Genomic DNA, 144,179 nt, shown 5'->3' on the forward strand with positions numbered 1-144,179 from the left:
CACAAGAAGAAAACTGCCAACCCTGTCAAAAAATGGGGTGATGAAATGAACAGAAATTTTCCCAAAGAATAAATCTGAATGGCTCAGAGGCACATGAGAAAATGTTCCACATCACTAATCATCAAGGAGATGCAGGTCAAAACAACTATGAGATATCATCTCACACCACAGAGACTGGCCCACATCCCAAAAAGCAAAAACAACTGGTGTTTGTGTGGATGTAGGGAGAAAGGGACTCTTCTTCACTGCTGGTGGGAATGTGGACTGGTTCAGCCCTTCTGGAAAACAATATGGACGAAAATTCTCAAAAAATTAGAAATTGAGCTTCCATTTGACCCAGCAATACCACTCCTGGCAATATATCCCGGAGAGGCAAAACGGTATAGTAGAGATGGCATATGTATTTCTATGTTCATTGCAGCACTGTTTACAATAGCCAGTATCTGGAAAAATCCAGAGTGCTCCAAAACAGATGACTGGTTAAAGAATCTCTGGTACATATACACAGTGGAATACTATGTAGCTGTCAGGAAACATGAAGTCATGAAATTTGCATACAATTGGATCAACATGGAAAGTATCATGTTGAGTGAAATGAGTCAGAAAGAAAGAGACAGACATAGAAAGATTGCACTCATATGTGGAATATAATGTAACTGAGAAGTACAAGTTGGCAACGATGCAACTTCTGGCAGATATCTCTCTGGACTTAGTTACTAAAATACTAAAATACAGAAACCAAAAACTGTGAGGCCACTAGGTGTGGTCACTCGACCTCATACCTCTTTATTCTCAGCAATGGAAAACAAATTGTCAAATGCTTCCTTTTCAGCAGGTCTGACTTTAGGGGGGGAGACTCTCCAAACAATAATAGTGAATTTTGTTGAAATATTGAATGCAATCAAAGTGAAAGTAAAGTTAAATTTATCAGTTACACAGGCAAGGGGGGGGCTAGCAGTGGTGGGGACGGCTAGGGGTGTGGGGGTCCTAGGGGTGTGGGGGACGTGGTGGATCTATACTTAGATTCTTGGTGGTGGAATATGTGCACTGGTGAAGGGATGGGTGTTTGAGCATTGTATAACTGAGACTTAAACCTGAAAACTTTGTAACTTTCCACATGGTGACTCAATAAAAAAATAAAAAAAAAACCGTTATGGTGGGGCTGGAGTAATAGCACAGCTGGGAAGGGTATTTGCCTTGCACGCTCCCGATCTGGTTTGATTCCCAGCATCCCATATGGTCCCCTGAGCATCACAAGAACTAATTCATGAGTGCATGAGCCTGAAGTAACCCTTGTGCATCGCGGGTGTGAACCAAAAGGCAAATTTAAAAAAAAGCAACATTGTGGTGAGGGTCATGGGAAATGCATTTTTTGAGGAGCATATGTTATTTGCAGACAGCTGTTATTGCACTGTCCCTGTGGCTTAAAAGCTTTATTCAGAAAAGAATCACATATTTCTTTTTCAATGAAATTAAACAATTTTTCTTACCTCAAAAAGCCAACTGAAGACAAAAAGAGATTTGTAATTTTTAAAAAATATTTTGAGGTTTAATTTTTATTTAAATTGAAATATTTAAACAATTAAAATTTTGAATTTAACCTTAAAATTAAAAATAACATCTTAATTTTTCAATTTAAATAATTTAAATAAACTAAACTATGAGCACGTGCACACTTTTCAAAGTAAGTAAAGTTCGAGCCTGATGTTTTATTTTTATTATAATATTAAGAGAAACACTGCTGTCATCAAATCAAATAGTATAGTACTATAGTTGTTCACACAAAATATAATATTTATATGTATAATATATATAAATATATTTTATACTATGCATTGTATGTATACTATATACTATATACTATATGTTTATATGCAATATCTATATTTTAAAATATGACTATATATTAATTATGTGTATAAGTTATGTGTGTCTGGAGTACCGGAGAGACAGTAAAGTATTTAGGTCACTTTTCTTGCTCACAGCTGAGCCTGGTTCATAACCAGCACCCAATATGGTGCTCTAAACATGGTCAGGTGTGATGCTGGAAAGCAAAGCCAGGAGGAAGCTCTGAGCCAGGTTTTTCCTGGAAACAAAAAACAAACAAACAAACAAAAAAATCTTAAGTAGTACAGAAAAGAGAGTGCTACACTTAGCTTGTGGGATTTCCTTCATAAATGCATCATCTATCCATCAAAGAAAGTATAAAACTTAATATTTTATTAATATTATTTTAGTTTATTCAAACATACACAATAACTGATACATATAAAACAATTCAAAACAATTTAAAAAATTGTAAAAATATTTCAGTCTATGATTTTAGGTACTAAGAACTTCTGCTAACTTTCAACATAATGGTGATGGAACATACGACCATCATCGGCTGGCACTTGGATGTCATATAAACATGTGAACCACTTAAGTTGCCCATATTTTAACATCACATTAAACAGGGTATAACACAAAATATATAAATTGTTCATTATCTTCTTTTGATAAATAGGGAAAGCTACCATAGAGTTACAAATTAATGCATTATTAATTTCAAATTTAATGTATATTTATTGAAAGAAGGATTCAATAATTTGAAATATCAAATATGTTGTTTCTTTTCCTAGTTTTAAGATTGGAATTGGGAAAAAATAGAGATCCATTCCCTTCAATCATGTGGAACATTTTATTTCTTCTCAGGGGTTTGAAAATCATAACTTATGTCAAAAATAGATTGGTGCACACTTTATTAATTTTTTAAGTAAAACCTTTCTTTTTCAGCTAAGTTGAAATGGCACTAATTCCTCCCTTTGTCCAATTTATCTGTACTTAACACTTAAGTCTAGGGTCCTAGTAAGATGCTTTCCTTGCACAGGGCAGATCCAATTCTCATTCTTGATACCCCATATGGCATCCTGGAGACCTGCCTAAGCTCTGAGCACAGTCAGAAGAGTCCTGCACCCCTCAAAAAGTTTAGTCTTTTATAAATATCATAATATATGTATAATAATAGAATATGGAGAAAATAAAGAAAAAATTACATTATAGGCCATTTATCAGAATACAACCCTTTTTGGTATTTTGGTTTATAATTTTAAAAGTGCTTTATATGCCATATTTTTCTTTGTAACTAGGATAGTATCACATATGGTAAGTAATGTATTCATTTATAAAAGATTATTTCTGATCTTAAGATTACCTATATAAAATACATTAAGAAGAAATATGAAAATTAATTTTGAGAATAAACTATAGTATTTGGAGGTGGCAAATTATTGTTCAGTAAACCTAAATGTAGAATTAGATAGAAGTAGAGGAAATTTTACAAAATTATTTTCTAGAACTCAAATACTATCCCCAAGTTTCAGTAAACATCAGACTGATCCAGACTACTACTTATCTTTACAAATTAAATTGTTTTAAACCAGTCATATATAATTTTTTGTTTGTTATTATTGATTGCTATTTAATATAAAAATTATGGATTAGGCAATTTTGGTGACAGAGACTATGATCCCCAAAACTAAAAGCATTCACAATGATCCGTTTTGGGGGAAATGGATTTTCTACAGTCTACTTCAAAAGGTTACAAGATAAAGTTCAATGAATAAATAAGAATAAGTAAATTTGTTGAACACTTATTCTTGAGTATTAGATGAGTAAAGTGAAGCTTTCCATGACTAATTAAGTAGATTTAGGATGTAAGCCCAGACAATTGACTTTAAAGCCTGCATGATTAAACACATCCTATTCAGCGATGTTTGATTCCAAAATGCTCTTATTTTCTTGGCTTCCTTTAAGTATTTGTTTATTTTAATAATTAAAGTTTCCATTCCTTTACATTTAGTCTCCTGCTAATTCATTGATTTTTCAATACAATAAATTTATTTTGATTATCTTATCTATTATTCAGAATGTTTATTTAAGAGTTTAACAAACAATGACTCATCACAAATCTAAAGAATGTTTTCGTATCATTTTATAATGCTTCTAAAGTTAACGAGCTATTGCACTACTTATTTTTCTTTAGTGCATAAATCTCAACTGATCCAATTTATTGTTTATAAAATATTTATATATACCCCATTGATGAGTAACCTATAACATTTGGTAAATTTACCTCTGACAAAATTCCATGTGATTTATTCATAGGGCATAATAGTTTCAGTCAAATTAGTTTGTTTTAACTAGTTTTCTGCTGTGTTTTTAAATATCAATATTATCAATAAAATTCAGGTTCATAGACTTTTGTATTTGACTTGTAGCATTGATTTCCTAAATAATTAAATTTACTTTTAATTACTGGAATCTCATCTATCAGATGTGAGTCAAATTCAAAATGCTGAATAAAGTCCATGTCATTTTATGCATTCGGACTATTAGGATGTGAGTTCTAGAAAAAAACTAAGGTGACAGAAGGAAAATATGCCTGGTGAATCTCAGCATTAAAAATTCTTTATTCGATTCCCACACAAAATATTTGTGCTGGAAACTTAGAGTTCTGGACATCGTTTTTTGCCCCTTCCTCATAGTTAGAATTCACATGTAGTAGATTGGATTACTGCACCTAACACTCCATTATTAATTTTAGTGCAATTATATATCCACACACTATACTTTGTGAATCTGCAGTGCTTCCAGCTGAAACACCCAAAGCAAACTTCCCTCCCCCATTAAATAAGAAGCCTGTGATTTCTTTTCTCCAATAGACTTTAAGCAGAAATAATTCACTCAGAGACTTTCAATGAATATACTGATTTATTCTGGCTTTTCAGAGCTTCTTGTCACAGCTTTGAAGAAAGCCACAGGTAACTAGTAATACTGGATCTTGAAATAAAATTACACTAAATATAAATTAATATGTTTTCACCTTTCCTATATTGTTGATCTTTGCATAGGAAACGTTTGGATTTTTTTTTTAATCTAACTTCCTACTTGTAGCACTGTAGCACTGTTGTCCCATTGTTCATTGATTTGCTTGAGTGGGCAGCAGTATCGTCTCCATTGTGAGACTTGTTACTGTTTTTTTCATATCCAATACGCCACAGGTAGCTTGCCATGCTCTGCCATATGGTTGAGATACTCTCTGTAGCTAGCCAGGCTCTCTGAGAGTGGCCGAGTAATGAACCCCCGTCGGCACGTGGAAGACAAACGCCCTATCCACTGTGCTATCGCTGCAACCCAACTTCCTAATTTTACCCATGAATTATATTTTGGTCCATTGAAAGTGAACCAGTCATTTCAATAATCAATATCAAATATGAAAATAATCCCCTTTGAGGTCAATATAATTTTCTTTGACAAGCCGTAATTTAAACCCAGTCTTTTTCATTAATGTATATATGTATATGTGTGTGTGTGTGTGTGTGTATCGAGAGAGAGAGAGAAAGAGAGAGAGCACTTCTAAAATCAATCAATCAGACTGCACTTGGATATATATAAAAGCCCCAGGTATTCCAAGGGTGCCTCAAATGAATAATATGTAAATGCAAATGACATAGCATAAATTCAGTAGGAGGGGACTGGGGGGTGGCAAATGAAGATTTGAAAGGGCTCAATGTTGGACAAAGGTTTAAAACAGAGGCTTAGAGAACAATATATAAATTCATTCAATGAGTGCTGATACGTTGTTCAGGAAGGAAAATTATAGCAGAACAAAACAATCTAGGCAGAATTTTTAAACATTGGCTTAGTAATGTTCATTAATATTGTGATTTTGAAATAAGAATTAAATTTGTGTTTGGAAAATATTTCTGTAAAGTTTCCAAAGTTCACAAATTTTGTCAAAATGAAAAAAATAAGATATTTCTTAGGTTAAACTTTATGCAATCTAAGGAGCTCTGATATTATCAGGCAAAACATTGAAGAAAGAGCTTTTTGATAGAAGTTGTTATAAAATAATTTATGAGCCTTGGTTTTATGAATTTTCTGAAATTTTCTATTAAAATAGCTAGTATACTCTCATTTGCTGAGAAAGTTTATAGTTTTTATAATGTTCTCTAAGATAAAATTCTGAGATTAAAAGAGAAACAAGGCTTGCTTAGCTAAAGTTACAGCAGTTAATAAATCATTTGTAGGACAAAATCGCATTTAACTTTGTGTCTTAGAAATATTTACAATGGCCCTGTAAAGTGCACAATAACCTAAAAGGGTTGAGATTTAAGACATAGAAATAAGTTGTCAGGAAGTGATTGTTAAAGAGGCAGATACCATTAAGGCATTCTTAAATGGAGTTAAACATATATTTAGGAGAAAGGTTTGATAGTATTTGCTACATTATATTTAGGGACATTGGTGGTTGTTTTGGAATGGATGGATAGAAAATAATTCCTGTTTTGCTTTTGAAAAAGGCAAGCATGACTGTAGTATTGGTGTGTAAATGATATGATTGGAGTAAAATCAAATATCACATTTAGGTAAACTCAGGTGGACACTCTCTATTCCCATTTCTCTCTATATGGGCTACATAAAGCCACTAATTTAAGTATAATAAATATATTGAGGGATTTATGTTTTACCACTACATTGATTAATTGCTTGAACAAGTTAAATTGCATTCTACTTAAGTGAGAGCTCTTATTCTGTGAATGTAAATTCAGCTGATACAGAAAGGATAAAGATGAACTTTATTTTTTTATTTTTTAAAGTTTTTCAAAAGTTTTTTAACTAAATCACCATGAGACACAATTACAATGCTTTCATGGTTGACTTTCAGTTATAGGACAGTCAAAAAACCTATCCCTCCACCGGTCAGCATTTTCAACACCAATATTCCCAGTTTCTCTCCCACCGCCGCCACCTCATCCCATCCCCTGCCACTGTTGCAGGCACCTCCCTTCTTACTCTCTCTATTTGGTACGGTTTGCAATACAATTAATGAGAGGCAATAAAGATGAACTTTAAAGGAATACACTTTACCAGGTCTTCAACTAGTTTCTTTCTCATCACCTCAATATATGCAATCTCTGTTGAATTAATATTTGATTTTTTTATATTGCTTGCTTTATGTCACACTATATGTCTGAGCTATATCATTACCTTCAGATCAATTTGCCTAGTCACTGAAATTATTTAAGTTTTAAAAATCTTACAAAACCCTAAAGATCTAATTTGACAGTTTTAAGCATGATTATGAGCATTGCCCCAATCATTAATGATAAGTTGCCAGTATATTCATGAAGTGATAGAAAATTTACATTTCTTAATTTTTATATGTCTGTTTTTTTTGTTCTAAGATGTGATATCCTTTAGTATAGGTGCTTTGTCTAGTTTATTTGCTTTTGCATTTCTAATGCACACTGTATTGCTTAGGAAATAGGTATGTTTTACTTGTCTTGATAAATGAATAGAAGGGTTTTGTTAACCAAATGGCCTAATATATCTTTCTTGATTCATTTCAATCACATATTTACTCAGATTTGTCTTCTTAATGTCTTTTCATTTCCACCTAGTCTTGATGCATTCAGATTGTTGTAATAAAATAGCACATCTAGGTATATTTTTTTAAATGTGAATTTATATTTTTAAGTACAAAGACTAGAAATTAGAAACCAGTTGAGTCAAAGGCCAGGAATGACATTTTACCAGTCAGAGACTCCTATATACTTGGGAGAAGGGCTCACCAAATTATCTAAGGACTCCAGAAAAATACTAAATTCATTTATGAAGTTTATTAAACATAATATAATCACCCACTTATTATCATGTCTACTGATCCTATGACTTTTGCATGTCAGAATATATAAATATGAATTTGAGGAGCATACATTCAAACCATATTTTCTTATGTTAGAATAAATTTCTCCTTGATTACAATCAGATACAGATTATAATCTATACAATGAATTATTGAAATCTAAGTTCTAAGCCATTTATCTTGAATTTATATACATATAATTTATATACATATAAATTCAAGAAAAAATATATCACTCAGAATGTAAATTAAGAGCATTTTCATCTCCACATGCTTGGCACAGAATTTTGTATACAAATATAATAATCAAAGTTTAGTATATTATTTATAATATGGTAGGAACCGGGATATATATATGTATATATGTACATATATATATTTATATACAAAATTGTTTAAATATTGTTGGACTGCACTATAGCACTGTTGTCCTATTGTTCATCGATTTGCTTGAGCGGGCACCAGTAACATCTCCATTGTGAGACACGTTGTTACTTTTTTTGGCATATTCAATAAGCCATGGTAGCTTGCCAGGCTCTGCCTTGCAGGTGGGATACACTTAGTAGCTTGCTCTCTGAGAGGGATGAAGGAATCAAACACGGGTCCACCGCATGTGAGGCAAATGCCCTACCTGCTGTACTATCTTTCCAGCCCAGATAATACTTGTATTTATGTTTTGAGCTATTCATAATTTGAGGCTGACTCTTACAATTTGATTGACTTTATTATAATTCCCCTATGAATAATTATTGAGAATTAATATTTGGGTTCCTACCATATTATAAATAATATAGCATCCAAATTTATATAAAATTGGATGTATGTCTTATGTAGTAACTAGAGACCAAGCTAATTCTTTTGTTATTTCAGTTGTGCTGATTTTGATTACTGCCACCAGTAAATTAATAACAATTCTTTTTTCACACTTTTCTCTCAATATCTACAATAAGAAAGTGTTAATTTAAGGTGAGGTGCAAACTTACTTTTACAAATGAATTAGAATACTGGAATGATCCTTAACCTTGCTAAGATTATTTTATTTTAAGTGATTGGTATATTTATATAAAAACAACATAATTTTATTATCCTGGTAGATTTTCTCTATCTTACATATTTTACATATCTTACATTTTCTCTATCTTACATACCAAATTTATGTATGTCCACATTCTTATGCATTTATTACGTTTGGTACTTTAGACACAAGTGCATTTCTCACAGTGGGAAGCTGAATTTTCCTAGAGTAAAGAATATCTTCTATAACAATCATTGTGGAAGCACATAACTTCTGCGACAAGCACAAACCATTTAATGAATAAAACATAAAGCTCATAAAGAATGTGCATTGCCCTTTAGCTAGAGACTTCAAAACCTTTGTTTAGACTATACTGCCATTTTTCCTAACCTTTTTGAAAGACTTCGTTCTGTAAATTTATGTCCTCTTTATCCCCTTCCACATCATTTCAACTATGGGTATATTTAATTGAATATACTTCTAATTTCATAAATCAAAAATATAATTAATGCTATAATTTTAAGCTATAGAATCAGTGCCTTGCTTTTATAGATTAAAGGTCCATTTATCCTAGTAGCCTTAGAAATTTTTTCCTTATGAATTTTGTGAGCATGGCTTTTTTTTCCCTATGCTATATAATCAGAAACAAATTTGTTCCTTTTTGTTACTGTTCACATTTATATTTCAAGAAAATTAGAAACAAAAACCATATTTTTTGTCATAACATTACTGGATCCTGTCATTCCAGGAACTGATTAAACTCTAAAAGGAGATAAGGACCCTGGCTTTAATAGGTACTCCTTCACAAATTCTCCCCGGGCTCATCAACTCTGACAGTTTTACTAGGCTCCATTAACCATTAGTTAAATTAGCCATAACTTTTAAACATTATTGGCTAATTGCTTTGTGATTCTGAGGTAACTCCAGAGTATGCTAAAACTTGACTCCAACACACTCAGCTTTTATTCCTAGTGTGGCACAATATTTCTAATTCCTGATCAGTGATGGGACTTTGGGCGGCTACCTAATTTCTTTTCAAAATCATAAAAAAAAAAAACCTAAAGTTCTTAGTGGAAAAAAAAAGTATTCATTTCAATCACATATTTAAATATTTTTCTAAAGTATTAAAAAATACTTTTCTAAAGTATTTTTCTAAAGTATTACAAATACTATTTTGAACATTTTTATTTATTGGAAGACTGTTTTGATTACTTAAAGTAAAATAGCTATTGCTAGGGGAATCATTGGTTATATTTCTATAGAATTTAGATATTACCTTTAAAGTGTTCCTATTGCCTGCAATGCTATGTAACTTTATGTGAGATAAATAAAACTTCATTTTTATTGACTTGAAATAAAACTTTCAATGCACAGTAAAATAACAAATATACAGAGCGATGTTTATTACACACTTGTATTATTGTAAATTTGTTCTAGAGTAATTTTTAAAGAAATTCAGTCTTAACTTTGAATCCAATCATATTCATTGTTTTTTCCTTTAGCAACATTATATAAATATAACTACATTCTTTAGCTATTTGGCAAAATGTTTAATGATATTTTTATAAATTTGAATGAATATTAAATATAAAGTCTTCAATTTATTTATAATTAGACCTAATTATTTATAAATTCAATGTCTTCAATTATTTTCTAACCAAATCAATTCCTTAATTCTTTCAAGTATACATTCACAAAATATGTGTTTCTTTTTTCCAGGTTTATAGAGAAGTAATTGACATAATATTGTCCTAGGTTTAAGTTGCAGAATGGGATTATTATATATATTTATGCATGCATATAGTCCAGTCACTGTTGTCTGTATTTGTTTTAATCAATTTTAAGATCTATTACCTTATCAATTTATAAATGTACGACACAGCATTACTAACTATAGTCTTTATACTATTTATCAATGTACACCATACTTACTACTTACTACAAACTTACTATTCATTTTATAGCTGAAGGTATATACCCTTTACCCATCAGCTTCTTATTTACATAAGCATTCCAGCCTCTAGTAAGCACCAATTTGCCATCTGTTACTGTGATGTTGGGTTTTTGATTTCCTGTATAAAATTTATGTAAAGCTAGAACAAATATATAATGATCATTTAATTTTCTAAGAACCAAAAACATGTGGTAGTAATTAAAACAAATTATTTGATAGAATTGTAGAGATGATAAATGTAAATGAATAAGGTACTTAGTCACTGCTATGAAGACGAAATATGGAAAGTACATAGAATGGTGAGTGTAAACAGGGTTTGGGGGAAAAGGACTACTTTGAGAGATGATCAAGAAAAGTCTTGCTCTTCAGTTTATACTTGATCATAGAAATTTTGAAAAATGTGATGGAAAGAATCATGAAAACATTTAAGGAAAATGTACAAATTGTTATAAGAACTGAAACATGAGCTTTTTAGTGGTATATGGCTGAATAAAGTGATCAAATGAGATACAACAATTGAATAAAATTGTGGTAAGAAGGGCTGACAAAGACAAGGGGGTGAAGGCAGAGTATAGGAACACTAAAAATGTTCCTTTACTCCAAAGGGATATATTGAACTTCTAAACATTTTGCAACTTTTAATTTAATTTTGGGGAAGAAGGTGGTTGGTCCACACTTGGCTTGCTCAGGACTAGTCCTGGCTCTGTTGTCAGGGATCACTCTGGCAGGGCTATGGAAACCATATGTACTGCCAGGGATTAATCCAGGTTAACCCTCTCCGTGGTACAGTCTCTCCATTCTCTACATAATCATTTTAAAGATAACTGCATATTTCTATATGCCCTTGCCTCGTACTTTCTAATGCTAAATTAAATGCCATGTTACCAAACTTAAGTAATTTTCATTGGTATATTATTTTCTATTAATTCTAGACTTAATTCAAACTTCTCCATTTACCACTAATATACCTTATCTAATTCATGATACAATCTAATATATTATGTTGCATTTGTTATATCCTCTCAAATATAGGATGATTTGTCAGTCTTATTTTGATTAATGACTTTGGCATGTTTAAAAATGGCTAAGTCATTTATAAAATGTTGCTAAATTTGGGTTTGCTGGACGTCCTCTTTATGATTAGATGACTTTATGGATTTTTTGAGAAAATATCAAATTATATCCAAATCTCATAATATTTTAACCAGGGAAATATAAATCAGCATGAATTTTACTTGCTTAAAAAATTTACTTTAAGATTAATACTGACTTATAATAGACAAGATCTACTTACACTAATTGCTGACTGATATTTTGAAAACAGATAGTATGAAATAAGAGGCATTCGATAATACAGTTTATCAGACTTATTTTTGTTTGCTTCTTGGGTCACACCTGTGATGCATAGGGTTACTACTGACTTTGCACTCAGGAATTACTCCTGGAGGTGCTTGAGGGACTGTATGGGATGCCATTTATCGAACCGGGGTCAGATGCATGCAAGGCAACCACCCTACACGCTGTATTATCTCTCCAGCCCCTATAAGACTTTTATAAACGTTCATATCAAGGATACTTGTGGTTTGTACATGAATGCTAATAACAGAAACTTCAGTTGCAAGAAGTGGCTGCATGTATTCTGGAATGAATATCCATGTATCCTTAAAGTATCATCTGATTGATTTGCTGACGGTTTCTGTGTTTATGAAGAGATGAAATATAAAGAATTCTGTTCTGAGTAATAGAAAGAATAGATGATCATTTGTTGACATAGAAAATTGAATCCAGTAATCTGCAAATTTAAGAATGTATATAAAATGTATCACCTACTAGAGCTAATATAAATCATATTCTCTTATGATGCTATAATTATAATGAACTACTGTCATCCCGTTGTTCATCGATATGTTCAAGCAGTCACCAGTAATGTCTCCATTGCAAGACTCGTTACTGTTTTTAGCATATAGAATACTTCATGGGTAGCTTGCCAGGCTCTGCCCAGCAATATACAAAACTTTTCTTACTTTTTTAATAAAGAATAAAAAATTAAATAGTTTAACCTCTTAATTTCTTATTATGTGCTCTCTGTAGTTTGATTGGATGGAGATATTCTCGCAACCACTTGATTTTTATTTTCTTCAGTAATATTTGATATTATTTTATAACAGCATAATCCCATCTCACAATATGGTTTTGTGTTTTTATATGACTAATTAAAAAAAACAAAGTAGGTAATTGCTATATTTGTGATCACTGTATCACTGTATCACTGTCATCCCATTGTTCATTGATTTACTCAAGCAGGCTCCAGTAACATCTCCATTTGTTCCAGGCCTGAGATTTTTTAAAAAATTTTATTAGTGAATCACCATGAGGTACAGAAACAAACTTATGAACTTTCATGTTTGCATTTGGTTTACATCCCTTCACCAGTGCCCATTGGTGAACATCCACCAATTGGGAACATCCACCAATGTTCCCAGTATCCCTCCCACCACCCCCACTCTAACTCCCACTGCCCTACCCTGCCTCTGTGGCAGGGCATTCCCTTTTGTTCTATCTCCTGTTGGATATTGTAGCTTGCAATAGAGGTATTGAGTGGCCATCATGTTCTGTCTATAGTCCACATTCAGCATGCAGCTTTCAACCTGAGTGGGTCCTCCCAGCATTCTCTACTAGGTGTTCCCTTCTCTATCTCTACTGCCTTTTCCCCCAGCATGTGAGGCCAGTTTCCAAACTGTGTCAACCCTGAGATTTTAGCAGCTTCTCCTTACTCATCTTTCCCAACAAATGGAGGCTCTCAGGGTCAGGGAAATGAAACCTGATATTGGTGCTGTTTTTGGCATATCGAATATGAACTACACCATGGGGAGCTTGCCAGGCTATTTGTGATACTTAGAAAATTTTGAGATAGTTGGAGATTTGGCATCTAATATAGCCACTGACATTAACATTTTATTTTAATACTATTAGTAATATTTAGCAATGTTGAGACATTATAATTATTAATATTAACAATGGAGTACTGTGTTTTATTTAAATTCTACTTACTCATTAAAGATTATTTCATGCCTTACGTGGATTCATTGTTTCTTCTCATTCATTCATTTAAAAGTGAACATTCTTGAGCAATTTATAAATGTATATATATATATATATGTTAAAACTTATAATTTATTCTAAGGGGCCAGACTGATTCTTGCTTACTGGGCCATGAATAATCCCTGTGTAATTTGGGTGTGACCCAGAACCAAAAAAAACAGCAACAACAGCAACAAAACTTGTTATAATAGCTTGGATGAGAAAGTGAGGCAAAGGAATCAAGCTTTTCATTTCATAAAAGTCATAATCTAAGAGAAATGTTTGAATCAATAAATATATATAAATATAGTTCCATGTATGATCATGGTTGTATGAGATGAGACTTTGCTAATATTTGAGGAACGGAAGGTCTTGTTTATAAGAACAGCAATTCCAAAGGCCTATGGTATTATTGATTTAATGGGTGTGATGAAACAAACAGCAGGTTAACTATGTCTTTATGGGAGAATCCTTTCAGAAAAAAGAATACCTTGTCAAAAGGATATTTTAGTCTCCTAAAAAAAGGTAACTGTCAATCAGTTAATATAAAGTTTATTGTTTAGTTTCAGTAAGACAATGCATTTGATTAGACATCCCACTCCCATTGCCTTTCCTTGACTAATAGCCTTGTTCTATATTCTTTCTAACTACAAAAACCTTCTATTATAGTCATTGTGGAGCCATTCTTCAGAAAAGATAGCATATAACCTTATGCACAAATCTTATAATAAAACTAATTTGACTTCTAAATTGGTTATGATAATTTTGGTTTTTTTAAAAAACATTGCTAAAAACTAAAGAAAAAGAAAAACCAATGCATCTAAGAGACAAAGGAGATTATCAGAGATTAGATGAGGAAAGAGACTTAAGTAGAAAGTAGAAAGGAAAAAGAAAAAAAAAAAAACACTAGGCACCTAAAGAACAAATGAGATTATTGGAGATTATGTAAGGAAAGAGACAAATAAGATCATGAGACTGTTAGTAAATTTAAAAATATATACAATATTGGAAAAAAACATGTGAATATCTATGTTGTTTTAGTGGTATTTATAATAGACAACATATGTTTAAAAAAAATCAAATGCCCAACTAAGATGACCAAATAAAGCTGTGTGTTTTTGTGTAGTTAGGAGCTTAAGTTAGGATGTCATGCATGTGTAGGATGAAGCACAGAGTGGTGAAGAAATATATGGCCACAGAGTGAAGTAGCTTCAGGTTAGGGAGATACCTTATAGAGGCAAAGAGTGCCCCCAGGTTCTGGGTGCCTGCCCTCACATCCTTGCACTATAAGATGAATTGATACAGTTTTTAAAAAGTTATTTATATCTATGTACAGTGGAATAGTGAGTAATTGTAGAAAAGATAGAATTTACTCTTTGGAATAAATGGATGGAATTAGAGAATTATGCATGTTGAAATAAGTCAAAAGGACAAAAGCAACATGTTTTTCTTACCTTTGTGAGGAATACAGAGGATAAAAGGAGAATAAGCAAACCCAAATGAAAATAAACTTTTGAATCTGACCACAAAACTGGTATTATAAGGCAGGAGTAAAGGAGAGAGGAGGAAGATTGAGGAGGTTGGGAGCCCAAAGCACTGTGTTAGTGGTTATGGTTTGGCAAAACATATTTAGAATAGATGTGAAATTGATGTCGGTGTGCCCTGGTGACTCATGTGAAGTGGAGAGGAGAAAGACAGCCACTTTCTCCTGATCCACCTCTGCCACCAAAGGATAAGCTGCAAGGCAAGAACTGATAAAGTCTGCTATGAGTCCCTGCATGGCATGAAACTGAATCCCTCCATTTTCACTAGGTAGCTGTCCAATCACACCCTGTATCCACTTGTTCTTCCAGCAAGGGAGTTAATCCCTGTCATCTGATTTCTTAGGGAGTTGTCTACTCAGGCTGGAGCAAGGAGTTTGCTCTTTGCAGGAAAGGTAAACCAATCCTTGGCCTTACCCACGTCTTCTGAGTCCTTATCTTTCTCCAGAAAAGAATTTCAGAGGAAGAGGAGCTGTGAAGTAAAAACAGATTTTATTTGGAGACTTTTGAAGAAAGTGAAAGAAGGAGAGAAAGGGAGAGTGTAACATGCTCAAGAGAGAATGCTGTCTTCTCTACAGGGGGAGCGCTCCCAGTACATATCTCAAGAAGGGAGATGTGGATGACACATGTCCTCGAGCATCACATGCACTTGGCCATGTGGATGCAAGCAGCACATATGCTCAGGCAGTACATGCATGCACTTTCTTTGTTCAAGTTGGATTTCAGTTTGTTTGTTTTTTTTTCCCTCCAATCCCCCTACATGGGGGATTCTACCTAGGTAATAGTCTCTTGCTAGGGCAGTTGCCAAGGGGGTAGATTTGGGATTGTAGATGGTCTTCTCTGAAATTAATTTCTTGCCCTTTGTTCCTACTGGAGCTTCTCTCAGAGAGGGGTATTCAGCCTTCACTGTGTCTGTTGGTACTTGGTAAGGGTCTGATCAGGCCTTAGTTCCTGTGTCCTCAAGGTAGTTTCTGACAGTCTTGGGGCTAAGTTGGTTATTACTTCCTAGAAATTTCATTGCCATGGGGGCCCTTTCTTGTCTAGTTGTCTGCCTCAAAATTACACCACTTAATTATATCACTGTATCACTGTCATCCCATTGTTCATCAATTTACACCAGTAACATCTCCATTCGTCCTAGCACTGAGATTTTAGCAGCCTCTCTTTACTCATCCTTCTCATTGGTGCTGCATTGGAGGCTCTTTCAGGGTCAGGGGAATGAGACCCATCATTGTTACAGTTTTTGGCATATCGGATACACCATGGGGAGTTTGCCAGCTCTGCCGTGCGGGCAGGATACTCTCAGTAAGTAGCTTGCCGGGTTCTTTCAGAGGGAGACCTAGAAAATAATTATATGGTTTTGCAAATGAATATTATACCCATTTAAAAAGAAAAGAAATCAAAATCCAGAATTAATTCTAACTTGCATGAAAATTCCTTAGATACTTATCATTGCCAGATATAAAACATTATTCTAAAAAAATGGATCCGGCCACACAAAAATGGAAAAAAAAGTAGAGAGAAACAAAGAATAACTTGGTTTTTCCTTTTCAGCTACCTATAGTCCTTTGATATAATTTGATATTGTTGTTGCTTTGGGGACATACCTGGCAGTATTCAGGACTCACTTCTGTCTCTCAACTCAGGGATCACTCGATCACTGGTGGCTATGCTCAGGCAAATAAGTGGGGTGCTGAGGATCAAAACATGGTTTTCAGATGTAAGATGAGTGCCGTGTCCATTGTACTATCTCTCTAGCCTCTCTTGATTCTAATTTTCATTGTTCTATATTTTTAGAATGAGTTTATATCAAAAGATCAAGTTTAAGGATGTATAAAACATGAGAGTGTTAATGTCAAGTCCAATTGCTGTTTTATTTTTAAAGGTAGATTACTCAGTATATAAAATTTCAATTTTTAGAGATTTATGTTAACAAACTCTATGTTATCATTCCATGTTCTATTAATCTAATTTGAGTCACAATTTTTTTTGAGGTAAGTTAGAAGAGAATCTTATTTCTTAAACATTTTCTCCTTGGTTTCATTTCTAAAAACTGATAAATTGCCATATATTTTTGTAAGATATTTGTAGTTAATTTATTACACTATTTATAACATATACATCTCAGAAATAAATATTCAGTAAGTATATTAGACAGGGCATAAAAATAATTGCATGGCACTTTATATTCACACTCTACATTTACGTTTTAGAATCTCAATTGTATTCTTTCCTTTCATAATAGTTGAACATTGTTGATGTTAAATTAAGATATTAATAATTTATTACCTTGAATTAAGACATTTATTTGTATTCATATTCATATCAACTTATGCTTAAGTTGTTGGAGTTCTGCCCTCCATCAAATATCTCGAATTAGGGATGCTGTCTCCTTTGCTAAGGTGCTGAAAATTAGATGGGCTGGACATGTAATGCGATTTGGAGATGACACTGGACTAGAGATGTTACCGACTGGATTCCACAGGATGTCAAAAGAAAGCCTGGCCACCCACCTACGAGATGGTCAGACTTCTTCATCAAGACCCTGAATGAAAAGTTTGAGGCTCTTCTTGTTCCTGGAGCAAGCGGACGCCACTGGGCTACACTAGCATGTGACAGGGACAAATTCAGATGTTACTGGGGCCCACTCCAGAAAATTCATGAGCAACCCGATAACAAGTGATACAAGTGATGTTTAATTCATGCATATAATATCTAAAAAGTGGATATTATAAACTGATTTATTTTAAGTGAAAACTAGTAAATGATATCTATTTAATTGTGCAACATGGAAAAATAATTATTTCTGTAATTTCTGTATAAAGTTTGTTTGCTTGTAGACATGCGAATATATGGGCAAGGAGATAGCCACACCTTAGTCCCTTTACAGAAATTATTTTCCAAAAAAGATCATGCTAGGTTACTTCCTAAAATATCACTTTGGATATGACTATCTATTTTAATGTTAAAAGTGTACATAAAGTGTTTAAATTATAATTAAGTGATATTTGTTCATCGCCGTCAAATGAGGATTACGTCAATACAGAACAAAGTAGTGGAGGCTTTGAATGTTATCTCAATATTCTATCTAGCAGTATTTTCCATAGTGAGAAAGTTGACCTGGGCAAGGAGCATTGGACTGAGGGGGGCATTAGTAACCTCAGGTACAACTGGGGAGAAGCTCTCTTCCTTTATTTTTTTTTTAACAAGGTAAATTTAAGAGGGTTTAGAGTTCTGTTTGTTTGTTTTTCTGGAAAGGGAGTGGTAGACCAAGATAAGTTTGGAAAAATTTACTGTATCTGAACATTCTTTTCTCAAATCACCAAATTTATAGTGAGAATATTCTTCTTAAAAACTTTGTATCTTCAGTAGAAAATAAGAAGTTTTATTCAGTTATTTTATGGTTACAGATAAAAAACATTAGTACTATTTTATGCGTTATTATTAGTGAAGCCACTTCCACGCTCAAGGCCACTCTCCACACATTAGGACGAGCCTCACACATGAAGGAACTGACAGAGGAACACAGGTATGCGGGACCTGTGGCTGAGAAATCCAAGCCTGCTTGTATCAAGACTGGGCCTCCTCCACCCAGATCCCCAGTTTTTCAGAAGCTTTGCCGTCACACCTACAATCTGCCCCTGGCACCATGTAGTCTCATTCCCCTGACCTTGAACACAACAGGGACGAATGGAGACAATTACTGGGGCCCAGTCGAGCAAATTGATGAGCAATAGGGGACAACAGTGATACAGTGATTAGTGAAGTCAATTTTTATTTAAAAATATACACTTAGAGTAATGTGAGGAGAGAGAGATTACATATTAACATGAGAGCACAGGCTTTTCCAGAGTGAGTAAATCAGAGGACTTATGAGAGAGTTCATGTACAATTACTTCAGATTTTCTTGATTTTGAAATTTTCTGCATACATTAATGATAATAAAGGAAAGGCTTGGGCCAATAAATAACTTTTTATAATATCAATATGACCTTTACAATGTCTTATAGTTTTTCCTTTTCTGAGGGGATATACCTTTCTCTCCAGATAATGCATAAGTTGAGGCATCTGGGTGGTGCCTCAGTTTCTACTTCTCCTATGAGCTCAGTGTTTGCATACCCATGGAATATTTTCCCCTTGCCTTTGGTTACTGCAGTACATTAAATAAGTCCTGAAGAAAACGTTGTTCCTTATAACAATATTATTTTGATTTTGATTTTTTGTAGATTCGCAATTGTTTTCTATCTAATTTTTATTATATTTTACATTTAAACATATCATCATCTAAGGTTGTCACTCACTGGATGCCATCTATAGATTATATACAATAACTTAAATCACTAAATAGAATTATTTGCCATATTTTTCCATGGATTGTATGTCAAATATATATACATATGTGTATATATGTGTATATATTTCTTCATATATATATATATTTGTTGTTGTTAATGTTGCTGCTGTTGTTGAGTGGCTGATTTTTGTTTTGTTTTGATTTAGGCCTGTTATTTTCAGGCCTTAATCCTGGCTTTTCACTCATGAATCACTCCTGGCAGTGCAAAGGGAACCATAAGGTGCTGGTAACTGAACTAAGGTTCATCAAGTGCAAAACAAACACCCTACCCACTGTGTATCTCCTCCACCGGTGAATGGTTCTTCATATTTGATTAAGTTGAAAGTGGAGTTGATGGGCCCCCTGTAGGTGCCTTATCTGAGGTAGAGAGGAGAGAGACCATTACTATCTCCTGGTCAACCTCTGTCACCAGTCTATCTGTGATGAGTCCTTGCACAGCACAGACCAGGAGTCCTGCCAGCACTACCAGGTGTCCTTCAAGCCATACCTACTGTCTGCTTGGTCTTCTTGGCATGGGAGTTGATTTCCACCACCAGATTTCTCCTGGAGCTGCACACTCAGGCTGGAGTGAGGAATGACTCTTTGCAGGAAAGGAAAGTCAGTCCTAGCCTTACCCAGGGTTTCCAGGTACTTTATCCTAGCTCACAGAAAAGAAATTCTTGAGGAAACAAGCAGTGAAGCAGTACAAATATCATCTGGAAGGTTTTAGAAAAGGCAAGATGGGAAAGAAAGCGAGAGAAAGTAACATGCTCAATAGAGCTCATGGGCTTGGAGAGAGACTTAACTAGTCTCAAAGACAAGCTTTTGTATGGATATTTTCCTAGGTTGCCTTTGCCTGGAGAGTTCTGGTTTCTTCTGTGGGCTGAGCCAAGTTAGTTAATAATTACTAGAGGAAGGAATTGAATGTTCCTGAGGAATTTTCTTCAGGACATTTCTGTAGGGAAGGTCACTCTTCTCAGGATCTGCAGCTGGAGGTCTTTTCAGGTCTTGCTTTCTGTACCCGCAATGTAGACAGCCATAGGACTAGTAGCTTTATAACTTCCCAGGAATTTCATTGCCATGGGAAACTTTCCTGTCTATCTGCCTGTCTACATAATATCCCCCACTGCCCCTACAGATATCACCACCTTAAATCTTTAAGGGGAAAAGGGTCTTTTGCCTGAAGGGGAAAAGGACCAAGAGACCTTGCCTGCATACCAACATATAATTTGCTGTGTCTCATGGTCACTGTCACTGTCACTGTCATCCTGTTGTTCATCAATTTGCTCGAACAGGCACCAGTAACGTCTCTCACTGTGAGACTTATTGTTACTGTTTTTGGCATATCCAATATGCCAAGGGTAGCTTGCCAGGCTCTGCTGTGCGGGCGCAATATTCTCCTTAGCTTGCCAGGCTCTCTGAGAGGGGCGGAGGAATCGAACACAGGTCGGCCGTGAAAGGTAAACACCCTACAGCTGTGCTATCACCTCAGCCAATCTTAATCTATATATTGAATATGCATTTATCCAGAAAAAAGCAACCAGGGGACAGCCATATTAAAATAATTTTAAACTTTATCTAACTGAAGAATGCAACAAGGGCAATATCTAACATAGTAAATAATGGGAAATGTTTAAGTGATAACAAAAACAACTCATACGCACATAACAGTATAATGTCAGTATTTTTTGTTGGAAAACTACCTTTACTTACACAGTGCTTCAGGGACTATAGAACTTTTCATCTAACATTCCATCTTCCTCTAGGGCCAAGTTTTTATTTTAATACATGTTTGAAGATTTACTAGCTTCTTAAAATCTTTCTTCTAAATAGGAGTCCATGCAAGAATTTTACTTTATTCAAAAAAAAAAAAACACACACCTCCAGTATGAAGTTGGACATTATAAGACTGGAGAATGAGTACTGAACACTTACCATTGCTTCCCAGAAATTTGGTGCTACATTCAATCATTGGGATTATATAAAAACTATCATTATTTCCACAGAACCATTAAAGTTCTCTTTTTATGGTGTTCACATAAGCACACTATTATTTGAACAAATAGATAATGTATGTTAATACTTTTATTCTAGATAATCCTTCCCTTGAAGTATATATATTAATTGAAAGTGTATGTACACTATCTAGGTTCAAATATTCAGTTTATTGTAGCATACATATGAATACATGCACATACACACAAAAGATGCAAATAATTTAACTTTTTAAAATCACATATTTGCAAAAACTCCATAATTAGAACACATTTTTGTCTTATTTTATCAGGAACTGAGCGATTCTGACAATTTCAGAAAAGGTTAAATGTGTTATATGGGTTTTGAATACTTAGCAGATACATCACTGGTATCACTTGTCAACATGTTCTTCATTGATTTGCCTGAGCGGGTGTCAGTAATGTCTCCATTTTGTTCAGATATATAATGTACCCAAAATAAAAATGATAATAATGATAACATAGCAAATTGGTTCATTAGGTAAGTTGCATTTATTATTTTCTCAGAAGAAATTTGGTTGTTAATTTTATTACTCTGGAGCAAATAATTGAAATAGTAGGGTGCTAGAGAGTTTTGAATATAAAATACTAGCTTAATAAAAAGACATGTTCTTAAATTATACATCATGTGATGGAATGTATACATAAATATGCTCTACTGGTTGAGTTTCTAGAATATAAAATGTGTTATATGCATAATATTTATGATTATATTTTAAAATAAGTAAGGTTAAAGTTGGGGAACACGGGACTGCTAAATGGGTCTCTACTGATCGTTCTTAGAATCCAGATGCTATAATGATCTGTCAAGGTTGCCCAAGCTGGAAAGTCACATTATTTTTTGCAATACAACAAACAAATACAACAAACAATCATCAATAACCAACAGTATCCACTCACAATATATCATTTGAGATTTTTTCACCTGGGATGAGATAATGTCCTTCCTCTATGTTTGAAGAATCTTAAAAACTGATTGTTGGTCTTGTTGATTGTGATTGGGTTGATATATCACATGATCCATTATCAAAGTTCATGTTGCATAACTTCCAAGGGATAGGGAATAAGAGAGAGAAATCGTGAATTTTCCCCATAATATTACAATAATTGACTCATTTTTTCCATAAAAGAAGTAATATCCTTATAGAATAACATTTCTTATTTATAAAATTACCATTGATGAGTGTTTATTTATTTGCAGCTGCATTATATAAAGAATATTATGAGGAGTTTATTTTAATCTAATACTTACATAATTAACTTTTTTGCCCTCCTAATTGATCCAGATTAAGAACTACAGTAATATGTTTAACCTTATCATAAAGACTTTATGGAATAATTCATTTTTCATTCATAAAGCTTAGACACGAGCAACTAAAGTAAAACAAGGAAAATTTGTGTGCATTGTATCACTTATCATTTGGTCAAGATTTTTAGAAATTATCAAATATTATTTTAGCATAATAAATTCAATTTCTATAAAAATCTATCAAAGCTTAGAAGTGAAAAAATAATTTGCATAAACATATAATAATATATGCCATAAAATAATTTATTTCTATTTTGTATTTTGTATTCAACACTGGAGAAGAACTGTTCCTCGGAACATGCGACAATACAGGCATCGGTGACGTTGGTGTCCTTGTCAACACGAACTTGGCCATGAATATTGATTCATTCAAATGCCTAACAACCTGAATTGGAAGATTACACTTGAATAGAGGTGCTCACTGCCGGCACTTTCTATCTTTATTGTCTATGCACCAACATCCAACTAAGATGAAGAAGAAATCGAGTTGTACTTGGAGCTGGAGAAGTTCTATAAAGAAGACCACACCTTCTACAAGATCATTGTTGGTGATATTAATGTCAAAATAGGATCGAGAAGGTCGCCCAAAAAACTCCAAATCGGGACCCATGGCCTAGAATGGAACGAACAGTATGAGAGACTGTCTGAGTTCATCATGTCGACCAAGACCATACACAGTAACTCACAGTTCCAGAAGGCCGAATCTAAACATTGGACATGGGAGTCTCCCAGTGGACAGTTCCACAACAAAATTGACCACATCATATTCAATTAAAGGATTTTCCTGACCAATTTCACTGTTGTCCCAAAATTCCAAATGGGATCAGACCATCATCTCCTTCATGCAAGAATCTACTTCGCAGAGAGGGGAGAAAGGACTGAAAAGTTTAACTTTAAGAATAGATCATTTGTTTTCCATTGCTGAGAACTAAGAGATATGAGGTCGTGTGGTCACAATAGCGGCCACGAGGTTTTGGATTTCTATATTTTAGTATTTCAATAACTAAGTTCAGAGGAATTTCTGCCAGAAGTGGCATCATTGCTAGCTCATACCTCTCTGCTAATTTATATCCCATATATGAGTGCAATCTTTCTATGTCTGTCTCTTTCTTTCTGACTCATTTCACTGAACATGATACTTTTCATGTTGATCCACTTATACGCAAATTTCATGACTTCATCTTTTCTAACAGCTGCATAGTATTCCATTGTGTAGATGTACCAAAGTTTCTTTAACCAGTCATCAGCAGGTGCAACTTTGAGGGGGGGAAATTCCAAACAATATTGAGTTCTTTGTTGAAATATTGAATGTAATCAAAGTAAAGAGAAAGTAAAGTGAAATTTGTCAGCTGTACAGGCAGGGTGGGGAGGGAGGTTTACTGTGGTTCTTGGTGGTGGAATATGTGCACTGGTGAAGGGAAGGGTGTTCAAGCATTGTGTAACTGAGACTTAAGCCTGAAAGTTTTGTAACTTTCCACATAGTGATTCAATAAAAAAAAAAGGTAAAATAAAATAAACCAAAAACAAAGTTTAAAAAATAATAGAACTCCCAGAATGACCACCAACTGGGATCTCTTTGGCACTATTGTGGCAACATGGGAAGCTGCCGTTGTTGAAAACATCGAGGAGGAATATGATGGACTAGGTCAGCACCTCCATGACTGTGTGAAGAATGCCAAGAGTGGGAAAGCCACAAACAGATGCCTGTCTTCAGAAACTATTGAGCTCGATCCTCGATCGCCAACGTGGTTTGGCACGGGCCTCAGGCAATCAAAAACTAATGTCCGAGCTCACAAAGCTGTGCAGAGAAGCAATAAAGGAAGACCTCAAAGAGAGAGGAGCAGTGTTGGCCTGATTTCCTGGCAGAAGCCAGGAAAAGTATTCGCAAAGCTTGCCTTTCCTTTGCCAACTATAAGACCAAGATGACTACCCTCTTATTCCCCTCTGATGATAGAGCCTAATGGATCTATCACATTTTCCACAATGGAGAGGATTATATACGACTTCTATTCAGATCTCTTCGATAGCCACGTCCACCTGTCCACATACAAAATTCTGCAGGATGGATATGTGGTTCCCAACGTTCTCCCCTCTGAAATCCGACACTCCATTTTGTTGGTAAAGAAGGATACAGGACCTAGTCCAGACAAGGTCAGACCCAAACACCTGAAGAATCTGCCACAAGTACTCATCAATACACTGGCTCAGCTCTTCACACACTACCTGTCTGAATGCAAGGTTCCGTCCCAGTGGAAAACCAGCAGGACCGTTCTGTTGTACGAGAAGGGAAACATCCATGACATCAGCAACTATCGCTAAACCTGTCTTTTGTCTCTTGTCTACAAGTTGTTCACTCGAGTCATCCTGAATAGAATAGGCAGAACAGTAGATGAAGGACAACGATGCAAGCAAGTTGGGTTCCGAAAAGGACTCAGCACGATCGAACATATCCATACCATGACCAAGCACATTGAAGTTTCACGAGAGTTCAAGATGCTGCTCTGTCTAACATTTATTGATTTAAAGAAGGTCTTTGATTCTGTTGAGACTGAAGCAGTCATAGAAACCCTAGCCAAACAGGGCATTCAAACTCAATACATCAGAATCTGCTGCAAGCTGTATTACTGATTCACCACCCGGATCTCATCATTTTACAAGGAAGTGATCATCGATGTAAAGAGAGGGATTTGGCAGTATGATACAATTTAACGGAAACTCTTCAGTGCCATCCTCAAGAACATCGTGGGAAGACTGGAATGGAAGGAATGGGAATGAAGATAGATGGTCGGCAACTACACCGCCTCCACTTAACTAATTACATCATTGTAATAACACCAAACATTAGCCAAGTGGCACAAATTCTGGCTGACTTTGACTGGGTGTCTGGAAAGGTCGGACTGCAGCTGAATCTCACCAAGACAATGTTCATGAAAAAGGAACTAGTGGGCTGGAGCGAGAGCACAGCAGGTAGGGCGTTTACCTTGCAGGTGGCCAACCGGGTTGGATTCCCAGCATCCCATATGGTCCCCTGAGCACTGCCAGGAGTAATTCCTCAGTGCAGAGCCAGGACTAACCCCTGTCCATCTCCGGGTGTGACACAAAAAATTAAAAAAATATATATAAAAAATAAAAGAAAAATGAACTAGCCCCTGATGTTCCATTTGCTCCCAATGGAACGAACATCTCCGAATGCAGCAGTTATGTGCACCTGGGTCGAGAATTCAACATAAGGAACGACTTGGCTCCAGAACTGCGCGGGAGGAAGTGAGCAGCGTGGAATGCCTTCAAGAGCATCGAAGAAGTTGTTACAAGAACGAAGAACCTCCAGCTCCGGGTATATCTTTTCGACTCCACTATTCTTCCCACACTGTTCTTCTATGCCTCAGAGACCTGGGCCTTACGAAAACAGGACGAGAACCTTATTTGGGAATCCCAAAGAATAATTGAAAGAGCTATGCTTGGAATATCACATTTCACTCAAGTGAGAGAAAGAATCTGGAGTTGTGATCTCCATCAACGATCAAGAATCAGGGATGCTGTCTTGTTTGCCAAGGTATCGAAAATCAGATGGGCCGGGCACATAATGCGATTTAAAGAGGACTACTATTCTAGAGCTGTTACCGACAGGATTTCACAGGATGTCAAAAGACCACTTGGCTGCCCACCTACGAGATGGTCGGTCTTGCTCGTCAAAACCCTGAATGAATGGTTTGAGGCTCTTCATTTTCCTCGAGTGAGCAGATACCATTGGGCTATACTAACACAAGATAACGATGAATGGAGATGTCACTGGCATCTGCTTGAGCAAATCCAAGATCAACGGGATGACGTGATAACAAGTGACAAGACAAGTATTTAACATTATGCTAAAGGCATATGCCTTTACATTATTCTAATTGAGAAAAATTAGACTATAATTAAATTAATGCCACAGTATAATATTTTATTAACTTCAATAAAATAAATTTTAAAAATCTTTTATTAAGTTCAATAAATATATAATATTATATAAAGTTATAGTGCTCTGTCTTTTCTAAATTATTTTTTCTTCATTTAAAGTTAAAATTTTGAAATTATGTTGCATTATGAAAAAAAAAATTCATGCCAAAGACTGCTGTTAGCCAAGAGTTAACTCCTGATTTTGGATATGTTTTAAATTGCAGGTGTGCATAGCAGATGTTTCAGGAATTGAGAAAATGGTTGGATCTAATGATAAAAAAAGAATATTTATAAGATTGACATTTGAAAAACAACTGAGATGTATAGTGTGTGTGTGTATTTAAAGCAAGAAAAAAAGACAGAATCATATAAGGAGTTTGAAGTAATCTAAGCATTAAGCATGAGTAATAAAGTGAGATGAGTATAATTAGAGTTGAAGTATGTAGTTCTGACATTCTGACAACTGTTCAGAAAACTAGATATAAGGAGATTAGAGATAGAGAAAAAATTTAAATTTATGATTCCCTGTTATAATCCAACAGATTTTTAAACATTTTATTTTTGTACTTATTTTTTAAACAATAGTTTGAAATTAAAGGAATAGACAAATTACTCAACATTTCCCAAAAAATTGACTTTCAGATTCTGTTTACCATTGGCTTTTGCTGTTAGGCTATATTCTCACCAAATTTCAATGTTCCAACTTGAAATGCTCTAAACTTTCCAGAACCCTCCAACCTATAACATTGTAGAGATGCCTACTGAATGCTGCTTATGATTTAAATACATATATTATGTGATTTATATATATGTAATATAGTGTGTCAACATAAATTTGTGTATTATTGCTTTTCCCAAAATGAGAATATATATTAAAATTAATATCACATTACTTTTCAAAAGCTTTAATTAGTAAAATTCTACAATTATTTAAGCTTGCAATTAAAATATTTTTCCTACGCAGACTGTTCCTCATTGTGTGATCATAGATGTTTCCCTTATTTATTTATTTATTTTTTTATTAGTGAATCAGCATGAGGTACAGTTACAGACTTACAACTTGTGCTTGTGTTTCAGTCATACAATGCTTGAGTACCCATCCCTCCACCAGTGCCCATTCTTCACCACCGATGATCCCAGTATTCCTCCCACACTCTCATCCCATCTCCCACCCCACCTCTTTTGCAGGGCATTCTCTTCTGTTCTCTCTCTCCTTTTGGGTGTTGTGGTTTGCAATAGAGTTATTGAGTGGCCATCCTGTTTGATTTATAGTCTACTTTCAGCACATATCAAACCACATTTTACCTGGTGTCCCCATCTCTATCTGAGCTGCCTTTTCCTCCATCATGTGAGGCCAGCCTCAAAGCCATGGAGCCAAGCTCCTGGCACTTATCTCTACTATTCTTGGGTGCTAGTCTCCCATTCTATTACTTTATATTCTACAGATGAGTGCAATCTTTCTATGTCTCTCTCTCTCTTTTTGACTCATTTCATGATATTTTTCCATGTTGATCCACTTATATGCAAAGGTCATGACTTCATCTTTTCTAACAGCTGAATAATATTCCATTGTGTAGATGTATCAAAGTTTCTTTAACCGGTCATCTATTCTTAGGCACTCTTTTTTTTTCAAGATTCTGGCTATTGTGAACAGTGCTGCAATGAACATTTGAGTGCAAATGTCATTTTGACTATACTTTTTTGCTTCTCGGGATATATTCCCAGGAGTGGTATTGCTGGGTCAAATAAGAGCTCAATTTCTAATTTTTTGAGAAGTGTCCATACTGTTTCCCAAAGAGGCTGAACCCGTCGGCATTCCCACTAGCAGTACTCCTACAGGAGAGTCCCTTCCTTCCCAAATCCACGCCAACATTGGTTGGGTTGTTTTTATTCTTTTGGATGTGGGCCAGTTTCTGTGGTGTGAGTTGGTATCTCATAGTTGTTTTGATATCCATCTCTCTGATGATTAATGATGGAGAGCATTTTTTCATATGCCTTTTGCCATTCGTATTTCTTCCTTGAGAAAGTATCCGTTCATTTCATTGCCCCACTTATTGATGGGGTCTGAAGTTTTCCTCTTGCAGATTCCAATCAGTGACTTGTATTTCCTTGATATCAACCCATTAATCAATGGGTATTGGTTGAGTATTATTTTCCATTCCATATATTGACTTTTTATTTTGGTCACTCTATCTTTTGCAGTGCAGAAGCTTCTTAGTTTAATATAGTCCCATTTGTTTATCTCTGTTTTCACTTGGTTGGTCAGTGGCATGTCATCTTTGAAGATACCATTAGCCAACCTTGTCTTCAATGTACTTATGGATTCTGGTCTGATGTTGAGGTCTTTAATACATTTTGATCTGATTTTTGTGCATGGTGTTAGGTCGAGGTCTAAGCACATTTTTTTTGCTGTGGTTGTCCAGTTATGCCAGCACCATTTGTCAAAGAGGCTTTCTGTGCTCCACTTCACATTTCTTGCTCCCTTATCAAAGATAAGATGATTATATATTTGGGGTTGTGTGTAGGGATATTCCACCCTGTTCCATGGGTCTGCGGCTCTGCCTTTTTTTCCAATACCATGCTGTTTTAATCGTTACCTGGAAACAAATGAGAATAAAGACATGAGCTACCAAAACCTATGGGACGCAGCTAAAGCTGAGTTAAGATGAAAATTTTAGCCTTGCAAGAATATACATACGTATATAATTACAAAGGGCTGGAGCAATAGCCCAGCGGTTGGGCATTTGCCTTTCATGAAGCCTATCCATGTTCAGTTCTCCAACCCTCTCGGAAAGCCTGGCAAGCTACCGAGAATATGGAGCCCACAGAGCAGAGCCTGGCAAGCTACCTGTGCATATTGGATATGCCAAAAACAGTTACAATAAGTCTCTCAATGAGAGACTTTACTGATGCCCGCTTGAAAAAAATCGATGAGCAACAGGATGACACATGTAAAAATTAGGTTATAAGGAAACAAGTTGTTGATTTAGTAGGATTTTTTTATGTTGCTCTTTTCATATAACTGGTTTGTATATTAATATACATGAGTCATTTAAACTGTAAAGTAACCTTATTTAATTTAGAAATTTTTGATGTTTAGTAGTAAACTATCAAAATTTAAAAGAAAAAAATATCAAAGAGTGCTTTCATTTTAGCAGATACTAGAACACAACGTTTAATATGTAATTAGATATAGTCCTCTCTATAGTCTTGAAGTTACAGACATTATATCCATTTTCCAATATAATTTTATATTTATGTTTCAATAAAATGTTATAAAGCTATAAATGAATGGAAGGTTTTAAATAGAATTTCAAATCATTTTTGAACTCTTTTGAGAATTATTATACTAATGAAAAGAAAGAGAACTTTGCTAAAAGGCACATAAATGAATACCTTTACAATGTGATTCATTTAAATAATGTAGATTCTTTTCCTAAGGTCAAAGAGAGGGGAAAAATAGAAAAGAAATTATAGTAGAAAGAATATATCTAATTAGTTGACACATGGAACTCTGAAGGAAGGAGAAATGCAAATAAGAAGCTATAGAGAAATAGATGGATAGCATAGGAGCAGGTGGGATAGCATACCCATATGTGCTTATCTTTTAGGTGGGTAAGGTGGGTTCACAGTCTTCTACCACATACATTCCATTTCCACTGACACTGCCAGGAGTGTTCTCTAAGTGCAGAGTAAGGGTAAGGTCTGACCACAGCCAGATTTGCCCACAACTCGCCCCATAATGTTTGAATAGTATCAGAAAGAATAATTAAATGAATATAATATAAAATATCTTGTATTTAGTTTTTCATTCAAAGTGCTGACAGCATAAAATATATAAAATCAATTTCTTTCAAGGAGAAAAGTGCGTGTGCTAAATTAAATCTTATATAATTTATTTGGTATTATTTTAATTAAATCATATAATCATTAGGAGTATGCTATTGTTTCAGAGTAAATAGTTGTCGTTCAAAAAGTGACTAAACAAAAAATTTGATTAAAGGAGGAAATTTTTGAAGATGCTTAAGAGGAACTTATTGAATAAACAATCTACAAACTAATTGTGGAGAAAGAAAACAGAATTAACTATAACATAGTATCTTGCAAGTTTTGTTTAATAAATTCTCAAAGAGATTTTAAAATCCTTGATATCTAAGTCACAAGAAATGATTATATATACAACTATATAGTGTTTGGGGTCACACAATGACATTTTAAGGGCTTACTCCTAACTCTGTGCTCAGGGATAATTCTGGGAAAGCTTGGAGATCGTATGCAGCATTAGAGATATAATCTCTGTCCATTGCGTGCAAGGAAAGTAATCTATCCACTGATAAGTCCAGCTCTAGAATGATCCGATAGATAGAGGATATTTATATATGTACAAATATGTGCATAAGAATAAAGATTAAATAATGTGAAAATAGCTATCTTGGCAAAACATAATATTTTAGCTAATATACTTACATTTTACTTAACCTATTATATTAAATAATAACTCATTCTACACATGAACTGGAAAACATTTAATTTTTTTCATTTTTATTGACTCACAATGAGATAGACTTGTGAAGATTTCATGTTTGAGTTTCAGTCACACACTGATCAAACACCCTTCTCTACAAAAGTGCACATATTCATTCCACGACTAATGTCTCCAGGTCCCCAGAATCCCTCCCATCCCCCCGCCATTTCAACCCTCCCCCTGCCTCTATGGCTATTTCCCCAATATTCACTATCTACTTTTGGACATTATGGTTTGCAATAGATACTGAGAGGCTATCACATTTGGTCCTTTATCTACTTACAGCTCACACCTCACATTCTGAAGGATCCCTCCAACGATTACTGACTTAGTGATCCCTTCTCTATTCCAGCTGCTTTCTCACTCAGCTCATAAGGCAGGTTTCCAATCATGGAGCAATCTTTCTGGCCCTTGTCTCTACTATCCTTGGGCGTTAGTTTCAGATTATGTTATTTTATATTCCAAAAATGAGTGCAGTCCTTTTATGTTTGTCCCTCTCTCTCTGATTCATTTCACTTGGAATGATACTCTCCATGACCATACACTCATAAGAAAATTTCGTGACTTCATCTTTCCTAACAGCTGTATTCCATGGTTTAGATGTATCACTGTCACTGTATCACTGTCATCCTGTTGCTCGTCAATTTGTTCGAGCGGGCATCAGTAATGTCTCCATTGTGAGACTTGTTGCTACTGTTTTTGGCATATTGAATATGCCATGGGGAGCTTGCTAGGCTCTGCCATACAGGTTGGATACTCTTGGTAGCTTGCCGGGCTCTCTGAGAGGGATAGAGGAATCAAACCCAGGTCAGACGCCTGTAAGCCGTACCTGCTATGCTATCGCTCCAGCTCCTAGATGTTATATTTTTTTAGGAATACAACATGCACAGTTTTTAAACATCTAGTTTAAGTTAGTGTTCTAGCTCCACAGTACAAAATTTCTTTTAAATAATTTGTTCGTTTGAGGCCCATACCACAATAGTACTCATAGGCGACTCACAGCTCTGTGCTTGGTGACCATGAGCTGATTGAGGATCAAACTGGGATCCTGTATGGAAATCCACTCCAGCCCTTTGAATCATTTCCCCAGTACCTATTACAAATTATTTTTACCTGATTTTTTTAACTACCATAATGCTTGCTGTTCATTAACCATAATTAGAATTTCTACCACTGCTATTATAACTGTATTTTAATTTGACACACTTCTCTATGGTTTTCTTCTAATTCAGTCTCTTTGGTGCCCGACATTTATTCTCAAAGTGTGGAACAATTTACCTTCTATATTTTTATCAGTAAAAGCAAGTGTTTCCCTGAAGAGATGAACCAAGTCAACATCTCTAGTCCTCTGCTCTGGAATTCACTTCAGTACTATCATTCCAAGACACACAACATGAACAGAAATGTTAGGCAATCTATTAATGATCAACTCAACTTTTACAAACTATCACAAATGAATATTGACATAATTTTTAAAAGTCACAAAGACAAGTGAAACAAGAGATAAATAAGGATGGGATGGAAAAAGGAATCAATGCAACCACCCAGTATAAAATTAAAGATAAAATTAAATTACCTAAGGATAGTAGAGACAAGGGACAGGACCGGTCTGCAGTTGGAAGCTTGTGCCAATGCAGGGTACAGGGGGCAGTTAGTATAGAGAAGGGCCCACTATGACAAAACAGTTGGGGAGAATCACTCTGTCCAAGAACTGAGTGCTAAAAGTAGGTAAAGGAATACACATGTTACCTTCAGTACCTGTACTGCAAACCATAATGCCCAAAGCCGAAGGGAAGAAAGGTGGGAAAGAGGAGATGGAGGGTGGAAGAAGGTAAACTGGGGACATTGGTTGTGGGAAATGTTCACTGGTGAAGGGAAGGGTATTGGAACATTGTGGGATCAAAACCCAACCATGAACAAATTTATAACTATGTTATTTACAGTGGTTTAGTAGGAAGAGAGGGAAGGAGGGAGGGAAAGGAAGGGGAGGGAAGAGAGAGAAAAGAAAAAGAAAGAGAAAAAGAAAGAAAAAGAGATAGAGAGACAGATAGACAGACCCACAGACAGAGAGTACCAGCAAACACAGCAAACCCCAGCACTGCATGTGGGTCCTGTAAGCCCAACCAAAATTGATCCCTAAGCACCGAGCCAGGAATATTAAATCATCCTTGAAACCTTGGTGGTAGTGTATGATGTTTATGATAAGTCATTATATTTTGTTTGCTAGGATTTTGTTGAGGATCTTTGCATCTGTGTTCATCAGGGGTGAACCTGTATTTCTCTTTATTTATGGTATCTCTGTCTGCTTTTGGTAGGTATCAGGGTGACATTTGCTTCATAGAAACTGGAAGTGTTTATGAGTTTACAATTTTCTGCAAAAGCTTAAAAATGGGCACTGGTGGAGGGTTGGGTAAAAGATCACTATATGAGTGAAATGCAAACACAAAAGTTCATAAATTTGTAACTGTATATCACAGTGATTCTCTAATAAAATTTTTTTAAAAAGGATTGAGAGTAAGTCCTCTTTAAAGATTTGGAAGAATTTGCTAGTGAATCCATCTGGGTCAGTACTTTTGTTTGGGGAGAGACTTCTTACTACCTTGATGGTGATAGGTCTGGTCAGGTCTTCTTGGGAGGCTATAAGAATCCAGAAATTTATCCATTTACTTGAGGTTTTCTTGTTTTGTAGCATAAAGATTCTCAAAATAATCTCTAAGGATCCTTTTAATTTCTATAGTTTCTGTTGTGATGTCCCCCTTTCCATTTCTGATTCTGTTTATTATAATTTTCTCTTTCCTTTTTTTTTGTGAGTCTTGCTAGTGGTTTAATAATCTCGTTATTTTTCTCAAAGAACCAGCTCTTGGTTTCATTAATCTTTTTGGATTGTTTTTTGGGCTTCCATCTTGTTAATTTCTGCTCTAAGTTTTATTATTTCCTCCCTCCTGCCTGGGTTGGGTTACTATTGTTGGTCGTTCTCCAAGCTCTTAGCTGTGAAGTTTGGTTATGTATGTGGGCTCGTTCTTTCTGCTTGAGCAATGTTTTCTATAAACTTTTTATAAATTTTCCACTTAACACAGCTTTTGCCATGTTCCATAAGTTATGGTAACTTGTATCTTCATTTTATTCGTTTCCAGGAATATTTTTATTTCCTCTTTGATTTCCTTTCTAAGCCACTCGTTTTCAGGAGTTAGCTGTTTAATTTCCAGGTGTTTGACTTGATTTTCTCTCTCTCTCTCTCTCTCTATTCTCTCTCTCTCTTTATGTGTGTGTGATTCACTTCTATTTTCAGTGTATCATGGCTGATAAGATTGATACAATTTCTATCTAATTAATTTTATGCAGCTATATTTTGTGACCCAGTTTTGGGGAATTCAGTCTATCTTGGAGAATGTGCCACACACAATTGAGAAGAATGTGTATTCAGCTTTTTGAGGATGAAAAGCCCTGTATATATTTACTGAGCCCCTTTCTTCCCTCTTTACCCTCAGAAAAAGTATGTCATTGGTAAACTTAATCTGGTTGATCTATTGAGTAGTGATAAAGTGATGCTGAAATATTCCACTAGTATTGTGTTGCTATCGATGTCTGTCTTCAAGTTTATGAGTAGTTGTTTTAAGTATTTTGCTGGTCCCTCATCAGGTGTATATTTATTTAGGAGTATAAGTTCTTCCTGATGTACAAATCCCTTGATCAATAAGAAATGATCTTCGTTGTCTTTTGTGACCATCAGTCTGAAATTAATGTGGCCTGATACAAGAATGGCCACTCCAGCTTTTTCGAGGGAGTTGTTTGACTGTAGAATTGTTTTTCAGACTTTGGCTTTGAGTCTATGTTTGCTCTGACTGTTCAGCTGTGTTTCTGGAAGGCAGAAAAATGTTGGGTCCAATTTTCTGATCCATCCTGCCACTCTGTGTCTTATAATTGGTGTGTTTAGCCCATTGACGTTGAGAGAGATTATTGTTATAGGTTTTGTGCCATCTTCCTGCCAAAGTTTGGTGTATTTGAGGTGCTTGTCTTGTTTTAAAGTAGCCCATATAGTTAGGTCTTATAAGCCTAGTTTTGAGTCTATGAAATTCCTGAGTTATTATTTGTCTGTGAAACTGTGTGTTGTTCCTTTGGGTATGAATGAGAGTCTAGTTGGGTACAGTATTTTTGGTGAGATGTTTATTTCATTGAGCTTTTTCACTATATCCCACCACTATCTTTGGGTTCTAAGGGTTTCATCATATAAGTTGGCTATAAATGCAATTTCTTTGATCTTTCTGCTTTCAGAATTTTATCTTTCTATGGTTTTCATTATTCTGATAAGGATGTGTCTTGGAGTATTTTTATTTGGATTTCTTTTAGCTGGTATCCTTCAGGCCTCCTGAATTTGGTTGCCTGTGCTGTAGAGCTCTGGCAATGTCATAGCAATGATATCTTTGTCACTTTCTTCTTTGTCAGGGTTTTCTTCCTGTCCCTCTGGTACTTTAATGATTCTTATGGTATTATTATTGGCTTTATCCCAATTCTCTTTTGACATATGTTGTTTAATTTTGAGGCTCTTTTCCATTTTCTGTTGTTGTCTAGCTCATCTTTGAGCTCACTGATTCTCTCCTCAGCAGCTGTTACTCTTCTGCTGAGACTTCCACTGAGTTGTCAAATTCTCCTACCAGGGTTTTCAGAACTGTCATTTCTGTTTGTAATTTTGTTTGGATTTTCCTCATTTCTATTCTCAAATCCTCTTATATTTTATTGGCACTGTGTTCCATTATTTCTTTTAGCTCCCTATGCATCCTTTATCTCTTCCTTCTAAATTCCTTATCAGAGAGGTTGTCTAGCTCACTATTACTGGTTGGGTCACCTGGGCTAGCTTCTTCACTCACTAAGTTTGGTGGTTTTCTAAATTGCTTTGTCATTGTGACCTGTGTGGATTGACCATGGCTATTTTGTTTTTGGTGTAGTATTAATTGAGGTAGGGGTTAATGCGACATTGGCCTTATATGTTCTGGTAATCAGACAGCCCTAGTAAAAGTTTCACATCACTGTCGCTGTCAATGGCAGACTTGGAGCAATAGAACGGTGTGTTGGGCATTTGCTTGCATGTGGCCAACTTGGGTTCAATTACTCCGTTCCTCTTGTTCTTCCCTGAAATAAAATAATTATGCATAAAATATATGAGTTAGCAAAAATGGCCAAAGCTAAATTAATAAAATTAATTAATAAAATTAATGAAAGCTGGGGCTGCAGTGATAGCACAGCAGGTAGGGTGTTTGCCTTGCACGCAGCCGATCCGGGTTCAATTCCCAGAATCCTCTATGTTTTCCAGAGCACTGCCAGAAATGATTCCTAAGTGTAAAGCCAGGAGTAACCCCTGAGCATCGCTGGTTGTGACCCAAAAAGAAAAAAAAAATAGAAAAAAAAAGAAAAGAAAAGAAAAAGAAATTAATGAAATTAATGAAAGCCAGTGATCATGAAAAAAGTATCCCAAGTGGTAATAGTGATATTAATGATGGTGATGATTGTCATGTGAATTTTCAAATGCTCCCACTAATTTTTAAATCTGTTCATATAAATTAAAAGTTGACAAATATTGATAAGTACATATTCCAAATGTAAGTTATAAATATACTGAAGAACGTTTCTCATTTTTTCAGAATACAAGAAACACATAGTTGAAAAGAGTTTTTTTTAGCTAAAAATATTAAAGAGCATACATTTTCAATTAGCTAAAGAAAAGTTCTTGACGTATCACTAAATTAATTCAGATCATAAGTTAAGAATAAAGTCACTCTAAGCATGTCTTTAAAAGTGCAAAGAAAACCTTCAGAATAATCTTAAGAGTTTAGCTAATTTGAGTAAGAAATGTAAAGAAGTGACTTTTTAAAATTTATGTGCAAGTATATGTGTACTATAATGATAAGTTATTCACACATATATCACTGTATCAAGGTATCACTGTCATCCTGTTGCTCATCATTTTGCTTGAGAGGGCATCAGTAACGTCTCCATTGTGAGACTTGTTGTTACTGTGTTTGGCATATCGAATACGCCACCAGTAGCTTGCCATGCTCTGTCATGTGGGTGGGATACTCTCGGTAGCTTGCCGAGCTGGCTGTAATACCACTGCTACTCCTTTGAGCTAAGCTGGGAGTAGCTACAGCCCTTAATCTAGGCCAAGAAATGATGAGGATCCTATAAAACAAAACTTATCTCTGGTCTTTAGTTGAGAAAGATTCTTGTGAATCAAATAAAATTTAAAGGTGAAATAACTTTAAATATGTGTTTTACAACTATTAATAAAATTTGTTATTTAATTTGAAGAATTGGCAACTTTTTTGTTTGAACTTTGAGAGTGACTTTGAATACTACATATCTTGTCTAGGAACTTTGCAATATGTGTGTGCTAGTGAAATAGAACCTTTGAAATAGCTGTGTGTTCTGAGACTCGCTTCTTTGTTGTCTTTTGAAGTACTTAATTTAAATATGTATGAGTAATAAAAAATTCACTGTATCACTGTATCACTGTCATCCCGTTGATCATCAATTTTCTTGAGCGGGCACCAGTAACATCTCCATTTGTCTTATCCCTGAGATTTTAGCAGCCTCTCTTTAATCATTCTTCCCAGTGCTACAGTGTTAAACTGTATTGAGGGAGTCACATAGTATCCTTGTTTTATTGTTGGGGCTCTTATGCAGGCCAAGTGATCTCTCCCGTCTAGAACAAGGAAATATATCATTTATGCCATTTTTTTTATCTTTCGTTTTTTTATCTTTTAGAAATTTTCTAGAATCAGGTGCTGAAACAATTTTTATGTTTTATTTATCTTATGGATAATTATTTTATTTATTAGAAATAGATGCTTAGTGATTTGTTGCAAGGGTTATATTGAAACAAATCAAACTTAGATAAGTTGTCTCTATGTAGGAGTAATTTTCCTTGTTTCTTCTCTTTTCTGTTGAGTATTTTAGGGAGTCATATGATATTTGAGGTTTAAAATTTAATAAGAACTAGATTATCATTCTGGTCTGAGGAAAGAAACAACAAAAAAAGAAGTGTGAGGAAGAAATGTAGAAAAGAAGAATGCCAGAAAACGGGGTTCCCAAATAGTGTGTATAAAGTTCCATAAACCTCTTAATATCCACTTAAACTCTCATGCTGGGAAAATATCCAAATGTGTATAAACAAGATTTGTGACCTAATTAAGTCTTTAATGATCCCAATAAAAATAGAAAGAATATGAAATGGGATCAGAAGACATAAATACTGAAAAATAATATATAAAGAAATTCTTGACGTGTATAATGTTAATTAAAACTTATTAAATGTAAAAATGTTATAATTTGCAAAAATCTAAAGTAATTTAAAATCTTTTAATTTTTAAAAAAATGTATGTTTATAAGAACTGTGCTTTACAAAATTATTCATAGTTTTGTTTTAGGTATATAATATTTCAACCCATGTACATTTTCTTTTCCAGGGTTACCATATTCTCTCCATGCTCCAACCTCCACCTCATTCTTGACTGTCAATTTGATAGGCGCATTACAAAGTGTTAATGGTGGCAGCTTAGATCTCATGTTTCCAGTTTTGTTTAATCTGTATTTTAGATATATGGCTATATCACCATGTAACTAGTATTTTATATATATATATATTTACATATATATATAATAGCATCTATATTCCTGATGCCTCTTCATCCATTACTTTCCATTCTCTTCTTCCTCCCTTGATTACTTTTCTCTTTCCTCTGTCCTCCTCTCTCAACTCTGGTGTCAACAGATCTAGGCATCCAATTTTTACTGTAGTACATTTCCTCATCCAATATTCTTTGTACCACAGAAGTCTTTCTTCTTCTGGTTTAGCATACTTATAATTATATTGCATTAAAGTTTATTGTGTTGAAATGCACAGTTACTATACCACACATCACCAAAGTGTCCAAGATCATCTACATTTGTCCCAATACCAACTAGTCCACCTCCTTATTTTCCCCTCCTTCCATTCACTGCTTGATAGTATAAGATCTGTCAATCATTGTTTGATATTTTTCTCTTCCTTTGTTTTGTCTTTTCATATACTGCAGGTGAGTCAGAACAGTCTGTATCCAGTGACTTATTTTGTTTGACAAGGTGACAGCCAATCCCAATAACATTAAAAACAAAATGTATGATTTTATCATATATATGATATATGTATACACACACACATACACATATATATATCGCCTACTGCAGGTGAGTCAGAACAATCTGTATCCAGTGACATATTTTGTTTTACAAGGTGACAACCAATCCCAATAACATTAAAAACAAAATATATGATTTTATCATATATATGATATATGTATACACACATGCACATATATATACATATATATATATATATATATATATATATTGCCCCAGTCCACTGGAGCAATAGCATTGCAGGTTTGATTCCTCTGTCCCTCTCGGAAAGCCCGGCAAACTACGAGAGTATCTCGCCCACAGAACAGAGCCTGGCCAGCTACCCATGGCATATTTGATATGCCAAAAACAGTAACAACAAGTCTCGTAATGGACAGGTTACTGGTGCCCGCTTGAGCAAATCGATGAACAACGGTACGACAGTGCTACATTGCTACATATACATTCTATTCTTTTTTTTTTATGGTGTCCTGGCTCTTTTATTTTTTTTATTTATTTATTTTTAAAGAAATATTTTATTGAACCACCGTGAAAACAAGAAAAAAATACAAAGCTTTCAGGTTTAAGTCACAGTCAAATACTGATTAAACCACCATCCCTTCACCAGTGCACCCGTTCCACCACCAAGAACCCCAATACACCCCCCTCCCACCCCACCCCCATCTAAGTAGCTAATGATATTCCCATTATTCTATATATATATTGAGTACATTTCATATTTCCATACAGAACTCACTATTATTGATTGGAAATTTTCCCCAACAATCAGGCCTGCCGAATAGGCATCATCTAATAATTTCTCTTCATTGGTAAGAGTGAAGACTTTGAGTCCGCGCGGCCGGGTTTCTAATATTTTAGCTCAGTTTACAGTCAAAATGGATGGCTGCAAGAATCCGCTCTGGTGCCAAAATGGGTTAGGAGACCTCAGGATCACAGTCAATAGGCGCGGAGGCTCTGCTTCTCGTGCCGCGGCTCTTGGTTCATCTCTGGGCGGAAGGCGCGCCGGGAACACCTCCCCTCCCAGGACCACCTACAGGCTACGTCACTAAAGAAAGTCCTACCTCCTGGTGGAGGGGTCTTAGAGGGTGGCACTCACCGCGTGGCTGCTGCCGCTGCCGCCATTTTCGCTCAGAAAAATGGGGTGGAGAGGGAAAAAAATCCCTCCCCGGGCTGCACAAGGTTGTAGCTCAGTTCACAGTCAAAATGCATGGCTCAAGCGTCCGCTCTGGTGCCAAAATGGGTTAGGAGACCTCACGATCACTATATTCTATTCTTATATACTATTCTTAACAATGTGAAATGATTTCTCATTAGTTTTGATTTCCATTTTTCTAATAATAAGTGATTAACACTTTATAATATGCCTCCCAATAATTCACCTACATGTCTTTTAGGGAGTACTTCTTCTTTATCTCTTCTTCCCATTTTTGGGTAAAATTCTTGCTTCATTTCTAATATTTGTATGTATTTTATATTCTTTGGGTAGTAGTCCTCTATCTGATGTTTTTTTAAGAATTTTATTTTATTGAATCACCATGTGGAAAATTACAATGCTTTCAGGCTTAAGTTTCAGTTATACAATGCTGAAGCAACCATCCCTTCACCAGTGCCCATATCCCACCACCAAAAAAAAAAGCCAAAAAAACCCACAGTACACCTCCCATCCTGCCCCCTGCACCCCCCCTGCCTTGTAACTGATAAATTTTACTTTACTTTCTATTTACTTTGGTTACATTCAATATTTCAACACAAACCTCACTATTATTGTTAGGAGTACCCCATTAGAGTCAGACCTGTTGTGAAGAGATATGAGGTTTTGGATTTCTGTACTTTAGCAACTAAGTCCAGGGAAATTTCTTCCAGATATTGGATCATTGCACGCTTGTAAGCCCCATCTGTGGTTGTCATAATATGGTGGTCACCACGCTCTTCACCCCCGGCAAGGAAGAGGCAAGAGAGAGAAATACCTTTCCCCTCCTGGGAGGGTATGGGGCCTCGGCTTAGTTCTCAGTCTGGAGACATTCTGCGAGGAGCTGCCCATGCCAAAAAATTTAACTGGCGTCTGGAGTCACACTCGTGCAGCTGCGGAGAGGCCGCACACACGTGAGGCCCCTGGGATCACATCTTGGCGGCAGGCGGGTATCTGATTTTGTGTGTGTGTGTGTGTGTGTGTGTGTGTGTGTGTAAATACGTTTTCCCTTAACTAAGGTGTCTCTTTTGCTATGAATTTTTTAATGATATATTTCCAATTTTTTTACATCTATTTTTATTATCACTTCTGCCTCAAGGTTTCCTTTTCTTTTAAGATTGGATAATATTCACTATATATTTACTATGTTTTGTATATATACTGTGTTTCATTTGGGTATAAGGGAAGGAGAGAGTGAGAGAGAGAGAGAGAGAGAGAGAGAGAGAGAGAGAGAGAGAGAGAGAGGAGAAAGTCACTTCATTATCCTTGTGATTTTCAAAATTCAGGAGTGGGAATGAAGCCTCCTCCCTCTTAACAAAAAAATAAATGATTCTTTGGATAATCAGAATATTGAAATTTAAATAGTAAATGTCCGTACTTTTGTAACACTATAAATTTGAGCCCCGGATTTCTCCAGCAGATGTTCAGGAAACCACAGATTGCCAGGGATCAAATCCGGAAATCCTGCATGTTGAGTGTGTATTAAGCCCTTTGAGCTTTATCTCAAACTCTTTGTCTCTTTATTTTAGTCACCTAGAATCACCATCACTATCACTATTATCCTGTTGATCGTCAATTTGCTCAAGGAGGCCCAGTAGCATCTCCATTCATCCTAGCCCTGAGATTTTAGCAGCCTCTCTTTACTCGTTCTTCCCAACAGTTCTGCACTAGAGGATCTTTCAGGGTCAGGAAAATGAGACCCATCATTGTTACTGTTTTTGGCATATAAAAACACCATGGAGAGCTTGCTAGCGTCTCCCATACGGGCAGGAAGCTCTCAGTAGCTTGCCAGGTTCTTTGAGAGGGAGAACTGGGCTATAAGATGTCACTTCTGGGAGTTTGGTTTTATAGTCACCTAGAATATTATGTAAAATTGCCCACTTTTTGAAAACTTGCATATTAAAAATTTTAGCTACATTTTTGTTTTACTTTGAAAACATTGACACACGTCATAATATTAAAGAAGGGGTAAAAAGATAAAAAAATAAGGTAAGGATATAAAATTAAAGTAAGGCAAGAAAAGAGGAAGATATTCTAGTATTTATAACCTGCCAATCTTAAGTGAAATGTCATGCTCTTTATTTCTCTTGAAATTATTGAATCTACTACCAACCCCAAAGTGAACCAGTGAAGAAATTTTTAAAAAATTAGTTGGTTCTTAGACTCTGGAAAGCACTTGTCAAGATTCCAAAAAGCTGTTCGCTATTTCTTCCTCACATGCTTATTTTCCATTTGACAATATGATGCACACCTGTTCTTTTAGGTATTTGTGTGATAAATCATAAGCTCTACAAAATCTCAAAGACTTTTTCTATGAATAGTTGTTTATAAAATATAAGGCATATATAATTCTTTCTTTGTTCTGACTCCAGTGTTCTTGTTCTCTTGGGATTATTTTCTAAAATCAGTGAGAAAGGCAAAGCATATTTTCTCACTTTCACCTGACTTTCTAAAATGCATATGAAATTTTAAACCATGCTTTGCTTAAAATTAAATCAACTAAAAGAAGTAACAAGGTTTCATAGGCATGGTTCACATTGCACAGCATGTGTCTAACATGTGTAAGACCGTATGTTTCATCAGAGCATTATATGTTTTCCTGAGAAAATTCTTTCTGCTGGCAATTGATGACTGCATGCAGTGTCTTATCCTAGTACTGACCAGCATGGCTTCCAAAGTTACAATAATATTAAATAATTAACACTAAATGCAGGAAAAATTAAAAAATCAATATCACTAGTTCAACACATAATTTTGGATAAATAAATCAATGTAAAAATTATATTAACTATCCCAAGCTAGAAGCCATCTGGTAAATTGTTTCTCATGTGTTCTTATAACATAAAAGGTTTAATTTGTCTGTGCAGAGTATAAATTTGACTGACTGAATAAGCCAATTAAGTCAAATCTATAATTTAAAAAGTTATTATAAAATGTGAAATACTTTAAATATATTAAATTGGTTAAATATTTCTATAAATTTAAGGCTATTTAGAACTAAAACATTCATGAGCTTATTTCTACTTTAAGCAGGACATATGAGAGAAAATTTATGGTAGATGTTTATAATATTGTCTTACCAATATGCAAGAGGCAATTAGTCTTTTGAAAACTAAAGATTCTGTTTTCATCCTTATTTTTTAATAAGTCACTATACAAATAATATAATGTAAGTGAAAAATAGACAGAACATGAGGGCCACTCAATACCTTTATTGCAAACTACAACACCCAAAAGGAGAGAGAACAAAAGGGAATGTTCTGTCAGAGGCAAGGTGGGGTGGTGGGGGGAGGTGGTGGTGGTGGGAGGGATACTGAGAACATTGGTGGAGGAGAATGGGCACTAGTGGCACTAGGGATGCGTAAACGATCACTGAATAACTGAATGCAAACACAAAAGTTTATAAGTTTGTAATTGTATCTCACGGTGATTCACTAATAAAAAAGTTTAAAAAACAAGAGAATTGAATTAAAACATATTATCTTTATCTGGGTAGCCTTATGAACTCATGGATGTGACTGAAAAAAATCAAATTAACAGGAGCCAGTGTGATAGTATAACAGGTAAAGTTCCTGCCTTGCATTCAGCTGACCCAGGTTTCATTCCCATCATCCCAAATGGTCCCTGACACACCACCAGGAGTGATTCCTGAGTGTAGAGCCAGGAATAATCCCTGATCATCACCAGGTGTGGCCCGAAAACCAAATAACATCCTCCCCCCCAAAAAACAAACCAAATTTATGAAAACAAATAGAAACCATTTATTTCTTTTCTAGTCAGCACTGGCGATTTGGAATAATTCATGTTTTCATATTTGATGTTTTGGAGACTTAAAGATGTTGCCAGAAAGCAACTTTACTTGGGTGTCTGCCTGGATGAAGATGCTTTATTTTCTGAGAAATTTATTATCCTTCCCCAACTCTGCTTCTGAACAATACAGTCCTCCAGAGTCCTACCGAACTCTGTCAATAACAATGAAAATATAATCAATTTATGAAAGTAGATAACTCCTATCTGTCTCAAATTTCTACAAACTACCAAAGAGACTGGTATTAAGTGGGTGTTCTTTGATTATCCTGAGCCATTAAGTTCCATCCACCTGCATTTTCTATAGATGACACTGGAGAAAGAAGAATGTTGGTCTTTGGTTTTGGTTTTGGTTTTGGTTTTGGTGTCACATATGGCTGTACTAAGAGCTTTGTCTAAGCTCAGCACTTAGATATTGCTTCTGGAAATTCTTGGGGAACCACACGCAGTACAGAGGATATAACCCAGGTTGCCATATGCACAGCAATTCAAGTTACCTGCCAGTTATCTCTCAATGAATTTTTAATTGAACATGGAGTAATAAAATTATATGAAAATGTTGACTGTGAAAACAGTAGGTAAGCAAAACTTTACTGTACTTTTGTTTTATGGGGGGAATTCAGTTAATGCAGGGTCTTTCCTTATAAAAATTACAATTGCATTGGTTGGAGAGGACAACAGTTGTGAATAATTTATAAGACTAGGCCATTCTAACTGCAACTGAAACTCTAGATAAGAAGCTCAAAAGTTATTCACAAATATCCGATTAGATATCTTCTCTTTGGAATATTATTTGGGGTTGGCAGTGGTTAATTTCCCCTTATTAATTATATAAAAATATATTAACTTGGGAGTTAGCGAGACCATGTCTAATACTTTATGTTGATAGAGTCAAGAAACCAAGATACTTATGAGTTTTTAAACGTTATTATGGGTAGGGCATTTGCCTTGCACTCTGCTGACCTGGGTTCTATTCCTCAGCCCCTCTCAGAGAGCCCGACAAGATATCTCGCCCGCACAGCAGAGCCTGGCAAGCTACCCATGGCATATTCAATATGCCCAAAACAGTAGAGTCTCATAATTGAGACGTTGCTAGTGCCCGCTCCAGCAAATCGATGAGCAACGGGATGACAGTGATACAGTGATTAATTTAATTCCTTTTTTTTTTTTGCTTTTTGGGTCACACCCATCAATTAAGGGGTGTGACAGGGGTCACTCCTGGCTCTGCACTCAGAAATTACCCATGGCGGTGCTCAGGGGACCATATGAGATGCTGGGACTCGAACCCGGGTCGGTCGCGTGCAAGGCAAACACCCTACCCGCTGTGCTATCACTCCAGCCCCGGAAAAATAATTTTTTGTAGGTTTCAAAATCAAGTGGATAATAACTTAATTCCTAACAGTGATGTCATTGTAGTTGACTGTTGTAGCTCTAGACTGAATTCCACGAATGTATATTTGCATCAATTTGTCCTCTACTTTATAAAATAGAGGAAGAGAGAATGACCAAGAAACACTTATATGTATCTTCAAGGAAAATCAGCAACAGTTATCCAACTGTAGAAATCAGTTACATGAAATTAACTATCACTGTCACTGTCACTGTCATCCTGTTGCTCATCGATGTGCTCGAGTGGGCACCAGTAACTCTCCATTGTGAAAAAGTCATTCCTTTTTATTTAAGAAACAGACAACTAAATATGTCTCCAATCTGTACACTTTCTCCTACTTAACCTACTACTAATTTTCACTTGAATTAATGAAACACTGCAAAAATATCCATGTCTCCTAATATTTTGCTACATTCCATTCACAATACAATTATTCTAAAATATTAGTCTTACTTTGTAACCCATTTACATAAAATTCTGCAATAGTTTCCAGTTGCTTTTGCTCTACAATCTGAAATGATCTGTTGATACATAATTCTCCAGGTGCTTAATGGTTCATTAAAAATTCAATTTAGTTCTAAATAGTTTATATTATATCCTTACAGTTTCAGATGTATTGGTTTTTATACCAGATAACTCTTTCTTGTGAGAAGTTTTCTTGACATTTAGAATATTTGACAATATTTTGTTTCTATCTTTGACTTACAAAGTGCCAAAAACATCATAGTTGTGAAAAAATACCTATTGGGTAAACGAAATGTCTCTGAAAGTTAATGTCATTGTGGTTGTGGACGACTGTTATAAGTGAACGCTATTCATTTTATATTACAACCTTTTCTTTGTTTTTTACCTGAAATTAATTTATTTTATTATGTCTTCTTCCTCGATCGTTATTTATACTCCTACTTATTTTTTTTTAATTTTTATTGAATCACCAAGTGGAGGGTTACAGAGTTCTCAGGATTATGTCAGTTATACAATACTCAAACACCCTTCCCTTCACCAGTGCCCATCTTCCATCAGCAACCCCCCCAGTATACCTGCCGCCCCCTCCCACCTCCCCAGTCCCCACCCTTGTACGTGATAAGTTTCACTTCGTTTACGCTTATCTCGATTACATTCCATGTTTCAACACACAACTCACTACCGTTGCTGGGGTTTCGCCCCAAAAAGAAAAAGACAGTCCTATTGCCAAGGAGGCATTTGATAGTTCTCCATTGCTAAGAATATAGAGATATTAAGTCCCGCTGTTTGTTACATAACTTTTCTTTTTCCCCCTTGCCCCGCGCCACCAAGTTCACGCCTGTTTAGTAATCGCCACGCTGTCTGACAAAGGGAAAAAAAAACGAAGAGGATGGTTATTTCCCGTCATCAGCCGGCGTGGGGCTCTGGCTTAGTTGATAGTCTAGTAGAGTGTCTGCAAGCAGTTTCTGGAACCAAAGGTCTTGCGCTGGTATCGGCTCTGGCTTGAGATTCCACCAGCGTCCCGATGTTCCATGTACATAATCTTTCCCCTTATGTCCCATTCCCACGCCACCAGGTCTGTTTGCTTAATGGACATCACACTATGTTTGACACCACGCCGTGTTTCTTCCCGAAAAAGAAGGATATTTCTTCTCAGCCGGCTTTGGGATATAGCTTAGTTTAGTCTAGAGAGATGGCTACCACTTTGATTGCCTTCAATATTTCAGCAAAAGACTTACTATTCTTGTTAGGATCTCCCACAAAAGTCCGACCCATTAAGAAGGAACCATTACATATTGCTGATACTAAGATGACATTAGGTTTTGGATTTCTGTATAAAGTCCAGGGAAAATTCTGCCTGAAATACTATCACTACAATCTTTTACCCTTTTATGGTGCTCATAAGATGGGAAAACCTAGAGAAATTCCGGGGCCCCGCACGGGCGGAAGTGGGAAAGCTCCCTTGTCCTCCTGCGTCATACTGGGGCTGAGGAAGCGGCAAAGTGGGAGAGCCCACGTGGCTGCACTCTCTTTAAGTGTCCGATGTGGGCGGAGACCGGTACTTCCCCGCCCTCGATCTCCTGCCAGCCGCGCCGCGCATTTGGGTGCGTCTCTCCATTTTGTGCTCAGAGAAGTGGGGTGGAGGCTGTGCTGTGCCCAGGAGAGGTTGAAGGAGAGAGAGAGAGAGATTAAAAAAAAAAGAGAGAGAAACGCCGGGCCCCCGCACGGGGGGCCTGGCGGAAACGCTCAAATCACATACTGCAGGTTGCTGGTGGGCTGCTGGTGTCCAAAGCAGCTCCCTCGTCTTCCTCCATCATACTCGGGCTGCGGGCGCGGCGAAGTCTATACTCCTACTTATTTTGTCACGGTTTTTCAGTCACATTTTTCGAAAATACTTCCAAAGCATCACAAAAATTCTGTATCTAGTCTTTATTGTATTTAATTAGATTCCCTAAGATAATAGTTTTATTCTGAAAACTTGTCTTAATTTTCATTTTGTAACTATTTGAAAAATATATTTTTTATTCAAAAATGTTTGTATTCAATATAAAGGAGGAACGTTGGGTTTTTCAGAGAAGTACAGCAGAAAGTGCTTGCTACTTTTTCTATAACACTTTTATAGAGTGAATTGCAGTAGGTAACTCCTATGTATATTAAAAGAATGGGAATAAGTGAAGAATATTCCCTATTGTAATTGTTTGATTAACAAGGAAAGATACTTTGAATTTGGACTAAAAGATGTTTGCGAGGGGCTGGAGCAATAGCACAGTGGGTAGGGCAGTTGCCTTGCATGCGGCTGACGTGGGTTCGATTCCCAGCATCCCATATGATTCCTCAAGCACTGCCAGGATTAATTCCTGAGATGCAGAGCCAGGAGTAACCCCTGAGTATCACCGAGTGTGACCCAAAAAAGAGAAAAAAATCGATGTCTGTAAGCTAGGATATTGTCCTAAGAGAAGTTCTCTTTTCTTATTTTTAAAGAGTAAAGTGTTCCTGTTCTGAGAATATGTGCATGCACCTTATATACTGAAAATGTCCATAAATCAAAGCAATCCAGCAGATATCAAAGTTTCATTATTTGAATATAAAGTTTATGGTGAGAGTGTACTCAGGGCTTACTTCTTGTTATGTGCTAAGGGATCTCTCCAGACAGTGCTCGGGTGACTGTATACAGTGTCGGGGATTAAAACAGGGTCATCCACCTAGTTAAATTCCTTACTCACTATAGATGTTTCCAGCCCTTAAAGTTTTAGGATTTTTAAAGAACATTCCTACCTTTAATTTTCCACTACCAAATATAATTAATGGTATAATACTATAATCTGGTGTTCTGAAACAAAATTTACTTATTTTAGTTGCTTGTTTCTTCTGTCAAATTACTCCATTTTAAAATTCATTTTTGTTATTTGCATTAATTTTTAATTACCTAATTCATTATTATAATAGTCTAGGTGACAGTTATGATCATTTTGACATTTATGTTTTTGATGTTTGTCAGATATCATTAAATCTATAAATACACTGATATTTTTATGTTCAAAATCTTATGTAACTACAGGTACACTTAATTATTAATATGTATTATGTTCTAATTTGCTTTATCTTCCATCCATTTCTGGACTAGTAAGTCTCTATATAATCATTAATGAAATTTCTTATAGTTCCTTTTGGAGCAAATTGATAGCATATTTGTATTCTAGAATTATCACATAATTTTAATCACAATATATCTCTTGTTACTATCATGCTTGAAAAACGTATTTACTCAATTTAAATATGAGTTAATTTTTATAAAATCCACAGATAAAAGCAGCTTTATATTTGAATATGATATTCTGGCATTTGGGATCCTATTTTACCTAGAAACCGTTGAAATATATATTTCAAACATGGAAAATAAATTTGAGTGATATCTACCTAAGTGTTTTGGAACAAAATACTAACCGGCAATTTTATTTTATTTATTTATTTATTTTTTTAAATTTTATTGAATCACTGTGAGATAGCTAGCAGGTAATTTCATTTTAAAAAATGCAAGCAGTGTAGACTGAACACAATGGCCACTCAACACCTTTATTGCAAACCACAACACCTAATCAGAGAGAGAGAACAAAAGGGAATACCCTGCCATAGTGGCAGTGTGGGTTGGGGGGAGACGGGACTGGGGAGGGGGGGAGGGATGTTGGGTTTACTGGTGGTGGAGAATGGGCACTGGTGAAGGGATGGGTTATCAAACTTTGTAAGGGAGAGACATGAGCACAAAAATGTATAAATCTGTAACTGTACCCTCACATTGACTCACTAATTAAAAATAAACTATTAATTAAAAAAAAAGAAAAGAGTAAAAAATGTTTTTTCTCAAAATGTTCATGATGTCCCTTTGAGAATTAGGTAAAATCTCAATTTATTGTATTCAGTTTTTTTCTGCATTGGTTAATTTATCTATAATAAAGATAAATCACTATTCAAAAAAAATGCAAGCATGTATCCCTTGTGTAAACTTTAATTTCAACCAATATTAAGTATTCTGGTCAACTGGAGTCAACTGGAGTCACAATTATGAGTGGAAAGACTGACTCATTAATATAAAAACATTAGCATGATAGTAACTTAGATCCAAATGAAACAATACGAAAGTAAAAGTTAATTATTCTGACTTTGCTATATTGAATATTGAAGAAAAGAGATTACAAGGCATGCTTATAATTCTCTTTGAACACAAAAGGCTGTATACATAAATAGCTCCAACTCATAGTATGCTATGCTTGATAAGCTGATGTAGGCATGCCGCATCAAGAAGATAACTCATTAGTTTTGGCAGGGTGAATCACTTTCTAACTTAGTAACCATGAAAATTATGTGATGGAGACTCAGTGGGATGAATTGAGTTTGAGACAAACCTGTTTTCAAGGCCTCACAGGAGTATGATTCAAAAAAATCTGTCTTACATCAATATGTTGTTTTTTGTGTATTGTTGTTTGCATCAGCAAAAACTTTGTGTTTATTGCATCTTGGTTGTCTTAGACATGTGCATATTAAGCCATTGATAAATAATAAAACTTGAAGAAAGAATATCACTATTCAGAATAAAGAATGTCCTAAAGCAGAGATCAATGTAAACCTCTTTCTCAACTTATTTTCAGCTAAATTTATTTACTTTATTTTTAACTCTCCCCCTCAGAAAAGTTTCTTTGAAAATATGAGCTGCATTCTTAAATATTACTTCGCATGTGCACGCACACACAAACACAATAAAAAATAAGTGGATTGACATTATCTTATACTATCACCTTGTTTCTTCAAGTCACTTTCTAAATTAGTTTTTTTCAATTACAAAGATGTTATTTTATTTTCTATGATTTAATCTCTAGACTTATAAGAATTTTTTTTTTCTAAAAGCATTTCTGAGCCAAAGTTAATGAACGAGGAATGAGTCATGCAAATAGGGGGCTTATTTTCCCAATGGGAAATGTGACTCCTATGAGCAAAGGTTTAGTTTTCCCCATATGACTAATGTGAAGTGCAGAAGAGCAAGGCAGCAGCCTTCAGAAGGGTACTTACCACTCCCTCTCCACCTCCTCTGTATCCTAACATAGTGCCTGGGGAAACCTAGGACTGATGAATCGGCTCTGAGTAATTGCATGGTACAGAACTCATGCAAACTAGCCCCAAAGAAGCAGCCATTTAACGGTTCCTGTATTTCACCTGTTGTGCGGGACAAGGGAAATGCTCACTGCTACCAGAAGTCATGGGGGGTCATAGAATTCAGTCTGCTGAATTGCTCTTTGCAAGAAATACCTCTAATCTTCTCAGTTAGTTTATACACAGGTTTCCCAAACAATCCTTCCAAAATCCATTGTGTTAACAGGTAGTTAACAGGGTTGTGGCAGTGAGAAATGTGTTTGGATCTGTTGATGGAATTCTTCTGTTATTGGTGAGCCACACCTGGCTGTCCTCAGGGATTATTCCTGACTGGATGCTAAGAGATTATTCCTGATGGAGCTCAGAGGAAAATTAAATGCAGGAAATCAGCCACTGTACAATCTCTCTGGCACCCAGGGTCTTGTGATATTTTGCCAGTGGCCTGAGATTAATATTCTCCCTGGAGTCCACCCACCAACCCATACCACTTCAGGGGTCATCTGTGCTGAGGGCATGAAATTCTGCACTTTAGTGATTTTCCCACTTCTGAGTTGGGTCTTTGGACTTAAAATCTTTTATACTCTCAGGACAGTTTAGACTGCAGACAATGTCTTATCCAACATACATTATCAGGACTCTCTTCGACCCCCTGTCCCTAACAGTTAGAAATGGTAGAAGCACATTTATCATCATTCTGTGTTTTACTGTATATAAAATGCCACAAATTAGAATAAAAATTCCAATGTGGTGAATTTGAAGTACTCAACTCTGAATATTTTTTCCAGCACAAAGCAGTAGCTTTGTGTTATTAAAACAGCTATTTCATTGTCCTTCAGTTTATTAAGGGAATGACGATGATGATGTGCCAGTGAATTATCTCTAATGTACATTCTAAATCCCTTTTAAAAAAGAGTGGTTTATCTGAATGAATAACAATGAGCAAGAAACAATATAAATTCCTAAGGGCTATTTTGGAGAGTGAAACATATTGATTTAAGCTTAACAAAAAGAACACATTTTTTTGGTGCAAGTGTCCTTCACCCAAAGGCAGACTAACTCCCTATACATGGCTTATATGTTATTTTGCCATAAAGTTTCTGGATATTATAAAGCAAAGGTAATTGAACTGTGTGGTAATTGAAGATAGGAGGACTTTCAGACCATTGAAACAGAACTGAGGCCAGAGATAAATCCTTAGATTTACATGTAGTTAATCTTCAACAAAGCGCTAGGTACATGAGCCAGAGCAAGGAAAACCTTTACAACAAATAGTAGTGAGAAAATTGGATAGTCACATTCTAAAACATAAATATGGACTCTATATTATACAAACCATAGAAATTAGCTATAAATAGCATAAAGATCTAAATATTTGACCTGAATTCATATAACACACTGAGAAAACATAGACACAACTCTCCATGACATTGAATTTAGGAACATTTTTTATGAATTACATGCAAAGGAGGAGCAAAAATAAATTAATAGGATTAAATCAAAGAAAAACCTATTTACACTAAAAGAAATGATGGTTAGATTAAGGCAACATTTGTATGAGGAAGAAAGTACTTGCTCACCACACATTTAACAAAGGATTGGCATCCAAGATTGATAAGGCACTCACACAATTTGACAGCAACAAAAAAGACAAAGCAAGCAACTCCATTTTAAGAATGAGGATAGCAGCTGAAAAACACATCTTTACAAAGATCACATACCTGGCCAATAGGTACATTAAAATATCAAAGTCATTAAGGCCAGTGGGAGACATTGAATAAGGAATCGGCTGCTTCCCTCTCTACTTACCTCAACACACTAGGGAAGTGGCTGAGAAAACTTGAACTGATGAAAGTCTGTAATGAGCACCCCTGGCACAGACCTCAAATCTCACCAGTTCCAGATACTGCTCATCAAACCACATCTGAAGTCTACTTGTTCTGTCCATTGTGGTAGATTATCCTTACCACCAATTTTCTCAAGAATCTGTGGACAAGGAAACCTCTGGTCTGTAGGAAGTGAACATTAGTCCTGGAACTTACCCTGGCCTTTCAGGTTCATCATTGTTTCCTCACAGATAAGGATTTCAGGAGGAGGTAAATAGTGAAGAGTAACATATTTAATCAGGAAACAATTGAAAGGAAGGAAAGCAGTAAGTAAAGGTGCATGTCCAAGAGAGAATATAGGCTTCACCAGTAGAAAAAAAAAACAAGTACACATCCCAAAGAGGGATGTGTGTCCCAGCTCCCCAGAATGGAGAAATTCTCCCTAAAGTAAGAAACTCCACATCTCAGGAGGTATATATCTCAAGGGGAGATGTAGGTATTTTTGTCTCTGCCTCTACAAAGTTAGTTTATATATAGTGTTCCCAAACTCTTCCCAGTCTGCCCCAGTCCTTAGCTAGAGTGGTTGCCCAGGTGCGGAGTCTTGAGCTTCCACTTGCCCCCCACCACACACAGATTACCCCTTTAATTCAGTTTTAGAATCTCACCTCCCAGGAAGGCCAGCCATCTCTTCTGTAAGGAACTCTCTACTTTGTCTAGAATTCTGAATCTCTGGGATCCTGAGCAAGGTCCTTTTGCCAAGCACCTTCATGGGTTTAGGTTGGTTTTAGGTTCCAGATAGTTTTCCTTAACATTAGCCTGGCCTCCTATCCTGCTGACTGCAGCAAAGAGATGCTCTTTGTTTTTTGAGTGAAACATATTTTTTTGCAGTAAATGTTTTTTATCCAACTGAGATATTATGGCTCTTGAAAACATCACTGCACCTGTAACTCTTATACAATTACATCCTTAGGAAAAGATCCTAGAAATCAAATTGCATGATCTAAAGAGTAGTAGCATTAGACAATATCAAGAAAGTGTATCTGTGATGTCTTACTTCTTTACAATTTAACAATCAAAGCAGAAAGAAGCATTACTGGCAACAAAGTGGTTAAAACAAAAGAAAGAAGAAGAAAAATTTAAAAAAAATAAAGAACACTTCTGATCTTAATGGAAGACATTTGATTCAGCCTCTGGAAAACAGTATGGGGTCTTTTCAAAAACTAAATAGCAGAACTTCCATAACCCAATCATCTACACCAAGAATACATAAACATTAACTCCAAAAGGTATTAGCACTTCCATTTTCATTACAGTGCTAAGCACTATAGCCAAGAACTGGAAGCAACCCAAGTTCTCAGAAAAGATAAATGGATAATATAATTTATGTCTACAAATATATATGGACATATATTTATATGCACATATATTTATATATATACAAATTTCACATAATATATACACATATGTTTCACATAAATTTGTATATAGAAATATTCACAACAGAATGATACTCAACTATAATTTAAAATTCTGCAGTTCATGGCAACATATATGCATTAAGAGGATAACGTCTTGAAAGAAGTAAGTCAAAGGGAGAAGGAGAGATACAGAATGATTTCTCTCATTGTAATGTATAAGAAACACAGTAAAGGAATGTTATAAAATTAGCACTGTATCACTGTTATCGCACTGGCATCCCCTTGTTCATCAATTTGCTCAAGGGGGCACTAGTAACGTCTTCATTGTGAGATTTGTTGTTAATGTTTTTGCATATCAAATACGCCGCGGGAAAGCTCCAGTGTCTGCCATCCAGGCAGGATACTTTGGGTACCTTGCCGGTCACTCCTAGAGGGACTAAGGTGTCAAATCTGGGTCGGCCTCGTGCAAGGCAAACACCTTATCCACTGTGCTATCACTCCAGTCCATTAAAAAAATTAATGATAATGAATTCAGAGTTGGCCTATTGAACAGAGTGGTGAAGGAATGTCGCTATTCTAGTGACTTGGGCGGTATAGCAACATCATATTCCTGAAACATTAAAATTAACAGTATTGCAAATCATAGTGTCTAAATAAAACAAAAAATAAATAAATCAAAATATTTTAGAAAAAATATCCTGTTTTCTTCTGTCTCCTTACTTCCTAAGAGCTAAAATGACATTTTCGGTGAAAATGCATGTCAGCCTCAAAGTGAACACTGAATGCCTGATGTGAATGTTTTATTTAGTCTTTTTTTTCTTAATGAGATGATCATTTATCGTTATATTACTTAGACATATTTGTCCTGGTTTTGTAACAAACAGTACTTTCAGAGGTTCTCAAACTTCTTTGTTTTTTTCATTTATTTATTTATTTGTTTGTTTGTTTAATTTATTCTTTTATTTAATCACGATGTGGAAAGTTACTAAGCTTTCAGGCTTCAGTCTCAGTCATACAATGCCCGAACACCCATCCCTTCACCAGTACACATATGCCACCACCAAGAATCACAGTATACCAACCCTGCCCCCAACCTCCCCAGCCCCCCCACCCCACCTGTGTAACTGATAAATTTCACTTTACTTTCACTTTACTTTGATTACATTCAATATTTCAACAAAAAACTCACTATCATTGTTTGGAGTTTCTCCCCCCTAAAGTCGGACCTACTGAAAAGGAAGCATTTGATAATTTGTTTTCCATTGCTGAGAATGAAGAGATATAAGGTCAAGTGGTCGCACTAGTGGCTGCACGGTTTGGGGTTTCTGTATTTTAGTATTTTAGTAACTAAGTCCAGAGAAATATCTGCCTAAAATTACATCATTATAAGCTTGTACCTCTCAGCTACTTTATATTCCACAGATGAGTGCAATCTTTCTATGTCTGTCTCTTTCTTTCTGACTCATTTCACTCAGCATGATACTTTCCATGTTGATCCACTTATATGCAAATTTCATGACTTCATGTTTTCGGACAGCTACATAGTATTCCATTGTGTAGATGTACCAGAGTTTTTTAAACCAGTCATCTGTTTTGGGGCACTCAGGTTTTTTCCAGATTGTGACTATTGTAAGCAGTGCTGCAATGAACATAGAAATGCAGATGTCATCTCTACTATACCTTTTTGCCTCTCCAGGATATATTCCCAGGAGTGGTATTGCTGAGTCAAATGAAAGCTCAATTTCTAATTTTTTGAGAATCGTCCATATTGTTTTCCAAAAGGGCTGAACCAGTCGGCATTCCCACCAGCAATGAAGGAGAGTCCCTTTCTCCCCACATCCACACCAACACCGGTTGCTTTTGTTTTTGGGGATGTGGGCCAGTCTCTGAGGTGTGAGATGATATCTCATTGTTGTTTGGATCTGCATCTCCCTTATGATTAGTGATGTAGAACATTTTCTCATGTGCCTCTGAGCCATTCGGATTTCTTCTTTGGGAAAGTTTCTGTTCATTTCATCACCCCATTTTTTGATCGGGTCGGCATTTTTCTTCTTGTGGAGTTCAACCAGTGCATTGTATATCCTTGATATCAACCCTTTATTGGATGGGTACCGCGTAAATATCCTTTCCCATTCTGTAGATTATCTTTGTATTTTGGTCACTGTTTCTTTTGAGGTGCAGAAACTTCTTAGTTTGAGATAATCCCATTTATTTATCTCTGTTTTCAATTGCTTGGCCAGTGGCGTGTCAGCTTTAAAGATAACATTGGCTTCAATGTTTCGGAGGGTTTTGCCGACCTTGTCTTCTATATACCTTAGGGATTCGGGTCTGATGTTGAGGTCTTTAATCCATTTTGATCTGACTTTTGTACATGGTGATAGGTGGAGGTCTAAGCCCACTTTTTTGCTTGTAGCTATCCAGTTTTGCCAGCACAATTTGTTAAACATGCTTTCCTTGCTCCACTTCATATTTCTTGCTCCCTTATCAAACATTAGATGATCATATATTTGGGGGGGGGGTGTCAGAGTATTCAACCCTGTTCCATTGGCCTGCAGTTCTTCCTTTGTTCCAGTAACATGCTGTTTTAATTACTACCGTTTTGTAGTAGAGTTTGAAGTTGGGGAGGTTGACTCCTCCCATTTTCTTTTTCCCAAGAATTTCTTTAGCATTAGTGGGGTTTATTGTTCCATATGAATTTCAGAAGTGCTTGCTCCATTTCTTTCAAGTATGTCAAGGGTATCCCTATAGGGATCGCATTGAATTTGTACAATGCTTTGGGGAGTACTGGCATTTTGACAGTATGAGTTCTTCCAGTGTATGAGCAGGAGATGTCTTTCGATTTACTCATGTCCTCTTTTATTTCTTGAAGTAGCATTTTGTAGTTTTCATTATACAAGTCCATTACCTCCTTAGTAAGTTGATTCTAAGTTACTTGATTTTTTGAGGCACAATTGTGAACAGGATTCCTTTTATCATGTCGCTTTCTTCTCTCTTATTATTTGCATATAGGAAAGTCATGGACTTTTGGGTATTGATTTTATAGCCTGCAACATTAATATACGAGTCTATTGTTTCTAGGAGTTTCTTGGTAGATATTTTAGGGTTCTCTAAGTATAGTATCATTTCATCTGTGAATACTGAGAGCTTGATTTCTTCCTTTCTATCTGAATGCCCTTAATACCTTTTTCTGGCCAAATCGCTATTACAAGTACTTCCAGTACTATAATGAACAGAAGAGGAGAGAGTGGGCATCCTTGTCTTGTGCCTGTTCTCAGAGGGAAGGCTCTTAGCTTTTCCCCATTGAGGATGATGCTTGCCGTAGGCTTGTGATAAATGGTTTTGACTATATTGAGTAAGGTCCCTTCTATACCCACTTTGGAGAGAGTTTTAATCATAAACGGGTGCTGGATCTAGTCAAATGCTTTCTCTGCATCTAGTGATATGATTGTATTATTTTATCTTTGCTTTTGTTGATATGATGGATTATGTTGATTGATTTTCAGATGTTAAACCATCCTTGCATCCCCGGGATGAATCCCACTTGGTCGTGGTGTATAATCTTTATGATGAGTTGTTGAATTCTATTTGCTAATATTTTGTTGAGAATCTTTGCATCTGTGTTCATCAGGGATATTGGCCTGTAGTTTTCTTTTTTTGTGGTATCTTTGTTTGCTTTTGGTATTAGGGAGATATGAGCCTCATAGAAACTGTTTGGGAGGGTTTCTGTTTTTTCAATTTTTGGAAACGCTTGAGAAGAACTGGCATGAGTTCCTCTTTTAAATGTTTGGAAGAACTCGCTAGTGAATCAGTCTGGACCTGGGCGTTTGTTTTTGGGAAGACTTTTGATTGATGTTTCAATTTCCTTGATATGAATAGAACTATTCATGTACTCCAGGTATTCTTGGTTCAGCTTTGGGAGATTATAGGAGTCCAGGAATTTATTCAATGCTTCCAGGTTCTCTTGTTTCATGGCATACAGACTTTCAAAGTAGTCTCTGTTGATGTTTTGAGTTTCTTTGGTTTCTGTTGTGATGTCTCCCTTTTCATTTCTGACTCGGCTTATAAGTGTTCTCTCTCTCTCTTTCTTCGTGAGTCTTGCTGGTGGTTTATCAATCTTGTTTATTTTCTCAAAGAACCAGCTCTTGGTTTCATTGATCTTTCAAATTGTCTTTTGGGTTTCCATGTCATTAATTTCTGCTCTAATTTTTATTATCTGTTTCCTTCTGCCTGATTTGGGCTCCTTTTGTTGGTTCTTTTCTAAGGTATTGAACTGTGAAGTCAATTTCTTTATGTGGGCCCTTTCTTCCTTCCTGAGATATGCTTGCATAACTACAAATTTTCCCCTTAATATGGCTTTAGCTGCATCCCACAGGTTCTGTTAGCTTGTGTCATCATTCTCATTTGTTTCCAGGTATGTTTTTGATTTCTTCCTTGATTTCCTTCCTTGCCCACTCATTGTTCAACATTGAACTATTTAATTTTCAGGTGTTTGATTTGGTTTTCTGCATCTGTCTATGATTAACTTTTATTTTCAGTGCATCATGGTCTGAAAAGATAGCTGGTACAATGTCTATCTTGTTGATTCTGTTGTGGTATGTTGTGTGGCCCAGCACATGGTCTATTCAGGAAAATGTTCCATGTGCACTGGAAAAGAATGTGTATTCCTTTTTGGGGGGATATAAAGCCCTGTACAGATCTATTAGCTCTCTCTCTTCTATTTCTTCCTTCAAAGCCAATATTTCCTTTGTGAGTTTTAATCTTCTTCATCTGTCCAGAGGTCATAAGGTGGTGTTGAAGTCTCCAACTACTATTGTGTTGCTCACAATGTCCTTAAAGTCTCTTAGCAGCTGTTGTAGGTACTTAGCTGGTCCCTCATTGAGTGTATACACGTTTAGGAGTGTGATTTCTTCCTGTTGTACATATCCCATGATTAATAAAATGTGGCCTTTCCTATACCTTTAATCTTTTTCAACCTGAAGTCTATGTTGTTCGATACTAGTAAAGCCACCCCAGCTTTTTTGATGGTTTTCAAAAAACCATCCATGTCTTGCAGAATGGTTTTCCATCCTTTGACTTTGAGTCTGTGTTTGTTGTGGCTATTCAGATGTGTTTCTTGCAGGCAGCAGAATGTTGGGTTCAGTCTATGAATCCATTTTGCCAGTCTGTGTCTCTTAATTGGTGAATTAAGACCATTGACATTGAGAGAGATTATTGTCATGAGGTTTTGTGCCATCTTTGTGGGGGTTTGTTGTGCTTGTAGGGGTTTTATTTTGCCTTACAATAGCCCCTTTAGATCTTCTTTTAGGTTTGGTTTAGAGTCTATGAAGTTCCTGAGTTGTTGTTTATCCCCAAAATAGTGTATCATTCCTTTGAGTTTGAATGAGAGTTTGGGCAGATAAAGTATTCTTGGTGAAGCATTCATTTCACTGAGTTTCTTTTTTTCACTATATCCCACCACTGCCTTCGGGCTTGAAGGGTTTACTCTGATAGGTCTGCTGTGAATCTAAGGGGTGCTCCTTTGTATGTGATTTCCTTCTTCGACCTTGCTGCTTGCAATATTGTATCTCTATCCATTACGTCCATCATCCTAACTATGATATGTCTTGGAGTTTTTCTGTTAGGGTCTCTTTTATCTGGCACCCTTCTGTCTCCTTGAATCTGGATGTCTGCATTCTCCAGCTCTGAGAACTTTTCAGCAATTATTTTTTTGACTGTGGCATTTTCATTGGGATTGGTTCCCTGTCCTTCTGGTACTCTAATGATTCTAATGTTGTTCCTCTTGAACTCATCCCCTAGGACTCTGATTCTCCCTAGAGCTATTTTGACGTCTCTCCCCATTGATTGTTGTTGCCTGTAGGCTACCTGAAGCTCATCTTCATGCTCACTGATTCTGTCTTCTGCTGTAGTCATTCTATTTTTGAGGGCACCCACTGAGTTTTTTAATTCATCTACCGAATCCTTTATTTGTGACATTTCCTTTTGTAGGTTTTTCATTTCTGCTCTCATTTCTTCTTGTAATTTCTCAGCTGTTGTATCATTTCAGGTCCTCCTTTAACTTGTTAATCTTTCCATTGAATTCATTGAACAGCTTCAGGATTTCACCTTTGAATTCTTTTTCAGAGAGCTCAAGTTTATAGGAAACATCTATTGAGGCATCTGGACTCCTTTCATCATCTTCTCGTTTTGGTGGGGATTTGTGCTTTTTCTTCATATTGTGGTGGTGGTATAGAAGAGGGACCTTCAGGTTCAAAAAAGGATTCTGAATGGGCTTGGTCAGTGGTGATCAATTTCTTCTCTACCACCTCTAGAACATGTCCCTCTCTGATGTTCCTCTATTCTTTACGTGATGCTTCAAGTGATGCTTTTTGAGAATAGGCTCCTTTAGCTGTGGCTTGAAAAGCTGCTTATATTCATTGGTATTTTTGAAAATTGGAATTAGCTAACAATGTATTTGCAAACTATTTTTGGGACAGCTAAGATGATACTTGGGGATATAGGTGATGAACACTGAGATGTACTGAATAATTGCTTGGTATTTTGAAAATATGTGCGGCTCAGAAGGAGGCCATGCCCACTTTTGTTGAGGCCATGCCCACTACCGCAATGTGGCAGGGTGGCCACAGGGAGGGAGTGAACCTGCGTGGTGGTGCTGGAGGGTGGCAAGGTGCTAGCTCTCAAACTTCTTTGGCCTACTGCCTCCCCTTAAGAAAAAAGTGTCTCCTAGAAATACTAAGTGTCCCTAGATTTTGCTTTCTTTAAGTGGACAAACAAAAAGTGTCCCCAGCTGCACTTCAGATTGCTGTCACTCTCTCAGCATTCCACTGCTCCCTCATTCTGGCAGAATGGGTAGCTGGGGGGCAGGAAGTGGCGGCCCACTGTGGGAAATATACTCAGCTTCGTTGTTTAGTTTTAAAACTTCTTTTAGGTTGTTCAGTTGTAAATTCTGTGTTAGCTTCATAAATACATAAGCTGTGCTCATTGATAGTCATTGTTTCTGTTCAATATTTCACTGCCCTACAAGGGAGCTCCAGCAGTATACAAATTTTCCCATCTTGATTTCAAATATTTTTGTAGTTGGTATTCACACATTTTGGACACAATTTTCACTCCTTTGTTGCTCATGAGGCTCTCACCATAGGCATTCTCACCTGGTAGAGTAACTGTCGGTGTCTCAATTTTCATCACAGAACTCACCTATTTTCGATTTGAAAGGCATCACAAGTCTTGTATCACTCAAACAGATGTCTATTTCCTACTGAATGTACTTTGTCTTTTTTGTCTTTTCATTTCATTAGAATGGCACAATCTACCTAATACCCTCTTAAAGACAAAAAATAAAAACCATTTATCGGTTTTTTTCTCTCCTTTTTGCTAACATTCAAAAATCACCATATCCACTAAATCTAAACTAGGAGCCAGCTCCATTCAATTTGTATTGCCTCTATTGCTGTTTCCCTCATTCATGTCTTGTCTTGCCCACATTACAATAAGTAATAGCACTTTAACTCCAAGAAAATATCAACATACTCGAGTCTGGATATTGGACAGCCTTGTAAATTTCTGTTCATCCCAGACCTTCCAAATCCCAATGTAAGCTCATGGTTTCCTTATACATGTAGTTCTTCTTTAACCTGTCTAAAGATGAGAGTTCCATGTTAAAGACTCCTACATCTATTTAATTTCTCTTAAAGTCTCTCTTCTGGTCTGTTAACAGTTGAATTATATATGTTCAGCCTTTGGTTATTTGGTGCATTAGTGTTAAGGAATGTTAAGTCTTTGTCTTGTATCAATTATACGATGTCTATTCTGCCTTTCATTACATTTTTTATTTTGAAATTGATTGTGTTTGATGTAAATATGATCACAGTCCCTGGATTTTGCCTAGAAGGTTGCTTTCCAACTTTGTGTACTCGTCCAATGTTTCACATTAAAGTCTAAGTCAGTCTCCTGAAAATAATAGAAAATTGTGAAGGTTTTCTGATCCATGAGAGACCTGTGACCATGAGACCCCTGTGTCATATTTTAAGTTTTTTTTTAAATATCTTTGAATGGGATGTATTTTGCTTTTATAAAAGACCATTTAAGTATTGCTCATCCAGTCAATTTCATAGCCTTTAATTCATTTACATTTACTGAAATTGTTTATATAACTTATTTGACTCTGAATGATAACTTCAATGGACACAAAATTCTAGGCGAAAGTGATTTTATATTCACAGCTTTGGTTTCTTTTCTTTTTTAACTTTCCTTTTTTCTTTCTTGAGGGGCTGGATTGATGTGCATATGACAGTGCTCCGAGGCTACTACTGGCTCTGCACTCAGGAGTCATTCCTGGTGGTACTCAGAACCATATAGGATGTCAGGGATCAAACCAGTGTTGGCTGAGTTCAAGACAAGTGCCTTACCCACTGTATTATCTCTCCAGCCCCAGTTTCAAAATTTTGGGTGGATCATGCTATTCTCTTCTGACTTGTAGTGTTTCAGCATGCAAAAGTCAGTTGTGGCTTTCGGACCCATTCTCTTATAAATGATTCTGCATCTCTTACGTTTCTTATGAGAGAGCATTCATTTTGACTCTTGCAAGGTTAAGTGCATTTCGTCTTAGTGTGACTTAATTTTTTTGGGGTAACAGCCACCAATACTATTGGAGTACTCCCGTCTTTCACTCAGGAATCACTCCTCCTTCTCTCCTGGAACCTCCTTGTCTCCTGGAACCCTATATGGGATACTGGGCCTGAAATTAAGTGGGCCACATGCAGGCTAAGTGCCCAACCAACTGTACTATCTCTCCCATTCCTCTTTGAGCTTCTTAAATCAGACATTTGTCTCTTCTCAGTATGTGTGTGTTGTGTGTGTGTGGCGGGGAGGGGGAATTCTTGTCTATTATTTCTTTAACTGAGATTCTTGCCCCTTTTCTCTTTTTCTAGAATATCTACTGTGCAAATGCTGTGCTCGATGCTGTCCCGTAAGATTCCCCTTTCTTCATTTTTTAGATTTGCTTATATTTTAGATTTTCCTCTACCTTCTCAGTATGCCATCTGATTTGAGATTTGACTTCTTCCATTTTGTTATTGAGCCTCTCTATTCTACATTTTTAGTTCAACTCTGGAATCTTTAGTGATTTTATTTAGAATGATCTTATTTTCTCTCTCTTTTTAAAAAAATAATTGATTGATTAATTATTTTTTGATTAGTGAATCATCGTGAAGGTACAGTTACAGATTTACACATTTTTGTACTTGTGTTTCCCTGATACAATGTTTGAGAACCTATCCCTCCACCAATGTCCATTCCCAACCACCAATGAACCCAGTATTCCTCCTAACCCCAATTCCATCTCCCCCACCCCATCCTGCTATGTGGTATGGTATTCCCTTTTGTTCTCTCTCTCCTTTTGTTTGTTGTGGTTTGCAATAGAAGTATTGATTGGCCATAATGTTCATAGTTGTTCTCTTCTTTTAAGAGTATTTATGCCCCAATATTTCTATATTTCAGGAAACATTTTGGGATTGAACTTCTGGAAAAGTTATCAGAACATTTAGAAAACTGAGTATTTTGTGTTTTTCCCAAGGTTTTTTTAATTTTTGTTTATCAGTGAAAATGACTCTTTATTCGCCATGAGTGGGGTAGAAGTGAACTCACTTATACATATAAACTTGGGCAGTGTTCGATGTTCAAGATCACAAATTTTAGATGCTGGTTATGGATCTGTGGATCTATATAAGCCTCTCGGAATTTGTAGTCATGACAGTCCTGCAGTAGCTGTAGAGTGTAATTGAGTTTTGGAAGCCCCAGAATTTAGATTCTAGTGCCTGGCTTGCCTTCGTCATACACAAGTCCAGCTGGTCCTGACTAGTGACTGTGAGTTCACTGTCATGAGTTTTCTACAGAAGCTACAGTGTCTAACAGAACTGTCCAGTGATGGTGGGATGTGCGTTTGACAACACCTCTCAGTTACTTTAGTGCCAATGTCAAATAAACCTGGGTTGTATCCTGTGGTATATTGTTGGGAGCATTTGGAAATACTATGGCACTAAGTCTGAGTGGAACTGAACTGTGAGTGAATGCTCATAGTAACAGGTGCTCAGTTTTACCTGTGTACAAAATATCAGCAGACTTGGGCAACAACAACAACAAAAAGACTTAAAACCGGAAGTGCCCAAATGCACCTGCATAGTTTCACAATTTTCAGTGGAATCTCTGCACTAAATTCAAACAAATTAGTGAGGTGACAACATTATGATTCTCCCTGAGACACTGTGCCCAAAGATCCAAGTACTTTTACAATGGATCCAAGGATGTTGAGATTGTGACAACTATTAGTTATAAATTAATAGCAATTTCCTCTCTTAGCACAAGACAGAACTTAAAGGCAAGATATTTAAGACCGAATCTGAGATTTTACCAAAGAGAAGTATACTCCAAGGGGCAATAGAGAACAGTACAGGGATAGCTCTTAAGTACGATGAACCATTGCAATATATTGACTCTTATTTTGACTCTTAGTCCTTCTGACTCCCAGATTTTATTCCTCTTTTTTGTTTCCCCCTGCAGGTCAAGTTATGTTTGACTCTGGACTTATATCTCCAACACCCATAACACATCTCATTTGAATGCCAGAACTTTATTCACCAGTGAATATTTTATCACTATTTTCTATTACAAATAGATGGAAGTGTGACTACTATTATAACTAGATGGAATTTACTATATTTACTAGTATGACTAGATGAATGTGTGACTTTTTGTCCTACTAAGACACCAAAGTGAACATACATCTGAGTAGGAGTTCCCTTTAGATGGTTTTAAGAACTGCAACTTGCTGATGAGACCTCCTAAGACTCCATTTTTGGGTAGTTGGCGTTGCTTTCTCACATGACCCTCATCACTTGACTGTTGTTGCAGTTTTCTGCAGAAACACCAAGTCTAACAGTGACTGCCCAGGACAGCTGGTGGTCAATTTGCCCAGATGGGAGGTAATTTGGGGTTCAAGATCATGAGTTTCCCAAGAAACTAGGGAACCTGTATTAACATGATGAATTGTACCCATGGGTTAAAGGCTGTACCTTACAACTTCTAGACTTGCTTTTTGTGGTGTCATTATTTCATATTTATTGTTATTTTTTAATGTTTTTATTGAGCTTAACTTGATTTATATTACATATCTATATATCACATATATAGCATGTTCTACATGAATAATATATATAAACATTTATACTTTTCCTTTATTATTTGCAGTATTTTACTACATCTATTCAAGGTCAGTTGCAATACCATGCTCATGAACAGTACTCAAATCCTTTAACATTCATCTATTGTACTATCTCATTAAGAAGGTTTTTATAGCTTGTCCATTGTGGGTGCTAGAACCTCCCCAGGGGTGTTAATAGCCTTGAATGCAATTGATATGTGCTTTCAGTCTGTTGATAGAGAATTCCAGGGAAAAGTGCTGTTTTATATATATAAATACATTTATATTTATATATATGTATATTTCCTGATAAAGGCATGGTCAGCTAAACAAACCTATAAACTTCCATTGGAAAAAATCCACTCTGAGCTCCTCTCACTACACAGTTCATCCTCAGTTTTGTTATCTCACCTTGGTATTATGTATGTAGTGAAATAATTCAAAATGGAAATAAAATAAGAATATTTCTTCAGTCAAAAGAATTAATACACTTTTGTAATATCAAATCTATCCTGTAAGAGATGCTAAAACAATTTCTTCATGTAGAAGGTAAGTTGCATGTGAAAACTAAGGTCTTTATATTAATAGAAGTGCGTAAGGAGGCAGAAATTAAAAATAACTCAAAATTCTTTGCTGGGGTGAAGACTCAAAGGGCTGAGCACATGCATTGCATGTACTAGGCCTGGTTCTAGTCCTGACACCATATTATCCCCAAGCACCATTGAGAGTGAGTGTGAGCATTGGGAATTGGGACCAATTCCAGATTATCATAATTATGGCAAATAAATAAATTAATAATTCTATCTGTCCTTTTAAAAATGTTTAACTTATGGTAAATTGCATCTTATGCATAGCATGATTTATTGTCCTATCCCTTTTTAATTGTATATGTCAGGACTATTAAATATTAAAATGTTTTTATACTATAAAAAGCATAACTTCTTGCAAAACATTCCTTTTGTTCTAAAAGCAAAACAACTTTACTTTTCCTTATGAGTTTATATGTGATAGCTTCCAAATAGTGAAATGATAGTCGTTGTTTTTTTGTCACTGAGTTATTTCACTTTAGCATAATATCCTCAAGGTTCATTTATTTCATAGTTTGTATCAACATTCCCTTTCTTTTTAAAGCTGTATAAATTCCATTATGCATAAATGTCACATTTGTATATGTATTTATCTGTCAACGAACACCTGGACTGTTTCCATCTTTTCCTTTTGACTATTGTGAATAATGCTGCTATGAAACGTGTGAAAGTACCCATTTATTTCCCTGCATACAGTTTTCCAAGGTATAGATCAGAAACAAAAATGATAGAGCATTTGGTAACTCTCTCTATAATCCTCTGAAATATCATTATGTTTCCTATAGCATTTTACATATCCAAATACTTGATACAAGGTTTTAAATTTCTATTTTTTCCTGTCAGAATATTTTACTTCTTTTTTTGATTGAAGCCATTCTAATGGATATGAGGATCTATTTTCTAAAACAATATAAAATGTCATACTATTCTCCAGTAATAATATTAAAAATATATTAAGTGATCATAACATCGGCATAAGTAAAACAGATAAAAACAAGGCACCGGATAGAAAAGACTACTTGGAAATGCTCCATTTTAAAGTTCACTCTATTTGAAGTGCTAAAATAATGTATATTGAAATTTTTAGGAAAATATTTCTTTGACAAGAAGTGTAAAGAAAAGAGACAGAGTATAACTGTATTTTAATTAACATGAGAACATTAAAACAAAAATGCAAGCACAATGAAAAATAACAACTATGCAATTAAAACAAATATAACTAATACAAATAGTTCTACTGAGATAATAAAATTATCTCATCAATTACCCAAAAAAGAATCATCTAAATGCATCAGATAAATAAAAGAAAGACTGAATTTTTAAAAACACTGGGGCTTGATACTATAGTGCTTTTACATGCCTTTCACTCTACTAATCTAAATTCATCCTGAGCACCACATCTGAACCCCACAACCCCACTAGAAGTGATGCCTGAAAACAGAGCCAGAAATATGTCCAGAGGACTTCCAAGTATTACACCAAAACAAAACAACAATAAGAACAATATTTACCCATGTTTTTCCTAAAATAAATTAGGTTTTTGTTCCTGATTTGGGAGCCTTAAAAGGCAGTGTTCAGGGTTACTTCTGCTTACCACCCAGGTTGACCACATTCAAAAGAAAGCTCTACCCTTTATATTATCTCTCCAACATATTTAAAGTAAATAACTGGAAGGAAGAATTAATCTAGCAGTTAGAACATTTGCCTTGCAACAGCCAACCTTGGTTTCCTCACCAATATCATCTCATATTCTCTCCCCAACACCAGCAGGAGTGAGCACTAAACATAGAATCAGTAGTGATCTCTGAGCATCGCTGGTTATGACCTAAAAACAACAATAACAATAAGATTGGAAAAAAATGAGAGAGAGCAAGAAAAGAAAAGAAGAAAAGAGGGCAGGGTAACACAGAACAGGAAAGGAAGAAAAAAAAATGTTAGAATACATAACATTAATTTCCTAAAATAAAAAAGACTGAAAAGATTAAAGATAAACTGATCTTAATAGAGATGACATGTGACTCTAATGGAAAGTAAGAAGTGGGTAATTGTTGGATATCATTGGTTTGTCCTTTCCCCCTTGCCACTAGGAGCTTAGGTTTATCAGTCACACCCATCAAAGTGCTCCCGAGTCACTCCCATTCCTTTGTTTATCTGTAACCAATTCTACCAGTTTATCTGCTCTTCCCTTAATCAAACTCTGTTAATTGGTAAGGTCAGAACTTCCTAGGACACTGAATATTATAACATTGCCTTTCTCTCCTCTTTATGCCTTTTGAATAATTTACTTTAAAGCTATGTCTTTTTTGTATAGACACAAGAAGACAATATTATGTTTTTATAACTTAAGACTTAATTGGCCTCGATATTCCCTCCTGGACATCTGCTCTCTCCACTTAAGCCTCAGTTGCCCTCAGTTCCTAGCACCCCAAAGTAGGGTCCCCGACGTGGGACGGGATGGATCCAGGGCAAGCGGTGAGTTATGTGCTACCCTGGCATCGAGATGGGCCTGGCCAAAGTGCCTAATTCTTAACTATAAGTTAAGAGCTTGATCATAGACAAATGCTGTCATGATCCAATAGTAATTATGAGACTGGGACCCTGCTAGGGATAGGAAAGACTGATCTGGCCTGAGCACTGTAGTCTGAGATTGAGATGGCCCCAGGAGAGCAATTCTATAAGCTTTAATGCATCTCTTATTGTGTCCATACAAAATGATTAATATTATGAATTCTTATATGATTGCTGGCTGAGGAGAAGAGAAACACATTCATGGGACTCTGCCCTTGGGTGGGTCTTCCTGCTGAAAGAGAGATTCTGTCCTAGTGAAGGCATTCCCCTGAGAGATAGAACTATACCCCCTATGGATTGTAACCACACCTTTAGATAAGCCCCAGGCTGCTGGGGGACGGGGAGATTTAAGGTAGCTGTATGAGGGGGCAAGGGGAGAGTTCCAGAGGAGAGTGTATAGAGGGAAGATTGGAATAAACTGCAAGTGAGACCAACCATCTTGGCTCCGTTCCTTCCTTCGCCTGCCACATCTTCACCATCAACCTCCCCGGGGTGGGGGAAGTGGCTGGAGGCTACCGAACTCGGGTGGCGGGAGAGACAGCTGCTGCCCTAGGCCCTGTGCCTGGCTCGGTGCGGTGAGGCATCCCTTTCCTTGCCCGCGCCTTTTATTTTTATTTTTACACAGGTAATTAAGAAGGGAATGGTGTAATACTAAAGAAAGTAACCCTCCAAGAAGACAACTACATGTAATGTACATGCACCTAACAACATTGTACCAAAATATGTATAGCAAAACCTGATAAAATAGCAAGAAAAAGAATAAGAAAAATCACTGTATACTTAATGATCTTAACAACTACTTTCAATAATTAATTGATATGATAGATTAAAAATAAGTGAAAATAAGTTTGATCTGGACAGGACTATAAATCAACTTGATTTAAATGACTTTTATTAATGAGGCCTCCAAATAACAGCAGCACATATATTTTTCTCAATTTCGTATTGACCATTTATCAAGAGAGTTCATTCATTCTATGGGCTGTGTAAGATATCTAATAAATATCATATATTAGAAAAATATGAAATTGCCACCATAGTTGAAAGAAAATAAAATTAACAACAAAATTAGAAATATCCAATCGGATCTTAAGAACCACAAATCTAAGTAATGCTTCAGTCAAAAAAATGCCAAACACATATGAAATAAAATCACAATTTGTTAAAAATTGTGAAATCCAATAAAAAAGCACTGAGTGAAAGCTGTTTAGTATTGAATGCAAACATTAATTATATCACTGTAGCACTGTCTCTTGTTCTTCATTGATTTGCTAGAGTTGGCACCAGTAATGTCTCCATTGTGAGACTTGTTGTTACTGTTTTTGGCATATCGGATAAACCTCGGGTAACTTACCAGGCTCTGGCGGGGAGAGGGGGTGGGATACTCTCAGTAGCTTGCCAGTGGTGCACTCTCTGAGATGGAAGGAAGAATCGAACCCGGGTTGGCTGCGTTCAAGGCAAACGCCCTACCTGCTGTGCTATCGCTCTGGTCCAAACATTAATTATATATCTAAATATTAATTATATATCTAAAATAAACTAGCTATCTGAAACTAAAGCAAAAGTGGACATAGGAAATAATCAAAATATGAATCAGTGATAGGATGTTGACACCATGAGACTCCTAATGTAAAATTTACAAGTAGGCAAACATACAAAGTGAACAGAGGTCATGGTAAATAGTATATATTACATCATGAATCAATAAGATTGAATAAAGGTTATCAACAAAACAAAAAAACCTTCTTTGAAAAATTATCAATACAATTGGTAATATTATGGCAAATTAAAAAATCTAAGACAGAGGGCTGAAAAAATAGGATAGTGGATAGGGACGTGCCTTGCATGTGGCTGACTTGGTTTCAATCCCTGCACTCCCTATGATTCCCTGAGCCCCACCAGGAGTGATCCCTGAATACAAAGAGAGGAACAAGCCCAGCTATTTGTGTCCCCAAAATAAACAAAAAACAAATAAATCTAAGACAGAAAATGCAAACTGCTACAACTTGATAAAAATGTATAATTACCACTGGTTCTATGCACATTGAAAAGTTAGTAAAGTAATATTACAGACAACTTTATATGGATACAACATTATGAATATGAATTCATACAATACAACATTATGAATATGAGTTTCCAGCTATATGAATTCGATATACATAGATATATAATTATATAGTGTTGAATAATTGATAATTTTCAGATAAATAAGTCACTAGGTATAGATGGTTGTACAGGAGAGTTCTATCACATGTTTTTGAAAGCAAAGAAAATAATTCTGCATAATCTCTTCAATGTTATATAAACTGCAGTATACTTCCTTATTAATCTGAAAGACAAGATTATCTTTTTATTAAACAAAATCATCTTTGTTTGTTTGGGGTTCAAACTAGTGATGCTCAGGTTTCATTTGTGATTCTCCAATCAGGAATTACTTCTTTGGTGACTGCATGAGATGCTGGAGATAGAAACCTGTAGGCCACATGTTAGGCATTCTCTTCACTTTAGTGGAAATAATGACCTTCCTTTTCTTAGTTATCAGTCTATTTATTCTGGGGTTATCCCAAATGGTTCTCAGAGGGGCTGTGTTCAGATCATGAAGAGGTACTGCTAAGGCCGGATAGTGCCTAGACTCACCAAGGCATCTGCCTGGTGCCAGGAAACCTCCAACTACATAAATGCATCTACCTCATACTTCATTTTCTCCTTTCACAGAAATAAAAAGGTTTCTTATTTTCTGCTAACATGAATTCATAGACCTTCCAGGTGTATTTTGAATGTGGTCAATAATACGAAACCATCAGATCAAAGCTTTGCGGATCAAACACTAGCTTAAGTGCTACATAACCCAGCAAAAGCAGGTTACAAGAAAGTGCCGGTCACTTTTCATGTGCGAAGCTAAACAATCAGAAAGATTTCTCCCTGGTCTCTCTAACTTTCAGATGGGTGCTCTTTACAACAACCCAGAAAGAGGAGGATTTTCTGGAAACCCCAGAGAGCTAAATTAAACAATGTTGCAGCAAAATCCTTCCTTTTCTCCTGTGGCTTCTTTCTTGTTATTGAAAATGATCTTTCAATCACAGTAAAGCACTGCTAGCTAGCCTAGCAGTCCTTGGTAATTAGTGAACTAAAAGAGAAAAGTTTTTTTTTTTTTTTTTTTTTTTTTTTTTTTTTTTTAGCAAATACGTCAGAAATTGAAGCCCTTAAATAAAGCCGGAAAGGAAATGCGATCTGCGTCTTAATTACTACTATGATCCTCATCTTCTCTGAGGAAGATTAGATGCCTTGACATAGTTTAGAGTTTTTAAAAAATACACAACTACATAAATAAATAAAATAACAAAGATAATGTCTCTCCATCAATTTACAGGAAGACTACTCTGTACATGTTCAGAACACTTCCATTTCTGACAGAATAAGCTAATTAAATTACAAGCAAAAAATCCATGAAAGAATTATTTGTTCAAATGTTTTAACATCAAGGAGTTCTTGATAAGCACTACAGAAAGGTTTTGAAAAGAAAAGGTGTTTAAACAAAGAGGACTGTTGATTTAGAGTAGCTCTGTGTGTTTAGAGCATCTGCCCTTATCACTTAGATAGAAGAGTCTTCTTTTAGTTAAAGATCAAAAGGCTTTTCTTTTCACCTAACTTCATTATTACATCAGACCTTAATTAAAAACAGGGTTTACATATTCAGTAATTACTCAAAGAAGTGGAATGATCAAGGGAATGCAGTAGGAACTCTTGTCTATAATATTAATCACATTCCAATTCCCCTGAAATTTGCATTTGGATATCCTAACAGGCCCACTATGATTATAGTCACATCTGAGAGAGCACTTGCATACCTAATGTTCATAACGGCCTTTCACACACACACCCTACCCTGTTAAATATTCAGACTCTGTAGTCAGAGAGGAGAAATCTATTGAAATGCTCTATTTCCATAAACAAACACAAAATCACAAGAGTATTGCATCCATTCAGTAATTTTGACTTGCATTGATTTGTATGGCACATAATTGGTCATTCCTAATATTTATCGAGCAGCAGAAAAGAAGTACATTCAATGTTTCTTTTTTCCTTCATGAATCAGTATCTATGTGTATAAAGAGTCCAAAGTAAAACAGAAACTTGACAGGTATCTGGCTAAATAGCAAAGTTGAGAAAATCGATTATTAGAACATGTATTTCTCAATTGCAGTCCAATATGTTGAGGCATATTCATAGATAATTCATTTTGGCTTTGCATACCTAAGCATAGGATTTCATAAAAAACTCAAATAAAACATTATATAGATATAAAAAAATCAGCATCCATGAAAGAACTGAGGTCTGAAAATTGACATATTTTATTAACATGTATTTACATGTGCATATAATTATTTTCATGATAAATATTAATGAATCATTTTATATAGTCATGCAGTTGAAATTCTATTGCTAAAATTTTAAAAGTTAAATTAAAGCAAATAAATAGTTCCATAATTTAAAAGGAAAGATGCAGGTCAACAGAAAACAAAGTAAATACCACAGACAAAATAAAAAGTCTTGTAAGAACAATAATAAATTCAATTATGCTTATTAATATTATCCCATATTTTGCTTCTTATTTAAATTTTATTCAAAAAAATAAGGCCCAGAAAAAATGATGCATACTTGTTAATTTAAAACCAGTATTATAAAAAAAGAATAAAATAACTAATATTTTAGAGCATACATGCTCATTATTGTAGTTATCCTAGAGTGCAAACCTAAGCACCATAGGTACTTGCTCAAGTAAAAAAATAATAGTAATAAAAATTAAAATCATATTTATCCAAATACATTTTCTGCTGGTATTCCAGGGATCACATGTAGTGACAGGTATAAAACAAGAATAGGCTAGGAGCAACGCCTTACTTCTTGTACTATCTCTCCAGCTTCCATCTAGCTTTGTTCTAAGGGCATCAATTCAAAATTTCTAGTTGGAAAACAGGCTTCAATAGGTACAGTTTTAATAACATAAATGATATAGAAATTTTTAATATGAACATATAGTTATATAGATTGGAAGGTTGGGAATGGAGCCAGGAAAGGATCCCTGATGCCAGCACTATGGTTTAATAAACTATTAACAAAAGTATTTTTGGTCCCCACATAAAATTGTTTGGTATTAGCTATGCAAAATTGCACTGAAAAATATTTTTTTTTTTTTTTTTTTGCTTTTTGGGTCACACCTGGCGATGCACAGGGATTACTCCTGGCTCTGCACTCAGGAATTACCCCTGGCCGTGCTCAGGGGACCATATGGGATGCTGGGATTCGAACTCGGGTCGGCCGCATGCAAGGCAAACGCCCTACCCACTGTGCTATCACTCCAGCCCCCTGCACTGAAAAATATTTTAAGAGAACAAATTTCTGAAGAAACTTCTTTACCTCTCATCCCAAGGTGGAAATAAAGGCAAACTGGAGTGGGCATAACATATTGCTAAAATATATAACCTTTAATGTCAAGATTAGTCATTGATATTGTGTAAAATAAAATTATCATTGAGTGAAAAAATCTATAGCTTTAAATTCTATAAAAATATATTGATATAAAAATACTAGGGATGTGACCTGAGCAGCCGCACATGAGCGGCCCCTCCATTGCTGAACGCCCATGATCCCAGAGGCCAACTACTTTCAGCACCAGCAGCTTCTTGCAGAAATATCTCTGGACTGTGAACTAAGCTATGGCCCCATGCCACCCCAGGAGGGGAAAGGGTTTTCTCTCTCTGCTTTTCCTTCCCCTGATGGCGGCATGGTGACCGCCATCTTATAATGCCCACTAAACAGAGGTATGAGCTTGCAATGATTCAACTTCTGGCAGAAATTTTTCTGGATTTAGTTACTAAAATACCAGAAATCCAAAACCTCATATGCTCTTCATTCTCAGCAATGGAAAACAAATTATCAAATGCTGCCATTTCGGCAGGTCTGATTGTTGGGAGAAAATTCCAAATAAAAAAAAGTGAGTTTTCTGTTGAAATATTGAATATAATCAAAGTAAAGAGAAAGCAAAATGAAAATCATCAGCCACACAGGCAGGGGGTGGTGGTGAGATGGGAGGTATACTGAGGTTTTGGTGATGGAACATGTACACTGGTGAAGGGATGGGTGTTCAATCATGGTATGACTGAGACTTAAGCCTGAAAGCTTTGTAACTTTTCACATGGTGATTCAATAAAAATTTTTTAAAAAATAATAGGGGTATTTTAACATATATATATAGCTATAAAATCATCGCATTCATTTCATTTTACAATTTATGAACGTTAAAATGGTTGAGGCTGCAGTGATTGTGGCACTGGAGATTGCATCACAGGTAGGATACTTGCTTTGCACATGGCCTACCAGGATCTGATTCCTGGCACCCATATGGTTCCCTGAGCTCTATCATGAGTGAACTTGGTGCATAGCCAGGAGTAATCACCGAGCAGCATTGCTGGGTGTGTCCCCGAAGCAAAAACAAAATTAATAATAATCCAAAATGAAAAAGAAGCATAGTATAATCAACATAACAGCTAGATATAAAGAGGGAAAACAGCTCTGATTGTCCAAAACCAGCTGTTAGTAAAATATAGCAATGATAGTCCCATTTTGAGTATTGAAATTGGTATTTAATATATCAGTATTACATTTAGGAATGAAACATATTTAAAATTGAATGCACTTATTTGCAGTATATGAAACAACAGAACGGGAGACTAACACCCAAGAATAGTAGCAATAAGTACCAGGAGGCCTGCTCCACGACTTGGAAGCTGACCTCACATGCTGGGGGAGAGGGCAGCTCAGATAGAGAAGGGACCACCAACTAAAGCATAGTGGAGGATCCACTCAAGATGGGAGAGGCGGGTTGAAAGCAGACTATAGATTGAACTCGATAGCCACCCTCTATCTTCATTCAAACCATAACACCAAAAGGAGAGAGATAACAATAAGGAATTCCCTGTCCCAGCGGTGGGAAGGTGGGGGGAGACAGCTTGGGGAGGGAGAGAGGGACCCTGGGGCCATTGATGGAGAAGAATGGACACTGGTGGAGGGATGGGTACATGAGTATTGGATAACTGTAACACAGTCACGAAACTCTGTAACTTCACAATTACGGTGACTCATTAATAAAAAAATTAAATTAATTAAAAAAACTGAATGCTATGCATTTTCACATAAATATATTTTAGCATTAATAATCCATATTCACGTTAATATAATAAGTTATATTATATTTCCCATTCAATTGTTTTACTGTTTTGTAAATTTATATTATGCATGTTCTAAAATTAGACAAAATTCAAATATCTGCTTTAATACAAGTCAGCAATGGATTTGGTTGAATAATATAAAAAAAGAAATTTCAGTCTTACTCAGATTATAAGAAGGGAGGATTATATTATAATTTATAATTATAATTTTAATTATATTTAAAATTATATATTATATATTTATAATATATTATAAAATATATTTTTATATTTTCATGTCCTTGTGAATATTTGTCTTTGATACTATACTGACATTGCTATGTGATAATTGCTGCAAAATGAATCTAGAAATGCACCTATAACTTTTACATCCATTTGCATAAAATTCATTAATCTATATTGCAATTCAAATACAACTTTTACCCTGCACAACTTAACAGCAAGACCTTATAATCTAAAAGTTATATCTTTTCCAACTTATTAAAATATTTAAAAAAGCATTTTACTAGACAAATTAAAAACTCAGGTTACTAATTGAATGTTCAGATTGTAATAGTGTAAGACTTTAGATTATAGGTTTATATTAGGTTTACTGTAATGAAAACCTAGTTATAGTATCAGTAAATTTGCTTTAGGTATTTCCTCTGGTGCTTAAGAATTATAGTTAGCATTTTTCAGCTTTTATGTTCTTGAATAAAAAAAGAAAATTGCTCCCTTGAATAATGCAGTGCATCATACATTATTTATGTGAGTTTATGTCACAATGGCAGGACCAAAGATCAGTTAAAATGGGTTCTTTAAGACTGTAACAAAAAAACAAATGTTTATATGCACTTGAAAATTTGGAAGTGCACCTGGTTAAACTATAGATTTAGTTGAAATGCCAGTAGATAAATGCATGTGTTATACATGACATTGTACTTTGTACATTTGTACTCTGTATCACAGAAGATATTTCAGTGAATATAATCAAAGTATGTTAGGAATAAGACCTACAAGATTATTCATACCAATATTTCGTTCTGTTTATAAAGAATTTGAATACTTTAGAGATCATTAGACTTATTCAAAGTAATGACTGGTGGTGATGCAATCTAAGAATATAAACCACAGATTTTTGTCAATGACAGTAATCTGCTGAACCTCAAATATGTTATATTCTAAACATACTTCGAAAATAGTCACTGTCACTGTCACTGTCATCCTGTTGCTTATAGATTTGTTCGAGCCGGAACCATAACTTCTCTCATTGAGAGACTTATTGTTACTGTTTTTGGCATATCCAATACGCACGGGTAGTTTGCCAGGCTCTGCCACGTGGGCTCGATACTCTCGGTACTTGCCAGGCTCTCTGAGAGGGGCGGAGGAATCGAACTCGGGTTGGCTGCGTGAAAGGCGAATGCCCAACCGCTGTGCTATGGCTCCAGCCCTCGAAAATAGTATACAAAATAATTCTTACATTTTCTGAGTGAATCACATTTAACATAAAAAATGGGATTGAATGTATATTAATATTTGTTAAAGAGTTAGTCCATGAATTCACTATTTCCTTTTACTTTAAAATACTATATGAATGAAAAATATCTGGTGAATCAGTAGTACTATGTAAACAATTGCATATAAAATTATGTCTAGCATATCTAAATTTTCTTCAGAATCTAAACTCGATTACTGCAACTTAAATTAGAGACAGATTTCTTATTTGTGTGTTAGGACTTTATTTCAAAGGGTGAGTCTCTTTGCTCTCATATAGCATTACAGAGGTATTTGAAAAAATAAAAAAATATATTACTATCAATTTGTAGTATAGTTACATGTTAATCAATTTTTCATAGAAATTATCAAGATAAAATATAATCAATATTTGAGGAATATGATGAAGTACCAAACAGACACATTACAAAAAATATTCCATTGATCCCTCTAGATTTTATCTCATAATTTCTTAATAATGCATTGTCAGCTGTTCTTTGGAGTAACTCCATAGGTTGACCAAGTTAATTTATTGATCCTCATGATTCATCCCTAACAGTACATCTCTTGTGATAATTTCAGAGAAATGAGATGGGAAATACTTAAGGGTTTATGAAATGTGTATTAAACTCTAGGCAAAGGCTGAAAAATAACATTACTATAAGCAGTATATTCTGTATACTTAACTTTCCACATTTCAACTCTAACACTTAAGCTGCAGGCTATTTCAACTCATTCACAGAAATATGATTACTATGTTCTCATATATTACCAGTAAATCAGTAGAGAAGAGAGTACTGAGCAGGAGTGAACACCAAGTTAATATTTTTTTAAAAGAAGGGACATTAAAGAATAACAACATTGATAGTTTTACTTTCTTCATGTAATTAGCACAGCTTTGTGACATGAATTATAGAGAGGAAGCTGGGTATATCACTAATAAAGATACATCAAGGTTTAGAATATCCATCAGTGTAGTAGATCAAGGAATAACATATGGGCCCATGATTGATATTTATCATTTTGCTGATATTTCACACTGTGAGTTTATAGAATAATCAGTCTATCCAATTAGCTACATTTTTACAAAAGACAGGAGTAGGTAAAACAAAAAGGATTTAGAATGGGTTCAGGTCAGAATTTTTCTGTTTTTATAAGATCAAGAATGGAAGAAAAGTCACTCTATAAGAGCTCAATGTTATGTTGAATGTAGGACAAAGGAAATAGAAGTTGATGACATGAAAGAAAATAGGGATATTTCTGTGACTTTCAATTTTATCTAGAGGGAAGACTATTAAGAGAGAACTGTATGGTAAAGATGGTGTGGAAATAATCTTATAAGTCTAGATTCATTTGGATCTAGATTTTCTTTGCAATATGCAAAAGTTGACCCTCAGAATGTGGCTATAAATTGTTGATCATTAGAACTGAAGGCATAAACTATAGAAAAGGGTATTAAGCAGCCCATCTATACTATAATAAAATGGCACATGCCTAAAAGGAAAATTTAATAATGCTGAACTACAGAGAAGAGTTAATTTCTGATAGTAAATTGTTTTGTTATAGGCAGAGTACTATTAAATTATAGCTTAAAAAGCCAATAGACACTTATTTTAAATGAGTAAGAAATTCCTTTGGACAATATGCTTATTAAACGACAGTGGGTATATACAATAATCCTGATTATTATTTTGACACCAAGGCAGGTCCCGAATTGACAAGTTTTTACTACAGAAAAACCTCAAAAAATGAGAAAAGAAAAGCTTTTCTTCTCGTCATTGTATATTTAAAGCTATGGTTTTCCATTCCTGATTCTGCTTTCTGCTTTCTAATATTTAATTTAAATTTAACATCATTATTTCCAAATTTACCTAGAATTTTATATATATATATACATATATATGTGTATATAATTACAAAGGGCTGGAGCAATAGCACAGTGGGTAGGGCGTTTGCCTTGCACACAGCCAACTTGGGTTTGATTCCTCCACCCCTCTTGGAGATCCTGGCAAGCTACTGAGAGTATCTCGCCTGCCTGGCAGAGCCTGGCAGGCTACCCATGGCATATTAAATATGCCAAAAACAGTAACAAGTCTCACAATGGAGATGTTACTGGTGCCCGCTCGAGCAAATCAATGAGCAAGGGAATGACAGTGACAGTGACATAATTACAAAATAACTGCAGCTGGAGTGGGCAAAACACTACCAGGTGTCTGACATGATTTCAATCACCAACACCTTATATAGGTGTCTGAACCAGCCAGGAGTAACACTGAGTACAAAACCCAGAGTATGCCTGAACACTAGGTATTAACTTACCAAAACAAGACAAATGTGAAGAGTTGATAAAATATAAACATTTGTCTAGTAAACCACATTTCAGATTTTCAAATATGGAAATGAATATTAGGACTATAAGTATCGCAGAAACATAATGGTTTGTAATATAATTCATGTGAATTAAAATGTAAACGTACATTAATTTACATCTATTCAGATCATGTAACTTTAATTTTTGAAATATATGCTTACCTTATTTTACATAGCTCTTAGTACAATAGCCAGAATATACAAACATAAAATTAAACTACACATTAATAAATAAATAAGTTATGATATATGCCTATACATATATACATGATGGAATACTAAGAAGCTAAAAGAAAAGATGCAATCTTGCAGCTCACTGCAACATGAATGAAAGTATCTTTTTAAACTAAATTAGTCAAGGGAGAAGGGAAAGTATTAATATCTTGCCTAAATTATAATTATTTTTAAAATAATATAAAGTCACATAATGCACCCCAATGGAGAAATATAATAAACAGGCAGATGTGACAATAGAGACTCTTTAAGTATAATTAGAGCATTAGATGGAAATGCTCATTTTTCTAAATACAATAAAAATATTGTACATCATATATCTGTACATATATCTACACATATTTTATATATTTTTCTAAGATAAAAAGTAATGTTAAACATTTTACCAATAAGTATTGTGTATTTATATAAAAATCTAACTTCCCTCTATATGATTATGACACGATGAGTATGTTCTAAATGCTGAGATACAGTAAAAGTACAATTTATATAATTTTAAAGCAAAGTTCAAAGGATGTAGGTTAGTGTAGAGCTTATATTTAACATGTGAGACCCTGAATAAATCCAAAAATTGCAATATGATGGATTTTACTTTTTTTTCTTTCTGTTTTGCTCTTTGACTACACCCAGTAGTACTCAGGGCTTATTCCTGGTTGTCTGTGCCGAGGACTAACTCCTGCCCATCTTCTCAGGCACCATGTATGACTAGATGCCAGGAAAGTGCCCCACACAATGTACAACCACTCAAGCCCTGTAAATTTTATCTTTCTAATATAATTTTTTTCAAGGAGAAAAGTGATGTATACTTTCAAAATATGATAAATCTATTAAAATAAATGCATAATTTTTAGATGGAATTGCAATGTTTTGATCTGTGATCAGTCACCATTCACTATTTTTGAGAAGTAAAATTGATGTCACATTATTTTTGTAGTTCTTGATGATTCACAGTGTAATTTTGGTTGCCAAGCTGTAGATCTTATTTGGAAATATTCCCCATTGACTTAAATAAGAAACTGGTTTTTCAAAGATGACTTAATTACCCTATACACTACATACTCATTTTGTCTAATAGTAATTTTTAAAAGAATGCTCACATGATAATTATTATCTCTTTGTTTTGGCAGCTGCCCTATTTCAGAAACAGAGAATGTGTGATGCTACACGTGATATTTTTTGTGTTCATCTTGTTGATGGGTGAAAAAATAACTAAATATATTTAAATTAAATTTAGGGAAATCATGATTCAAAGTTTAAGTGCCTACATGCCAAGTTTCAGGGAAAAGCAAATAAAAACATTCAAGTTATAAATCATTCAAAAAGATGAATTTATGATAGAAATAACAAGCTGACTATAACTATAGCTTCTCTGCTGGATGCTGCTCTATAGAATGGTCATAATAAATCATACACAGAATGAATAGAAAATAGAATTCTTTCAAATTTTAAGGATAGGTGCTGAAACTTTTTTCTAAGTATACATATTCATGTGCATATCTTTTTTATTACAAATATTTCATACTTTATTGACTGTACTAGATTTATTGTATTTTAGCAAACTAATTACACATCTATGTATGATCAGATATTCAAAATCTATCTTTCACTTTAATTTTATATGATATATATTTGTGCATAGAGCGTCAGGTTTTCAGTATATTTAGAGGCAAGAAAATTTATACTTATCTAGTTGTTTTCGAAGAAACTATGGAGATCATGACTTCCTGATAGCTTCAAATGCATTTGGTATGTTATAAACAACTAGAACACCACTAAATATCTTCTAAATTTTAGTTTTGATTATTTTCATAAGGATTATTCTTTTTAGTCTAATCATTACTGTTGAGTCTATCTTAAGAAAAGAGTTGGCCTAAGATATAGACTATATTTGACTTAAACAATTTTATTTACAGCAAGTCTGATTTTCCACTTTCATTTACTCTATTTCATCAATAGAGAATAAAATTTAGAAAAATGTTAGATTCAATCAAAAGAATGGATACAAAGTGCTGATAGGTAATAAGGTGAAAATATTAAGAGAAGACAAGGAAAGAAATATATTCGTACATAGGTGGAATGAGCAAAGACTTAAAAAATTATTTGGGGAAAAGAACATGAAAAAACAGCCTTCAAGTATAAAGTTTTGGTAGTAAATCTTCCAGATATTATATGTATATTTGGCACCCCAAAACAGGGGAAGGATTATAAAGAGCTTAAAAAATTGATGATATTTAAAATGTCATTTTCTTATGCAGTGTCTTAAATTCAGAAAACTATAACAGTCTTAATTTTACTTTTAGTAATAATTTTTTTTACTAGATATCCAGGAATAATTATTTTCTGAAAAAAACATTTTAAGTATTTTCTTAAAGTTTCAGTCAAAAATATTTTGTAAAAGGTATCAGAAAGTTCAAGGGTCAAAGTATTTGTATGCACCATATATTATTCCCCAGCTCCAAAATTGATCCCTGAGCAATGAAACAGAAATAGTCTGAGTACTACACAGTGTTTCCCACTCTCTCAAAAACTGTTTTTACTAACTAGTGTGTAAATGAGACCAGAAAAGGGATTCTCTGTTCATTTCAAATAACTACTGGACTGGAGCGATAGCACAGCACGTAGGGCATTTGCTTCCATGCAGTCGACCTGGGTTCAATTCCTCCATCTCTCTCAGAGAGCCTGGCAAGCTACTCTCAGTTCGCATGGCAGAACCTGGCAAGAAACCCGTGACATATTTGATATGCCAAAAACAGTAACAACAAGTCTCACAATGGAGATGTTACTGGTGCCCGCTCAAGCAAATCAATGAACAACCGGGCGCCAGTGCTACAGTGCACTGCTACTGTTTGGCTTCTAAGAATATGCTTCTCTAAAGTGAAGTCCAGAAAAAACATACTATCCAGCTGCAATTCAAAAAGTTAGAAAGTGGAAGGAGGTTTGGGAAGCTGAACAATCTGTGACTATTCTTTGGTGTTTGCTAATAAAAAATGAGCAAAGGATGTGGGGTGTGGTGCGTAGGAAGGAACCAAACACTAACAATTAAGTAAGCAACAGAATGTGGACAGTATGACAAAAGGAGAAAATTTTAATACCCTAGATTTCATCATGCCCATGAGATTTAATAGAGAGCAGAATATGGTGTGGAGAAGTGGTGCACCTGGTACTTAACTATTCATTGGATCACTGAGAAACATTTGACAAAATTTATATGCAAATATAGATTTTTGAATTCGTATGACTGAATTTTATTTAGAACTGCCTATGTTTTTGGATTACCTATCCATAAGCTTTGCCAAGCAATTTAGTTTACAAATAACACCCCAAACTTTGCTTCTATAATAATGTTTTCAGAGAATAAATGAAAAGAAATATCAAGGTTATTGAGAGGTGCAAGTCTACACAGCAAGACGACTTTTTACTTAGTGAGTAGAAAATGCAGCATATGAAGTGGAAAAAGCAATGGACAGGGATTTCATCTCGGTCCTGTCATTAATTAGCTATTTGATTAAGAGAGTCTTGGTGTCTGTCTCTCGATCTGAATTTTCTCATCTGTAAAATTAAGCAGTTGTTACTCCTTATAGCCATTCCCAGTGCTAAAAAAAAAAAATCTATATACATTACATTCTCTTTTCTGGCAGTATAGGTTGATTTATAACTGACCAATTCCCATGCACTTTTCTGTTCTTCTGTGAGTAATGTAATGCTCCAATAACTTTGACAGACATTGTTTACGGATATAGACTGTAGCAGAGGGACTCAAAGATTCAATCAAGAATCAAAATCCCTTGCACTGCCAATTAGCAAGGCCTCCAATCAATGAAGAACCATTGTGATACTGTGATGTCTATGATTCCTTGTGGATGCTATATTTCCATAATGTCTAGTTGATGAGAATGAACTGCATATCCAGCAAAATAATCAATTACAATTTCAACAAGTGGACAAGACAAATTTTGTTTTTTTATATTTTTTAAATTTTATTCTTTAATTAGGGAATCACCATGAGGGTACAGATACAGATTCTCACACATGTTGGAACTTGTTTTTCCCTCATACATTTTCTTGAAAACAAAACTAGATTGTTTTGCTTTTTCGATGCTACATTTATATAAAATGGAAAATATAGGAAATAATCAGTGAATTAAGATGATTATAAAATAATATCTATAAAGACAAATATATTTCTGTGAACTAAAATAACATGCATAGTTATTTTTATAGTTTTAATAGTTCGATCATTAAACACGAGTCTCATAGAGTAAAATGGGCATGTATAGTGTGTGCAAAATAGTTTTAGTTACTAAATTGTAACAAAGAATTAGTGAATAGTTTATATATCACTGTCACTGTTATCCCATTGCTCATCGGTTTGCTTGAGCAAGCACCAGTAACGTTTCCATTGTGAGACTTGTTACTGTTTTTTTGGCATATCGAAAATGCCACGGGTAACTTGCCAGGCTCTGCCATGTGGGCAGGAAGCTCTCGGTAGCTTGTCAGGCTCTCTGAGAGGGGCAGAGGAATTGAACCTGGGTTGGCCGCTATCTGTTCAAATGTATTGGTACGGGTTCCACACTGCAGATTCCTGTTGGTTGTCTCAAGGCTCGTTTCTATGCATGCCACAATAGTTCTAGAATAAGATTCTTTTATATTAAGTCTCTCATTTCTTCGTATATCAATGCTTATAGACATCCACTTTTGATCAATGAAGTATTCAATGAACTGATCTGTGAGCTAGCTCATACTTTCTACTCTAGGGCTACCGAGGGAAATGCATTCAGTTCCTTCATTAAGGAGAACAATTGACCTCCTTCAACTCCACCATTCCACTTTAGTCCGACTTTAGGATATGTTAAAGAATTTACCTTAGAGCAATATAACAGCATGTTAGAAACATTTTATTTGAATATTATAGATTACATATAAATTTATACACATATGTTAATGTATATATTTTATATATATAGTTTACATACAAAATGAGTTTTTCATGATCAAGAGATAAAGATACTATAACTTCTATACATTTTCTTTTGATTGCATGATTCGAAGATTTTTTAAAATTTATTTAAAATTTTATTTTAGACACCTTGATTTAAAGCACTATTATGATAGGATTTCATGAGTCAGTGTTCTGACACCACACCATCCACCAAAGTGTCTGCTTTCTTCCATAGCATTTTGTTTTTATCCAGTCTTCTGGTTAGACATTTGGTTTACTTTCAGTACTGGATAAAAACAAAATGATATACTCTCTCTTTTCTCTTTCTCATTCTCTCTTTCTCTCTCATACACACACACACCCCAGAATACTCCTTGGCTATAAGAAAACACAAAATCATGTAATTTGCCTCTATGTGGATGGAACTGATCATTACTATGCTCAATTAAGTCAATCCTAAGGAGAAAAACATGTAGAGAATAGTCTCTCATGAATGGGATAGAAAGAATCTTTGCAAGAGAACAACACATGGCCAAATGCAACGAAATATGAAAATTGGCCTGCAAAACTGAGCTTTTCATGGTGGGGAGATTTCATAGGAAAAATGAGTTCAGGGAAGAATTCCAAAGAATCCCAAAAGAAATGAGTCTGGGGTTAGAATATTAATGCACAATACACTTACTATCATAATGATTTTGAGATGAAAAAAGCAAAAATATCTTGGAACTCAGTTTGGTCTTTTATTTTTTAGCTTTTTCTGGGGTTTGAACATTGATATACAATACCCTATCATAGTAATTTTGAGATGAGACTTAAAAGAATCAAACAAAAAAAACCCTTGGATCTGAGTTTGGTATTTTTGTTGGTTTTGTACTATTGACTGATCAGTCTTCCAAATGCATATCCCATATTATGCACAAAAGTTATATCACTGTGAGTGTCCAGTGGTACCCAGTGTGAATGTTGATATGTTGGTGTTAAATTTTAATAACACTGTAGCACTGTTGTAGCATTGTTGTCCCATTTTTCATTGATTTGCTCGAGCGGGTACCAGTAAAGTCTCCATTGTGAGACTAGTTTGTGTTTTTGGCATATCAAACACGCCCTGGGTATCCAGGCTCTGCCATGTGGGCAGGATACTCTCCGTAGCTTTTCACGCTCTCCGAGAGGGAGAGAGAAATCAAACCCATGTAAGCCGCATGCAAGGCAAATGCCCTACCTTCTGTGCTATCACTCCAGTCTTATGTTTGAATTTAACAATCTGAAAACAATGTGGTAAATGACAAATATACTTTTGAATAATATTTTACACTACAACGCAAGTAAACAAATTTATTCTTCTTTAACAAATCTAAGACATTTATGACAATATTCATGGATATGAAAAAAGTGAAATTAATTTTATTACATATGCACTTTTGAAAGCACTTTGTTATTAGTGCTTTCAAAATCTTTTTCAAGTCTATGTATTATAAATGTCATAAGAGAATGTAGATAAGTCAACAGAATTTAATGTCATTAATCAATAGAGATGACTAATGAGTCAATGAAATGACTAATGTATTGATGAATCAATAGTTGTGCAGAATCAGATTTAAACATTAAGAAAAATGCAGATCATCAGCTTCAGTCTATCACAACTCCATTGTGTATGGATCAGTAAAAACAAACTGTTCTTTCCTTTTTATCTATTTTCTACTTTTCTCCCAAGCTCTCTGCAATATAATTTAAAACATTACCATTCTGAAATATGATTTGACTTGAAAACTACTGATTCAGCCCAGTCTTATTCTTTCTGAATTCACTAAGTTCTAGAAAGTTAATATGACTTTCTATGATCAAATAGTTCATTAGAAACTGAGTTGGAACCTAGGTCTCATGACTTCAAATGTAGCAGTTATAATTTTGCCTTCAATCATCTATATTTTAGCTTTTGTATTGGCTAAAATCATGAACAATTGTTTTTGAATATGATTTTCTTATGGCATTCAAGACTTTGAGTTTGTTCAGAAAGTCAGAACTCATATTTTATGGAATTAATAATACTATTCAAAAGATGAAATTAATCAAGCAAGAAAGATTTCCATTTTGGGAAATTAGACACAGATCCAATAGCTCAATAACATTCACTGCAAAAATATGAAGAAAACTATAAAAGACAGGTCCAGGTGAATTTATCCTGGCTGAGGATTATAAGAAAAGTGGCTCCATGTAATTACCTGTCTGAATTTAAAGGCGAATCCTCTTAGAAATTTTTAAGTTGCAAGTAGCATACCATTAGTAAATGTTTCAAAAGTAAGTGATGATTAATACAACCTTTTCCTTCTTACATTCAATATATAAGACCATCTACTAAAGATATACAAGCTGACCCTATTAAGGAACAAGATAAACAAGTAATAAGAGTTCTACATTTGTATTAGAATAAGTTTCTGCAAATTTCATAATATGAAGGCACGGAGAGAAAGTTATGGGTTATGATTAACAAAACTTATGCAATAATTTTGACAAACACTACAAAGAGATGATTTTATGTTGCTCATTTAGAACAACGTAGAGTTTGCTCTAATGCTTTTCTGGGTATGTACTCAGGAGTTTGGACATGTGGAAAGTGAACCCTTATAAAATATAAGTAAATATTTCAGACTAAAAGACCATCCTTGTACAGTAGATCAATGTGAGAACAAATAATTTTAAAGCTTTCTTTTAAAAACATATATTCAAGAATAAATATATGATGGCTTAGACTTGTGTCTTGACACTTAATTTAGAAATAATCATACACAAAAATCACAAGAGATAATGACAGTAATATATATGGATCTATTACCTCTACCTTCCCACTAGACACATTATTTTTCAAAATGACTAGAATATCTATAGTCTGATGACGAGAGGGAGTGCCAATTTTTTTCCTCTGTGATTCCCATCTTACTTTTTAAACCCTATCCATTCAGCAAAGGCCAATTCTCAACATGGCATGCTGTATGTCATTTGGATAGTCTCCCTATTCAGCATCTGAGTTGATTCATGTTCTAATCATATAGTCATAAAGGAGTATAAGTAAAAATTGAAAGGCTGGTTTCCTTAACCCTCGTTTTAAGATTGGAACAAGAACAGCACTGTTTGGTAAATAACTAAGAAAATATATAATACATTTCCCTGACTTCCTTCAAGAATAAACTTTGTTTGAAATTAACTGCTTGCAGAATTGTGATGGGAGATATAATGAGGTATTAGTATCTGGCAAGAGACTGATGCAGCCATAAAAGTTGTGACAGGCCAAAGAATATCTGACTAATTTGAACCTTGAACATCATTTATTATCAGAATTCTTTATAAGTAAGTGTAATATGTTCCTTAGTGTCTTAGGATGTATAGCTACAAAATAATAATTGTATAATAGAAACTATAATATAAGGTTGCTATTTTTATTGGATTTTAATGACTTTAATTTCAATATAGGTCATAAATTTTATTTATTGGACCTTAATGACTGTAGAAAAGGAATATCAAATAACAACTTTCAAGGGACAACTTCGCTTTTATCAAACACTTGAATCTCTTCACGTATTTCAGTATTCTCAATCTTACATGATAATATATTGCAGATTTTTCTCTTATTTGAACTCTGAAAAACATATATATTGTTAAACAGTTCATGAGACCATGGAGTATAGAAAAGCTTGTTTGGAATTTAGAGTAACTGTCTAAATACAATACCCAGAATACTCTGGACTCTAAGCCTAGAAAAACATTCTCCTGAATCTTCTGGTCCAGTAGTGTTCTCATATAAAATTTATCAACAACACCTACAGTACATTGTAAACTTGTAATTACTACACTTGTAACTAGTAAAATGCTACAGCTTTTCTACTTACTCTTACATAACAAGGCCTAAATTTAACATTACCAATATTTTAATTGTATTTATGCTCTAGCTTACTGCCAGTTGAACCTTTATGCCTTGAATTGAATTATGCAAGCTAATGAAGTATAAGTAGGAAAAAATTCAGCTTTTAAATAAAATATTTTGAATGTGATAAAAGATGTGTTAATAGTGCATTGCTAAAAATTCAATGAAAGTATAACTATAAGTCTTTTTTAATGAAACAATTAAAAAAATTTTTCACTATCTTTTTTAGGTACTGTAACTTGAAATCATAAGTGATATTTATAGAACATATAGATTTATGGTGACCAGAGTGATAATACAGAGGTAAGGACAATTGACTTGCATGTAGCATCTCTGGAATCTATTCCTAGAAAGCCATACGGTTCCCCAAGCTTACAGGTATTGATTCTTGGGTGCAGAAACAGAAGTAAGTAAGCCATGAGTACCACTAGGTATGGCCACAAAATAAAATAACAACAAGTAAAAATAGATTTCTATAGGAAAGACAATAATAGAATGCTCACCAAGTAAACTAAGGCTTCTAAAACTCTAGCCCACAATGACTTTTTTTTAACAAATGTCAGCTTGTATATATATATTGAATCTAAATCATAACAACAGGTGTTCTTATATGGATTGTATATCTGAATGCAAGACCTCGCAAAAAGTCCATAAAATATTTTTGTTTTATATTATGAGTCACAAGCTGGAATGTCTTCTGATGGGCTCAGGGGACAATACGGGGTGCCAGATAATCAAACCCAGGTTAGTCACAAGGAAGGCAAGTTTACTACCCATTATGCTAATAGTGTTTCCCCATAAATACCATTTAAAAAATATTCTCTATGATCTACCATTGTGAAAAAAAATGTTCCTTTATGGATAACAAGTAACAAGGTGAAATGTTTGCCTTGCTTACTCCTCAGCACCCTATACAGTCTCCTAGTACCACCAGTAGTGATTCCTGAGTGCAAATCCAGGAGAGAGACCTGAACACCCCTGCATGTAATCTAAAAGCAGAAGCAAAAAAGGTAGGCATTCCTTTATGTTTGGTTTTGGTTTTCAGGTCCACAACATTATGGGGCTCTTGGGCACCATATGCAATATTGAGGATTGAACCCGGTGGGTTGCAAGGCAAGTTTCTTACCAGTTGGACTGTCTCTCTGGTATAACCTTGATATTCTTTTTAATTTGTTTTATTTTGGTTTGGGGCAACTGTGCTTAAGGATTACATCCGGTTCTATACTCAGGGATCATTCCTGGCAGGGATCAGAGGACATTGTGGAGTACCAGGGATTGACCCCAAATAAGATATCAACTCTACTATCTCTCTGATGCCCAAATGAGATATTCTTGATTTAGTGTTTTTTATGAGGAATTTTAAATTTAAAATATTATTTTAGGCTGGAGCTATAGCACAGTATATAGGACATTTACATTGCATGTGACCAACCCAGGTTCGATTCCTCTGCCCCTCTCGGAGAGACAGGCAAGCTACTGAGAGCGTCTCGTCCACATGGCAGAGCCTGGCAAGCTACCCATGGCATATTTGATATGCCAAAAACAGTAACAACAAGTCTCACAATGGAGATGTTACTGGTGCCCGCTCGAGCAGATCGATGAGCAACAGGATGACAGTGACAGTATCTGAGAAACTAGAACTACAAATTCAAATTGAAACAAATTATGGATATATGGAGTATTTATTATACACATATTTTGGTAGAGAGTGATGAGGCTTTGACTTTGACTCTGTACTCAGGTATCACTCCTATCCTAGTGTTCAGGGACCAAGTGCGGCATCAAAGATCAAACTAGGGGCTGGAGCTATAGCACAGTGGGTATCAAACTCACTTTGAGGGAGGAATCAAACCCAGGTCGGCTGCGTGCGAGGCAAAAATGCACTACCTGCTGTGCTATCACTCCATTTATATGCCATAATATAAGCTATAAATTGTTAAAACAAATATAGTTTGAGGGTGTTAATCACAACTTGAAGCAAAAATACATTGCAACATTTTACTTAAGGAGTTTTAAATCCTCAATACACTTTTTTTTTGGTTTGCAGAGCAAACTACATAGAATATTTTATCTCCTTTGTCTTTTACCACTGCAAGCACACTGTCATATTTTGGCTGGATGATACTCAAATCGTAATTGAGTTTTAGCATGACTCTTTTCAGAATATTTTGCAAAGGAGGAAGATGGCAATGATGAAGTTCTTGGGAAGGTAAAAGACTAGCATACCACTGAAGATGAAAATGTCCTCATAAATAAATTTTCTCAAAACTTTCATACATAAGGTCAAACCATTATCTCTAGTTCAAAACATAATACATTTTCTTTTCATGGGCACTTGAAACCTTTGTTTAGTGAATATTTTAAAACTGCACTTCTTTCAAGTTTTACATTTGTGTCAGAAAAATATATAATAAACTATTAAAGAATGATTTTTAATTTAAATTTACAAAGTATATTCTTTGTCAATAGACATAGTCATTAAATCCATTTCTTTCAGAAAATTTTGAAATTAGATAAAAGATGTGTATTTCCTATTGCCCACATTTCTTGACATAGAGCTCATAAAGCATATGCAGTTTTCTGAGTAATAGGAGTTTCTAAGCACCAAACTCCTAAATCTCTTGAAATTTCAGAAGTTATAGAAAAATTTTGTTACAATTTATTGATTTTTTGTTGCTGATAGATGGAACTAGTCACCAGAATGACCATGCCATGATTAGAAGCTTGTAATTTTTAACACCAATCATTTTTACAACATCTAGGAGAAAGGACTTGAAAATGGTGCTTAATTGATGACATCTACATGATAATTCCTCCATAAAAAAATTCTAATAAAATTTTGAGGAGCTTTGCATTGGTCACTGTGTGTGTGTGTGTGTGTGTGTGTGTGTGTGTGTGTGTGTTATATACATAGCACTATCATCTCGTCGTTCATAGATTTGCTCGAGCAGTCACCAGTAATATCTTCATTGTGGGACTTGTTGTTACTGTTTTTGGCATATCGAATACATGACAGGAAATTTGCCAGGCTCTGCCATGCGGGCGGAATACTCTTGGTAGCTTGCTAGGCTCTCTAAGAGGAACAGGCTAATTGAACCTGGGTCAGCCTCATGCATGGCAAACACCCTACCTGCTGTGCTATTGCTCCAGCCTATATATAATTTATAAATTTATAAATATTATATATATTTAAACATTTTAAAATATTATATATTATATATATGAAGAATGTGGTACTTCACAACTACATAAGATTTTAAGATATTACACTCAGAACAGATACATCCATATTTAACTATGTATCTCTATTTGTTTCATCTATGTCTTTTATCATATCCTTTATGACAGTCATGCCGAACAATAGGATTTCAGTCAATCATAGACTGCATATACAAAATTTCTTCCAAAACTTCCAATTTGTAGTAAAACAGTGGTCATCATAAGGTTGTTGACATTACTCTGATAGATCTTGATTGTGTTTACATTTCTCTGTAGTGGCATTCTCACAGTGTTTGATTTAATTTTGTTTTTTGTCTATCATGACCTCTAAGAACACAGATTTTTCTGCTTATGTTTCCTTTATTATGTGATATTGAATGAATTAATTGTAAAGAAAATTAGTAATGAATAGAAAAATGGAAGGCCTGTAATTATTGCTAGCCAATTAGGCATGACACATTCAGCCTTGAAGAATAAGGACAAAGTGACGAAAGCTATTAAAGGACTTTCTTCATTGAAAGCAATAAAACTAACAAAAAATCAAGAAAACCCTATATTATATATTGAGATATTTCCATTGCTTTGAATTAAATCAAAGAACAAAACTCATAACCCTGTAAGCACTAGGATAATCATAATCAAAGATTAAAACTTCTTAACCTACTATTCTGTTGAATTTACTGCTAGATTGAGTGACTGAAAGAATTGTTGTTCATTGTTTAGCTGTAAACTTTTGGGAAACTCTAGATAAAGCTGATTGTGGCATATAATTATTTGTTAGAACAAATCTATAATATGGATAAAAGCTCCCAATTTTGTTAGTGTCATTCAGATGAACACATAAAAGGAAGTTTAAAGTTTTTAAAAACAGGAAAACATTTTTGCTTGGAGAAAATGCTACGGGCTACAAATTAAAACCTTTTATCTGATAAAGTAACAATCAATGCTCCTCAGTTAGCTCAAGAAATGCCCATTACAAATATCCTACAGGAGCAGTAAGAGGTCATTCCTGGGGCTAGAGGAATAGTACAACAAAGCCATGGGGGATGGATTGGGTGCTTGCCTTTAATGTGACCTGGACCTGACTATTTTGGCAACATATATGATGCCCTGCCCTTCTAGGACTGATCGCTGTGGATTCAGAGGTAATCCCTGAGCATGGCAGGAGAGGGGCCCCCAAACACAAAGAAGCAAGTTATTTTGACCTCTCTTGTGGAGATACCCTCCAATGTTGCTACGCAGATAAATTGAACATTGCTGTTTGGGGAAAAAAAAAGTCTATTTAAATTTTTTTGTTGTTAATAATTATCAACATTACTGCAGATAATTATTCAGACTGGATGTTGGCTTTTTTGGGGATTACTGGGTGCCGGGTGCAGTCCCTAGGTGTGACCACCTAGCTACTGAAGAATGGGGACTCTGGGCGGAAGCGGCCCAGTCCTGATCTGAGCAGGCTTCGAAGTCTCAGCCCCAGTTTCCACATATCTGGATTCCTCTCCTGGTTCCTTCATGCATGAGGCTCATCTGAACATGTGGAGAGGGGCCTTGTGCATGGCTGTGGCTAGGCTCTGGTGGTCTTTGGCCGAGGGAGCTCTGCTCAGGGCAGGGAGGGAAACTGAAGCCCAGCCCTCTGAGGGGCCCCAGGGAAGACAGCCAGGTTGGGAGGGCAAGAAACTCTCTGAGTCGCTCTCTTCTGGGAGTTTGGTTTTATAAACAGAGAGTCTCTTGCCCCCATGCCTGGCTGTCTTCCCTGGATACTCTCCTAAAGGGTGGGCTTCAGTCAGTAACAGTTCTAATCCAGCGCATCATGTGTCTGGCCCATCTGATCTTCGACACCTTGGCAAATGAGACAGCGTCCCTGATTCTTGATCATCGACAGAAGTTGGAACTTCAGATTCCTTCTCTCAAAATTTTATGACCTTAAGCTTTTATTATAACTATAAACAGTAACAAGTTATAGTAAAAGCTTAAACAGTAATGTTGTGTAGAATAACATTGGTTTGTCCTGTCTCCCTTGCCACAGGGAGCTTAGGTTTATCACAGGCACTTCCATTCCTGTGTTTATCTGTAACTTCCATCTCTGTGCATTGTTTCCCCAATCGGCCTATCACCTTTTCCCCCTAATCAGACTCTGTTAACTTGTAAGGTCAGATTCCTCAGAAATTTCTGATTTTTTATTTTGAGAGGAATATTGCTTTACTCTTTTCCTCATGCCCTTTGTATAGTCAATTTAGAGAAATGTCCTTTTTGTATTGACGTAGGAAGACAGTTAATGCTATGCTTTTGTAACTTGGGGGAGTTAATTAACTCTGAACAATATTCACTCTTGGGCATCTGTTCTCTCAACTTAAGCCTCATTTGCCCTTAGTTCCTAGCGCCCCAAAAGCAGGGTCCTGGTGGAACTGGAAGGACCCAGAGCAAGTTTTGAGCTACCCTGGTATCAAAATGGGCCAGGCCAAAACACCATAATATTTAACTATAAGTTAAGAGCATGGTCATGGACAAATTCTATCATGATCCAAAGAGTAACAACTAAATTGGGACCCTGCTACGGTTAGGAAAGCCCAATCTGGCCTGAGCACTGCAGTCAGAGATTTATAGTGACATGTCCCCAGGAGAGCAATCCTATAAGGTTAATGTATCTCTAACTGTATCCATACAAAATGACTAATATTATTAAGGAGTAGAATTCAGATGAATTTTTATAGGTTGCTGGACTAAGGGAAGGAGAAATGCAGTTGTAGATGGTATTTCACGCTTAGGTGGTTCTTCTTGCTGAATGAGAGGTTGTCCTAAAAGAAGATTACTCTGATGGAGGGACCTTACATATGTTGACTGTATGATTACACTTAGGTGAAATTGTTACCAGATGATGGGGGGATAACTAAGGCTGTAAGAGTGGGCAAGGGGCAGAATCAGAGAAGAATCTGAGAGGGAGAATCCAAGAAGAATGAAGGAGATTGGGGGGAGTAGAATCAGAGGAGAATGGGATGAGATTGGAATAAACTGCAATTGATAAGAACCAGCCTGGCCCTTGTTTCCTCCTTCACCACCCATGGCCTTGGCCATCCCGGGTGGGGGAAGTGGCCCGAGACCAACGAATGCAGGTGGTGAGAGAGAGCCACAAGTTTCATATTCATTTTTCAAATAATATCCTAAGCCTTTATTTACATTTGCATTCTGCACTCATTTATTTACCTAGAGCGACTTTCAACCCTCTAACCTCCATTCATAATTTCTCTATACAGAAGTACCGTTTAAAATAAATTGGTTTATTTTTGCTTTATCTTTCCCATGTACAGATACATTGAGGGCTACATACACTATGGTGTATAAGGCACACACCCAGATATACAAATGATGTCTAACAGTATACTGTAAATCAGTAAAATAAATATTTGTTTCCCAGAATTTTGTAAGTTAGTCTAATACATTATTTAACTCAAAGATGCAGTCATAAGAACCACAATTTATAACTTGTAGGTCAGAAATTTATATTATACATTGCTAAAAATAATATATTATTAAACATATTATATCATATGAATTATTATTTACAATATCAAAATAATTTTGTGGCATTGCTCACATATTATATTTTTTAGTGAAAAAGTAGCCAAATGCTTTGTACAAATTATGAGGTATAGATCAAATGTTAAATTGATAAAATCAGAGATAGTCTTTTAAGACCCAGGCATTACTTATCTCTGAGTTCTGACACTAACTTCAAGCAGTTTCAAAAGTCAGTCAGATAATAGGATATCCAGCTGGAGCCATTGGGGCACAATTCAAGTGTGAGTTTGTTCCATGTATAATTGAAAACTGGTTTCTAAACATACAGAGACAAGAGGGACAAAATCAGGCAGCTTCAGATAGTAGGTAACAGTTTTAATGAACACGGGAACTTACTTAGGTATTATATTTGGTGGCCACAGGAAGTTTAGTTCTCTGTACTACTCTGTGTCATACCTTAAAATATAAATGCTATGCTATAAATTATCTATACATGGAGCTTTAGAAATAGCCCAGAAATTTTTATATGCTAGCCTAAATTCTTTATTCAATATGATAAAGTATCTAGGATACCCTATAATTTAATCCCATGCATTTATAATCAGATACGTTTCAAAAGATTTAGTATATATAAATATTTATGTCTATTTTGTTAATTATATTTATTTTACTTTACTTGGTTCAGAAATCACATTTTTAATTATTTAAAACATTTTAACCTTGAGAATTTCAAGTCAAACCAAATGGTTTATATAAATGTCCCATAAATATTTGTAAATAATGTGCATTTTGTTATTATTTGTTGAGGCTTTCTACCAGTTGCCAACTAGGTGTAGTCATTGATTGCATTATTCAAGATATTTATAACTTACCTGTTTCATCAATTATTTAAAGAAAAACTTATAATCTCCTATCCCAATTGAAAATGCAAATATATATTTTAACTTACATTAGAAATGTTACATGAATTTTTTAAGCTTTATCATACATATTTAGAACTGCTATTACTTCTGCTGAATCATTTTATCAGTATAAAATAACTATTTTTATCACAGGTAAAACTCTCTTCTCTGAAATAAATTTTACTTGAGATAAATATATCATTTGAGGTCCCTGCACTTATCTAACATTCGTTGTGTTCATTATTTTAGTAACATTTTAGGTTTATAATGTGTACTTTATTTGTGTTAGTTTAAGTTACATTAAAAAACTTAATTTATTCTATACCCCCCTTTTGCAATGCCAATATTATGCATTATACTTGAAATATATATGTTTATTATTCATTTATTTAGTTTGGAGCTTGAATTGGGTCACACCTATAGGTCCTCAGGCCTACTCTGGACTTTGTGTTCAGGAAAAATTTCTGATGGGCCTCAAGTCCCTAAGGCATGCCATGATGGCAGGTAAGGCAAATATCCTACACACAAAATCGCTCTGGTTCTGTAACTATATTTTTAAATTTACAATTCAATAGTGTTAAATGAATTGACATTTGGGGGCAAGCATAAATGATATCCATCTCCAAATGTCTTTAAATATTACAAACTGAAGAGATGATATGGCCCAAACCTCCAACTCTAATAGTTACAAACTAAAATTCTGTGTTTGTTAAACAATAATCTCTAATTCTCTTTTTTACAGTCATCATAGATAGCCGTTATTCCACTTTTTCTATTGTAAATTAGACCATGGTAGAATCTCATATACAGAGAAACATTTTTAAAAATATATTCTTTTAATCCTGGATCACTTTATGTAGCATTCCATATTTTTTTAATTAATCAACTGTTCTTCATGCATAAGAATTTTATTTCTTATAGTTGAAAACTAATTTCCTCTGTTGCAGTATGGAATTTTATTTATTAATTAATATATTCCTTGTAATTTGTTATTATCCCATTTTGGCTAGTATAAAAAATACTAAGGACATTGTATGCTGAGTGTTTCTTTTCTCTCATTTTCTGTACAACAATTGCTGGATTATGTTATAATTTTAATATTTAAGTTTTAGAAAAACTAACCAATGCAAAAAAAGTACACATATTGCTTCAAGAGTAAGAGTCATTTTGCATTGCCAACAGCAATAGCAATACACAAGCATTTCAATTTACACCTGATGTCTTGAGCAATTTTCTATTTCTTACATTATAATAAAACAATGCTAATTGTTATACTCTTGACAGTTTGATGTACATTTAGCCAATGACTAAAGATTAATGAGAATATATCATGGGTTTAGTGGCTCTTTATGTAATATGTTTGAAGAACTAATTTTTCAACTTAACTATGTGTTTTGCTAATGCTTGTTGTTGAAATATATTCTAAATATTAATCCCTTGTCAATTACATTAATTATAATTTTTCTTAATTTATTGGGTTGATTTTCACTGTTATTTTGTCCCTTTATGTTCATTCTAATGCAGCCTAGTACTTTTATTTTCTTATTCTTCTCTTTCTTGTGTTTCAATTGTTCTATCTAAAAGAACACTGGAAATCTCATTGCCACAAAGCCTTTCCCTCTGTTTTACTTAGAAATTTTGACATACTAACTCTTATATTTTAGTTTTTAACCATTTTAAGTTAATGTTTATAGAGTCTGTTTTTTTCAATGGTCCTTATAAAATGACTTGTTCCAAATAACTTTCCTTTCTAATATAAGTTCTAATCTCCCTTATAAAATAATTTTAACATAAAAATGATTATTTATTTCTTGGCCCTCAATGTTACTATTGGTCTACATCTCTGTTCTGACTTCATTCTACACTGTTGAGATCAGTTTATCTTCCTAGAAAGTCTTAAGTCATTAAGTATAGCAGTTCTAATTTGTACATTTTCAGGTTTGCTTTTGTTAACTCTATTTCCTTAAAATTTTCTATCAGCTTTACAATACTGTATTCTTTATTGTTTTATGTATTCTGCCCAATGGCCATAGATAACTCAAAAGTATATAATGAAAAAGCAATTTTCTCTAATAAATTGTCTTGGTGATTGATATGAAGTCACTCTTGAAGAAAGAAAGTAATGGTGTAAACATGAAAGGTGTCTGACTAAGTTAGAGTTATAGTATAACAAATAAAAAATTTGGAATTAAATAGCACTCTAGGTGGTAAATTTTAGTAAAATATATCTATCTTTTATGTGTTTGTTCCATGAATATAGGATTTTGAAACTCTATTATAAAAAAAGAAAAATTAACTTAGGTGAGGGCTAAATTCATAAAATGTATTATGTTGATCAAAAGCAGTTTAAAATGTAGGATCTTGGTCCTCATAGCTAAATCATATTTTATTTTTTGAATTTGAACATATAAATACATAGAACTCAACATAGACTAGCAATTACCAGTTTTCCTATTGTCATACATTTTTCACTATTCATGTGTTTCTCTATCATTGAGAAATACAATTACTATACTGGATTTTATTTATTTCTAAAAAGTTATTTTTTATCTCCTTCTTAACACGGCAGTTTAAAATATGTTGCTTCCATCTTTAAAGGTTTCATGTAAAATGACACACAACAGCTTGCTGAATTTTTTAATAAAATGTTTTCAAGTATATGATTTTAAACACTTCAAATTTGCCTACACAGTTTGTTAAGAGGACTATATTTTTCAAAATAAATATAATGAAGGGCCAGAGATATAATAGAGTGGGAGTGGTATGGTACTTTAATTGCACCCAGCCAACCAAAGTTCAATCCCTGGCACACTATATTCTACCCTGAGTATATGAGGAGTGATCTTTGAGTACAGATTCAAGAGAAGGGCCTGACCACCAGCAGCACTGGGTATAATCCCCAAACCATATGTAGAAACATAAACACATGTATACATTTATACACATATATATGTTTTCTAAATTATAAATTAGTAATAGAAAGTATAGGGTTCAGCACATAGATGAGTTTTAATTCTACTACTCAGTTAATAGTTTTGCATGTTTAATATTGTAATAATATTCTTTTCCTGAACATTTTAAGCTTCTGAAATTCTAGAATATGACACATTTTCCTTTGCTCCTCTTTTGGAAACTCATAATGTTGAAGTGATATTTATTTATTTTTTTAAATTTATTTATTTTTCATTAGTGAATCACCGTGAGGGTACAGTTACAGATGTATACATTTTTGTGCTTATGCTTCCTTTCATACAAAGTTCGGGAACCCATCCATTCACCAGTGTCCATTCTCCACCACCAGTAAACCCAGCGTCCCTCCCACCCTCCCCAATCCCATCTCCCCCCACCCCACCATGCCACTGTGGCAGGGCATTCCCTTCTGTTCTCTCTCTCTAATTAGCTGTTGTGGTTTGCAATAAAGGTGTTGAGTGGCCACTGTGCTCAGTCTCTAACCCTCATTCAGCCCGCAATTCCCTTCCCCCACATGGCCTTCGACTGCATTAAAGTTGGTGATCCCTTCTCTGAGTTGCCCTTTCCCCAGAATGTGAGGCCAGCCTCCAAGCCATGGAGTCAAACTCCTGGTACTTATTTCTACAATTCTTGGGTGTTAGTCTCCCACTCTGTTATTCTATATACCATACATGTGTGCAATATTTCTATGTCTGTCTCTCTCTTTCTGACTCATTTCACTTAGCATGAATCTTTTCATGCCGATCCACTTAAATACAAAATTCATGACCTCCTTTTTTCTAACAACTGCATAGTATTCCATTGTATAGATGTACCAAAGTTTCCTCAACCAGTCATCCGTTCTAGGGCATTCGGGTTTTTTCCAGATTCTGGCTATTGTAAACAGTGCTGCGATGAACATACATGTGCAGATGTCGATTTGATTATACTTTTTTGCCTCTCTGGGATATATTCCCAGCAGTGGTATTGCTGGGTCAAATGGGAGCTCAATATCTAATTTTTTGAGAATCGTCCATATTGTTTTCCAAAAGGGCCGAACCAGTTGGCATTCCCACCAGCAGTGTAGAAGGGTCCCTTTCTCCCCACAGCCGCTCCAACAGCGGTTGCTTTTGTTCTTTTGGATGTGTGCTAGTCTCTGTGGTGTGAGGTGGTATCTCATGGTTGTTTTGATCTGCATCTCTCTGATGATTAGTGATGTAGAGCACTTTTTCATGTGCTCTACATTGCTCTACATTTCATTGTTTTAGCTATCCTTGGACGTTTGTTGTTCCATATGAATTTTAAGATTGCTTGATCCATTTCTTTGAAGAATGTCATGGGTATCCTTATAGGGATCGCATTGAATCTATATAATGGTTTGGGGAGTATTGCCATTTTCACGACATTGGTTCTCCCTATCCACGAGCAGGGTATATGTTACCATTTCCTCATGTCTTCTTTGATTTCATGGAGTAGCGTTTTGTAGTTTTCTTTGTAGAGGTCTTTTACTTCCTTGGTTAAGCTGATTCCTAGGTACTTGATTTTCTGGGGCACGGTTGTGAATGGGATTGCTTTTTTCATGACCCTTTCTTCTGCCTCATTTTTTGCATATATGAAGGCCATGGATTTTTGGGTATTGATTTTGTAGCCTGCAACTTTACTGTATAAGTCTATTGTTTCTAAGAGTTTCTTAGTAGAGGCTTTAGGCTTCTCTAGATATAGTATCCTATCATCTGCAAATAGTGAGAGTTTGATTTCTTCCTTTCCTATCTGGATGCCCTTAATCTCTTTTTCTTGTATAATAGCTATAACAAGTACTTCCAGTACTATATTGAAGAGGAGAGGTGAGAGTGGGCATCCTTGTCTTGTGCCTGATCTGAGAGGAAAGGCCTTTAGTTTCTCCCCGTTGAGGATAATGCTTGCAGTAGGCTTGTGATAGATGGCTTCGACTACCTTGAGGAAAGTTCCTCCAAACCCCATTTTGGCGAGGGTTTTCATCAGGAAAGGATGTTGGATCTTGTCAAATGCTTTCTCTGCATCTATTGATATGATCATATGGTTTTTATCTTTACTTTTGTTGATATGGTGGATTATGTTGATTGATTTCCAAATGTTAAACCATCCTTGCATCCCCGGGATGAATCCCACTTGGTCGTTATGTATGATCTTTTTGATGAGTTGTTGGATCCTATTTGCTAGTATTTTGTTGAGGATCTTCGCATCGGTGTTCATCAGGGATATTTATCTGTAATTTTCTTTCTTAGTGGTGTCTTTGTTTGCTTTTGGTTTTAGGGAGATGTGTGCTTCATAGAAACTGTTTGGGAGAGTTACTGTTTTTTCAATTTCCTGGAAAAGTTTGAGGAAAACAGGCAACAGGTCTTCTTTAAATGTTTGGAAGAATTCGCCAGTGAAACCATCTGGGCCTGGGCTTTAGTTTTTGGGGAGATTTTTGATTACAGTTTCAATTTCCTTAACATTGATGGGTCTATTCAGGTATTCCAAGTCTTCTTTGTTCAGTCTTGGGAGATTGTAGGAAGAGGAATCCATCCACTTCTTTTAGGTTCTCCTGTTTTGTGGCATATAGACTTTCAAAGTAGTCTCTAATGATCTTTTGAATCTCACTGGTTTCTGTTATAATGTCCCCCTTTTCATTTCTGATTCAATTTATTAGGGTTCTCTTTCTTTCTTTGTGAGTCTTGCTAGCGGTTTATCAATCTTATTTATTTTGTCGAAGAACCAGCTCTTTGTTTCATTGATCTTTCGGATTATCATTTTGGTTTCCATGCCATTAATTTCTGCTCTAATTTTTATTATTTCTTTCCTTCAATCTGGTTTGGGTTCCTTTTTCTGGTCCTTTTCTAAGGTCTTGAGTCGTAAAGTCAAGCTGTCTATGTGGGCCCTTTCTTCCTTCCTGAGGAATGCTTGTAGAGCTATAAATTTTCCCCTTATTACTGCTTTAGCTGTGTCCCATAGGTTTTGGCAGCTCGTGTCTTCATTCTCATTTGTTTCTAAGTATTTTTTGATTTCTTCCTTGATTTCCTTCCTGACCCACTCATTGTTCAACATTGAATTGTTTAATTTCCAAGTGTTTGATTTGATTCTCCGTGTCGGTGAGTGGTTAGCTTCTATCTTCAGCGCATCGTGGTCGGAGAAGATGGTTGATACAATTTCTATTTTTCCGATTCTATTGAGGTATGTTCTGGGGCCCAGTACATGGTCTATTTTAGAAAATGTTCCCAGTGCACTGGAAAAGAATGTATATTCTTTCTTTTTGGGGTGTAAGGCCCTGTATAGGTCTGTTAGGCCTCTCTCTCCAATTTCTTCTTTCAGAGTCAGTGTTTCCTTGTTGAGTTTTGTTCTTGTCGATCTATCTAGAGGCTATAAGGCCGTATTGAAGTCTCCGACTACTATTGTGCTGTTAGTGATGTCCTCTTTGAAGTCTGTTAGGAGTTGTTTTAAATATTTATCTGGTCGCTCATTAGGTGCATATATGTTTAAGAGTGTGATTTCTTCCTTTTGTACATATCCCTTGATAAACAGAAAATGACCTTAGCTATCCCTTTTAATCTTTTTCAACCTGAAATCTATGTTGTCGGATATTAGGATGGCCACTCCAGCTTTTTTAAGGGGATTGTTTGCTTGCAGGATTGTTTTCCATCCTTCGACTTTGAGTCTATGTTTACTCTGTTTGTTCAGGTGAGTTTCTTGCAGGCAACAGAATGTTGGGTTTAATTTCCGGATCCATTTTGCCACTCTGTGTCTCTTGATAGGTGCATTTAGGCTGTTGACATTGAGAGAGATTATTGTGATGGGGTTTTGTGTCATCTTTCTGTGGGATTTGTTGTTCTTATGGGGCTCCTACTTGTCTCACAGTAGCCCCTTTAGACCTTCTTTCAAGTTTGGTTTTGAGTCTATGAAGTTCCTGAGCTGTTGTTTATCCGAGAAATAGTGTATGTTTTCTTCAAGTTTGAGTGAGAGTTTTGCTGGATAAAGTATTCTAGGTGAGGCATTCATTTCATTGAGTTTTTTCACTATGTCCCACCATTGTCTTCGGGCTCAGAGGGTTTCCTCTGACAGGTCTGCTGTAAATCTGAGGGGTGCTCCTTTGTATGTGATTTCCTTCTTTGACCTTGCTGCTTGCAGAATTGTGTCTCTATCCATAGCATCCGTCATTCTGACTATGATATGCCTTGGAGTCTTTTTATTTGGGTCTCTTTTTGCTGGTACTCTTCGGACTCCTTGTATCTGGATGCCTGCCTTCTCCAGCTCTGGGAATTTCTTAGCAATGATGTCTTTGACTGTGTTTATTTCATTGGGGTTACTTCCCTGTGGTTCTGGTACTCCAATGATTCTAATGTTGTTCCTGTTGAAGTCATCCCCCGGGGCTCTGATTCGTTCTATAGCCATTTATAGGTCTTTGGCCATGATTTGTTGTTGTCTATAAGCTTTCTGTAGCTCATCTTCTAGGTCTCTGATTCTGTCTTCGGCTGTAGTCATTCTACTGTTGAGGCCATCTAATGAGATTTTTAGTTCATCTACTGATTCCTTTATTTGTGTGACTTCCGTTCGTAGGTTTGAAATTTCTGCTCTCATTTCTTCCTGCATTTTCTTAGTAGACCGTTGCAGTGCTTCATTCATCTCCTCCCGTAACTTATTGGATGTCTGTTCCATGGTTGCTTGTAATAGGTCGACTCTCCTCCAAATTTCCTCTCTGAATTGTTTATCTGAGAGGTCGTAGATGTGAGTAGCCCCTGATGATGTTTCTGGAATCTTTTCATTTCCTTCTCTTGGAGGGGATTTTCGCTGCTTCTTCATCTTGATATGGAAGTGTAGAGTCTGAGCTTTGTAGTTCTTTATTCCTGTTCCCTCTTGTTGTGGGAAGGAGGGTTTCTGTTTGTGCTAAGCTTCCCTTATTCAGTGATAGGTTGTATAAAGTTAGACTAAGCTAATGGGTATTTTGCATAGGTGATTGAGATGATTAAAGTGATTTTCAAAGAAATAGACAATACCTATTTGATAAGGTCAGAGATAATATCTGTGGAGATAATATCTGCAGCTGTGTTAGCGTTGGCTGCTCCGACAGAAGGCCACGCCCACTTTGAGACCACGCCCACTGAAATACAGGCCACGCCCCCAGAATCTTCCTGGCGGGGTCGCAGTTTCTCACAGGTCCATGCAGCGCAGGGAAGCGTTTCCCGGTGGGTCCTCACCTGTTCAAGACCCGGGAGATGGGGCGGCGCTGGTCTGGATTGGCGGCCGAGGCAAGGTGGAAGAGGATGCAGAGAGCTGAAGTGATATTTAATATTGATTCTGATAAATGAAAAATTAAGCTAGATAGGCCCATCATTTTAAATATGTAAATAGACAATGCATATTTAACATTCCTCTTTTTCAATTTAGAATTCATCAGGGAAAAAAATGAGGTGGTTAGATTTGTATCCATGGGCACTGTTCAAATGCCTCTGCTTTTCTGTAACATTGTCTTTATTTTTTTAAGCTAACATCTTCTAGCACCAAATTATTGTCTTAATGTAGAGGAAGTAAATGAATTAAAATAAGATGTTTGCCACTGTTGGCAGTAATACATGTTAATGTAAAATAAATGAACTGTCTTGAAATTGTGCATAAATAATGTAAAACATCCAGATACCAAGATCAGATTATCTGATTCAGTCATGTTTAGTTTTGAGGTTAATGCTCTCATCAACTCTACCAAAATATCATATTATGGTAGGATCATATAATTCTAGAAGAATATTCAGCTCTTAAAGGAATATGGAACTTATATCAACTCCAGCTAGGAAAGAGCATAATAGGGAAAAATCTAAAGAAATATTTTAGTATGACTAGGAGGCACAAGAGATTTTTAAGCTAGAAACCAAATACAATCCAAACCAATTATCTATTTTTACAAACACAGCTGGATAGGAATTTTGCAAAGTGGCTTCAAGAAAGGAGTATTTAGTCTAATCATAAATCATTCTTACCTTCACTGTGTGTTCCACATGTTCTTCAAGGAATCATAAATTAATACAAGTAGATGAACATTATAAACCCTATGTGAATATCTATCTAAAACTACTCTGCATATCCAGATATATATATGTGTATACATATAAGAATTAATATTTACATATATATTTACACACATATATAGATGTGTCTGCGTGCAAATATAGATTAGTATATATTATTTATTTTTTGTAAACTAATGAACCAAAGAACAAACCCAGTTCTTTGATATTACATTCAAAATATTATATTATATTATATATTATATTCAAAAATAAAATATGATTTAGCTATTAGCACCAAGAGCCTATAACACCAATACCATGTCAGATGGTAGGCAAGCAGGGTATATAGGGCCAAAAATATAGGGTCAAACCATACAGTGTCCAAGAGACTATGCAATATAAGAATGGAACTCACTGTCTCATGCTCAGTAGATACTTTGACTTACATAGAGATAAATGTGTTTATAAATTATTCTATGAGGAAAACAAAAAATTAACATGTTGTGAAACGATGTGCATATTCATGTGTACATATATAATTAGGTTTGTGACAGAATTTGTAATAATAAAGCACACTATTTTCTAAGTTAATTAAAAACTAAGTAATAAAATATTTTATGTGTCTTCAAAATGTCTAGAGGTTTATCCTTATAAAACTACATCAAATTTATCTCTATCTTTAAAAGCATAGTAAAAAAGGGCTTGGCAGATAGTATAGTGGGTAAGATACTTGCCTCGCATGCGGCCAACCCAATATGCTTCCTGCCATTTCCTTTCTGAGCCCGCCAGGACGGATCCATCAGTGCTGAGTCAGATTAAGCCCTGAGTATGGCTGAGTGTGGCTCCAAAACAACAACAACAACAAAATCATAGGAAAAAGAGTACTATACATTTTGTCTTTCATCTGAGTTTAATTAATTTGAAGATGACAACAATATTGTGCACATTTTTTTATATCTTCACGTTAAAGACTCCAATTCATTATCCTGGCAATATAAATTGAAAGCTTTTTAGTTCTACACATTTTACAAATTATTTAGAAATTAAATTAAAATATTTATTTTATTGGTTTATGGAAACTTCACAAATTATTTTTCAACTAATTTAGATGTTCTGTTGTTCTGTTGTCCCATTGTTCATCAATTTACTTGAGCGGGCAGTAGTAACATCTCTGTTGAGACTTGTGGCTACTGTTTTTGGCACATCAAATACACCACAGGAGTTTGCCAGGCTCTGCCTTTCGGGCAGGATATTCTTAGTAGCTTGCCGGGCCCTCCGAGATGGAAGGAAGAATCGAATTCGGATTGATCGAGTGCAAGGCAAACACCCTACCTGCTGTGCTATCGCTCAGGCCCAAGTAATTTAGATAGTTAATTTAATTATTTATTCGTTTATTTTGTTTTGAGGCCACACTTAGCAATACTCAGGAGTTATTCCTGGCTCTGTCCTCAGTGATTACTCCTGGCAGTGTTCAAGGGATCATATGGGATTCTGGAGATTGAACCCAGTTGACGAAGTGCAAGGCAAATGCTCAACCTGTTTTTCTATCTCTCTAGCTCTTAGATGATGTATTTTAATTATAGAATAGAATTGGCTAAGCCATAGTGCTCTGATTGTAATGTGCTGTTGTTCCAAACTAGAGTGCAAAATCCTATAGACTGATGAATTTCTTCAGATGATTCTTGAATTATATCACAACCAATGAATAATCCATGTTGAGCTTAAGGATGTAAATGCATCTCTCAGAAAAACAAATGTTACTAAAATGCATTAAATCATCATCATCATCATCATCATCATCATCATCATCATCATCATCATCATCCCGTTGATCGTCAAATTTCTCGAGCAGTCTCAGTAACATCTCCATTCGTCCAAGCCCTGAGATTTTCGAAGCCTCTCTCCACTCATCCTTCCAAAGATGCCATACTGGAGGCTCTTTCAGGGTCAGAGGAATGAGATCCAGCTTGTTACTGGTTTTGGCATATTAATACACCGTGGGGATGTTGCCAGACTCTCCCATGTGGGCAGGAAACTCCCAGTAGTTTGCCAGGTTCTCCCAGAGGGAGAAGTAGGCTATAAGATATCGCAAGGCCACTTTGTGGCTGCGTGTTTCCAGGAGCTTGCTTTTAAGTCTCTGGATGCTGCTGTTGACAGGATTACATGACCCTGGGGGCAGTCCCTGGGTGTGACCACCTAACTACTGGGAGATGGGAAATCTGAGCGTAGGAGGCCCAGTCCCAATCTGAGCAGCCTTGGAAGTCTCAGCCTGGGTCCCACACACCTGGGTTCCTCTGCCGGTTCCTTCATGTGTGATGTTTGTCCAAATGTGTGGAGAGGGGCCTTGAGCATGGCTGTGGCTAGGCTCCGGAGAACTTTAGCCGCCGGGAACCCTGCTCGGTTGGGGATGGAAAGTGGAGCCCATCCCCTCCGAGGAGACCCCGGGGAAGACAGCCAGGCATGTGGGCAAGAGACTCTCTTTAAATAAGGATAAATAATTTAAAGATATTTATCTTAATTAAAATCATATTTGACAAATAAAATTATTGCATTCCTTCATTTCAAGTTTTGAGTCACAGGTAAATATCTTCTGAAATATTAGGCATTTTCTTAGGACTTTGCTGGTAATGTCTTCTACATTTAGTAACCCATTCAGATGGTCACTTTCTTACATAGCATATTAAACTTTCATCATATAATTAATAATATTACCATAGTTAATAGATTTCTTACTAGTGCTTTTAATAATTCACCTTTTCCATTAAAAAATGCTCTTACTTTTCAAGTATTTAATAAGTACCTATGCAGTATAGTTAACATTGCTTTCACTATTACTTGTGTGTGCAAATATATATATGACAAAATGTGTTTGCCAAGTAAGCAGCTCACATTAAGGGTGTCTGCTGGATGCGAATTAAGAATGGACATTTGTAAGAGACTCTATTTGAGAAATATTGGTGGTATATTTTCCCTAGTCAGGAAATGATGTTACAAAGGTCTGGTAGCACTTTTATACTTTGAACTAGCAGATTTTTATTTTTCTAGTTTGATTTTGAAGCCATTAACAACTATGTGGATATAGTATTCATGGCTTAGCCCTGAGCAATAATTCTAATCAAGGGCCATGGACCATACCATATCTACTGTGAAAAAAATTTTCAGGCAGGTAGAAAAAAGGAGAAAGGGAAGTAAAAGGTGTTATTTTGACTATTATTTAAATTTTTGATTACAAGTATAAAATAAAACGTAAAACAAAAGCTCTAAAAATGTTGTTGTATTTTATATCCAAAAATTTAAAAGATATAATGTATTTTAAAAACTGTCATGTGCCCCGCATATTTTTTTTCCAGTAGGCTTCTAATGTTAGATTCTGTTTTGCCATTTTGATTTTTTTCCCTTTCTGACCATTAAATTGCCAATTGTCCTTCCAGTGCTGGGGAGATTATTATTTTTTTTTTTTTAGATTTCAGAGCTCTCATAAGCAATGTTCATAAGGTTTATATGGTTCTCCTATGGCTTCATGATACTTAGGCTTCTGGGACCCTTACTCCTGCTGCGATAGGGGGTTTCCTAAGAACCAGACTAAAGTCATCTCCATATCAGGTGTGTGCTCCAACCATTCAAGCAATCTCTCAGCCCCTTAGGTATCAAAGTAGAAAAATCATTAGAATAGTAGAAGAATTAATAAACATTTCAACAATTTGTTGAGTTAACTGGAAACCAGTAAGTGAAGCTTGGGAGTGCTTGTTGAGATGACAATAAAAACAGGCCAAAGGAATGCATTGTTGCAAAATGAATCTCGTTGCTGTCACTGTCATCCCATTGCTCATCGATTTGTTCGAGTGGGCACCAGTAACATCTCTCACAGTGAGACTTATTGTTACTGTTTTTGGCATATTGAATACACCACGGGTAGCTTGCCAGGCTCTGCCATGTGGGCTCGATACTTTCGGTAGCTTGCCAGGCTCTCTGAGAGGGGCCGAGGAATGCAAAATGAATAGAAATGGAAATTCAATTCGAATCTCATCTGTTTTAAATTTTCACCATAAGCACTAGTGAAAGAAATCACACATATATAAACAAAATTTTGGGTTTTTTTGGGTCTACCCAAGGATGTATTCAGGCCTAACTCCTGGTTCTTCTGTCAAGCCAGGTCCCTCCTGGCTTGATCAGGGGGATATTTGGGGTACTGAGAATTGCATGCAGAATGGCAAGTGTAAGCAAAGCACCGTAACTACTCTACTATCTCCATGGACCCTGTAAAAATTTTTTAAACATTTTTGAAATTGATTTCAATGTTGACCAATAAACTTTTAAACTTACTAACAATTATTTTCTATTTTTATATTTTAAAACATTCAGTATTTATTGAATGCTGACTGATTTAATAAGTTCCCCATTTTATTACGAAATTTAATTTATTAAAATAGCAAATATCTCAGGCAATCTAATATTATATGTAAAAATTAACTAAGCCTATATGATAAAATTACAGAAAAGAATGAGGTGATGAGGCAGACAGCAACAACAACCAAAAATACTATAGTGATACCCTTACTAAGATATAATATGTAAATAAATATCAATTGTCTTAATAAAACTCTACATGAAATATGCTTTCACAAAATTTAGTATTTGCATGCTAAGACTATCTAAACTGTAAATATTGGATAAAATGTATAAAAAATTCAATGGGACAATATGCTTCACTTGTAACTTCCTTGGGTTCACTCCTTAGCACCAAATGGCCCCCAATCATATCACCATGAGTCTCCCCAAATATTCTTTCCTTTATTTTAATTTTTATGTTTTTTCTGTTCTACCAACTTACTTTTGTTTTTCTCCTTTATGACAAAATAAAATAAGGCATGCTTTTTCACTGCTCTGTCCCCTTGTGCAGAACTCTATAATATGATCCACCGATTTTCTTTAGCACTTCACTTAACTGAAGCCAAATCTTAAAAGTTCTTGAGTGATTATTGCTCCAGTATCTCAAAATAATACAAGAATAATATGCATGAATATGAAATCACTGCCACATATATTGTAGGATTCTCTATTTCTCACAATATTGGATTTCATGGGTAAGGTATCAACAGACTTATAATAAAGATTAATTCATCAATAACATTGTTATTCAGCATGTTCTTTATTAAATCCCAAATTGCACTGTTACAGAAAAATCTTGGAGTAAATTGAAATTATAAAATAAAATAAGTGCCAAAATGAATTAATAATGTTGGGAAAGTAATAATAGCAATCCTATTTTATATGTTTGATAATTTTCTTTAAGTAATTTGATATTGGAATTACCAATTATACTTATAATTTAATTTACTGAAAATAAAGTCTAGGAGAAGTACTGGACCAAGTAACCAGAAGCTAAAAACATAATTAGTAGCACAGAAGATAGGGTGTTTGCCTTGTAAGCGGGCAACCTGGGTTTGATTCCCCCATCCCTCTTGGAGAGCCCAGCAAACTACCAAGAGTATCCTGCATGCACAGCAGAGCCTGGCAAGCTACCCAAGGCATATCTAATATGCCAAAAACAGTAACAAGTTACAAGTTGTGAACAATGGAGACATTACTGGTGCCCGCTCAAGAAAATCGATGAACAACAGGATGACCGTGCTATAGTGCTCTTTATTTTGCAACTGCTGACACATATATAACAAATGGTACTGAATTGTCATAAATGATGCTAGGAGATTCATAAACATTTTGGTTAGTTTAAACTATGGAAAAAATAATTTAAGTTTCTCCTTTTGAAGGGAACTATAGAGACTAAAAAAAAATAGAGTAACTTTTGTAAATGGTAATTACAGAAACCTAAGCAGTCTTGATTACACCCACTTAAAAGATGTCATGCATAAGGGCTAGAGCAATAGTACAGTGGCTAGGGTGTTTTCCTTGCACATGGCTGACCCAGGTTTGATTTCCAGCACCTATATGGTCCCCCAAGCAACGCCAGGAATAAATCCTGAGTACATGAGCCAGGAGTAACCCCTGTGCATCACAGGGTGTGACCCAAAAAGCACACACACAAAAAAAAGATGTCATGCATAGGAGCCATAACATAGCATAGCAGGTAACTTGATTGCTTTGCATAACGATTACAAGGGTTTCATCTTGGGCATCTCTATGGTTCGCTGTGCACTTCCAAAAGAGATGCCTGCATGGTAATACTTCCTAAGATCTCTGGGGTGCCCCCTCCCTCAAAAAAAAAAAAACTGTCATGTATTTAAAGCTATCACAAAGTGATTTATTTATGAAATCTTCATTGCATATGAAAGCAAAAAAAGTACAATAGCATAAAACCTAAGAAATCAAGTTTAAAAACTTAAAAACTGGTTCTAAAATGAGTAGTTATTAACAGATATGTTTACTCTATTTTCATGTCGCCATTGTAAAAATAAATACCACATTCAATTGTTTTAGGAATTTTATTAATAACTTAGTTCTTTTTCATATTATAGGGAACAGTGATACCAGGCCAAAGATCAATATTCAACGACAGCTGTCTAAAGACAAACACAATTGAACCATGTTTTGTCTACCTGCAAAGGCCAACATTTTCCATACCAGATTCCACTTGGCCTCAGGGACCAGCCTACAGGGGAATTTTATCACTCATCTGCACTCAGTGGTCTGCCTATCTACTCTTCCTTATTCTTTGCCTTAGCAAAAAAAAAACAAAACAACAACAACAACAACAACAAATCATCTGACAGTACAGGCAAGATGGTTGTTTCAAGGATGACTGAGTCATTTTTCAACATGTGCCTGTGTTACAAATAAAGTTTGTCACCATCTGTCACCAGGTTAAATGAACCTAAAGATGCAGTGGAATAAAAGGCGTAACCTGGCTCTGCACTCAGGAATTAGTCATGGTGGGTGGACCTGGTGCCAGAGTAGTAAGTATAGCAGGTAGAGTGTTTGCCTTGTACCTAGAATGCAAGTTCTATCCTTGGTATCTTTATTGGTCTCCTGAGCACCACAAGGATTGATTGCTGAGTGCAGAGCCAGGAGTTACTCCTGAAACTGTCGAGTGTGGCCCCAACCCCTCTACACTCCCTGATGCCCAGAAAAGGACACGCATGGTGGGTTTATGAAACCACATGGGATAGTCGGGATCAAATCCAGGTCAGCAAGTGCCTTACCTGTTGTGTTACTATCACTCCAGCCTCAGTACTTTTAAAATTTTCCATTTAAATAACACTATATAATTATTTCTCTAAATGATTGTCACTGTCACTGTCATCCCGTTGCTCATCAATTTGCTCAAACAGGCACCAATAAAGTCTCCATTGTGAGACTTGCTGTTACTGTTTTTGGTATATTGAAATTGCCACGGGTAGCTTGCCAGGATCTGCCATATAGGCAGGATACTCTCGGTAGCTTGCTGAGCTCTCTGAGACAGACGGAGGAATTGAACCTCAGTCAGCCGCGTGAAAATTTTCTAAATTCTTTCTCACAGAAGGAATTTAAGTTTTACATCTAATTTCTAGTATCACTATTTATTGAGCTCCTTTTTACTTCCCTCAAGATTATATAGTCTCCTAAAATATGTTTTTAGAATTTATTTCATAACAATTACATCATTTAGTACAGTGAGCAGTAATAATCTGTTTAATGTGTCCATTTTCTCATTCATGCTCCTAATATTAAAAATATAGATTAAAAATATAGGTGCTATATATAGGTGCTATATAAAAAAGATACCTGCTGAGCTATCGCTCCAGAGCAGTCCATTTACTTATTCTAAATGATTATATTTATAAATTTGTATTCCATCTATTAACATTATGCTATTTGTTATATTTTATGGATAAATATTAGTAATTTGTTTGATCTTTTTTTAATTTCTTTTGGTGGGGGAGGAGTATTGGGTCACATAGTTCTCAGAACTTACTCTAGGCTCAGCTGTTTAGGATGATTCCTGAAGGGGCTCAGGGACCTTATAGGCTGCTGGGGATCAAATCCAATTTGCATAAGGCCAAGTGCAGAAAGCGCCCTGTCTTCTGTACTGTTGCTCCAGCCCCACTCCTTTTCTCTTTTAGGCTGTATATTAGTTGATATAATAATTAATTTTTTCCTTACCATCAGAAAGTGAATATTCAAATTCTTATGAGGCTGAGTGCAAGAAGCAATCTGTAATAAAGTTGTACCTATGTTTTTCTTGTAGATTTGAAATAAAAAATAGAAAGCTATGTTGGAAATATAGTAGATGTTAAACAATTTAAGTATCAAGCTTAATAGAATAAACTAAGCATTACTCTACATGTGAATATTTAATTTTTGCAATATATACAGTTTGAATACTGATTATGCATCAGAACACTTGTTAAATGGGATGGTTCTGAAAAAGAAATAAGCAGAATAGTGTCACCTATATTTTTAACCTATATTTTTAATATTAGGAGCATGAATGAGAAAATGGACACATTAAACAGATTATTACTGCTCACTGTACTAAATGATGTAATTGTTATGAAATAAATTCTAAAAACATATTTTAGGAGACTATATAATCTTGAGGGAAGTAAAAAGGAGCTCAATAAATAGTGATACTAGAAATTAGATGTAAAATTTAAATTCCTTCTGTGAGAAAGAATTTAGAAAAGAAATTGTTCTAGGAAAAGAGAATATTACACATTTGTGTCTGTACATGGGTGTGTGTGCGTGCGTGTGTGCCTGCACATACTTACACAACAAAGAAATGCATCAATATTTTAAACTAGTATTCAGAATACTGAACATGTACATCATTAGTAACTTCAGAACTTAATCTCTAGAATTTTCAAGATGTGCCAGTCATTTGAACCAGAATGCTTATGATGACAGCTTTGGAATTAATTTTTTACAGCATAAGGATTCCAGAGAATTAGTTTGTACTTCTGGGCATGTTAGACCAGTAAAGTTTTGATTTATTTAAACTTTCTGGAAACAAGTTCTTGTTATATTTGCATATTTACTCAGTGCCTATTAAGGGAGTAGTGATATTTTAAAAACAAATGGTGAACTTTATTTCTTTAATTTTAAGGCAGAAATTTCAATATTGTTGCCATTTTGTTAATGAATTTAAAATATAACTATAAGTTTTGCTGACAAAGAAAACTTTTTTTTAATTATTCAATTTAATACAATCTTCTAATTTTGGTCATAGTTGTTATTTACCTTAAGGAAAAAAAGAATTATTATGATAAATTGATTTAGAAACAGACAAGAAAAGATATGTTATTTTTGTGTCAAGAGTTGTAACTTCAAATAAGTTTTGGATAACCTACCTCTACACCAACCACCTTATTTCTGCTGGAATGGATAACCTCCATAAGACACAGGGCACATGAGTTAAGCAGTTTGATGATTGATGAACATGTGGATATTCTTTTCTAGCCTTACAAACATATTTGATTGGGATTTATGTGTAATGAATTTTTACATTTCCTTCCTTAATATCTATGTCAGTTCCTAAAAGTATTATTTCTGATCAAAAGCCAGGTAAATTCTCACATTTAAAGTTTTCTTGCCCCTTAGTGCCAGGAAGAGCTTTCCTGGAACAAGTTCAATATGCAAATAGGGAGTTTACTATGGTCATATTAGAGAAACAAATATGATTTAAAAAATGGAAGCTATTTTCACAAATCTTTTAAAATAATAGACTATAGAGATCCCCAAAAAGTACCCAAAGATCAGTATCAATTCTTTATGCTGATGTCATTTCTTTTCTTTTTTGTTTTTATTTGGAGAGGGGGTCAGTCGCATTTGACTATATTCAGGACTTACTCCTGTCTGTGCCCAGAAATTTGTCATGGTGAAGCTCTTGCGTCCACCTGGAGTTCTGGGGATTGAACCCCAGTTAGCCACATGCAAAGCAAGTGGCTTATAGCTGTACTGTTTCTCAAGCCTTACATATGGCATTTCTACATAACCAAGAAATAATTAAATCAGAATTAATCATATAAAACTTAAATAAATCATACTGAAACTCAACTGATAAAATAGAGCCGGACCATAATGCAAAATCAAGCCAATTTTATAAATATCTCAATATGCCATTCAGCACACATATTGTACCCAATTAAGTGACTTTTAATTTTATATAAATAAATGTCTGTTTTTACAGAGGAACTTCTTTATGGACAAAAGTAATATTGAAACCCTGCTAATTGTTACCTCTATGAATAGATCACTGTATTATTGTCATCTCATTAATCAACAATTTGCTTGAGTGGGCCCAGTAATGTCTCCATTCGTCCTAGCCCTGAGATTTTAGCAGCCTCTCTTTACTCATCCTTCCCAACAGTGCCGCATTAGAGGCTCTTCAGAGTCAGGTGAAAGAGACCCACCATTGTTACTGTATTTGGCATATGAATACGCCATGGGGAGCTTGCCAGGCTCTCCCATGTGGGCAGAAAACTCTCAGTTGCTTGCCCGGTTTTCCAAGAGGGAGAACTAGGCTAATTTTCTGGCAAGGAATGTAAATTATTTTTTTCTGTTTCTTGTCTTCAATCAGGTGACCAGGACATCTGGGGGCCACCAGGTCCAGGATACATGGAGAATGAGGGACTGAACAGATGGCATACACAGCAGAAATCTTTATGTTTTCATGCAAAGAACAAAATTCACAAAGATTGCATGCAAATAACCTCCAAAACCATTCCTCAGCATTATCTTATCTCACCTATTCATCCCAAGGATCAGCATTAGTCTCCAAATAAAGACCTGGAGGAGCTGTGAGCAGAGGGAGAACAAACCTCCAGTCCTGACCTGGGAAGTCCTTGTCTTGGACCTAGAAATGTCCTGATGGCAAGAACTTTCCCACATCAGGTAGCAGCCTCTCTTGGAGGAGGAGATACTACCAGATGTTCCATCCTCTCCTGGGGAAGCATAGCAGTCTGGAATTCTGGCTGTCTGTCAGGACAGGAGTGATGGGCTTAGTGTACATGGGAGGATATTGTAGCCCTGAGATCTGGGACTCCTCCCTGGGCACAAAGGATGGTCCTTATGGGCCCAGCCAGGGGCTGTCTCCTAGGCCAGGATCTCTTTTGATTACGCACCCCTGAGCTTCAAGGCTGCCTACAGCAACCACAGCCCCTAAAGTGGTTCCACCATGGGGACTTCAGCATGAACAAACCTTTAGTCTTGTTCTGCTCAAAAAAATTATCATGCATGTGCGTGTATCTCTGTGTGTGTGTTTGTGTGTGTGTTTCAATTTTGGGGTCACAACAGGTAGTGCTCATGGCTTATTTGAACTTGACACTCAAGATAGTCAATAGTCAAATAACATGTTGTTATTGAAGACAATTGTATCCAATATTTAATCAATAATCTTTGTGTTGATATTTTGGAATTTGGTCAGCTCTCTTAAGCTTTAACATACAGAGATTTCCTTTTCTACTATAAGTTTGGTAATGTGTACAAAGAATATTGTCTCATTCATATAAAAGAATGTGAAAAGGGAGGGAAACACTGACAAAAAAGTATAAGGGTCTATCTTAGTTATTTTGACAAATTTGTGCTCTTAGATTTCATCTGTTCAAAATTCCTAAAAATCTTTATATTCAATTGAGCACTTGGCATGCATGTTTCTTAGGATGTTACATTCCCTTTACTATATATAATATTTCTATATTATAATATTATAAATATATAATATTATAAAATCTATAATATTTCTACTTAGTTCCCTGAAGTTTGACTTTGCAAGAATTAAGCAAGAATATTTCATATGGTATATTCCAGTGAAAATAGAAGAGAGTTTTTTAAGGATTTATTTTTCCAATAGATAAAATATCAACATTATGAGGTATATTTCTTAAGGTTTTTTTTATCTCATTAAAGCATTCTATGAAAAGATTCGTCATCCCAGAACATTTTTTGACTGAGGTAAATAAATCTTTACAATAAAATACACATTCTTTAATAAATGGTGTTTCAAAAGAGGAAGGAATCAGAAACATTGAAAACTATGTGACTATTCTGAAATATAACTTTATGAATTTCAAAGGCTTGTATTTGAGATTTAGAAGGCCAAAGAGAGGGGCTGGAGTGATAGTATAGCAGGTAGGGTGTTTGCCTTGCACACTGCAAATTCCCAGCCTCCTATATGATCCCCCAAGTACTGCCAGAAGTAATTCCTGAGTGTAAAGCCAGGAGTAACCCCTGTGAATTGCCAGATGTGGCCCAAAAAGCAAAGACCAAAAAGAATGCTCTGGGCAAGGTATTTGGTCATGTTTGACCAAAGTAGATGATTGAACTGGGTAGGTATGGTGAAAATTCTTGTACATTTTTCATACTCACAAATAGTATAAATGTGTCATTTCACCTGTCTAAGAATAATGTATGGATTATTATTTTTGCAGGAAAGTGTTTTTTGGGGACCACACTCTGTGGTATTCAGGGATTTACTCAAGATATTCTGGGCATATACAGTGTTTTGATTCCATCAAGGGTTTTGATTCCATCTTGTATATTTTGATACCATCTTGTATGTGATTCTATCACATACAAGATGGTCACATACAAGACAAAAATCTTTAATTCTAAAATGTTTATCCTGATCACTATATAGTTCACATGAAATTCAAAAAGTAAGTCTAATTGTTTCCAAATAACTCTGTCTATATAAGTCAATAGTCTGCTAACAATAAAAATAGCTCTGTCCAATGATAACACAGAGGATACAACTAACATTCGTTTATATTGAAGATGGATATACTGTAAAAATCCAATTTTCAGAACTTAAATGAGCATGACATCCAAAAGTTACTCAGTAGCTATTATAACTGCTTTCCTTGAATTGCTTTTGTACAGGTAGATTTGACAGGTAAGTCAGGTACTATCCCTTATTAATATATCTCTATTATGGTTCATTCTTTCGTGCTATTGTTTTATAAGTCCACCAGTAGGTTGAATGTGATTACATACAATGTGATTAGAAGTGAAAATATTAGAGTCAACTGTAGGACATTCTTTTTTGTTTCTTTGCCTATTTTTATTGTATTTTTCTGAATCTTAGCTCTTATTTTCATCCCAACAATTACTGAATACCTTATTCTATACTCACTTTGACAGCACATATACTATAACTGAATTTCTCATTATTTTTTGATATTTAATTTATGGTAAAATTTTTAGGCCTCCATGACCAATTTTTAAAGTATCAATTAGAGAAATCTCCTTGATCATGACAGCAGTTGGATAGTATTATTTAGATTAAGATAGTAATTTCTCATGAAAATAGCAGCAAGGTGATTTCCTTTAGCTTCTAGAAAGTCAGTTTTTAAATGTCCACAGATTTTAATTATAGCTAAGGCAGCAGTATAAAAGCATAGTATATAAAAAGATCACATTTTAATTTCATTCTACAATTTTTCCTTTAATAACAGAGTAATTTTGTAGCACAGTATTCCACAATTACAAATTATTTCTAATGCATATCGATTAGTATAAATATTGGCAAATTTATCTTTTTTATTTTTTATTTTATTTTTTAATTACCGAGTCACAGTGAGGTAGTTACGGATTCACACATTTTTGTTCTTGTTTTTCCCTCATGCACTGTTTAAGAGCCCATCCCTACACCAGTGTCGATTCTCCACCACCAATGAACCCAGTATCCCTCCCACCCACCCCCCAGTCCCATCCCTCCCACCCAACCCCACCTCTGTGGCTGGGCATTCCAATTTGATATCTCTCTTTCCTTTTGGGTGTTGTGGTTTGAAATAGGGATGTTGAGTGGTCATCCTGTTTAATCTCTAGTCTACTTTCAGCACGCATGTCCCTTCCGATGCAGGATCTCTAATCACATATTACTTGGTGTTCCCCTCTCTATCTGGGATGACTTTCCCCCAGCGTGTGAAGCCAGCTTCCAAGCTATGGAGCCAACCTCCTGGTATTATATAATACCATTGTTGGGTATTAGTCTTGTACTCTTATTGTACAAGAGTAGGGGATGCTTCTTGTTGTACAAGAGAAGGGGATGCTTCTCCTAGGACTCAATTCTCTTTCAGCAGGAGGATCCACCCAAGGGCAGAGTCCCATGAATGTGTTTCTCTTCTCCTTAGCCAGCAAACATATAAGAATTCATAATATTAATCATTTTGTATGGACACAATAAGAGATGCATTAAAGCTTATGGAATTGCTCTCCTGGGGCCATCTCAATCTCAGACTACAGTGCTCAGGCCAGATCAGTCTTTCCTATCCCTGGCAGGGTCCCAGTCTCATAATTACTATTGGATCATGACAGCATTTGTCTATGATCAAGCTCTTAACTTATAGTTAAGAATTAGGCACTTTGGCCAAGCCCATCTTGATGCCAGGCTAGCACATAACTAACCGCTTGCCCTGGATCCTTCCCATATCACGTCAAGGACCCTACTTTGGGGTGCTAGGAACTGAGGGCAACTGAGGCTTAAGTGGAGAAAGCAGATGTCCAGGAGGGAATAATATTCGAGGCCAATTAATTCCCAAGTTATAAAAACATAATATTGTCTTCTTGTGTCTATACAAAACAGACATAGCTTTAAAGTAAATTATTCAAAAGGCACAAGAAGAGGAGAAAGGCAATATTAACTTATATAATATAAATTCAGTATCCTAGGAAGGTCTGACCTTGCAAATTAGCAGAGTCAGATTAAGGGAAAGCCGCGGATTAACTCTTTTAGGGAAGAGAGCATGGAGAAGTGATTATAGCTAAACAAAGGGATGGGAGAGATTCAGGAACACCTTGATGGGTGTGACTGGGGCAAGCCTAAACTCCGGGGAAAACCGGGACAAGCTACTTGTGGCAAGGAGGGAAAGGACAAATTAATGTCATCCTACCATAGATGGCTTTGACTATCTTGAGGAAAGTTCCTCCTAAACCCCATTTTGATGAGAGTTTTTATCATGAACGAATGTTGGATCTTATCAAATGCTTTCTCTGCATCTATTGATATGATCATATGGTGTTTATCTTTACTTTTGTTGATATGATGGATTATGATGATTGATTTCCGAATGTTAAACCATCCTTGCATCCCTGGGATGAATCCCACTTGGTCATGGTGTATGATATTTTTGATGAGTTGTTGGAGTCTATTTGCTAGTATTTTTTTGAGGATCTTCGCATCTGTGTTCATTAGGAATATTGGTCTATAGTTTTCTTTGTTAGTGGTGTCTTTGTTTCCTTTTGGTATTAGGGAGATATGTGCCTCATAGAAACTGTTTGGGAGGGTTCCTGTTCTTTTCAATTTCCTGGAAAAGCTTGAGGAGAACTGGCAACAAGTCTTCTTTAAATGTTTGGAAGAATTTGCCAGTGAATCCATCTGGATCTGGGCTTTTGTTTTGGGGGAGACTTTTGATTACAGTTTCAATTTCCTTGACATTTATGGGCTTATTCATGTATTCCAATTCTTCTTGGTTCAGTCTTGGGAGATTGTAGGAATCAAGAAATTTGTCCATTTCTTTTAGGTTCTCTTGTTTTGTGGCATACAGACTTTCAAAGTAGTCTCTGATGATCTTTTGAATATCCTTGTATTCTGTTGTGGTGTCCCCCTTTTCATTTTTGATTTGGTTTATTAGGGTTTTCTCTCTCTCTTTCTTTGTGAGTCTGGCCAGCGGCTTATCAATCTTATTTATTTTCTCGAAGAACCAGCTCTTTGTTTCATTGATCTTTCGGATTGTTTTTCGGGTTTCCATATCATTAATTTCTACTCTAAGTTTTATTATTTCTTTTCTTTTATCTTGTTTGGGTTCCTTTTGCTGGTCCTCTTCTAAGATCTTAAGCTGCAAAGTCAAGCTATCTATATAGGTCCTTTCTTCCTTTCTGAGGAAAGCTTGCAGAGCTATAAATTTTCCCCTTAACACAGCTTTAGCTGAGTCCCATAGGTTCTGGTAGCTTGTGTCTTCATTCTCGTTTGTTTCTAGGTACTTCTTTATTTCTTCCTTGATTTCCTTCATGACCCACTCATTGTTCAAAAGTGAGTTGTTTAATTTCCAAGTGTTTGATTTGGTTCTCCAGGTCTGTATGTGATTAACTTCTGTCTTCACAGCATCATGGTCTGAGAAGATAGTTGGTACAATTTCTATCTTCCCGATTCTATTAAGGTATAATTTGTGACCCAGAACGTGGTCTGTTTTGGAAAATGTTTCGTGTGTGCTGGAAAATAATGTGTATTTTTTCTTTTTGAGGTGTAGGGCCCTGTACAGGTCTATTAGCCCTATCTCCTCCATTTCTTCCTTCAGAGCCATTGTTTACTTGCTGAGTGTTGTTCTTGTCGATCTACCCAGAGGTTATAAGGCAGGGTTGAAGTCTCCAACTACTATCGTGGTGCTAGTTATGTCCCCCTTAAATTCTGTTAGGAGTTCTTTTAAGAATTTAGGTGGTCGTTCATTAGGTGCATATACATTTAATAGTGTGATTTCTTCCTGTTGTACATATCCTTTGATGAATAGAAAATGACCTTCGCTGTCCCTTCTGATCTTTTTCAGCCTAAAATCAATGTTGTCGAATACTAGTATGGTCACCCCTCCTTTTTTGAGGGAGCTGTTTGCTTACAGGATTGTTTTCCATCATTTGATTTTTAGTCTGTGTTTGTTCTGACTATTCAGATGTGTTTCTTGTAGGCAGCAGAAAGTTGGGTTTAGTTTCCAAGTCCATTTTGCCACTCTGTGCCTCTTGATTGGTGCGTTTAGACTGTTAACATTAAGCGAAATTATTGTCATGGGATTTTGTGCCATTTTTCTGTAGGGTTTGTTGTTTTGTAGGTTTTTTTCCTTGTCTTATAGCAGCCCTTTGAGTTCTTCTTTTATATTTGGTCTTGAGTTTATGAAGTTCCTGAGCTATTGCTTCTCCGTGAAATACTGTATGGTTCCTTCAAGTTTAGCTGAGAGTTTAGCCGGTTAAAGTATTCTTAGTGAGGCATTCATTTCATTAAGTTTTTTCACTATATCCCACTATTGTCTTTGGGCTTGGAAGGTTTCTTCTGATAGGTCTGCTTTGAATCTAAGGGGTGCTCCTTTATATATGATCTTCTTTGATCTTGCTGCTTGCAGTATTGTGTCTCTATCCATGGCATCCATCATTCTGACTATGATATGCCTTGGGGATTTTTAATTTGGGTCCCTTTTAGCTGGCACCCTTCGGACTCCTTGGATCTGGATGTCTGTATTCTCTAGCTCTGGAAATTTCTTAGCAATGATGTCTTTAATTGTGCTTTTTTCATTGGGATTGGTTTCCTGTGATTCTGGTACTCCAATGATTCTTATGTTGTTTCTCTTGAGGTCATCCCCTAGGACTCTAATTCGCTCTAGAACCATTTTGAGGTCTTTTTCCATTATTTGTTGTTGCCTATATGCTTTCTGAAGCTCATCTTCAAGCTCACTGATTCTGTCTTCGGCTGTAGTCATTCTACTATTGAGGGCTCCTACCGAGTTTTTTATTTCATCTACTGATACTTTTAATTGTGACACTTCTATTCATAGCTTTGAAATTTCTTCTCTCATTTCTTCCTGGATTATCTTGGTGGAGCCTTAATTTATTGGATGTTCGTTCCATAGTTGTTTTGATATCGTCAACCATCTTCACGATTTCCTCTCTGAATTCTTTATCTGAGAGGAGGTTGTATTTCTGGGAAGTCACTGCTGGGGTTGCTGAGATCCTCCCTTGCATCTCTCCTGGTAGTGGGGATATTCGCTGTTTCTTCATGTTGTTATGGGCTTTACTATCAGGTGCTCTCCTTAGCTTGAGAGGGGCCTCAACAGAAGACATGGGGCTATGATCTTTTTACAAAGGACTTTATGTGCAGCTTGATGTGTTTACTGACAGTTTTTGTGAAATTAGGATAGGCTAGGCTAGTTGATATTGACTAAGATGACCAGGGTATTCTTCAGAGGAATAGATTATATAAATTCTGGCCAAAGCACAATGCATGGAATGAGAGAAATACCTATGGATTCATAAGCGGTCGCAGCTCCAGAAGGAGGCCATGTTCCTTTTTGAGGCTACGCCCCCTGACGTGCAGACACGCCCCTAACAACCTGGCGAAGAGGGAGGGGTCAGGGCCACAATGTGACTAAGAGGCAAAAGATGGCGGGGTAGGGGGATGAGGGAGGGGGGCGGGGATCAGATAGTTGTTCGACAGGGGACGGAGTCTCAGAGGGAAAATCCCAGTTACCTGGTGAAGAGGGAGGGGTTAGGGCCCCCGCTGCGATGTGACTGAGAGGCGCAAGACTGGTCTTGCTTCAGGCCCCAGACCTCGGACAGGGGGCAATCAGAGAGCTCTTCGACAGTGAGCACAAATTTATCTTTGACTAGGATACAAGCCCACATGAAACTTCATAACTGTACAACTTCAACTCAAATACACAGAGGTAAATATGCTTCTAATTTTATCAATGAATATTGGTATTTCTTTGTGCATATAGTACAATATTTATGGTTTTTAACCTAGAACATAAGGAATATCACTAAAATATATCATACTAACATTATCCAGAGACAATACTGGAAATAATTATTATGGTTCAGGAGTTTTTCTTTCGGTATCAAGTATTCATAAGCAATTTTATTCACAGTCACAGAAAAGATTGCTGCCAGTTAAGGCTTGTACAATATGAAAAAGTTAAATAGTGAACTCACCACAAGGCTTTCAATGAAGATAAGAGAGTTGATGGAAATGTTGAATGCTAATTCAGGAGCACTATTGCATCTATTACATGAGATATAAAAATTGCTTAAGATTATGATTCACAGTGATTTTCTCAAAAGCATCAATGTCTCTGAGTCATGAATAGTTATAAATGCCACTCTATTTAGATGTGGATTATTTATTTTACTTAGTTGTGGTGTCCATTCTTTTGGCTGACTGATTCAAGACCATTTTTGTCCTTTTCTTATTAAAAAAAGAAATGGGAATTTGGTAATTGAGATATCTAAAAATTGGTTGGTTTATTAAATTTCAAAACCACAAAGGCCTGTTTAGGGTACTAATCAATGGAAGCATTTAAAAAATATTTGGCACTACAATATAACTATTTGCTTCAAGAATTTTCTTACTTATGAAAAGAAATAAATGCATATCTAGGAAGTTTCAGCCAATAAATAAGACTGAGGCATTGAGACAAAAAGAATAAATGAAAGGAGTTTTTCTCTAATCTATAAATAAAAGGGGAAGAACAGAACATACCTTTTTTAAATAAAAATCTCCACAAACGAGCCATTTACTGTATGTATGAACTTCAGCACTGAAAGTTTAATTCCAGTCTCAAATCTATACAGAAAATAAATCATATAGAAGATTGAGATAGAGTCCTTGCATTTCCTGGAAGCCCCATTACTGGTAATTAGAAGGAAACTGAAAGGACTAATTATAAGCCTGCCCATGTTTAACACTTTTAAATTTGATGATCTGTCTCCCATGTCTAGGCAAAAAAACTAGGAAGAATATAGTTTCATGTAATAATCTTTATTTTGCATTGTTGAAGTTCAGTAATCTTTTAAACATTTCCATTTAGATTACTCATTTAAGTGTTAACAACCTGATTTTCAAAATTAATTGTACCTGAGATAGACATAGTTTTATGTTCAATTTTATTTTATTGTTTGGCTTAGGGGCCACACCAGGCAGTGCTCAGGACCTACTCCTGGCTTTGCAGTTACACTCAAGGCATACCTGGTGGGACTCAGGGAACCAAATGAGGTGCTCTAAATCACATCTAAGTTTATTGTGAGCAAGTCAAATGTCTTATTGTTTTGTACTATTGCTTTGGCACTTCCATTACTTTTGCTTTGGCACTTCCATTTTATTTTATTTTAATGAGAAAAAGGAAGAACTAAAGTCAGAACTTTAGCAAATAAAGATAAAGGTCATCCTTGTTAATCCAGTGTAAAGAAGAAACCTAAATTATCATTGAAATCAGTTTGAAAAAATTATAATTACAAGACTATATTCAAAAGGCTTTGAATAAATGTTTGAATTTTATTCTAATCTAGTAATTTAAGAAAGCCAGTTGAAATTACTCAAGGAAATCTATTCACCAGTGTTAAGTCTTGACAAGAGATAGAGATTTATATTTTTTCAGTATTATATCATTTGGCAAGTTTGACCCCATGTTTGACTTAACTGTCACTAACAGCTATATGAATTATTTGACATAAGTCAAGGAAAGTATTTGGTAAATTTTCACTGTGATATGAAATTTTTAAACTTCTATGAAGGTCCTCAGTTACTTTGGGGAACTGCTTAACTATAATTACCACTTGGTTTTAGTTTAAAGAATGTATGAGATCTGAGATCTGCCTAATTATCAGACGAGATAATCAAAAGGGTATGTTATAATGAGTTCAGAGATAAATCTCAGAGGAGGATTAATTGTGAACAAATTAACTATGTAGGCTGAGATTCTGGGGACCAATAAACTCAGAGAGGAAGAACAAAGAGTTATCTGGAGGCAGGACCTGAGCATATAAGAACAAGTTTGTTAGTTTTCATAAACAGAACGATTGCATAGAAGGGAAAGGAAAACAGTGAAAGAAGTAGGACCCACAAGCATAATTGTTGCCACAAGATTAATTAATATAAGGAAAGTGGGCAAAGAGAAAGAAAAATTTCAGATGATATATTTTTATTTATTTATTTATTTTCAGGGCCAGACCTAGACATGTCCAGGATTTTCTATTGGCTGTGTTCAGAAATCACTCCTGGTGATTCCCAGGGGCACCATGTGGACCGCTGGAAATCAAATGGAATTTGCATTATGCAAGACAGGCACTTTACTTGTATGTACTTACCAATATGTACTATTGCTCTGGTTTTCTAAAATAGTAAGATCTTTAAAATACAAGTTAGTAATAAAATTAAGTTAGTAATAAAATTAAGTTAGTTATAAAATAAATAAAATAAAATAGTAATAAAATAAAATTGAATACATGTCAGCCTCATGCAAGGCAAGTGCCCTACCTGCTGTACGAGCACTCTGGCTGAAGTTTGCACTATCAATTAGCATTCTTTGAAGTTAGAACTCAGATACCAATGGCTTATTTATTCCGTACTTAGCTCTCTCTTTTATTTATTTATTTATTTTTAATTTTTGAGTCACATCCGGCGATGCACAGGGTTACTCCTGGCTTTGCACTCAGGAATTACTCCTCGTGGTGCCCAGGGGACCATATGGGATGCTGGGAATCAGACCCGGGTCAGCCGCATGCAAGGCAAATGCCCTACCCGCTGTGCTATCGCTCCAGTCCCTGCTCTCTTTTCTTTGTATTTGCCATACTATGATTTGGGAAATTAATGAAATTAATCTTAACTCTAAAGTCTTCAGTTTTTTTTAAAGAAGGAAGTAAAATGGACATGGTATTTATTTTTGGCCATAGCCAGTGATACTTTGGACCTCTTCCCTGAGTAGTGCTCAAGGTCATTCCTAGCAATACTTGGGTAGGGCATTAGCCTTACAGGTGTCCGACCCGGGTTCAATTTGTCCATCCCTCTTGGAGAGCCCGGCAAGCTACTGAGAGTATCCCGACAGCACGGCAGAGCCTGGCAAGCTACCCATGGTGTATTCCATATGACAAAAACAGTAATAACAAGTCTCACAATAAAGACATTACTGGTGCCCGCTTGAGCAAATCAATGAACAATGGAAAGACAGTGCTACAGTGCTACAGTAATAAAATACCCCAAACTCTATTCAACTTTTGAACATATTCTTGTTCAAATCCAGTACATATAAATATACATATATAAAATGACATATATGAATATATTTACATATGTATATATGTAAATGTACATATTTATATTAAATTTTTAATTTATATATATTAGTTTATATATTTAAATATTTACACATATATTTGGATGTATGTGGTATATTTATAATATAAATTTATTTATTCTAAATTTTGTATTTAGGGGCCACACTCAGTGCTACTCAAAGATTGTTCAGGGATCATTCCTAACAGTGCTCCAGGGAAGAATATGTGGTACTTTGGATGGAGTTGTGGTCATTGATATTCTAAGTAGGAGCCATAAACCCTGTACTTACTTCTTTTCCTTTCCTAACCCCCATTTTATTTTTTAAACTATTGGTTACTTCAGTTCATTTAAAATCTTCATTTGCACAAAAACAATTTTGGACTGTCAATAACATTTGAAAAGCTTCATATGCCAGTTGAGTAGACTTTTTATTTAACTTTTGCAATTCAATAGTTATATTTGTCTCACTCATTTAGTTTCAAGGAAAGCAAGTTTGGGGAGTTCCTCATAAGGGTCCTCATAAGGGTCACTGGGCTTCTAAATTACTTTTACTTAATTCAATCCACTTAGTTAGATATGCACATGAAGAGGAAATGTGGTACTGAAATATAAGGTTCTTAAATTTTCTAAAATAGTAAGATCCTTAAAATATAAGTTAATAATAAAATAACTCAAACTTTGATCAAGTTTATATCCATCTTCTTGTCCAAAACTAGTACCTATTTCAAGCTGAGAAACCAAATCAAATTGGAATTAAACTTGTAATTCAAAATATGTTTCAATTTCTTCCTAAAAGCAGCTAAGCTGTTAAATTATCCTGTTCTGAATGGAATAAGCTAGAATAAACAAATATATTTGTAAACTGATAAGGACTCCAGACTTCTGACTGAGCAAATGGGCTCAGTTAAGCTTTACAATTAAGACCTTTTTTTCGCAAGTCTCCCTTACTGTAATAATAATAATAATAATACAAAGTTAACTAATGATGTCCCTCTGCCATTTATATGCATGCTGTGCTTGATATATGAATACTCATTATAAATTTCTCTGTTGTGCTTGCTCAGTTTCCCTTAATAAATGTAATTTCCCCTGGGTAACTCCTAAAATATATCAACAATCTTGTCTCTCTAACTTAAACATGTATCTAGCTATTTATATCTCTCTCCAACCTGGTTTTCTTCCTTATTTTAGTTAGACTTGCTTCCCAAATTATATTTTATTTCCTTGTCTATAAATAAGATTTTTTCTCCATAGATACTTCTGCAATTTCAGGGTGACAGCAAGTCACATTTTCATTTCTTTGGATAATCATGATGAATTCCACACAAGACTGCTCCATCACAGGTAATTCTGGCTCATCACGGGTAAAAGGAAGTTGGATCAAGGTCAAAATTCAAGTTTCTTAACCCAGTGCAAATCATGCAATAAACTATCTAGTATATAAAAAAAAAATCAAGCAAACTGAAAGTCTGATGTTGAAAGTATATTTTTATCAAAATATGTAATGATTTTTTTTTAAATCTCCTTTCAAACAAAATATTTTGGGAACAAAGATAATGTACAGTTTGAAAGGTACTTGCCTTAAATGCAATCAACCACTGTTTGTTCCCTGCATCACATATGTTCCCCTAAGTAGGTTGAAATGATCCTGAGTACAGATCCAGGAGTAATTCCTAAATGCAGTCAGACAAAACCCCTGAACAAAAGCAAAGCAAAACAAATGTCCACCAAGTCCCCCAAAATATAAATATATTTTCCTAACATTGGGGTGGTGTTCAAAGAATTCATGGTTATAAATCCTAATACTATTTAATAGTAAATGTAAATGCATTCTAAACATTTAAGCAATTATGATATCTAAATTTTACTTTAGATTTAAAACTTTGCTCTTTCAACAGTATCTCACATCTGACCCAAAAACTATAAAATCTAAATGTTTGTTATACTGATAGAAATGCATTTGCCAATTAAAAAAGAAAGACCTCTAACCCTGAATGCATAAATTGAAGGTAACTCACTGAACAAATGAAAGCTGAAAGGCAGGGAGTTCAAGATTTTCTCAAAGGCAACTATTTTAGAAACATAAAGATATTTAAAATGTGTTTTTCTAAATGATCTCATTTGAACATTGAACCTCAAAACAACTCTATAGAAGAGCCCTTGCTCTCATCTCTCCTACTCTAAAAACTACAATCTAGAATGGTGTCAGTCTATGTGGCTGCAGGGAGCCTCACGGGACCATTCTGTCCAAACAGAGCAGGGCTGCTGGGATTCGTTGGCTGCGGTAGTGGACAGAGCCTAAAAGATAACTGGGCTGGGTAAGTCACTGTTTGAACCTGAGATAGTTGGGAGAGGCATGGGAGCAAGTATTAGAGCCAACTCAAGCTGTATGCAAATAGCAGTCTAGCTTCTCATACAGAGATATGATACAAACCAACCACTCAGGATGTCTCTGAAGTGGTTTGAATCATAACTTCAGGAGATAATTGCATAAGAGAGAGTATGTTGCTGCCAGAGAGAAAATAGAGTCCAACCAAGGAATTATAACTGCTTCAGTGTCAAAGCAGCCACGATTAGACCAGATCCCTGCTGACAACCTAGATGCAGAAGACATTCTAATAGATGAGGACCGTGAAGGTGAAGATTTAGAAAGTGAAAAGAAAGTGATGATAATGATACTACAGCTCTTCTTGCAAATGTAGGAAAGGTTTAGAAATGAAGAGCTGAAGAGCAGACCAGGGAGGAAGCTGAAGTAAGAGAAGGAAAACCGGTGTGTGTGTGGGGGGGGGGGGGGCGGGGAGCGGGACGAAGAAGAAAGTATTCATACAGAAAATACACTGGAGTGGCACTTTCCCCTCAATCTCCTGGATCTCCCTGGCCCATCCCAGACTGAAACCACCTTCAAGGTTAAAAGAAACTGTGATGATGATGTTCTCAAAAACTGTGTAAAAGGCTTGGATGATCAGAAGAAAGACAAAGACTTGTCTTTGATACACTGAGTTGTGACTTTCACACACACAGACAAAAGTTCATGGAGAAATACATTAATAAGTGCAGATACATGGGCTTCATTAAAGACTTAAATGTAAACAAACATGACAAAAACAAACACAAAAACATCTCCCAAAAATAATTCAGTGTTTGCTAATCTTCCGGTGTTCTCCCTTTATGTTGGACGCTGGTTTCTTTGGTTATTTGCTGTCTCTCTTTAATACGTTATCCCTCTTTCTCTCCTTCTATATTTTATAAGTTTCAATTAAAATACTACCTCGTTTCACAATAAATAAATAAATAAATAAATTAAAATATAGGGATTTAATGAATTTCATAATATGTGTATATTTGTTAAGAAAAATTAATTTTACTCTCATTCTTGTGATTTTGGCCAATGTAGCTTCCCCCTACCTCCCATAAGACAAAACTAAATGACAAAAAAATTGCCTTACAGAACAATTTTTAACTAAGAGAGAAAAGTTTTATTAACATTCAAATTTGTGCACTTGCCTAAAGAAGAGATTTATTTTGATTGTTTTATGAAGATCATTATAAATCACATGTATTTGATATCATGATCACTTTCCTACCCCCAAGAGACTTCTTCACAACAAACTTAAGTCATCTTTGCTTAGTTATGTTTTTAAAGGCTAAATGGCTGCTTTTATCTGACAATCTAAGCACTTCAGAATTTATTATCGGGTCTTGAGTTTAATGGTGTGATTTCATTGCAGTTTTCTCAATGTTCAGTATAAAGATAAATTATTTTGAGGTTTGAAATGAGGCTAGAGAGTTAAAAAGGGTTGCACACATAAGCAATATATTAAGTAAGTGAATATGATTCTTGAGGTGAATGATCAACTTTCTTTATGAATTTTCTTTATAAAATAATTTTCAATATCCAATTATATTTAAGAATCAGAATTCGTTTTTATATGACATATTTAATTACATGATTTTAATTATCTCAATATGATATTTATGCTTTAAAATGGTGTAAACTGGTTCAATGTTTTTCACAATAATGATTGATACTTAAATGGGGAATAGAGAGGTTAACGTAAGATATATGTCCCTGTGAAAGGAATTCTCGATATGAAACATGAAAAGAATGAGGTCAGAATGACCTTATATCTGAATAACCTAAATGACAAGATACTAGAAGAGAATCATCTCAACACCTGACCACCTGCTTTGATCACTGTCACTGTCATCCTGTTGCTCATCGATTTGCATGAGTGGGCACCAGTAACGTCTCTCATTGTGAGACTTATTGTTACTGTTTTTGGCATATTGAATACACCACGGGTAGCTTGCCAGGCTCTGCCATGCGGGCGCAATACTCTCAGTAGCTTGCCAGGCCTCTGAGAGGGGTGGAGGAATCAAACACCGGTTGACTGCATGCAAGGCAAACACCATACCACTGTACTATCACTCCAGCTCACCTGCTTTGATATGAATAATAAAATGGTCATACTATCTTTGTTAAATGGACATCAGCAGGGGATTCTACTATCTTTTTCTGGAGTTGTGCTTAAGGAGAGTCTGTAATATTGGAGCTTCCCTCCTTTCTTCCCTTTGCCTTCCCTTCTCTTATATAAAATATTTTGTAAATTTGGCTTTTCATCTCCATATTCTTGTTTTAAATTTTGATTTCTTAAAGATAAGAACCTGGGATTGTATACTCCCTATAATATAATATTTATTTTTATATACATAAGACATAACAGCACACATAAATTAGCCTATATAATTTAAAGTAATAGCATGGATTTCACTGAAAACTATTAAAACATCATCAATTTAAGCCTAAGTATAATTATACATGTTCAGAAATAAACCTAGGGCCAAGAAATATTGAGAATAGTATTTGGATATATAAGAAATAATTGTTTCTGAGTTCTTCCAAGTCTGGACAAATAAGCAAATGTCAAATATGTTCCATTGAAAAACAAACAAGTACGTTTTAACAAGTGAGTTGCCTCTATATAGTAAAGGATATATTTTAAAAAGCCACAACTAATGACAAACTCTGGTTAAAAATAAAAACAAAAAACTAAGAGATGTCTCTAAGATCATGTAAGTAAAAGATGCCCACTTTCACCTCTAGCATCAAACATGATATTGTGAAACAATAAGTACCAATTAAAAAAAGTGTGCAATTGTATGAGAGGTTAATTTATCACTATTTTCAAATGCCATGCTTAAATATAGAAAACTCAAAATAATACACCAGAATATTTTTTGAGCAATAAGCCTGCATAATAAAGTGGCAGAATACCAAAAAATTCAAAAGACTTATGTCATTTCTATGTGTAAGTCATGATGCTGGAAAGAAAGAGATTTTTAAAAGTCTTATTTATAATGCTAATAATGATTGTGTGCATAAGTAGTATATAGATTTATAGCAACTTATATAAAAATTCCAGTATAATTTTCAGAGACATACTGTATACTAATAAAATTTATATAGAACCATAAAACTCCCAAAATAATCTAAGGAATCCTGATTAATGAAGAAACATTACATCTCTAAAATATGCACACTCATAGCCTTATAACCAATGTCACTTCAATTTAAAAAATATGTAAATAAATAAATCGTAGAATTGAAGTTCATTTGCAATTCTCAGTAAAGGTCTGGAGCCTTTCCAAGACAACCTTATAGTAGAAATCCTTATTGCCCAATTCCAAGACAACAATTATGAGATGTGCAAGGGGTGTAGCTTGATGGAACCACAAAAACAGGAAAAACAAACATATGTATCTGGAATTTAGGAAGAAAGAATTTCATGAAACAAAAACAAAAGCAAAAACTCAATTCCCATCAGTCAAGTTTACATCCCACAGCTTCCACCATGTAAAACCATCATCCCAGCTTTGCTATTCACAGTGAATCTCAGAAGAGATGCAAAAAATTCACGGGTACATAGGTTTTAAGGCTGATCACTCTGGGCATCCTCAGGAGGGGGATGGCAGAGTCCTCATCCCACTGAAGCCTCACTTTCTGCACCCAAACACTACAGTTGCAGATATGCCAATGGTCCAATTCTATGGTAGAGACACCAAAATCCCTGGTAGACCAGTTTTCAGGCTTAAAACTCTGGGGTCTTCTCCAAATTTTCTCATAATCTCCCTCACACTCCCAGAAATCACACTCATGGCCACTATCATGTAGAATTCAACAGCCTAGTTCTACAGATTCTGGAGAAACTGGAGGGGTTGGAGGGGCTACTTAAGGGACTATGTGACACCTCCAAATCCCACAATACTGACATCCTAGTAGGAGCATATCAAATTATATGGGGAAAAACACAGAAGTCAACTAAGTTCAATGAACAAAAACAGTAAAACTAAGGTTCAACTAGATAAATAGCTTAGTAAACTTTCATACAAGGACTTATTGACCCCATGATTGTATATAACAATTTTCACAAATTTTCTTTTACTGAAATATTTGTTTATGATTCCATTAGTATTTTTGTTGTAACAAACAATATGAAATGAATTATGTTGTGCTTGCTAAGGGGATGGGCTTGGGGGAATTGATATGAAATGGGACAATATTGGGAGGAAGGTCCCACTGGCGGTCGGTTTTGACTGGTACCACTGAATGCCCATAACAACTTTATTATGAACAAATTTGTAAACCATTGTTCAAATACAGTTAAAAAAAGAATGCAACAACTCATGTTAATAATGTCTCAGAAAATATGAAAATAAAATTACATGTAAGAAGACCAAAAAAATTAATTAGTGTTCCCTAAAACAGAAATGCACTACAAATATTCTTTAATTCTGCTGGATCTAAAAGTGCTGGGTTAAGCTCTCTTCATATATTTTCATAACTGAATATATATATATTTTTTTAATTTTTGAGAATGTAGGTGTTCACATAGGATGACTGAAGATGATTGGAGGGCAGTAGGTTCATGAAAGAGAATGAAAATATGCTGATAGCTAGTTCTCAAGATATGCTGTGGTGAAAAATAATATGTTCATGGGCTTATGGAACAAACAAGTGACTTGTGAAAATTTGGAGAAGAGGTAGATAAATAATAGTAGTCTACTTGGAACAAAACTTTAGACATGGAGAAATAGAACAAAACATTTTTAAAAAAATCCCACATGTCTGCACTCGTTCCCACCTTCCCAACATTTTATGGAATCCAGAGCTGTAGCACTGTAGCACTGTTGTCCCTTTATTCATCTGTTTGCTCGAGCGGGCACCAGTAACATCTCCATTGTGAGACTTGTTACTGTTTTTGGCATATCGAATATGCCGTGTGGGCGGGATATTCTCAGTAGCTTGCCGAGCTCTCTGAGAGGGATGGAGGAATGGAACCTGGGTTGGCCGAGTGCAAGGCAAATGCTTGCTTTACAAATGCCGGTGCTTTTAGCTACCTGCTGTGCTATTGCTCCAGTTCAGAACTAGATTGCATAAGTTGTCACCAACCTGGTGAGATCTGTAAATTTACTTCTCTGTGAAGCAAGCTTTAACAATAGGCTTTAAGACCCATTTCTACTTTCAATCTCTTCTTTTCTCCTGATGAATTCAATGCAAAAGGCAAAGAAAAGTGAAAATAATAACTATCTCTGGGAGGTATGAAATGAATGGAAAAAAGTGAGAACTCAGAATAAAATTTTACCAGAGTCCTTGAATTCATGCAATCAGAACAGATTAATGTCTTCTGCCCATCTAAATTTAGAAAGATGAAAACACTCTTCCCACTCTTGCTTCCACCAGACACAATAACCTGGGATCCAGGAGACTGATGTGATAAGAATGGGAGCATCCTGGTCCTTCTTTTGCAGTTTCTAGACTCTCTCAGCAGCAACACCAGCTCAGGAGCATGCCATGCTCAGGACTAGAGGTCTCGTTCTGGGTACCAAATTTCTAAGGGCAAACTTTCCTTCTAGGTTCTTTGGTGAGGTCTAAAATCTGAATTGTCATAAAAAAGATTAACAGAAGGGGGATAATGTCATACTTCATTTCTGAGGTCCTGAAGTCCCCCAAACAGAGAAGCAGGTAACTTGAGTGCCATTTGAATAGGAAATAGTTGGGAAGTAAGACTTGAGTTTTATAAAATTTGATTAGCAAAAATAATATCCTTTCCAGATTCTGACTATTGTGAACAGTGCTGCAATGAACATACACAAGAGCAGATTTCATTTCTGCTGTGTGTTTTTTGCAACCTGAGAGTATATTCTTAGAAGTAGTATTTCTGGGTCATATTAAAGTTCAATTTGAAGTATTTTTGAAGAATATCCATATTGTTTTCTGAAAAGGCTTGAACAATCAGCATTCCCACCAAACAATGACAGTTTCTTTTTCCCATTTCCACACCAGCATTGGTTGTTCTTATTCTTTTTGGTATGTACCAATCTTTGTGGCGTGAAATGATTTCTCATTATTGTTTTGATTTGCATCTTCCTGAAGATTAGTGATGTACAGCATTTTTTTTCTTGTGTCTTGTGACCATTTGTACATCTTCTTTGAGGGGGTTTCTGTTTATTTCTTCTCTCCTTTTTTTGTTGTGGTTGGAGTTTTTTCTTATAAAGTTCTACCGGTGCGATACATATCTTGGCTTTTAACCATTTGTCTGATGGGTATTGGGTAAATACTTTTTCCTAATCCATTGGCTGTCTCTATATCTTGTTTACCATTTCTTTTGAGATGCAGAAGCTACTTAGCTTAATGTAGTCCAATTTGTTAATCTTTGCTTTCACTTGCTTGGTCAGTGGTGTTTCATCTTTGAAGTTGCCTTTAGCTTCAATGTCATGGAGGTTTCTGTCTATGTTTTCTTCTATGTAATTTATGGATTCAGGTCTGGATTGAGGTCTTTAGTCCATTTTTATCTAACTTTTGTGCCTGGCATTACATAGAGGTCTAAGTCCATTTTTATTTTATACATGTAGTTGACCCCTTTTGAACACCACTTGTTGAAGAGGCTTTCCTTGCTCCATTTCATATTTCTTGCTTCTTTCTCGAAGATTAAGTAATCAAATATTTGAGGGTCTCTGTCAGTATATTAAGTACTATTCCAGTGGTTTGAGGGTCTATCTTTATTCCATTACCATGTTCATCTACACAATGGAATACTATATAACTGTCAGAAAAAATGAAGTCATTAAATTTGCTTATGATTAGATGGAAAAGAAGAGTATTATATTGAACGAAATAAGTCAGTAGGAGAAGGATAGACATAGAATAACCACACTCATTTGTGAGATATTAAATACACACAACACACAGTATGAGAAAAAAAACTTAAGGACAGTAGAAACAAGGGTTACGGCAAGTGATCCACAGTTCGAAGCCTGCCTCAAGGGCAAAGGTAGAAAGCAGTTGGGATAGAAAAGAAATCATTATGACAATGACGGTTGGAAGGGATTGCTCTGGATGGGAGATGTGTGCTAGAAGTGGCTACAGGACCAAACATGATGGCCCCTTAATACCTGTATTGGAAATCATAATGCCCAAAATGAGAGAGACAGAGAAATAAGATATATGTATATATATATATATATATATATATATAGAGAGAGAGAGAGAGAGAGAAAGAGAGAGAGAAAGATATAGAGAGGCAGTCTGGATGGGGTGGTGGTGACAGAAGGATATGGGGAATATTGGTAGTGGGAAATGTAGCTGGTGGAGGGACAGGTGTTTGAACATTGTATGACTGAAATCTGATCCTGAGAGCTTTGTAATTGCATCATATGGTGATTCAATAAAAAAATAAATTAATAAAATCGTATGCTTCTTTCAAATAGAATTACTAGTTCTAAATTCTTTATGTATTTCTGGAGGGCTACCAACTCTGCTCAAGTTACAGGTAGAATGCTATTCTCATAGTAAATTTCTTTCTTTCTTTTTTCTTTTTTTCTTGCTTTGAGGAGGACAGATGTGGAGCTGTGTCCTTCCTACACCTACTTTTTCTTATGTCACATCAGTTCAAAATAATCAATATGCCAGAGTGAAACATTTCGGGATGATATGATATATTGTTCTCTCCTTCAATATTAAAATGAACATTAAGGATATGAATGGTTTTTGTATGAGGAAATTATACTCTGAAATTTGATGTATTGAGGCAAAGAATGGGGGAAAGTCACATATTAATCACAATAGGAGACACTTGGAAAATGTTTCTTCTTGTCTCAAACATTTGCAGATACAAAATTTAAAAATGAGACTATTGAACAGTGACTCTATTTACTGTTCTGTATAAAACAGCATTTACATGACTGTGTTAGCATCTGTAGAGGAATGAAGTTGCATAAGGAAAGAATAAATGGAAGAGTATGATCACAAATATGCAGGAAGAAAATTAAATAGCCCAAGCTTTTGAAATAAATTATTTAGGGACTGGAGCAATAGTAGAGTGGTTAAAGGATTTTCCTTGCATGCTGTCAACCTGAGTTCAAAATCTGGCATGCCATATGGTCCCCTGAGCACCCCCTGGAGGGATTCCTGAATGCAGAGTGAGGAGGAACTCCTAAACTTTGTTGGGTGTGGACCTAAAACAGAACACAATTATTTAAGTTGTAAAATATTTAACACTTTTTAAAAAAAGTTTCTTTGTATTTTATACAACCGTATGTGCAAAATGTAAGAGTAAAATATAGGAAAATATATCTATTATAATAACATTGAAATGAACAAAATGTATGTTTAATAATTCAATGTCTCTAAGATATCAATGTCCTATAATCTTATCACAAACATATATTTGTAAGAATCAGATGCTTTCTTTTAGTTGTCCTTCAAGAAGTAGGAAACACTAAACTTTACTCTGCTTTATGCATACTGTACATGTTAATTACTAAGAATTATGTAGGCGGAAATGACTAAACTCTATTCTAATATTAACTATATCACTGTATTCTGCAAAATATTAAATTCCTTTAAATATCTAGCATTACATAAATAATGTTATTTCTGAAAAGAAAACATGCTATCAAAAAGATTTCTAGGACCCTCTGCGCCTAAGGACTTTGATTCCAGAGATGTAACACATTCGGGCATCCAGCACAGCATCCGATAGCGATGCACTGGGACTGCGAACTGGGCTACAACTCTGTGCTGTCGGGGGTGGATTTTTTTCCTCCCCGCCCTGTCTTCCTGCACGGAAAGCAGAGGCCTGGCGGCACCCACGTGGCAGGCGCCATCTTCTGTGACTCCAAACCCACAGGTATTCGGTTTTTACTTTTGGGGCTCCCAGGAACTCATGGGAAGGGGGCGTAACCGGCACGCCCTCGGCCCAGATAAATCCAGAGCCGCTGAGCGCGAATCGGACCCTCTGCGCCTAAAGACTTTGAATTCAGAGACTTCTTACAGCAATGCACTGGGACTGTGAGCTGGGCTATGTAATTTCTGGCAGAATTTTCCCTGGACTTTATACAGAAATCCAAAACAGCGCGGACGTTACCGCGTCTGCGCGACTTAACATTTATAATTGTCAGCAATGTGAAACAGTTCCATTTGAACAGGTCTGACTTGGGGGGGGAAACTCCAAATAATAACAGTAAGTTTTCGTTCAAATTTTGAAGGTTTTTAATGTAGCAGCCACCTCTCTGGACTGTGAACTAAGCAAAGGCCCCACGCTGGCCGACGCGGCGTGGCGTACACCTTACTATGAGGCGCGGGAAGGGAGATGAGGGGGAAAAAGAAAAAAAAAAGGGGAAAGGAAAAAGGAAAAAAAAAGAGAGAGATAGAGTTATGTACTTGTAGCAGTGGGGCTACATATCTCTTCATTTCCAGCAATGAAAAACTAATTATCAAATGTAGTAGGTCTGTCTCTGTCTCTCTTGGTTGGAAACTCCAACAACTATAGTGAGTTTTGTGTTGAATTATGGAATGTAATCAAGGTAAAGAAAAAATGAAGTGAAATTCATTAGTTATACAGTAGGGGGTAGGGGGTGGGGGTGGGGGTATGCTGGGGTTTCTGGTGGTGGAATATGGGCACTGGTGAAGGGATGGGTGTTTGAATATTGTATAACTGACATATAAACCTGAGAACTTTGTAACTTTCCACATGGCGATTTAATAAAAAGTTAAAAAAAAAACGATTTCTAAAACAGATTTTTTGGACTTATATATTAATATAATCTAGTATAAATATATTGAATGTTTTTAATGTCTTTTTCTTCTGACAATTCCTTGATGTTTATACTTTCTTTTGTTTACTGTAAACTATAATGAATAAACTTGTTAAACTCATATTTCCCCTTAAAAATTTTAATTCTATTTACTCTTGGTAAATTTTGCATTTGAAGGTTTGCAGATTTCCCCAATTTCAAATAAACAATAAAATACACTAGTGCAAAATTTAAAAAACAATTATGTTAGGGAAGCCATGACAATTTCCATCATAGTATTCAAGTACAAAATAAAATTTAATGTAATATATTTTATATGCCAGAGATGAAAACCTAATTATGTAAATGAGAGTAGACATCATTTATCATATTAAATTAATTATTTGAATTTTATTTACATGGATTTAAAGCATATAGAAATCAATAATCAAAGATTATGTTTTCTAATAATTCCATTTGCAACTCTCTTTAAGTTTTGTTAGAGCTAACAATGTAAAATTAATTAGTTGTATAAAGCCAATGGAGCAAACTGGTGTAATGGGGAGGGAAATTGAGAACACTGGAAGTGGGAAGATCACATTGGTGGTGGACTGGTGTTGGAACATTGTATATCTAACACAACTATATTATTAACACCTTTGTAAATCATGGCGTCTTAATAAAAATGAAGAAATGTTTATTAATGATCTGTTTGGAAGTGTTTTGTTGTTAAATTTTTTGAAAAAGATTGAAAATGACAGTAGGTCTTCTTGAAAGGTTTGGAGAAATTTACTAGTTACTTAATCTGGTACCGGGGTTTTGTTTTGGGGAAGACTATTGATTACAATTTTGATATCTTTGAAAGTGTTAGGTCTGTAGAGGTATTCTAAATCTTCTTGCTTCAGCCTTGGGAGGTTATTTATCCATTTCTTCTAGGTTCTCTTGTTTGTGGCATGTAGATTCTCAAAGTAATTTCTGATTATCTTTCGATTTCTGTGATTTCTGTTGTGATTGTTTCCCCCCTTTTTTTTTTTGAGTTGAATTTTTTTTTAATTTTTTATTGTGGAAAGTTACAAAGTTACAAAGTTTTCAGGTTTAAATCTCAGTTATACAATGCTCGAATACCCATTGTTTCCCCCTTTCTTTTTTTGATTCAGTTTAATAGGGTTCTTTTCATCTCTTAACTTGTGAGTTTTTTAGTGGTTTGTGGTGCTTTGTTATTTTTTCAAAGAACCAGCTATTGGTTTTATTGAATTTGGGGGCTGGCAACTCATTAATTTCTGCTCTAAGTTTTATTACTCCATTCCTACTGCCTGATTCAGGTACTTTTGTTTGTCATTTTGTAAGATCTTAAGTTGTGAAATGAAGTTATTTATGTAGGCCCTCTAATCTTTCCTTATGAAAGTTTGCTGAGCTAGAAAGTTTTCTCTTAACTTTCTATTTGCTGTGTCCCACAAGGTCTAGTAGCTCGTATTCTCATTCATATTTGTTTCCAGGAATCTTTTCCCTAATTCTCTTGTTGTTCAGTAATAAGATATTTTATTTGATTCTCCATTTTTATGTATTATTAACTTCTATTTTCAGTGTGTTATGATCTGAAAAGACAGTTGATGCAATTTCTATCTTCCAGACTTTATTGAAGGTATATTTTGTGGCCCAGAATGTTATTTATCTGGATAATATCCCATGTGCACTGGAGAAGAATGTGTATTCAGCTTTTGGGGGATGAAAAGCCCTGTATTTCACAAGAGCTAGAATCTGGAAACAACCCGAGTGCCCAAGAACAGATGAGTGCTCAAAGAAACTTTGGTACATCTACACAATAGAATACTATGCAGCTCTTAGCAAAAATGTCACTTTCACTGTCACTGTCATTCCATTGCTCATTGATTTGCTCAAGCGGGCACCAATAATGTCTCTCATTGTGAGACTTATTGTTACTCTTTTGGCATATCCAATACACCACGGATAGCTTGCCAGGCTCTGCTGTGAGGACATGATACTCTCGGTAGCTTGTCTGTCTCTCCGAGATGGGTGGAGGAATTGAACACAGGTTGGCTGCATGAAAGGCGAATGCCCTACTGCTGTGCTATTGAAATGAAGTCATGAAATTTTCTTATAAGTGGATGGTCACCATGCTAAATGAAATGATTCAGAAAAGATAGATAGAGAACGACTGCACTCATTTGTGGAATATAAAATATCATAATATGAGACTAACACCCAAAGATAGTCAAGACAGGCCCAGGAAGATTGCTCCATGGTTGGAAGCCTGCCTTATGAGCTGGGAGAGAAGGCAGCTGGGATAGAGAAGGGATCACTAACTCAATGATGGTTGGAGGGATCGCTTGGGATGGAAGATGTGTGCTGAAAATAGATAAAGGACCAAACATGATGGTCTCTCATTATCTGTATTGCAAACCATAATGACCACAAGTACAGAGAGAGTAAGAAGGAAACTGTCTGCCATAGAGGCAAGGGGATGGGTGAGATAGGGGTGCAGGTAGTGATACTGAGGACACTGGTGTTGGAAAATGTACACTGGTGGAGAGATGGGTGTTTGATCATTGTATGACTGAAACACAAATATAAAATCTTTGTAACTATCTCACAGTGATTCAATTAATAAAAGAAAAAAAAGAAAAGCCTTGCATATATCTACTAGTCCTCTCTCATTTCTTCATTCAAAGTATTTTCTTGCTAAATTTTACTTTTTCTTAAACTATCGAGAGGTGACAAGATGATCACTAATCATCAGGGAGATGCAAATCAAAACAACAGGGGCACATCATCTGACACCACAGAGACTGGCACACATCCAAAAAAAGAAGAGCAACCCGTGTTGGCATAGATATGGGAAGAACCGGACTCTCCTTCATTGTAGTTGGGAATGCTGTTTGGTCCAGCCATTTTGGAAAACAATATGGCATTCCTTAAGAAACTAGAAATTCAGATCCTATTTCATCCAGCAATACTTCTGTGTATATACCCTGGTGGCCACAAAGCATACAGCAGAAATACCATCTGTACTTCTATGTTAATTTAGCATTATTTACAATAGCCGGAATCTGGAAACAACCAGCAACCTGAGTGCCTGAGAATAGATAACTGGATAATAAAAACGATGGTTCATCTACACTATGGAATACTACACAATTGTTCTGAAATATGTAGTCATGAAATTTGATTATAAATGGATGGGCATGGAGAGTATCATGTTAATTGAAATGAGCAGGAAGGAGAGGGATAAATATAGAATAATAGAATTCCTGCATTAATTCCTGGAATATATGTATGTATATATATATATAGGAAATACATATATTTCCTCATTGGAAATGGATTTTTTGGGCTATAAAGATGAAGGGTAACTGACTACATGTTAGCAGCCACCAAATGGGAAAACTATCCACTGCCGGTCTAATGTGTGTACAGGCATTAGCAGAGTACTGTGAGTTCAAAGCCCCTTGCAGTTGCCTAGGAATGTGGTTATAATTGTTAATCCAGTTTTCATTTTATTTTTATTTCATTTTTATGGCAAGCCCTTCCCAAGTGTCAGGAGCATACTAAGTTCATTTTAATTAAAATGATATACAGTATATATTTGCTCTTTAACTTATTTATAATAGTGCTATTTCTAGATATATAAATGCTTTAATACATATGTTCGTAAAATTGATTGATTAACACAAAAGCATTCGTTGGAGGGAAAGTTGTAGTGGTGGAGGCAAAAGCCTATAAGGCAATCGATTTATTATCCTGTGTGGTAGAAATTACTTGCTAACCCACTGGTCATTTGGGTTTGCTTTCCTGCTGAAATTGCTCACCTTCATTTGGGAAATAAGTAGGTCTCCTTTGATATTAGGAAAAAAATACCCACTTTATAGATCCTCAATCACCATTGTTCTCAAAGCAATATGTATTTTCTAATTCTAGCCACTGTAGAACGCAATGTAAGAAAAATATCTCTGGCAACTTCTAAGAATATTTTATTTCATATTAATAAATATTGGCTGAATGACAGTTTTCTGGCATAATTTTCTATTGGAATACATATGTATTCAATATGTATTTTATATATGTTTGTGAATGCTTATGTATTTTATATATGTGTGTGAGTGATTTTTTTGTTCCTTTTTGCAAACACAAGTTGGCAGTTATGACCTTTGTGACTACTCTCAGTTATGGAATATGATAATGAAAAATACTAGTTTTCAATGGCATTTTATACTTTAAGGAATAAAATTAAGCAATGTTTAAACTACTTTTTGTTAAGAACATAAACATCTTTAAATATTAAGTCAGTCGGTATTTGAAGATTAAGATCTAATCAGGACTTTGGGCATACAGTTGTGATGTAAACCTTATTGTGAAGACAAGAAAAATAAACCGGTATGTTTTAGTACCTTGGGAATATTTCTAAGTGTAGTAAATGTAT

The 144,179-nt window shown here is 35.5% G+C and overlaps 1 pseudogene; it reads left to right on the forward strand.

Annotated features, from left to right (window-relative positions):
* Nucleotides 1-128,976: 128,976 nt before the first annotated feature.
* LOC129404339 (spliceosome-associated protein CWC15 homolog) lies at nt 128,977-130,799 on the forward strand (annotated as a pseudogene).
* The last annotated feature ends 13,380 nt before the right edge of the window (nt 130,800-144,179 follow it).

Source organism: Sorex araneus, chromosome 4 (genome assembly GCF_027595985.1).
Source record: "Sorex araneus isolate mSorAra2 chromosome 4, mSorAra2.pri, whole genome shotgun sequence".
Classification (NCBI taxonomy): Eukaryota; Metazoa; Chordata; class Mammalia; order Eulipotyphla; family Soricidae; genus Sorex; species Sorex araneus.